The 114,984-nt window shown below is 50.5% G+C and overlaps 6 protein-coding genes and 1 long non-coding RNA gene across 11 annotated transcripts; 2 read left to right on the top strand and 5 right to left on the bottom strand.

Moving 5' to 3' along the window:
* The first annotated feature begins 31,773 nt into the window (after positions 1-31,773).
* On the top strand, positions 31,774-42,106 carry LOC142928930 (intestinal mucin-like protein). 2 transcript variants are annotated; one of them, XM_076069513.1, is made up of 13 exons: positions 31,774-32,741; positions 32,938-33,112; positions 35,112-35,353; positions 36,780-36,966; positions 37,139-37,334; positions 37,971-38,146; positions 38,659-38,725; positions 39,290-39,405; positions 39,603-39,634; positions 39,808-39,930; positions 40,437-40,473; positions 40,683-40,806; positions 41,109-42,106. In XM_076069513.1, the coding sequence occupies exons 1-13, from the start codon at positions 32,271-32,273 to the stop codon at positions 41,341-41,343; spliced, it is 2,181 nt and encodes a 726-aa protein (XP_075925628.1). In that variant the 5' UTR covers positions 31,774-32,270; the 3' UTR covers positions 41,344-42,106. The 2 variants fall into 2 exon arrangements, with proteins under 2 accessions (XP_075925628.1, XP_075925629.1); XM_076069514.1 differs by lacking the exons at positions 31,774-32,741; positions 32,938-33,112 and adding an exon at positions 33,731-34,153.
* A 1,244-nt stretch (positions 42,107-43,350) lies between these two features.
* Positions 43,351-58,017, bottom strand: CNOT4 (CCR4-NOT transcription complex subunit 4). The gene is made up of 14 exons (XM_032960192.2): positions 57,810-58,017; positions 56,585-56,818; positions 55,446-55,643; positions 53,585-53,671; positions 52,585-52,686; positions 51,489-51,614; positions 50,695-50,858; positions 50,078-50,224; positions 49,908-49,971; positions 48,365-48,665; positions 47,145-47,660; positions 46,383-46,550; positions 46,030-46,095; positions 43,351-45,626 (listed from the first exon to the last, which is right to left on the bottom strand). The coding sequence occupies exons 2-14, from the start codon at positions 56,756-56,758 to the stop codon at positions 45,274-45,276; spliced, it is 2,466 nt and encodes an 821-aa protein (XP_032816083.1). The 5' UTR covers positions 56,759-56,818; positions 57,810-58,017; the 3' UTR covers positions 43,351-45,273.
* A 3,631-nt stretch (positions 58,018-61,648) lies between these two features.
* On the bottom strand, positions 61,649-72,199 carry PSMC3 (proteasome 26S subunit, ATPase 3). The gene is made up of 12 exons (XM_032960195.2): positions 72,113-72,199; positions 67,874-67,954; positions 67,320-67,445; positions 66,085-66,189; positions 65,854-65,916; positions 65,573-65,710; positions 64,659-64,802; positions 64,375-64,523; positions 64,139-64,235; positions 63,876-64,021; positions 62,721-62,802; positions 61,649-62,449 (listed from the first exon to the last, which is right to left on the bottom strand). The coding sequence occupies exons 1-12, from the start codon at positions 72,152-72,154 to the stop codon at positions 62,339-62,341; spliced, it is 1,284 nt and encodes a 427-aa protein (XP_032816086.2). The 5' UTR covers positions 72,155-72,199; the 3' UTR covers positions 61,649-62,338.
* Positions 72,200-81,366: 9,167 nt separating this feature from the next.
* On the bottom strand, positions 81,367-87,577 carry TMEM178B (transmembrane protein 178B). Its single transcript, XM_032960196.2, has 4 exons — positions 86,999-87,577; positions 86,191-86,304; positions 85,680-85,817; positions 81,367-85,389 (listed from the first exon to the last, which is right to left on the bottom strand). The coding sequence occupies exons 1-4, from the start codon at positions 87,375-87,377 to the stop codon at positions 85,145-85,147; spliced, it is 876 nt and encodes a 291-aa protein (XP_032816087.2). The 5' UTR covers positions 87,378-87,577; the 3' UTR covers positions 81,367-85,144.
* A 106-nt stretch (positions 87,578-87,683) lies between these two features.
* On the top strand, positions 87,684-89,753 carry LOC116945668 (uncharacterized). The gene is made up of 2 exons (XR_004403357.2): positions 87,684-87,823; positions 88,443-89,753. It is a non-coding gene; the product is annotated as an uncharacterized LOC116945668 (long non-coding RNA).
* Positions 87,927-93,310, bottom strand: UPK2 (uroplakin 2). Of its 2 annotated transcripts, XM_076069518.1 has the most exons (5): positions 92,997-93,310; positions 91,894-92,051; positions 90,520-90,663; positions 89,818-89,977; positions 87,927-88,629 (listed from the first exon to the last, which is right to left on the bottom strand). In XM_076069518.1, exons 2-5 carry the CDS (start codon positions 91,955-91,957, stop codon positions 88,422-88,424), a joined length of 576 nt encoding a protein of 191 aa, XP_075925633.1. In that variant the 5' UTR covers positions 91,958-92,051; positions 92,997-93,310; the 3' UTR covers positions 87,927-88,421. The 2 variants fall into 2 exon arrangements, with proteins under 2 accessions (XP_075925633.1, XP_075925632.1); XM_076069517.1 differs by lacking the exon at positions 92,997-93,310 and having other exon boundaries at positions 91,894-92,160.
* A 4,088-nt stretch (positions 93,311-97,398) lies between these two features.
* FNBP4 (formin binding protein 4) lies at positions 97,399-113,652 on the bottom strand. Of its 3 annotated transcripts, none has more exons than XM_032960199.2 (16): positions 113,416-113,652; positions 112,888-113,066; positions 111,164-111,392; positions 109,952-110,099; positions 108,474-108,603; positions 107,100-107,510; positions 104,351-104,816; positions 103,822-103,940; positions 103,498-103,626; positions 103,169-103,302; positions 101,759-101,937; positions 100,331-100,866; positions 99,801-99,924; positions 98,917-99,104; positions 98,375-98,544; positions 97,399-97,925 (listed from the first exon to the last, which is right to left on the bottom strand). In XM_032960199.2, the coding sequence occupies exons 1-16, from the start codon at positions 113,531-113,533 to the stop codon at positions 97,838-97,840; spliced, it is 3,348 nt and encodes a 1,115-aa protein (XP_032816090.2). In that variant the 5' UTR covers positions 113,534-113,652; the 3' UTR covers positions 97,399-97,837. The 3 variants fall into 3 exon arrangements, with proteins under 3 accessions (XP_032816090.2, XP_075925631.1, XP_075925630.1); XM_076069516.1 differs by having other exon boundaries at positions 103,498-103,602; positions 113,416-113,651; XM_076069515.1 differs by having other exon boundaries at positions 98,917-99,101; positions 113,416-113,651.
* Positions 113,653-114,984: the final 1,332 nt, after the last annotated feature.

Below are 114,984 nucleotides of genomic sequence, written 5' to 3' on the forward strand. Positions count from 1 at the left end.
GTGCAGAGACTCAATGAGGCTCTCTTGGGTAAACGCGTGTCATGACGGTGAAAACAGGGGTCGCGGAACAGGGCTTCCGTGTGGAGCTGCTTGTCGTTGCGTGTGTGCGCTTACTCAACTGTTGTGTGCACGCTGTTCCTCTCCTCCCAGTGTGTGCAGACATGGCGTGATCCAGTGCAAGTCCGACACAGTGGCTGGTAAACCTCAGGCACACACGGGCACACACGGGCACACGCGGTCACACACGGTCACACGCGGGCACACACGCGTGCACACACGCGGTCACACGCGGGCACACACGCGTGCACACACGAGGCTCACACACGGGCTCACACGCGTGCACACACGCGGCCTCGCACACGTGCACACACACGTGCACATACGGTCACACGCGGGCTCACACGCGGGTACACACGCGGGTACACACGCGCTCACACGGGGGCTCACACGTGCTTACTTCTCAGAGCGACTTCGACCCAAACAATGCACCTCCCCCGTGGCTTTGACATTCCTCCTCGAAGACGCCGGAACAATCAGAACATCATCAACAGGCCAATGCACACATCTCCTTCATGAATGTAAAAACAAAGACACAGCCAGAATGGCCATGCAACAAACAGTGAACCCACAGTGGCGCTCCTTCAACGGAGAAGGAGGAATGGCAAAATGACACGAAATGTCTCTCTCCTGAAGCCCTCTCGTTATGGCCAGCAGCAGCAGACTCCGACACTGGCATCGAGCTCCTGAACATCTTGCGATCAAACGCAAGAATAGCATAAAGCACGCTTTACAATGTGTCCCTTTGTGAGCCCCTGTGTGTGTGTACATGTCTTTGTGTACACAGAGTGCCTCGCCCCACGGGTGTTCGTCGACTGCCAGACTGCTGGACCCGGGGTGCAGGGGCTGGCTTGCGAGCGGACGTGCCAAAACCCCCACATTGAATGCGTGAGTGGCACACGCGCACACGCCCACCGACAGCGCAGCCACTGCACTGCCACCAAGGTAGAAGAGATCCCCGTTGCACGGTTACAGGCAGGGCTCCAGGCACGAGACCAGCATTCGGCTCAATGGGTCTAAGTGGACGAGTGGCTCTGCCCCCGGCTAATACAGCAAACGCTGGCGTGGACGTGACGTGAACACGTGTGAGGAGCTGCAGTGGAGTGATTGGCGCGCTGCGCTATGGACAAAGAAACCTGAATTCGATTCTCGCTCACGGCAGTGACGATTATCTGAACCGGTCCTGGGCCTCCTCTAGGTCGACCCAGCCTCAAAAAATAGTACCCGGTGCAGTGTGTAAACATCAGCAATGGCAGCCGGACGTGGTGCTAACCACGCCACCCCCTTGTGTACCATACCGCCCTTCGTAGGTGTTCGCTAACACCACTTGCCCCAACGGTCTGTTAAAGGCTACACGGGGGATCTTTGTGTTTGTGTGCAGTACACGCCCGGCTGCGTGTCGGGCTGCATGTGCCCCGAGGGCACTGTGCTGGACAGCGCCGACGGGTGCGTGCGCCCTGACGAGTGCCCGTGCCAGCACAACGGCCAGAGCTACAGCCCGGGCGACAGAGTGGCCGTCGACTGCAACACGTGGTGAGCGGCCGGTGTTCCGTGCTTACCCCGATCCCCCAACCCTAATCCCTCCCACACCCCGCCCCCCTGCCCCTAATCTCAATGCTTTCCTTCTACACCATTGATATCCCAATTTGAGGCTTTACCGAGGTCGATGCATGTAAGACTACGACGGGTTACCCGCTGTGCGGACCCTGAGCGGACGCGTCTGCGCTTGCGCGTGCAGCACGTGTGAGGGTGCTCGCTGGAGCTGCACGGACTACGACTGCATGGGGCTGTGCTCCTTCTACGGGGACGGACACTACACCACCTACGACGGGCGGCGCTTCCTGTTCGACGGGAAGTGCGAGTACATCCTCTCGCAGGTGAGGCCCCCCCCTCCCTGCCCCCCCTCTCCCTGCCCCCCCCTCTCCCTGCCCCCCCTCTCCCTGGCCCCCCTCTCCCTGGCCCCCCTCTCCCTGCCCCCCCCTCTCCCTGCCCCCCCCTCTCCCTGGCCACCCCCCCCTCCCTGGCCACCCCCCCTCTCCCTGGCCACCCCCCCCCCCCTCCCTGGCCACCCCCCCTCTCCCTGGCCACCCCCCCTCTCCCTGGCCACCCCCCCTCTCCCTGGCCACCCCCCTCTCCCTGGCCACCCCCCCTCTCCCTGGCCACCCCCCCCCTCCCTGGCCACCCCCACCCCCCTCTCCCTGGCCACCCCCCCCTCTCCCTGGCCGCCCCTCCCTGCCCCCCTCCCTGGCCACCCCCCCCTCTCCCTGGCCACCCCCCCTCTCCCTGGCCGCCCCTCCCCCTCTTGCTCTGTGCTCGTGAAGCTGTGCGGCAAGCTACGCGCCACGGTGTCGTGCCGGTTTCTGCTCCCGCAGGACTTCTGTCCATCCAACCCTGCGGGCGGAAGCTTCCGCGTCATCACAGAGAACATGGCCTGTGGAACCTCGGGCGTGGCCTGCTCCAAGAGCATCAAGCTCCTGCTCGGGGTGCAGCACCTTACCACCACTCACCACCACTCACCTGCGCCCACCACCACTCACCACCACTCACCTGTGCCCACCACCACTCACCTGCGCCCACCACTCACCTGCACCCACCACCACTCACCTGCGCCCACCACCACTCACCTGCGCCCACCACCACTCACCACCACTCACCTGCGCCCACCACCACTCACCATCACTCACCTGCGCCCATCACCACTCACTTGGGCTCCTATATTCATCTGCATTCACCTCACCTCGACTAGTCTCCTACACTCACATCCACTCGCCTGAAATCATCTACAGCATTCACCTGCACTTTCCTATGTTCACCTCAGAATCTATATTTATACTGGAGAAATCCGATGAACCGTAAAACTATTGTTCACAGATGTCCACTAGGGACAGGACTAAAGGTTACAACAATGTAAAAACATGATAGGAGTGCAAAGTATAGGAAAAGTTAGCAAATCACACAAAAAAGTGAAATAAACATTTTTTTGAGAAACACTATTTTTTATTTTACCAGGTAAAGCCCACTCAGCTCATGGCTTATTTTTCAAAAGCGACCTGGCCATAAATGATAGCTCAACGAAGTGGCTTATCATGTGGAAATTTATAGCAGCCAAATAATCTAATCACCACCACTCACCTGCCCTCTCCTATATTCACCTGCACTCACTTGCGTCGCAGGTGGAGTTTACGTGGTGGTGGTGGTGTTCGCTGTCGTGTGTCCCAGGATGTGGAGATCCGCTTTGCCGATGGCGATCACAGCATCAGCTCCGTGACGAGCGGGGCGGGCACCCACATCCCATACAGGATGCGGAAGCTGGGGGGCACCCACATCGTGGAGGCCGCCAACGGGCTGCTGCTGCAGTGGGACGGGGGCAACAGCGTGCGCCTCATGGTCTCCTCCGACAGCCAGGTACGACGTCGCCTCTCTCGCCCACGAGGTGCAGGCACATAGGGGACGGAAGCCTCCTCTTCACCGGGGGGCGATCAGCATTGGTAATCGGCCTTAAAAGAGATTACCAACTCTTACGACCCTCGCTGCACTGATGATGGCTAAGCATGACTGCCAGAACCTCGTTTGCTTTAAACTACTTGAGTCTATAGATTTCTCACTCACAGCCTCTTCTACCCCCTCTCCCCACACTCCTCCGTCTCTCTCCCTGCTCTCCATTACTCTCTCCCTTCTCTCTACATCTCTCCCTACCACTCCCCATGCCTCTCCCCACTTGTTCGCCACTCTTTCCCTGCCTCTCCACTCTCTTTCCCTCGCTCCCTCTACCCCCTATCTGCCCACTTCTCGACGCAGGGCCGGCTGTGCGGGCTGTGCGGAGACATGGACGGAGACTCCGCCAACGACTTCACGGTGCGAGGCCAGGTGGTGGTGGCGAGCCCCGTGGAGTTCGGGAACTCCTGGCAGGTCTCGTCCCTCGCGTGCGCGAAGACCACCGCCAACGCCGACCCGTGCTACATGAACCCGTACCGCAAGGCGTGGGCCGAGCGGGAGTGCTCGCGCGTAAAGGGAGATGCGTTCAAGGGCTGCCACGCCAAGGTGCGACTTCTCGATCGTTCGTCTCTCGGCACCCTCTGCCTGCGGATTTATCGCTTGCCTCCTTCGGCCTCTTGCAAGGCCTCCAACAGCAGTGCTCTGATGGCCGGCTGTGTCAGCCCGGAAGCTGGCAAGGACCCCTTTGCGTGCCAAGGTGGGCCCATAATGTCAACGGGCTTAAGCGAAGGCAACCATTCACCGTGAATACGAGGAGCACGGTTAGCTATGTACAGTGCCAAAGAGGTTCGACATACAGACGTGTGCCAGCTGGTCATTGGCCTCATGGCTACGAGCGGAATTATTATCCCAACTATTGCCGCTGCTTGGTGTAAGTGAATATATAATCGCTTCATGACTACTCCGTGGAGGATGGAAGCCTGAAAGGTATACTAGAATGCCTTAGATCTCCACTACAAATAAGTTACGGTACACTTTTGCATATATACACTAGAAAAACCACAGCAAGTTAAATTGCCTTGGATAATACTCTTTGGTTCTATTCGGTAAAGTCACGTAGGTAAAAAATAAAACAACAAAAATCACGACGTTTCTGCCACAACACAAGCGGCCTTCATCAGGTGAAGGGACCAGGCTGTCTCGAGAACAGCGCTGGAGTGAAACACAGCCACGCTCAGACCGCGACCTTTAAGCTGTGTGCGAGGAAACAAGGTGCCTTGACAAAGGAATTAGCATAAAAATTAGCATTTGATTGGCCGACTTAGAATGATGAACGGTGTAGAGGTGGTGTACATGCAGGTGAACATGCCGGTTGGCGCAGGGGGGAGGGGGAGTTTACCTATTGATGGTGTGAAAAGGGAATTTTTAAGAGCTGCGAAAGTTTGGGGTACCACTACTTGAAAAATATACTGCACCATTGAAATTAGTTTAATGTTTGGTTCGATTTAGAACATCTTTCCAATGGTTGCTTAATTTGAAACTATCTTCTCGGTTGAAATTGTGTCTGTGTTTGTAGATCTGAATTGCCTCGTGAACAAATCTCTGATAAAAACCCGTGGGTTTGCAAAGAACCATGGTATCGGAGAAAATTATATCGTGATCACCCACAGCGTTGTAACAGTGATCAGCTACGGCAGAAGAATTCGTTCTGCCGTGTTTCAAATCTGATTTGTGCTCGCGAATTTGGTCAGAGACATGTCGCTTTGTCTCCCCGATATAGCAATCACCGCAGGTACAACTCAATTTGTAAACCCCGAGGTACTGTAAGTCAGGAATGACATCCTTCACGGATGGGATCAGATCACGAATTTTGTGTACTGTATTGAACCGGACCTGGATCTTGTGTTTGTTTAGAATTTTGGAAATCTTTTTAGTAACGCCTGCTATATATGGTAGTGTGATGGTTTTGACCGGAGTATCAAGTGGTTGTTTCTGTATGGAGGGAGAAACAGCTTGGCGGATGGTACGGTCAGAGTATCCATTCCTTTTGAGGGCCAGGTGTACATGTTTTAATTCACTGGTCAGGTGGTGTGGTCCGAAATGCAATGAGCCCTATGGTATAAAGTTTTGATGAGAGAATTATTTTGGGCTGGGTGGTGGTGGGAATCTGGTTTCAAGTAGGAATCTGTGTGGGTGGGTTTCCTGTAGACAGAATGCCCCAATGAGCCATCAGGTCTCCTCTCAAACAGAACATCTAAGAATGGTAGCTTGCTATCTTTCTCCACTTCCATGGTGAATTTGATGGCGAGATATCTGGAATTGATGTGGTGTAGGAAAAGGTTCAGAGCTGGGAGGCCATGTGGCCAAATGACGAAAGTGTCATCCACATATCTCTTCCACAGGGAAGGTCTGAGAGGGTGGAAGTCTGGATGGCGTCTGATTCAAATTTCTCCATGAAAATATTGGCTATCCCTGGTGACAAAGGGGATCCCATGGGGGTACCCTCATTTTGTTTGTAGAAGGAGCCATTCCAAGTAAAGTAGGTATTGTTGAGGCAGTGCCTAACCAGTGCAGGTGTATCGGAGTCTAGTCCATGTTGGACCAAATTTTCAATTATTTCAATGGTATCAGGTACTGGAACCTTGGTGAACAAAGAGACCACATCGAAGCTGACAAGGATATCGTCAGGGGACAGTACAACGTCTTTGACCATAGAGACCAATTGGGCTGAGTTAAGTACTGCTGAGGCGGTCTTGCCAGTGAAAGGCAGCAAGGTATCTGACAGAAAACGGGCTAGTCTATAGGTATGGGAGTTGATCGTGGATACGATGGGTCGTAGTGGGGTGCCTTCTTTATGAATCTTGGGAAGACCATAGAATCTAGGGGGTCTTGCAGCAGAAGGTTTTAGGGAGGGACGTTTAGTTGGGTCGATTAGGGAAGTCGAACTTGTGATGATCTTGTTGGTTTTTATCGCTAGGCTATTGGTAGGGTCATTTTTAATTTTTGAGTAACTTCCATCGTTGAGCAGATTCTGGATTTTGTTGTTGTATGAATCTGTATCCATAATTATAGTAGTGTTGCCTTTATCGGCTGAGAGGATGACTATATCACTTCTGTTTTTTAAATTTGCGAGTTCAGAGCGTTCATTTTTGCTGATGTTACTAATGGGTTTCTTAGCATTCTTAAGAATAGTGGCTATTTCAGCTCTCCCAACGTCTGCTTGGATGTGTCCTACGCCTTAGAGGGCTACATCGACCTGAGAGATGATATCATCTACTGGTATGTGTTTTGGGGTGACAGCAAAATTCAGTCCCCTAGCCAGTACTGTTTTCAGATTGTCCGAAATCGGGGTGCTACTCTGATTAATGACGATTTTGTTGACGTCTAGTTTTGTTATACGTGCAACTGGGTTCTTCTTTGATAGGTGGTTGAATTTAGAAATCAGGTTAGCTTTACATTTGACTGACAGTGAATCAGCAGAAGAAGCAGTCATGTTGTCTACGTGATTCCAATCAGAAGGTGACATTTTTTGTGTTAACATTAAATGAGCTTGTAGGAGAGTCCTGTCTAAAGTATCGAGTTCAAATCAGAGTAGCCTTATCCTCTCTGAGATTAAAGATAGGCTGGCCTTAAACAGAATCTGTTTAGAATTCGGAGAAGATACAGCAGCAGGAGTGTGAATGCGATGGATAAGGCTGAATAGACCAATGTGTGGTTACAGTCAATTTGGCACGCTCATATGGCAGTATTTTGGCACGCTGATATGGCAGTATTTTGGCACGCTGATATGGCAGTATTTTGGCATGCATGTTGTTGAAGGCTGCTCTTACGGTGGTGGTTAGGAAAGTGGAATGAAGCGGTTGAGTGAAATTGTTGACTTCAATCAAGCGGTCGATTGCTCATCCAGAACATCAACCCATGATAGATCGCAGTAGGCAGTGTGACATTGAGCAGCAGTGCTCTCCCAACTGCACCGAGCTGCGGTGCGACGTTGAGCAGCAGACCGACGCGGGACTGTGTGCTGCAGGTCGACCCGCTGCCGTACTACGAAGCGTGCGTGCGTGACTCGTGCGGCTGCGACATGGGCGGCGACTGCGCCTGCTTCTGCACGGCCATGTCGGCCTACGCGCAGGCCTGCCGCGACGCCGGCGAGTGCATCACCTGGAGGTCCCCGGTCATCTGCCGTGAGTCCCGCGGACCGTGGTTCCTGCACGACGAGCGAAGCGAGAGGCTGGATCGATGGTTGTTACTTGTCCTTAAACGGATCGATGGTTGTTACTTGTCCTTAAACGGATCGATGGTTGTTACTTGTTCTTAATCGGGACCGAAAGTAGAAGAAATAGCGGTGCGGCGGTTAGCGCACAGCACCAGGAGCCTTACGAGCCGAGGTCGATTCCTGACCATGGCTACCGTTAGCGGTAAGTTATAACATGACCGAGTCCTGCCCCCCTTCTCCCACTGCACCAACCCGCACTGACCAGCACCGTAACCATGGTATAACGTGTGGAGGTCACTTGTTTATGATTCAACTGTGAATGTGTTCCTGGTGATTGCGCATTCACTCGGTCAACCAACATTCGTGTCTAAAACAAGTCCGCGAGATGATCAATGTGCATGTATACAAAGAATAAAATAAAAATGTAATCTAGTGATACATCAGTTATATCCGCACAGCCAGTAGGAATCAAAAATCAGAGAGCTGGGTCTTGAGTGCAGATTTAAAGCTCTACCTGCAGACACACTCGCTTATCCCACTAGGTTGAGAGTTCCACACTACAGGGCATTGAGACCGATATTGTGAATGGTGCATTACACAGTGGATGATGATAATGTCCTAGTAGCGAGCGTGAACCCAGGTCCCCGTATGTATGCGTGTGTGACCGCGTGTGTGACCGCGTGCGCGTTCCCCCACAGCGGCATTCTGTGACTACTACAACGAGCCGGGCCACGAGTGCGAGTGGCACTTCGAGCCGTGCAAGAAGCCGTGCATCCAGAGCTGCCGCTACCCAGAGCAGAACTGCTCCACCCACCTCCCCTCCATTGAGGGTAAGGGTTACACACGCTGGGGCGATCCAGGGCCCCGTGGCGAGGATGAGGAGGAGCTGTTTACAGTCCCTCTCAAACAATGAGACGGAGTTTCTTCTCCACACGCCGTGGCAATTCCAACACGCCGTCGTTAGCAAATCGACAGTGTTGAAGTGTCCGAGGCCACACGGTGCTGACTTCCACCCCCTGTGCCTCCTGTGTTCTCCCCGCGCCCAGGCTGCTTTCCCACGTGCCCCCCTGAGTTCCCTTTCCTAGAGGAGAACAGCATGAAGTGCGTGGCGCTAGAATACTGCGGCTGCTATGACTCTGACGACCCGAGCATCCACTACAACACAAACGAGACCGTGCCATCGTCTAATCCCTGCGAACACTGGTGAGCACCGCCCCGATTCCCGCACCAACAGTGCGTGACCTCACCAGATGAGTGCCCTCGCTAAACATTCGTTGAGCATCTCAGGCAGTTACTGCCAATACATCGAGCGCTCCGATCTATTTTGGTGGATCTCAATGGACTCCACGATGCACAAGAAAATATTACCGACAATAATCTGGATTTAACCCTATCAAGACCAAGTGTGTATTTTTAATGAGGGCAGCTCCTTTTTTCTATATAACTACTAATCACGGATTAATTATTAGTATGCATTATAACGCTGTACATTACCCATGCATCGCTATAATGAATTAACTGCTTCATTTGTGGGATACTAACATTAATCACTTTAAGTTTCTGCAGCATTACCATCACTTAGATTAGCTTTGCATGTGCGACTGCTATATTAACTAAGCATTCAAACATAACCAAAATAAAACACCGTTATGCATCACTCGGTCCAAATCAGGCTATGCTATGTTGCACGGACAGCTAGGCCCAACTCAGGCTCATCCATGTGTGTGATTAATTAGGCCCGTCTGAGGCTCAATCATGTGTGCTGCCAACTAGGCCCGATGCGAAGGCTTGACCTCACTTGTCACCAACAAGGCCTAAAGTACTGCCGGGGGCCTAAAATACCACCCATTTACCCCAAGTCAATTGTGATCTAGCACTCTGCATGCCACTATTAGGGGCCGTCCATAAATGACGTCACGCATCTAGGGGGGAGGGGGGTCAGACATTTGTGACGATGTGTGACGAAGGGGGGGAGGGGTGGTTTAAGAAATGTGACATCACGTAAAAATGCGCAACTTTAAATAAATATAGACAACACGTTCTACTTAATTAAATAGATGTTTTAATAAATGTTTTCTCCTACAACATCAGAGTGCAGCGCCACATTAAATACGCACTACAATGACAATAGTTTAAAGCGATTTTAAGCATGTTTTATATATATCTTTTTTGGGGGGGGGCAGAGCTTTGTGACGTCATATTTGACGTCGTGTGACGAAGGGGGGGGGGTCAAAAATCGTCCAAAATAGCGTGACGTCATTTATGGACGGCCCCTTATATGCTCGTGTTGCCGTTTGTTCTAATTTGTGCTGAGATTAACAAAAAATATCTTGTGATCCACGTATTGGCCACACTCATCAGAATAGACTGCAATACTTTGCGACAGAGAACCCTTTACGACACTTTTCTCTAGAGGTTTACCGCAGTCCCTTCTCCTTGGAGGTGTTAATCGTGTTCCGTCGCATGCAGTGTGTGCACGGCGGAGTCGCGCGTCGAGTGCACACCCATTCCGGAGTGCGCGTGCATTTGGAACGGGACCGAGTACCAGTACAACGAGACCATCTACGTGGTGGACGACGGCATGGGCGTGTGCTACGAGGCGTACTGCGGCGAAAATGGCAACGTCTCCTACCGCGTGGTGACACCGTGTGGCAGCACAACCACACCTACTGTTGGCAGCACCGCCAGCACCACCGGTCCCACTGTCGTCACTATCAGCCAAACCACAAGCACCATATTCAGTGAGTGTTCCTGCACCTGGCCCAATTGTCTTACACAAGTCCTGTAACTCTCGATCTGTAGTTGTATCCTCGTAGCTCTGGACCTCGAGTTCGACCCCACCTTGACTTCTCTCACCCGAGCGCTCCAGCGACGGCTAACGTGACATGCTCACATGCGGTATCCACGAGTCTCCTCTATTTAACTACAATATACTTCAACCTGCTTGAGACGCATGAATCATCGCTTCTTTGGCAAGGGCGACCAGGAATTCATAGAGTCAATTTACGTTCACAGAATGTTTCAAAATATTTTACTGCTAATGAATCTAACAGAAAAGTAAAAATAATATAATTTAAATAGATTAATTAGGCTAAGTTACTAATGGCGGTTTGCTTATGAAAAAAGCACAAGGAATACTAAATAATATCTGGAAGGAAATTAAGGCAAATATATAAAATTACACAATGTGATTAAATGTCAACAGATTGCCTTCAGGTGGCCAGGAAACTTAGACAAATGTGGACTTAGATGAGATCCCTTTCCTCTTGAGTTACTGATGCTTCCATTCGTTTGTGAGTTATGCCTAACACTGCGGTGGTCTCTGCTACAACAGCAACCGTGGTTACGGTGACATCCGGACAAACTGGTCAAACCACCGCGACGACAGCCTCAACGAGGCCCACCACAGCAGCCTCAACGAGCCCCACCACAGCAGCCTCAACGAGGCCCACCACAGCAGCCTCAACGAGCCCCACCACAGCAGCCTCAACGAGCCCCACCACAGCAGCCTCAACGAGCCCCACCACAGCAGCCTCAACGAGCCCCACCACAGCAGCCTCAACGAGCCCCACCACAACAGCCTCAACGAGCCCAACCACAGCAGCCTCAACGAGCCCCACCACAGCAGCCTCAACGAGCCCCACCACAGCAGCCTCCGCAACAACAACCACAGCGACAGGCACAACAACCCAAACAGGGTCGTCCCAGCTGTCCTCAACTCAGACTCCTGTAGCAACCACCAGCTCCAGCCCTGTGTGCGAATGTGAGTGGACAGATTGGATAAACACTGACTACCCAAGAAAAGATGGCGTTGGAGACAATGAGACATATGCTCACATCTCGGAAAAAATCGACTGGGTCTGCGATCACCCCATCAATATCAGCTGTGAGGCAGTGAGTTTCCCGGGCGCGCCGATAACCGACCTGAACACCAACGTGATCTGCGACAAGGACCTGGGCTTCATCTGCCTCCATAGTGGAGGCTTTGATGACATGTGCTATGACTACCATATCAAGGTCCTGTGCTGTAAAGATATATGCACAACGATAGGGACACCACCAACCACCACACCCAAAATAACCCCATCAACCAATTCACCATCAACACCCAACACAACTCCATCAACCACTCCACCACCAACAACCTCAATCACTCCAACAACATCACCAACCACCACACCCAGCACAACTCCATCAACCCATCCACCCTCAACCACTCCACCATCAACACCACCAACAACTTCAATCACTTCACCAACATCCCCAACCACCACACCCAGCACAACTCCATCAACAACTTCCAGCACAACACCATCAACCCATCCACCCTCAACCACTCCTCCATCAACACCACCAACAACCTCAAGTACCCCACGAACAACAACCTCAACCACTCCCAGGACAACACCACCATCACCATCGTCAACGATCACTACAACCGAAACAGGGTCGTCCCAGCTGTCCTCAACTCAGACTCCTGTAGCAACCACCAGCTCCAGCCCTGTGTGCGAATGTGAGTGGACAGATTGGATAAACACTGACTACCCAAGAAAAGATGGCGTTGGAGACAATGAGACATACGCTCACATCTCAGAAAAAATCGGCTGGGTCTGCGATCACCCCATCAATATCAGCTGTGAGGCAGTGAGTTTCCCGGGCGCGCCAATAACCGACCTGAACACCAACGTGATCTGCGACAAGGACCTGGGCTTCATCTGCCTCCATAGTGGAGGCTTTGATGACATGTGCTACGACTACCATATCAAGGTCCTGTGCTGTAAAGATATATGCACAACGATAGGGACACCACCAACCACCACACCCAAAATAACCCCATCAACCAATTCACCATCAACACCCAACACAACTCCATCAACCACTCCACCACCAACAACCTCAATCACTCCACCAACATCACCAACCACCACACCCAGCACAACTCCATCAACCCATCCACCCTCAACCACTCCACCATCAACATCACCAACAACTTCAATCAGTTCACCAACATCCCCAACCACCACACCCAGCACAACTCCATCAACAACTTCCAGCACAACACCATCAACCCATCCACCCTCAACCACTCCTCCATCAACACCAACAACAACCTCAAGTACCCCACGAACAACAACCTCAACCACTCCCAGGACAACACCACCATCACCATCGTCAACGATCACTACAACCGAAACAGGGTCGTCCCAGCTGTCCTCAACTCAGACTCCTGTAGCAACCACCAGCTCCAGCCCTGTGTGCGAATGTGAGTGGACAGATTGGATAAACACTGACTACCCAAGAAAAGATGGCGTTGGAGACAATGAGACATACGCTCACATCTCGGAAAAAACCGGCTGGGTCTGCGATCACCCCATCAATATCAGCTGTGAGGCAGTGAGTTTCCCGGGCGCGCCGATAACCGACCTGAACACCAACGTGATCTGCGACAAGGACCTGGGCTTCATCTGCCTCAATAGTGGAGGCTTTGATGACATGTGCTACGACTACCATATCAAGGTCCTGTGCTGTAAAGATATATGCACAACGATAGGGACAGCACCTACCACCACACCCAAAATAACCCCATCAACCAATTCACCATCAACACCCAACACAACTCCATCAACCACTCCACCACCAACAACCTCAATCACTCCAACAACATCACCAACCACCACACCCAGCACAACTCCATCAACCCATCCACCCTCAACCACTCCACCATCAACACCACCAACAACTTCAATCACTTCACCAACATCCCCAACCACCACACCCAGCACAACTCCATCAACAACTTCCAGCACAACACCATCAACCCATCCACCCTCAACCACTCCTCCATCAACACCACCAACAACCTCAAGTACCCCACGAACAACAACCTCAACCACTCCCAGGACAACACCACCATCACCATCGTCAACGATCACTACAACCGAAACAGGGTCGTCCCAGCTGTCCTCAACTCAGACTCCTGTAGCAACCACCAGCTCCAGCCCTGTGTGCGAATGTGAGTGGACAGATTGGATAAACACTGACTACCCAAGAAAAGATGGCGTTGGAGACAATGAGACATACGCTCACATCTCGGAAAAAACCGGCTGGGTCTGCGATCACCCCATCAATATCAGCTGTGAGGCAGTGAGTTTCCCGGGCGCGCCGATAACCGACCTGAACACCAACGTGATCTGCGACAAGGACCTGGGCTTCATCTGCCTCAATAGTGGAGGCTTTGATGACATGTGCTACGACTACCATATCAAGGTCCTGTGCTGTAAAGATATATGCACAACGATAGGGACAGCACCTACCACCACACCCAAAATAACCCCATCAACCAATTCACCATCAACACCCAACACAACTCCATCAACCACTCCACCACCAACAACCTCAATCACTCCAACAACATCACCAACCACCACACCCAGCACAACTCCATCAACCCATCCACCCTCAACCACTCCACCATCAACACCACCAACAACTTCAATCACTTCACCAACATCCCCAACCACCACACCCAGCACAACTCCATCAACAACTTCCAGCACAACACCATCAACCCATCCACCCTCAACCACTCCTCCATCAACACCACCAACAACCTCAAGTACCCCACGAACAACAACCTCAACCACTCCCAGGACAACACCACCATCACCATCGTCAACGATCACTACAACCGAAACAGGGTCGTCCCAGCTGTCCTCAACTCAGACTCCTGTAGCAACCACCAGCTCCAGCCCTGTGTGCGAATGTGAGTGGACAGATTGGATAAACACTGACTACCCAAGAAAAGATGGCGTTGGAGACAATGAGACATACGCTCACATCTCGGAAAAAATCGGCTGGGTCTGCGATCACCCCATCAATATCAGCTGTGAGGCAGTGAGTTTCCCGGGCGCGCCGATAACCGACCTGAACACCAACGTGATCTGCGACAAGGACCTGGGCTTCATCTGCCTCCATAGTGGAGGCTTTGATGACATGTGCTACGACTACCATATCAAGGTCCTGTGCTGTAAAGATATATGCACAACGATAGGGACAGCACCTACCACCACACCCAAAATAACCCCATCAACCAATTCACCATCAACACCCAACACAACTCCATCAACCACTCCACCATCAACCACTCCACCACCAACAACTTCAATCACTCCACCAACATCCCCAACCACCGCACCAAGCACAACTCGACCAACTTCAAGCACAATCCCATCAACCATTTTAACGTCAACCACTCCACCATCAACACCACCAACAACTTCAATCACTCCATCAGCAACCACTCCAGCATCAACAACTCCAACAACTGCAATCACTCCACCATCAACCACTGCACCATCCACACCACCAACAACTTTAAGTACTTCACCAACCACCACACCCAGCAAAACTCCATCAACCCATCCACCCTCAACCACTCCACCATCAACACCACCAACAACTTCAATCACTTCACCAACACCACCAACATCCCCAACTACCACACCCAGCACAAATCCATCAACCACTTCCAGCACAACTCCATCAACCACTCCACCATCAACAACCACAATCACTCCACCAACATCCCCAACCACCACACCCATTACAACTCCATCAACCACTTCTAGCACAACTCCAACAACCATTTCAACGTCAACCACTCCACCATCAACACCACCAACAACTTCAATCACTCCATCAGCAACCACTCCAGCATCAACACCACCAAGCACTTCAAGCACTTCATCAACACCACCAAACACCAGACTCAGCACAACCTCATCAACCACTTCACCATCAACCACTCCACCATCAACATCACCAACAACTTCAAGCACGGCACCAACACCACCAACCACCACACCCAGCAAAACTCCATCAACCACTCCACCACCAACAACTTCAATCACTCCACCAACATCCCCAACCACCGCACCCAGCACAACTCCATCAACCACTTCCAGCACAACCCCATCAACTATTCCAACGTCAACCACTCCATCATCAACACCTCCAACAACTTCAATTACTCCACCATCAACCACTCCACCATCCACACCACCAACAACTTCAAGCACTTCATCAACAACACCAACCACCAGACCCAGCACAACCTCATCAACCACTTCACCATCAACCACTCCACCATCAACATCACCAACAACTTCAAGCACGGCACCAACACCACGAACCACCACACCCAGCACAACTTCATCAACCACTTCCAGCACAACTCCATCAACCACTCCACCACCAACAACTTCAATCACTCCACCAACATCCCCAACCACCGCACCCAGCACAACTCAATCAACCACTTCCAGCACAACCCCATCAACCATTCCAACGTCAACCACTCCACCATCAAAGCCTCCAACAACTTCAATCACTCCACCATCAACGACTGCACCATCAACACCGCCAACAACTTCAAGCACGGCACCAACACCACCAACCACCACACCCAGCAAAACTTCATCAACAACTTCCAGCACAACTCCATCAATCACTCCACCAACATCCCCAACAACCACACCCATTACAACTCCATCAACCACTTCCAGCACAACCCCATCAACCATTCCAACGTCAACCACTCCACCATCAACACCAACAACTTCAATCACTCCACCATCAACCACTGCACCATCAACACCACCAAGCACTTCGATCACTCCATCAACAACTGCAACCACCACACCCAGCAAAACTCCATCAACAACTTCCAGCACAACCCCATTAACCATTACACATTCAACCACTCCATCAACATCACCAACAACTTCAAGCACGACACCAGCAACCACCACACCCAGCACAACTCGACCAATTTCAAGCACAACCCCATCAAACACTCCACCTTCAACACCACCAACATCCCCAACCACCACACCCATTACAACTCCATCAACCACTTCCAGCACAACCCCATCAACTATTTCAACGTCAACCACTCCACCATCAACGCCTCCAACAACTTCAATCACTCCACCATCAACGACTGCACCATCAACACCGCCAACAACTTCAAGCACGGCACCAACACCACCAACCAACACACCCAGCAAAACTTCATCAACAACTTCCAGCACAACTCCATCAATCACTCCACCAACATCCCCAACAACCACACCCATTACAACTCCATCAACCACTTCCAGCACAACCCCATTAACCATTACACATTCAACCACTCCACCATCAACATCACCAACAACTTCAATCACTCCACCATCAACCACTGCACCATCCACACCACCAAACACTTCAAGCACTTCATCAACACCACCAACCACCACACCCAGCACAACTCGACCAACTTCAAGCACAACCCCATCAAACACTCCACCTTCAACACCACCAACATCCCCAACCACCACACCCATTACAACTATATCAATCACTTCCAGCACAACTCCATCAACCACTCTACCATCAACAACCTCAATCACTCCACCAACATTCCCAACCACCACACCCAGCAAAACCCCATCAACATCTTCCAGCACAACCCCATCAACCATTCCAACGTCAACCACTCCACCATCAACATCACCAACAACTTCAAGCACGGCACCATCAACGACTGCACCATCAACACCGCCAACAACTTCAAGCACGGCACCAACACCACCAACCAACACACCCAGCAAAACTTCATCAACAACTTCCAGCACAACTCCATCAATCACTCCACCAACATCCCCAACAACCACACCCATTACAACTCCATCAACCACTTCCAGCACAACCCCATCAACCATTTCAACGTCAACCACTCCACCATCAACATCACCAACAACTTCAATCACTCCACCATCAACCACTGCACCATCCACACCACCAAACACTTCAAGCACTTCATCAACACCACCAACCACCACACCCAGCACAACTCGACCAACTTCAAGCACAACCCCATCAAACACTCCACCTTCAACACCACCAACATCCCCAACCACCACACCCATTACAACTATATCAATCACTTCCAGCACAACTCTATCAACCACTCTACCATCAACAACCTCAATCACTCCACCAACATTCCCAACCACCACACCCAGCAAAACCCCATCAACATCTTCCAGCACAACCCCATCAACCATTCCAACGTCAACCACTCCACCATCAACACCAACAACTTCAATCACTCCACCATCAACCACGGCACCATCAACACCACCAAGCACTTCGATCACTACATCAACAACTGCAACCACCACACCCAGCAAAACTCCATCAACAACTTCCAGCACAACCCCATTAACCATTACACATTCAACCACTCCATCAACATCACCAACAACTTCAAGCACGACACCAGCAACCACCACACCCAGCACAACTCGACCAACTTCAAGCACAACCCCATCAAACACTCCACCTTCAACACCACCAACATCCCCAACCACCACGCCCATTAAAACTCTATCAACAACTTCCAGCACAACCCCATCAACTATTTCAACGTCAACCACTCCACCATCAACACCTCCAACAACTTCAATCACTCCACCATCAACGACTGCACCATCAACACCGCCAACAACTTCAAGCACGGCACCAACACCACCAACCACCACACCCAGCAAAACTTCATCAACAACTTCCAGCACAACTCCATCAATCACTCCACCAACATCCCCAACCACCACACCCATTACAACTCCATCAACCACTTCCAGCACAACTCCATCAATCACTCCACCAACATCCCCAACCACCACACCCATTACAACTCCATCAAGCACTTCCAGCACAACCCCATCAACCATTTCAACGTCAACCACTCCAGTATCAACACCACCAACAACTTCAATCACTCCACGATCAACCACTGCACCATCCACACCACCAAACACTTCAAGCACTTCATCAACACCACCAACCACCACACCCAGCAAAACTCCATCAACAACTTCCAGCACAACCCCATTAACCATTACACATTCAATCACTCCTCCATCAACATCACCAACAACTTCAAGCACGGCACCAACACCACCAACCACCACACCCAGCACAACTCGACCAACTTCAAGCACATCCCCATCAAACACTCCACCTTCAACACCACCAACATCCCCAACCACCACACCCATTACAACTCTATCAACCACTTCCAGCACAACTCCATCAACCACTCCACCATCAACAACCTCAATCACTCCACCAACATTCCAAACCACCACACCCAGCAAAACTCCATCAACAACTTCCAGCACAACCCCATTAACCATTACACAATCAACCACTCCACCATCAACATCACCAACAACTTCAAGCACGGCACCAACACCACCAACCACCACACCCAGCACAACTCGACCAACTTCCAGCACAACTCCATCAACCACTCCACCATCAACAACCTCAATCACTCCACCAACATTCCCAACTACCACACCCAGCAAAACTCCATCAACATCTTCCAGCACAATCCCATCAACCATGCCAACGTCAACCACTCCACCATCAACACCAACAACTTCAATCACTCCACCATCAACCACTGCACCATCAACACCACCAAGCACTTCGATCACTACATCAACAACTGCAACCACCACACCCAGCAAAACTCCATCAACAACTTCCAGCACAACCCCATTAATCATTACACATTCAACCACTCAATCAACATCAACAACAACTTCAAGCACGACACCACCAACTACCACACCTAGCACAACTCGACCAACTTCAAGCACAACCCCATCAAACACTCCACCTTCAACACCACCAACATCCCCAACCACCACACCCATTACAACTCCATCACTCACTTCCAGCACAACCCCATCAACCATTTCAACGTCAACCACTCCACCATCAACACCTCCAACAACTTCAATCACTCCACCATCAACCACTGCACCATCAACACCACCAACAACTTCAAGCACGGCACCAACACCACCAACCACCACACCCAGCAAAACTTCATCAACAACTTCCAGCACAATTCCATCAATCACTCCAACATCCCCAACCACCACACCCATTACAACGCCATCAACCACTTCCAGCACAACCCCATCAACCATTTCAACGTCAACCACTCCAGCATCAACACCACCAACAACTTCAATTACTCCATCAGCAACCACTCCAGCATCAACACCACCAACATCACCAACCACCACACCCATTACAACTCCATCAACAACTTCCAGCACAACTCCATCAATCACTCCACCAACATCCCCAACCACCACACCCTTTACAACTCCATCAACCACTTCCAGCACAACCCCATCAACCATTTCAACATCAACCACTCCACCATCAACACCTCCAACAACATATTCAATCACTCCACCATCAACCACTGCACCATCAACACCACCAACAACTTCAAGCACGGCACCAACACCACCAACCACCACATCCAGCAAAACTTCATCAACAACTTCCAGCACAACTCCATCAATCACTCCACCAACATCCCCGACCACCACACCCATTACAACTCCATCAACCACTTCCAGCACAACCCCATCAACCATTTCAACGTCAACCACTCCAGCATCAACACCAACAATAACTTCAATTACTCCATCGGCAACCACTTCAGCATCAACACCACCACCATCCCCAACCACCACACCCATTACAACTCCATCAACCACTTCCAGTACAACCCCATCAACCATTTCAACGTCAAACACTCCAGCATCAACACCACCAACAACTTCAATCACTCTACCATCAACCACTGCACCATCCACACCACCAAACACTTCAAGCACTTCAACAACACCACCAACCACCACAACCAGCAAAACTCCATCAACAACTTCCAGCACAACCCCATTAACCATTACACAATCAACCACTCCACCATCAACATCACCAACAACTTCAAGCACGGCAAAAACACCACCAACCACCACACCCAGCACAACTCGACCAACTTCAAGCACAACCCCATCAAACACTCTACCTTCAACACCACCAACATCCCCAACCACCACACCCATTACAACTCTATCAACCACTTCCAGCACAACTCCATCAACCACTCTACCATCAACAACCTCAATCACTCCACCAACATTCCCAACCACCACATCCAGCAAAACTCCATCAACAACTTCCAGCACAACCCCATTAACCATTACACATTCAACCACTCCACCATCAACACCTCCAACAACTTCAATCACTCCACCATCAACCACTGCACCATCAACACCACCAACAACTTCAAGCACGGCACCAACACCACCAACCACCACACCCAGCAAAACTTCATCAACAACTTCCAGCACAACTCCATCAATCACTCCACCAACATCCCCAACCACCACACCCATTACAACTCCATCAACCACTTCCAGCACAACCCCATCAACCATTTCAACGTCAACCACTCCAGCATCAACACCACCAACAACTTCAATTACTCCATCAGCAACCACTCCAGCATCAACACCACCAACATCCCCAACCACCACACCCATCACAACTCCATCAACAACTTCCAGCACAACTCCATCAATCACTCCACCAACATCCCCAACCACCACACCCATTACAACTCCATCAACCACTTCCAGCACAACTCCATCAACCATTTCAACGTCAACCACTCCACCATCAACACCTCCAACAACTTCAATCACTCCACCATCAACCACTGCACCATCAACACCACCAACAACTTCAAGCACGGCACCAACACCACCAACCACCACACCCAGCAAAACTTCATCAACAACTTCCAGCACAACTCCATCAATCACTCCACCAACATCCTCAACCACCACACCCATTACAACTCCATCAACCACTTCCAGCACAACCCCATCAACCATTTCAACGTCAACCACTCCAGCATCAACACCACCAACAACTTCAATTACTCCATTGGCAACCACTCCAGCATCAACATCACCAACATCCCCAACCACCACACCCATTACAACTCCATCAACCACTTCCAGTACAACGCCATCAACCATTTCAACGTCAACCACTCCAGCATCAACACCACCAACAACTTCAATCACTCTACCATCAACCACTGCACCATCCACACCACCAAACACTTCAAGCACTTCAACAACACCACCAACCACCACACCCAGCAAAACTCCATCAACAACTTCCAGCACAACCCCATTAACCATTACACAATCAACCACTCCACCATCAACATCACCAACAACTTCAGGCACGGCACCAACACCACCAACCACCACACCTAGCACAACTCGACCAACTTCAAGCACAACCCCATCAAACACTCCACCTTCAACACCACCAACATCCCCAACCATCACACCCATTACAACTCTAACAACCACTTCCAGTACAACTCCATCAACCACTCCACCATCAACAACCTCAATCACTCCACCAACATTCCCAACCACCACACCCAGCAAAACTCCATCAACATCTTCCAGCACAATCCCATCAACCATGCCAACGTCAACCACTCCACCATCAACACCAACGACTTCAATCACTCCACCATCAACCACTGCACCATTAACACCACCAAGCACTTCGATCACTACATCAACAACTGCAACCACCACACCCAGCAAAACTCCATCAACAACTTCCAGCACAACCCCATTAACCATTACACATTCAACCACTCCATCAACATCACCAACAACTTCAAGCACGACACCACCAACCACCACACCCAGCACAACTCGACCAACTTCAAGCACAACCCCATCAAACACTCCACCTTCAACACCACCAACATCCCCAACCACCACACCCATTACAATTCCATCAACCACTTCCAGCACAACCCCATCAACCATTTCAACGTCAACCACTCCACCATCAACACCTCCAACAACTTCAATCACTCCACCATCAACCACTGCACCATCAACACCACCAACAACTTCAAGCACGGCACCAACACCACCAACCACCACACCCAGCAAAACTTCATCAACAACTTCCAGAACAACTCCATCAATCACTCCACCAACATCCCCAACCACCACACCCATTACAACTCCATCAACCACTTCCAGCACAACCCCATCAACCATTTCAACGTCAACCACTCCAGCATCAACACCACCAACAACTTTAATTACTCCATCAGCAACCACTCCAGCATCAACACCACCAACATCCCCAACCACCACACCCATTACAACTCCATCAACAACTTCCATCACAACTCCATCAATCACTCCACCAACATCCCCAACCACCACATCCATTACAACTCCATCAACCACTTCCAGCACAACCCCATCAACCATTTCAACGTCAACCACTCCAGCATCAACACCACCAACAACTTCAATCACTCTACCATCAACCACTGCACCATCAACACCACCAAGCACTTCGATCACTCCATCAACAACTGCAACCACCACACCCAGCAAAACTCCATCAACAACTTCCAGCACAACCCCATTAACCATTACACATTCAACCACTCCATCAACATCACCAACAACTTCAAGCACGACACTACCAACCACCACACCCAGCACAACTCGACCAACTTCAAGCACAACCCCATCAAACACGCCACCTTCAACACCACCAACATCCCCAACCACCACACCCATCACAACTCCATCAACCACTTCCAGCACAACCCCATCAACCATTCCAACGTCAACCACTCCACCATCAACACCACCGACAACTTCAATCACTCCACCATCAACCACTGCACCATCAACATCACCAACAACTTCAAGCACGGCACCAACACCACCAACCACCACACCCAGCAAAACTTCATCAACAACTTCCAGCACAACTCCATCAACCACTCCACCACCATCCCCAACCACCGCATCCAGCAACACTCCATCAACAACTTACAGCACAACCCCATCAACCATTCCAACGTCAACCACTCCACCATCAACACCACCAACAACTTCAACCACTCCACCATCAACACCTCCAACAACTTCAATCACTCCATCATCGATATCACCAAGCACTTCGATCACTCCATCAACAACTGCAACCACCACACCCAGCAAAACTCCATTAACAACTTCCAGCACAACCCCATTAACCATTACACATTCAACCACACCACCATCAACACCACCAACCACCCCACCCAGCACAACTCGACCAACTTCAAGCACAACCCCATCAACCACTCCACCATCAACACCAATAACAACTTCAATCACTTCATCAGCAACCACTCCACCATCAACACCACCAACAACTTCAAGCACTTCATCAACACCACTAACCACCACACCCAGCAAAACTCCACCAACTTCAAGGTCAACCCCATCATACACTCCACCATCAACACCACCAACAACCTCAATCACTTTATCAACACCTGCAACCACCACAGCCAGCACAACTCCATCAACAACTTCCAACAAAACTCCATCAACCACTCCAGCATCAACACCAGCGACAACAAATTCAGCTACAACAACCAAAATGATAGAGACACCGTATACAACACCATCTAGCACACATAGCACGCCTCTATCTTCCACCTGCTCGCCCCATTGCGAGTGGTCAAGATGGATCTCATCTGATAACCCAAGGGTTGATATGGTTGGAGACAATGAGACGTTTGCTCATATCCGGGAAGTAGAAGGAGAAAATATAATCTGCTTTGAGCCAAGTGACATCGAGTGCCGAGTTATTGGTTCAGAGGAAAGCGAGCTTCAGCCGGGCATTATCTGTGACAAGGATGAGGGCTTGCTTTGTCTCAACAATGACCTTCACTTATGTGAAGACTACGAGATCAAGGTTCTCTGCTGTGTGATTTGTGATCGACCTGAAACAACCACCCCATCCATTTCAACACCAATGACTGCAAGTATAGGGATGCCCACAACCACCCCCAGCACAACCCCATCAACCAGTCCACCATCAACACCACCACCACCAACAACTTCAAGCACTCCATCAATACCACCAACACCCTCAGCCACCACACCCAGCACAACCCCATCAGTTGCCCCACCATCAACACCATCTACAACTTCAATCACTCCACGAACAACCTCAAGCACTCCATCAACACCATCGACAATTTCAAGCACTCCACCATCAACAACATCAACTACCACACCCAGCAAAACCCCATCAACCATTCCACCATCGACCACTGCACCACCAACAACACCGACAACCTCAATCACTCCACCAACAACCACTGCACCATCAACACCACCACCAACAACAATCTTAACCACTCCACCAACAACTTCAACACCTCCACCATCAACGCCACCAAGAACAATTTCACCCCCCACCACCGCGTCGCCCACGTGGAGCTCGAGCCCTGGACCCACCACGCCGTGCGTCTGCCCCACTCCCTACGGCCACGCCGTTCTTCCAGGTGAGCGATTTTTCATTGCGCCATTCATACCGTTTTAGCCTCCCCTATCGATTTCCCAACACAGCATTGAGAAAAAGAATACACTGCAACCCTACTGTGTCTGAGCGTGCCAACCGCGAGGACACTGATAACCTCAACTTGCCCATATAGTTTCCTGTGAGTTAATTGAGCATGTGTTTCATATTAGGTCTGGGTATGCACACTAGAGAGTGTAATTTCATGATCAGAATACACGCATTGAATGATGATGCTCATAATTCTGTACAATTCATGCAAATTATCTGTATATATCATTCATCCGTTGGCTGTGTGCCACTTTGAACAAACCTTATACGAATCCACATTGCAAGCGACATGTACAGATCTGGTATCGATCGAAAGCCCGTTCTGTCGATGTGCAGTGAAAGTCCACGTCTTCCTCTGCGACTTTTCCTTGCTGTTATGGGTACAAAACAAACACAAATGTGAATATTTGAACGACATTTCAAAACCCTGGAACACTAACATGTTTATGTGTACTATACAATCAAATGTTTCTCTTCTGGCCGTGAGAACCATCAGCCTACCAACAGGCATCCCAGGAAGTTGGTACTCTTCATGAACTGTTCAGAAAGACAGGAGAGTTGGTACTCTTCATGAACTGTTCAGGAAGACAGGAGAGTTGGTACTCTTCATGAACTGTTCAGAAAGACAGGCGAGTTGGTACTCTTCATGAACTGTTCAGAAAGACAGGAGAGTTGGTACTCTTCATGAACTGTTCAGGAAGACAGGCGAGTTGGTACTCTTCATGAACTATTCAGAAAGACAGGAGAGTTGGTACTCTTCATGAATTGTTCAGAAAGACAGGCGTGTTGGTACTCTTCATGAACTGTTCAGAAGGACAGGAGAGTTGGTACTCTTCATGAACTGTTCAGGAAGACAGGAGAGTTGGTACTCTTCATGAACTATTCAGAAAGACAGGAGAGTTGGTACTCTTCATGCACTGTTCAGAAAGACAGGCGTGTTGGTACTCTTCATGAACTGTTCAGAAGGACAGGAGAGTTGGTACTCTTCATGAACTGTTCAGAAAGACAGGAGAGTTGGTACTTTTCATGATCTGTTCAGGAAGACAGGAGAGTTGGTACTCTTCATGAACTGTTCAGAAAGATAGGCGAGTTGGTACTCTTCATGAACTGTTCCGAAAGACAGGAGAGTTGGTACTCTTCATGAACTGTTCAGGAAGACAGGCGAGTTGGTACTCTTCATGAACTATTCAGGAAGACAGGAGAGTTGGTACTCTTCATGAACTATTCAGAAAGACAGGAGAGTTGGTACTCTTCATGAACTATTCAGAAAGACAGGAGAGTTGGTACTCTTCATGAACTGTTCAGAAAGACAGGCGTGTTGGTACTCTTCATGAACTGTTCAGAAGGACAGGAGAGTTGGTACTCTTCATGAACTGTTCAGAAAGACAGGAGAGTTGGTACTCTTCATGAACTGTTCAGGAAGACAAGAGAGTTGGTACTCTTCATGAACTATTCAGAAAGACAGGAGAGTTGGTACTCTTCATGAACTGTTCAGAAGGACAGGAGAGTTGGTACTCTTCATGAACTGTTCAGAAAGACAGGAGAGTTGGTACTCTTCATGAACTGTTCAGGAAGACAGGAGAGTTGGTACTCTTCATGAACTGTTCAGAAAGACAGGAGAGTTGATACTCTTCATGAACTGTTCAGAAAGACAGGAGAGTTGGTACTCTTCATGAACTGTTCAGAAAGACAGGCGAGTTGGTACTCTTCATGAACTGTTCAGAAAGACAGGCGAGTTGGTACTCTTCATGAACTATTCAGAAAGACAGGAGAGTTGGTACTCTTCATGAACTGTTCAAAAAGACAGGCGTGTTGGTACTCTTCATGAACTGTTCAGAAGGACAGGAGAGTTGGTACTCTTCATGAACTGTTTAGAAAAACAGGAGAGTTGGTACTCTTCATGAACTGTTCAGAAAGACAGGAGAGTTGGTACTCTTCATGAACTGTTCAGGAAGACAGGAGAGTTGGTACTCTTCATGAACTGTTCAAGAAGACAGGAGAGTTGGTACTCTTCATGAACTGTTCAGGAAGACAAGAGAGTTGGTACTCTTCATGAACTGTTCAGAAAGACAGGAGAGTTGGTACTCTTCATGAACTGTTCAGAAAGACAGGAGAGTTGGTACTCTTCATGAACTGTTAAAAAAGACAGGCGTGTTGGTACTCTTCATGAACTGTTCAGAAGGACAGGAGAGTTGGTACTCTTCATGAACTGTTTAGAAAAACAGGAGAGTTGGTACTCTTCATGAACTGTTCAGAAAGACAGGAGAGTTGGTACTCTTCATGAACTGTTCAGAAAGACAGGAGAGTTGGTACTTTTCATGCACTGTTCAGAAAGACAGGAGAGTTGGTACTCTTCATGAACTGTTCAGGAAGACAGGAGAGTTGGTACTCTTCATGCACTGTTCAGAAAGACAGGAGAGTTGGTACTCTTCATGAACTGTTCAGGAAGACAGGAGAGTTGGTACTCTTCATGAACTGTTCAGGAAGACAGGAGAGTTGGTACTCTTCATGAACTGTTCAGGAAGACAGGAGAATTGGTACTCTTCATGAACTGTTCAGAAAGACAGGAGAGTTGGTACTCTTCATGAACTGTTCAGAAATACAGGAGAGTTGGTACTCTTCATGAACTGTTCAGGAAGACAGGCGAGTTGGTACTCTTCATGAACTGTTCAGAAGGACAGGAGAGTTGGTACTCTTCATGAACTGTTCAGGAAGACAGGAGAGTTGGTACTCTTCATGAACTGTTCAGAAAGACACAGGAGAGTTGGTACTCTTTACGAAATGTCCAGGGAACCTGGTGGGAAATGCTGGACGGAATGAGTGATTTACGAAGGAATTAGAGCATTTTCCTCAAAAACTTCACAAAATTATTTCACAGGTCTGCTTATGTGTCCTGTGAGAACACCTATTATTGAATGCGCTCATGTGCAAGGCGAAATTACGTGTCACTGATTAAGGGAATGGAGTGGTGGAGTGGAGTAGTTTATGGTAGTTCAGAGGCATAATGTTAAGTGGTGTAGCAGTATACGGTACAGCAGTGGTGTAGCATGTACGATAGTGATGTAGTGTGTACATGCAGTTGTGTGCTGCAGTGGTGTGGGAGTATCGTAGTGTAGTGTATTTGTGCAGTGCTGTGGTGGGAGGGTGTTACGAGTGTTTCATCAGTTGGCCTCAATAGTGTGTGTGAACGATGTGGCTGGTGAGTGTCAGGTGATTGGTGGGTGATGTCTGCTGAGTTTCAGTGGATTCGTGTGTCTGGTGACTGTCCAGCAAGTGATGAGGTGTCTGGTGAGGCTCCGGTGGATGACTGCTGAGTGATGTCAGGCGAAGGTCACGCCAGATAAGCAGTGCGTGACTGGCAGTGCAGGCCCCCATGTTACATCAAACCCGTGGATGAGGGGCGGTGTGAGTGGCTCAGTGTGTGCGCGTGGGTGCGTGCTGTGTGTGTGTGTGCGTGCTGTGTGTATAGGTACGTGCTGTGTGTGTGTGCGTGCTGTGTGTATGGGTACGTGCTGCGTGTGTGTGTGTGTGCGTGCTGTGTGTGTGTGCGTGCTGTGTGTGTGTGCGTGCTGCGTGTGTGTGTGCGTGCTGCGTGCTGTGTGTATGGGTGCGTGCTGTGTGTATGGGTGCGTGCTGTGTGTGTGTGGGTGCGTGCTGTGTGTATGGGTGCGTGCTGTGTGTATGGGTGCGTGCTGTGTATGGGTGCGTGCTGTGTGTATGGGTACGTGCTGTGTGTGGGTACGTGCTGTGTGTGGGTGCGTGCTGCGTGTGTGTGGGTGCGTGTGTGTAGGTGCGTGCTGCGTGTGTGTGGGTGCGTCCTGTGTGTATAGTTGGTCATGATACTGGCACCTGGTCTGGAGTGATTGGAGGGCATGGGCCAGATCAGCTCAATAACAACGGTAGGAGGCTGCTAGATTTTTGTACAGCCCATGGGTTTGTAATTACCAACACGCTGTTCCGGCATCGGCACATCCACACAACATCATGGATGCATGCCGGGTCCAAGCAAGAACATCTGCTGGACTACATAGTGACGGACCAGCGGATGCGAGCCCATGTCCTTGACACCAGGACCTACCGTGGAGCTGATCTGCCCTCTGACCATCGACTAGTCATCTGTAAGATGCGCCTGCCATTCTTCCACTCCGGTGGTGGGTGTACACCCAGGACCCCATTCCAACCTAAAGTGGCCTGGTCTCAGTTATCTGATGAAAGTTGCAAGCGAGAATTTAATCATCGCTTGCGGCTGGGATTGGCATCGTCCCCGACTCCTCTTGATGTCGAGGGTAAATGGGCGAGGTTTAGGACTGTGACTCATGCAGCTGCAATGGCTGCTTTGGGTAGGCGGTCCAGACCTCCCCAGAGACCCTGGCTGACAGAGGAGGTGTTCAGGATGGTTGAGAAAAAGCGACAGGCCCACTGTCATCGGCTACAGAATCCCAACTCAGAAAATGAGGAGGCTTACCGCAGCCTTCGCTCGGAGGTTCGGAGAGCCGTGAGGCGCTGCAAGGATGGGTGGTGGTCGCGGGTTGCTGAGGAGATGGAGTCTGCCTCAGTGGCCCGTGATCACAAATCTCTATTTAACTCCATCAAAAAAGTTATCTGCAGCACCACACCTATTACCATCATTAGGGGAAAAAACGGTGACCCAATCTCCGACCCCCAGGAACAGTTTTGCAGATTTGCTGAGCATATCTGTGAGGTCCTGGGGGAGGGAAAATCCCTCAGCCAGGAAAACATCGTGGCACAAAGTGAGGATGACCCTGCTGAGGCTGCGGTGCCTCAAATATTGGAAGAAGTCACCCCCTGTGAGTGGCTGGCCGAGGTGCCATCTGTTGAGGAAGTACTGAAGGCGATCCGGAGTCTGAGACCAGGAAAGGCAGCGGGCAGAGATGATCTCCCAAGCGAAATGCTGAGGGAGGGTGGCGTTTGTGCACAGACTGCCCTATATGACATCATAACAACAGTCTGGACCACTGGACGGGTTCCGCAGGATTGGAAGGATGCCCTGGTGGTCCCCGTTTTTAAGAAGGGGGACCGCACAGACTGTAACAACTACAGGGGCATCTCACTCCTCAGTATGCCGGGAAAGGTCCTGGCAAGGATTATTCAACATCGCCTTGCCAGGCACGCTGAGAAGAGGCTTGCGGAGCCCCAATGCGGTTTCAGGAAAGGGCGGTCCTGCACAGATGCCATATTTTCTGTCCCTCTGCTACAGCAGAGGCGTAGGGAATTCCAACAAGACCTACATCTCTGCTTTATTGACCTGGTCAAGGCCTATGATACCATCAGTAGGCCTGGGCTCTGGGTTGTTCTTCGTGCTTTTGGAGTACCTGACCCTCTGCTCACGATCATTAAGGACCTTCATGATGGTGAGCGGGCCCGGGTAAAACTACGTGGCCGGGAGTCAGAGCCATTCCCTGTACACCTTGGGGTGCGACAGGGATGTCCTCTGGCTCCCACATTATTTAACATCTATTTTGACCACGTAGTTCGTGAAGCCTTCAATAGCTGTACCGGGGGAATCTCCATATTGTACAGATATAATGAGAGGCTGATCGATGCCCGGGTGCGGTCAAGGGATGGCTCCCTATTGCTCAACCACGTTATGTATGCTGATGATTTGGTAATAGCTGCTCATTCAGAGGAGGAGTTGGAGACGCTCCTGCTGAAACTGGAGCGTGCCACTAAGAGGTGGGGCCTTACCATCAGCCCCACCAAAACTAAGCACCTGCCTGGGTATTTTGTACCATCGGACACTCCACCCCCACAACTCCCAATCGGTGATGGGGCAGTTGTGGAGAGAGTGGAGAGTTTCCCATACCCAGGGCAGTGTGCTTATGACTGGCTCCAGTTTAACAGCAGAGGTCTCACTCCGAATCAGTCGAGCGGCAATATCTTTTCATCGGTTGCGTAACGCTGTGTGGAAGCTACCTGGTCTGTCGCTCCGCACTAAGCTTCAGGTCTTCTCGGCCACGGTCATTCCCTCCCTTCTCTACGCTTGCGAAACGTGGACCCCCCTAATGGAACATCTTCGCCGGTTAGAAACATTTATGCTGGCCTGCCTACGATCCATCCTGGGTTTAACCAGACTGGATTGTGTGAGGAGCTCACAAATCCTTGAAAGATCTGGGCAAGGTCCCATCGGTGAGCTCCTCCGGCGGGGAAGGCTGCGATGGCTGGGTCATGTAGCCCACATGCCCAGCCACCGCATGCCGAAACAGCTTTTGTTCGGCCGGATTGAGGGGGGTAAGCGGGCGCGGCACGGGCTATAGAAGAGATGGAGTGATGTGGTACAGGAGGACGTGGAGCTGAGTGGACTTGCCGATGACTGGTACCAGCGGTGTCAAGATCGGCCTCTGTGGAGGAGGCTCGTGAAGGACGCTACTGGGCAGTTGGAGGAAGTCGTCCTCCAACAACAACGGAGGGCGGAGGAGCGACGCTCACAACAACGAGCGGAGCGCCGGGTGGCTAAAGCACAGCAGGTTGCCACAGTAGGGGGCACAGGTGGTGCATCAGCCAGTCATCTCAGTCAGTCGACCCGTGGCACCTGGGTCTGCCCCGTGACCTCCTGCCAGCGGGCGTTCGACACTTCACGTGGCCTCAGGGTGCATATAGCCTGGCACAAGCGTCGTGCTGACGTCACCGCCACTTAGTGGCGAATGGCGGTTGTTGTTGTTGCTGTGTGTATGGGTGTGTGCTGGGTGCGTTCTGTGTGTATGGGTGCGTGCTGCGTGTGTGTGCGTGCTGCGTGTGTGTGTGTGCTGCGTGTGGGCTGCGCGATGCAGGTGAGGTCATGTACAACGGCACCGCGGTAGCGTAGCGGCTAGCGCGCGGTAGCGTAGCGGCTAGCTACGCGGTGCGCGCTGCGCTACGAACCTGGCGACCCGAGTTCGATTCCCGATCACGCCCAACACCAGTGACGGTTATCTGAACCGGTCCTGGGCCTCCCCCTAGGTCGACTCGGCCTCAAATGAGTACCTGGTGCGGTGTAAACATCGCCACTGGGGAGACAATGGCGGTCGGGCGTGGTGCTGGCAACCCACCCATTTGTGTAACATTCCGGCCTCAATAGGTGCTCGCTAACAGCACTTGCCCCAACAGTCTGTCAAGGATATACGGGTGATCTTTGTCTTTACTGCGCAATGCAGGTGAGGTCATGTACAACGGCACCATGGACGGCAACATGTGCTTCATCGCCATCTGCTTGCCCAACTGCACCGTGCAGAACCTCTTTGTGCCGTGCACCACCACGACCACCATCCTCCCCCCCACCACGCCCATTACCATCAGTGAACCATCAACAACCAGCCCCATCACCATCAGTGAAACATCAACAACCAACCCCACGACCAGCACCAGCGGATCAACGACCACCACCAGCGGATCAACAACCAACCCCACGACCACCACCAGCGGATCAACAACCAACCCCACGACCACCAGCGGATCAACAACCAACCCCACGACCAACACCAGCGGATCAACAACCAACCCCATGACCACCACCAGCGGATCAACAACCAACCCCACGACCACCACCAGCGGCCCCACATTCATCCCCACCACCACCATGATCCCAACGACAACCCACCGGATCGGCTGCCCTGACCTGGTCCCTCCGAGGAAGGTAAGCCGCGTGGCATTCCCAGTTCTTATTCAACTCGCTGCATTCCGTATTAACATATCGTCAGAATGTAGCTGCGCACCCGTGCGCTCGTGGCCTGTGTGGCCGTGGGTTGAACACCCAACCCGGTGCTCGGTGCCCCGCCGCGCCGCCTGCGACGCCGGCTTCTAACGCACGCACCGTGACCGCTCCTCCCCAGGACAACGAGACGTGGACGGAGGGCTGCGTGGTGAAGGTGTGCGTGGCCTACAACACCGTCTACATGTACCCCGTGGTGTGCCCGCCCAACACGGGCCCCGCCACGTGCCCCAACAACAAGCAGCCTCGCAACGTCTCCACTCACGACGGATGCTGCCATCACACCGTGTGCGACTGTAAGTGTGCGATCTGCTGCGTGACTCGAACCCCTTCTTCACGGTGCCAGATGGTAACTCTGGGGGTGGGGGTGGCACTTTGCCTCTTGCCTGTTTTCACAGGCTCACCTTTGTCGGTGCAGTTGGGCACTGGCTAGCGACAGCATTTGAGACTATTCACCCGAGGCGATTCAATAGAGTGGGTCTGTCTTGAATTTTTAGACAAGGCACCCTGACAGTTTACGTCGTAGCGCATCTCTGGACTAACACGGTGCAGCACTCACAATCTGCCGACACACCGAAGCCGACGTGTTCCCGAACACTCGCACCCTTAAGTAACTTTTTGCCTTAGACGGCGTCTACCGCCTGCTTGGGGCTACATTCGCAACACCCCGCTTGAAGCCAGAGCAGAGAGGGAGTGAGCTATCGCCTGTTGGCTCCTGCCCACCATCGGCTGGCGTCACTCCTTGTGCTCCTCTCCTGCTGACGTTCCTTCGCCCGTCCCTGATCCCCAAGCCTGAAACGCGGCCATTTGTCCTTGGGCCGCTCCTGTTCACTGCTGGCTAGCGCTCGAGCGCAGAGATACTTTGGGGCTGGGGTGTTCCTTCATTCACCTTCTCTAATGTGTGGGGGTGGGGTCCTCATTTATAGGAAGCTGGGCTGGGAACTCAATTGTGATTGACACCTTGTTTGCTGCACGCTTTTATCATTTACAATGACTCCCTTTACAGGTGGACCACACCCTCTCCATTGTATTTTCCCTTCGGAGTTAATTGTACCATGTGACAGTGTGTAGTAATCATCATCAGCGATAATCAATCCACAGCTGGATGAAGGCCTCCCGGAGTCTACACCGTATTGCACAGTCTTGAGATGCAACACTCCACTCAGCACGTGCATCTGAGCCGATTGAATCGCTCCGTCTCCGTCCCGTTGGGCGCGTTCTCTCCTTTGGCTGTCACTGCATAGTTCGTCTCGCCCAGCGGCCATTATCTCTTCTCGTGCCGTGTCTTGCTCGAGCTCCACATTTCTTCACAGGCATCGTCGTGTCTTTAACCTGCGGTGTGTCCTCTAATCCACGTGTTCCTCTTCCTGTCTCTCATTGGACTGTGCCGGTCGTCAGTGTACTGCAAGTAAACTTTTATTACACCAAGAGAGGAAAATAACCATTAAAAAACTACGTGAAACATGGTCTTTTCCTAATGGCATCCTGGGATAAATCATGAGTCTGATTTCAAGTCATTCAGGTCAAAAAAACATCACGAACGCAGCTGTGGTGCAGTGTTGGCGATGCCATCCAGTTTCTAAACATTAAGTCTGGCCTGCCTACAATCCATCCTGGGTTTCTCCTTGTTTGATTGTGTGAGGAGCTCACAGAGGCCCATCCGTGAGCTCCTACAGCAAGCGAGGACACATTGGCTTGGCCACAGAACCCACATGCCCAAGCAGCAGTGAGCTAGAGAAGAAATGGGGTGGATGTGGTATAGAAGGACCTGGAGCTGAATAGACATGCCGATGACTAGTATCAGTGGTGTTAAAATCATCCTCTGGGGAAAGGCTCATGAAATGTAATTCTTAACTGAACAGCTGCCAGCAGCTGCCCTTCAGCAATAGCAGAAAGCAGAGGAAAGATGCAACAACTGAGTGCAGAGCAGCTAAAGCTGGCACCGCGGTTAGGGAGAGTGCTGCTCCTGCCAGTCGGGCAGGGCATTGAACACCAAACCTGCGTATATCCTACAACCTTATGCCAGTGAGCCATTGCCACTTGATATGGCCTGAAATTCGACCTGGCGTGGCACAAGGACTATGGTGGTGATATCGATGCCACCTTGTGGTGAATATCAACCATTGGTGTTGGGGACTGGGAGCGAGTGCTTACGCGGGGGAGCTGTTTGTTTTCACACGTTGCTTTTTTCTCGAAGGGTGAGGATGGGCGAATTCGGGTGGGTAGGTGCGGGTGGGTGGTTGCATAACACGGAGGTGGACTCTTGAGCAATTATAGGAAACGTGACTTCTGCAGGTGACTGCAGCGGCATGGGTGACCCCCACCTCATGACCTTCGACGAGGTCTTCTACAGCTTCATGGGCAACTGCACGTACGTCCTGGTGGAGGAGAAGTTCAGGCGGCACGACTTCTCCGTGCACCTCACCAACTACGACTGCAACGACGCCGTGACGTGCACGCGCGCCATCATCGTGCGCTACAAGAGCGTGACCGTCAACGTCACGGCGCCCGACGATGCCAACAGATCCATAAAAGTGGTACGTGGCGCACGCACGCACGCACACGCATCTCATGCACACACAGACAGAGCTGCGAATGGCGCAAGTATGGATGCATGATCTATAATACAGGTTTCTTGGGTTAGATAGCATAAATATTAATGCGTCGTTAAACCCGCCACAACTCGACAGAGCCAATTAGTAAGGTTTGCCACGTAAACAGAATGTGCCAATTCGTTACTCGTGTAGTGTCCTTCACGGAGGCACACACCTGAACTTGGAGGCAACACGTTGATTACACGGCCCCAACAGGGCTACGACATAAACGTACACAAGTGAACTAGACCCTAACGGGGTAACGACATAACCGGGTCAGTCAGTAACACTCTGACTGACCCACGATGCCGAGCGAAGACCGAAGATCGAGGAGGCGTAGCACGGCGGGTATATTCAGACCACGAGTGCTCTCGGGACTTCCCTTTTATGCTCCCGAGCGTGGCCTCGCCCCGCCTACGGCCACGCCCCCTTCTGGATCTCAAAAGAAGGTTCTCTACCGGACATCACGTGTACCTCAAGCCACCCCTTGAACCCTCCCGCTAACCTGTTCTGATCACGTGCCCACTCGGGTTCACCCAGACTGTCACGTCCTCACTTGCCCTCCCTCTGACCGTCGCCAGAACTATGCCCCCTAGGACCCGCTTCCACGGCATGCCCACTCCGGTGCTAAACGCCATAGTGGCTCCATTGACGTCACTACACTAGTACAGCACACCGGTTTTGTGTTGGAGAGTAAACCCACGGTGTACTCTGCAGCAGAGCGCTCTTCTCGTGTGTGGGCTCAGAGTTGCCATGCCAAACATCTGGACAACAACTTCAACTGGAACACCGTCGTGGGGATTGTTAGCAGCACACTTGTGCGGCAGGGTGGCGGTGCAGCGGTGAAACTCGTACCCCAGATTAAGAAGTACCTGGGTTCGATTCCTGACTCGATCGCCTTTCTGTGTGGCGTTTGTACGTTTGCTCGCTGCTCTGCATGGGCTTCCTCTGGGTTCTCTGGTTTCCTCCCATAGCTAAAAGGTTGTTGGAGGCCTAGCGCTAATGTCCCGGTTAAACAGGGACGGTGCTAATCCCGATCCCTGTGGCAGACTACGATGGAGTGTTTTTGCTCTACAAGCGTCACAGCAATAATAATAATAGAACTCAAGTAAACTCCTTCACCCTGGCCATCTATGTTATCAAACATCCCACAGCCACATCCCAGTCGATCCGTCCACGAAGTTTTACCTGATCTACTGAACCGCCACCTGAAATCCTGCAAGTCATTCTAGAGCACAGCCAGAGCCTTTCTACGATTGCAGTTCTTCTTCTTCTTCGTCTGCTTCTTCTTCTTCTTCTAAGCAAAATAGAAACTTTCTCTCTTGTCAGTCCAATAATGCATGCGCCATCGACTCTCTCTCTGGCGCAGGTTCTGGTGAACGATGTGATGGTGGAGCTGCCTCACTCGGAGCAGGGGGTGGACGTGCGGCACAAAAATACCATCTACATGCAGATCGCAGTGCCTGAGATCGGGGCGCACGTGGAGTTCAGCGGAGACCGCTTCTCCATCCACTTGCAGCACGAGTTCTTCTACAACAACACGCAGGGCCAGTGCGGTGAGCGGCCTCCGCGTGCAGCTTCCACTCGCCGCCCCCTTCCGAGAGGAACGAGCGGCCACAGCGTTGGCACTCGCGATGGCTTCTGTTGTGCGTGCGGCGGAGTTGACGGCGTTCGTGCCTCCCCCCGCTTGTCCGCCCCCCCCCCCCTACCTCTACCCCCCGCTCCCAGGCACGTGCGACGGTGACGGCACTGACGACTGCGTGCTGCGTAACGGCACCGTGCTGGCGCCCGACCGCTGTGTGGACAGCGGCTGGGACTGGGTCACCAACTCCACGCCGTGCCACCCGCACGTTCAGGGACCGACTCCAACTCCGGGCCCATCCTGCCCACCCCCGGGCCGCCCCTGCGACCTCCTCCTAAACCCGTACGTCCGAGACTTGATCCGCACGCACTCACGTGCACGTGCATGCACGTCTACGTGCATGCACGCTGCAGTGATTACGGACATCGCGCACACACTCGTGTTTGTGCGCACTGCAAACCCGGTGGCCTGAATTTGATTCCTGGCCACAGATATGTATGTATTTTGAACTTCTTTCGTACCATAAGTAGCCAACCGTGCTAATTGGAGGTGCAGACGAAGGACAACAAACTTAACACAAAAAGCAGTTCTAACTAAATAAGTTTTCAATCTAGATTTAAAAGTGCATAGCTCCAGTTGATTCCTCATATCGGAAGGAAGAGCATTCCAGATGGCCACAGAAGCACTTCAGAAAGCGCGCGATGAAGTGATGAACACCGTCTTTGTTCGATAGCTAGTTCGCCAAAAGCTACTGCGAGGATGACCGGAGTTTGCGTGATAGTTTATGCTTCTTAACGAACATCAGTGGCGAATATCTGAACCGACTCTCCCTGAAATGAGCACCTGGTGCGGTGTGTAAAACATCGGCACTTGGGTGATAAAGGCAGCCCATATTGGATGAACTGGTCATGGGGAGAGCACATGCACGCACACCTTCATTACAACGAGGCTCACGTTGCTGCTGCTGCTACCGCGCAGGGAGTTTAAGGAATGCTGGCCACTGGTGAACGTGGACCCGTTCCTGTACGCGTGCAACTACGACGCCTGCCACTCGTCCGGCTCCATGGCCTGCAGCTCCGTGGCGTTCTACGCCGAGCTGTGCGCCCAGCACGGCGTCTGCGTCGACTGGCGCCCTCTCACCAACGGCCTGTGCAGTGAGTCCTGGCCGATCGACACACCTGCTGCACCAGCGAGGAGCAGTAGCGTAGTGGTTAGCACGCTGCGTTACAAACCTGGTGATCCGAGTTCCATTCCCGCTCACGACCAACATTGGTGCGAATGAGCTGGCGCAAGCGTGATGGCAATGTCACGGGCACCTCTAAGTGGATATTGGTCGTTGTCCTGTGTGCGCCCGTGAGTGTGTTTATGTATGTGTGATTGTGAGTTCAGAGGTGTACACGTCTATCTGTATCCACGTGGGCAGTATATGTTTGAATATCTATCTGTGTACATTAATATATACGTGTATGTCTTTCTCTGGGTGTCCTGTGTATCTGCAAAATATCAGATTAAATTAAACCAGCAGCAAAAAAATTTTATGCTGCTACTGAGAGAAAAGGAAGGTCGTGCAAATTGGCCAAATGGCCATAATTTATATCTAAAATGAGAGGTTCCGATTGATGTACAGGTTGATGATGGTGACGTGCGTGTGTCTCCATGTGTACAGATTACACGTGCGAGCCTCCGCTCGAGTACCACGCGTGCAGTAACCAAACCTACTGCTTCCCATCCAGGTGAGCAACTCGCGGGCAGACTCACGCATGCCCAGCTGCTCGATCACTCCTTCAGAAAGGTCCGAGTGACTTCCTGCTGCTCGAGTGAGCATCGAGGCATCGGTGCTCCTCTTTTGTTTACAGCCCTGCAGAGCCAGTGGTGGAAATTCTGCATTCGTATGGTGGGGACGAGTCTAAACATACCGTAACCGATGTTGACTTCCCACAAAGTGGTGCTATTTTATCGACCCCAGACGAATGATGGGCCAGGTCAACCCCCAACTGTGATGTGAACTGTTGACCTTCCGATTGTGAACCGCTCACTCTGCCGCTGAGTCACGGGGCCGGTGAAGAAATGGCTTCACGGCAGCGGTTGTTGTGTGACGGGCGAGAGCTGCACATACAGAACTTGCATTTTTGTATTCATGCGGCCACGACTCCCACGTTGCTATGGGATCGACCTCCCAGGCCTACCTCCTCCCTGTCTCTCCTTCCACTTCCGTCTGTGGAAGATATCTGGACCTATCATTGCACGACACATTGTAGCCAATGCTATTTGTAACTCCCGTGTTTACGTTTCCGCAGTGTCGCCAAACTTGTGGCGCCATACCTCACTCCCCATGGCGCTGAGGGCTGCTACTGCCCCCAGGGCACCCATCAGCAGAGCCCCGTCACTATCAAGTGCGTCAAGGACTGCCTGTGTACGTGAGCACAACGACACGCGCCGTGCTGCGCCGTGCTACTGATCAAGAAACACCTCTGGGTTTGATCTGTGGGAAAGTGGCACCCCGCGTCTCTGCGCGGTATTGCAGCTCTGTTCTGTATTGTGTGCGCCACCTTTGTCCCATGTCAACTTTGTGTGTTTCTGTTGCTTGGCGTTCGTCCTTGTGCTATGCAGTCTGCAAGACCTGGAACGGCACGTTGATTCCGGTGAGACTTGATGAGGGCTCCTCAACGCACCGACATACATGATGATAACAATTCTCAGTCACCTTGGCTGTATAAATACACAGCACTACTAAAGTATTGCTACCTTAGGTGGTACCGACATGTGCTCTGGCCCACGGACTAATGAGCGCTCTCGTGCAATGCCTCTGCTCCAGACGGGCACGTCTTGGAAAGATAACTGCACGTCGTACAGCTGTGAGGAGTTCAATGGGGATGCCCTGCTGGTGGTGACCAAGGTGTCGTGTCCAGAATTCAGTCAGGAAGACTGTGTGCTGAACGTAAGTGTGCACCCGCTCAAATGCGTTGACGCACGCAGACTGCCGAACACGCGCACACACGCGCTCACGCAGGGGTGACTAACCGCACCCGCAGACGAATGTGTAATAAGACCTACAGTGTGCTGTGAAAAACTGTGACGGCTCTGTGGGCCACTTCCTATCGCCTTGTGGACCACAGGTTGGCAACCGCCGCGGTAATGCATGCACACCGACATCTCGCTTCAGTAACCCCCCGTGCTTAATTCTCTTTCCTGGCCAGTGGCGTAGCTACCGAGTCATGTGCAGGCGGTGTGATTACACTGGGCCCCACGGCCCAGAGGGGCCCAGGCACTGGGCAACGAAGAGGGGTGAGAGAAATTGGAGGGGAAGGCCCCATTTCATCCCTTGTGCCAGGGCCCCGTGCCAACCACGATACGCCACTGGTCTGGACACCAGCGCCGAGCACTGCCAACTCCCGCTTGAGAAGGCGAGCGTTTCATGGTTTCTCTTTGTTCTGCCCCAAACAGAATGGCACCGTGGTGGTGGACGATTGCTGCAAACAATGTGAGTTTTGGGCATTCGCACGCGCCGGCTCTGTAGCCCACATGCTCGCAGAGCACACCGAGGACACTTTACACACGAACGAACATTCACCCATAAAACTCAAAGCACCCGTGAGCTGTGGCTGCACTTCCCAAAGCACCGCCAGCCGCGTGTCTACTACCGTGTCTGAAATTCTCTGTGTTCGTGGGTTCCACACATCACCCACACAGGTAAACCATTCCAGAAACCATGCAAGATGTTTTCCGAAGAGCAGACCTTGATGGTGGATGGGTGCCAGTCAATCTACCCGGTGAACGTGACGCACTGCGAAGGATTGTGTCCATCGTTCAGCTGGTAAGGGCCTGCTCTCCACGCTCCCTTTCCTGCCTCTTACTGGCCAACACAACAGCACCCTGGGTATGGCTGTACCTGCCTCTCACTGGAATAATTCAATAACTTTCCCCATCTACTGCTACCCTTCCCCAACTTGAATAACGGAATTGTTAGATAGCGAGCCCTTCCCAGCAGTGTCCATTCATGCCAAGAGCAGATCGCCTTTCCGCTCGGCCTCAAAGCCTGATTGGACACCGGCAGTCTCCATCGGGCCAGGCTCAAGACTCGCTAATTTGTACCACCACGCGCGTGCACGCACGCAGGTACACGTCCGAGGGCATCTCCAGCCACAACTGCTCGTGCTGCCGTGAGATTCACTTCGAGAAGCAAGCGGTGCCCCTTCGCTGCGCCGACGGCTTCAAGGAGTACGACTACCACCGTGCCCTCGAGTGCCACTGCGAGCCCAGCGCCTGCACGCCCGCGGCAAGCATGGCCGCGCTGGCGACGCACGGCCGCAGCGCCCGCCACTCGCCCGCCAGGGACCGCGGACGTCGCTAGCGCTCCCTACGACAACAAACGACGACGGCTGGGAAGCACGCGCACGTGCGCGTATGTGTGTAAAGTGCGGCGGGTGTTACGAATGGTTTTGTGCGTGTGTCCTTGTACAGCGTTGCCAGTTGCACTGCCTTCACGTCGAGCCACTTCGTGTGCAAAACTGCCACAGTCAATCAAATTTCTCTGGCTCCGTCTCTTTGTTTGCCTTCCCCTCCCTGGGAAAGCGGCGGGCTGCTGTGACGACACCAGGGCAGGCCGTGCACCCTGCAAGGCGACGAGTCCGGCCGCAAGGCCTCGGCGCAAAGCAAACATCACAGAGCATTGGAAGGGCACCGAGGCCGTGCCTTCATCACGTGGCACCTCTTCTCATTGGAGACGTGGGAAAAAAGTTAAACATTTTTTAAACTTTGGAAACATGAAAATGAGAACTCTTCGTGTGACATTTGAGGTGTTGATTCAATTGAGATGTAGTGGCTGGGCGGCTGTGTCGCTCGTGAGCGATTGTGCCGAGTGTGAGATGACAGCATAGGTTCAAGTTGTTGATACTGCTACTTTGCATGGATTATGTCCCTGCTGTTGCTTGTGATTTCAGGAACCCCAAGTCACGTCACTTCATATATGATGACTTCGCGTGCTCCGTGTTTACCATTCGCACCTCCAACATGCACCTAGGAAGATTTCGGATTCAAATAGCACTTCTCGGGTCATTGTACATCATGTCAAAGCAGGATTCTTTAAGTTTTAATAAAATTTGTATTGCATATGACATTGTTGTCTGGCTGTTATTGTGTGCCATTTAGAGGGGGATGAATGGGCATGGCATGGGTAAGAGAAGATCAGACTTGTCGGGAGCTGGTCCCAACGGTATCAATATTAACCTACGTGGAGGAGGTTCATCAAGGATGGTATTGGGCAGTGACAGGCTAGGTGCACTTTGAGGCTCCTGGGTGGTTTAAGGCAATCGCCCTCCAACAGCGGAGGGCAGAGGAGTGACGCTCATAATGAGCGGAGCGCTGGGCAGATAAAACACAGAAAGTTGGCTCAGTGGGGCGCACGTCAGTCATCTGTCAATCCATCTCCTGTCAGAGCCTCCGACACTTCGTGGCAAGGTGCACCGAACCTGGCACAAGCACCATATCACTGCCACTTGGTAGTGGATGACAGTTATTGTATGGCAAGAGGTGGAACCGATTAGCGCACTTTGCAACAAACCCCACATGACCACTAAAAGTGGCGTGTACATGAACCAGTCCTGGGCCTCCCGTAGGTCGACTCCACTTTAAATAAGTACCTGGTTCAGTGTGTAAATAGCATTTGGGAGGCCAAGGCGGCCGTGGGACTTCAACCGGCTCGTGTAATGTCTGGGTTCATTGGGAGTTGTGGGTTGGCCAAGGACCTTGCATTCTGGAAGTTTATCATCTCACTTCACGTCCGATGGAAGGTGGAGAGAACCTGTATCTACTGTCATGTCGTGAAGATGTGGGCCGCCAGTTCGTTCTCACTGCAGTGTCCGATTTGTCCACTGAGAGTTGCACGAACCAGGTGAGGAGCATTCTGCCAAGGCCCAGCGCTTGCAATGGACAGTCCCTAGGAGCGTCTCTACGATTTTTCACCTGGAACTGTCTTATTGCTGGTGTTTTCATCATGTTGATGAAAACACCAGTGGTCGCAGAGCAGTTGATCCTGTGACTTCAAAGACAATTGGATATGAAGTTACGTAGACGAGGAACAATGCAGAATCTCATATCGAGAGATTTTGGCGTCAATTGTCGAGATGGAATGCAGAGGATCGTCTTGGCTCCATTGGAATGTGCAAATTCCTTACGTAGCTTCCCAACATTCGGGCATCTGTCAAGCATCCGCTTTGCCACTAAAGGACGACGATTGGGTTGTAAGCACAATATAATCTAGATAATGCGCTCGAAAAAATGGTATTGATGTTGCTGCTGCAATTGGTTCTCTCATTTCTAGAACGTGTTGGATTCGAATAAAAATATATCGCACACACTCTCAAGTCAATGCAGTGTTTTATTGCATGAACATAAATTATAAGAATGAGATGGTGGGGGGGGGGGTGTCACGTTGGCGTTGAGGAGGCAGACAAAGTGTACCGAGCAGCGCGTGGTAACAGAGGGTCCCTGGTCACACAGCACTCCCCCAGCCACTGCTCTAACGATTTTGTAGCAACGAGGCCAGTGTGGAGCTTGGCACGAGCGGCCAGCTGCGGGGGCACCCCTGTAGGGGGCACAAGCGAGGCTCGAGGAAGGCGAGGAGTAGCAAGGGGGTTCTAGGAGCAGAAGCAAAGAGACCACACGAGGACGCGTGGGAAGTCTCATCCATGATCGTGCAAGGGGCGACTCCAGCAGCCAGAGCCCACCGACGTCCTCGGCACCTTCGACACAGCTCCGACCGCTCGCACGCGACTCCAGGGAGCGGGAAGGAGCGGGCAGCAAGGGGAGCTCGTGGACAATGGAGCCAGAATGGGTAGGAGGGAAGTGTCTTAATGCAATGCCAAAGGCCACCTCGGAAACCTGTTTTCCAAAAACTCATGCTCGAAAATTATATAACAAAAATGGGCTGCACACGATGCTAACCTGCACGTGTTCCCCCTTACCCAGCGTCACTCATTTATTCCCACTTTAAAAATGAATCCTACTCTGGCATTCAGCTCAGGTTCCAACTGCTCCTCCTGCCACAAGCCTCCACACCTCACAGAAACAACCACCCTACGTTAACTAAGTAAACTTCCACTTAAGAAACACCACCTCGACATACCCAAGAACACTTTTTTCCATAAAAGGCACCAGCTGTTTAAGCACAATCATGTGCACACCTCACCAACGACTGCCCCTTTCCCTTGCCGCTTCCTTCGTGCAACCCAACGCTGCTCCCTCTCGCTCCTGCCCGAGATGCTAATCCAATGGTTGTCATAATTTTCAATTGTAAAAATGTAGGTGGCACAAATAAAATCTGGATATCTCATCGCTGCCACCTCGAGTCGGATACCAAGTTGAGAGCCCTTGACTAAAGTAATCTGGCAGTTCACAAGCATTAAATTTTGATTTAAAGCTTTCGTGACTGCAGTAATTCATATTCTTAGTTCTTTCGGTAAAGTCACGTTGTTAAGCAAGCCTTACTCTGCGCATGCAACAGTGAATGTTGAAACCAGTCCAGAACCTGCTCATTAAATGCTGTTGAAAAAAATCACTCCTAGAACCCGTGTGCCTGATGGGATGTGTAAAACACTTTGGGAAGGCGTATCTGCTAATTTATTTTGATACAAGTAGTTCACAGGCCAGAGCAGAAATTACTGTAGTTGCTCATCGTAAACGTGTCACCAGTGACAGCTGCCAGCAACAATTGTCCAAGCTCATCATAGACTTTTGCACCCTGGCATTGCTCTGCCGTGGGCACACAATACATCTACTACAGACAATGATTGTGCGTGGCCAGGTTCTCTGAGCACTCCCTGGGATTGCATTAAAACGGAGCCAAGCGGAACGGCGAAAAGCGGGGTGAGCGAGACGGGGGAAAGGAGGGATGGAAGGTGGGCCCCGTGCTGAAACCACAAACCAGGTGAGTTTGTCGCACCCATTCAGTGCCGGTTGCAGGCACCGCGCAAGTCTCCTCGTCACATGCGACGCCGCCGCCCCCACTTTTGGACTTTGATCTTAGGGGTTTTTCCTTTGGGAAATTCTTCATGTTAAGCATCTCCTGCTGCGTTTTCCCTCCCCCATTATACATCTTGTTGCAATGATCCGAGAGACAGGGGAGGGGTGGGGGGTGAATGAGAGACAGATATCGATCCAACAACTTCAGGGATGGAGACAAAGGGCTCGAGAGTGACAGAACGAGTTAAGAGGTTGGCGAGAATAGGGGAGGGGATGGGAGGCCAGAGACGCACACTGGGATGGGCGGTGTAGAGGGGCAGTGCTAATGCTGGTTGGTTGCCAGGCTCTGTAGGAAGTCTGCAGGAGGTTTGTTTGTGGGCCCGAGTGCTGGCTGGAAGCCGGGCGGTGGTGTGCGTCTGCTGAGAGGCCCCAGCCCTGCGAAGGGGGCCATATTGGCATGGGGATGCACGGCCCCCCAGCCGGGCCGAAGCATTCCAGCGTGCGCCGCGGGGTTTGTGTGCGTCAGATAGTGGGGCGGAGGGGCGCCGGTGGTGCGCGGAGCCGGCGGTGGGGACAGGGGGCAGTCCTGCTCGGTGAGCGCCTGCAGGGACTTGAGCCAGTGTGGGGGGCTCTCGTCCAGGCACTCCGGCACCAGCCCCCCGCACGCAGGGATGCCTGCATGGCACACGCGCCCAACAAGGTGCATTGCTACCATTGCCAACATGGCCATAACCACCATCACCGCAATAACCAACATTACCATGACCATTACCACCACTAGTAAAGCCACCACTAACAACCACCACTCCCATAGCCACCAAAACCACCATTATCATAGCGACTACCACCATTATCGCATGAAGGGGCAGAAATTGTGGGCCATGTGAAGTTAAGTTACAGGCCAGGCAGCCATAGGAGCTCCAGCCCTGCTGTGATGCATTCTCACTTGCTACAGTCCCACATAGAATTCCTTACAAGAGGCCCTGAGAGATGCAGGCTCCATCACTTCCCTCTTGTCCCCCCCCCCGTCACACCATAGTGCCGAGGGGAGGCTGTGGTCATCATGCCAGTGCGGTACCTGTGATGATGGCAGGGTCCATCCAGCCGTTGTCCCCTGGCCACATGGGCTCCACCTTGGCTGCACCTGCCCCAACACACGGTGGGAAGAGCCTCTCGGTCAGCCGAGCTCGCCCACACCGGCAGCGGTGCATCAAAGGAAAACGCGGCCCAAACAAAACATCTCCTACCTAATACATGCGTGGGCTGTCATAGCAAATATGCTGTTGAAAAGGACCATTGCAAAAATGTCACCTATTATGTTATCCTCTCAGGGGCAATGTTAGTGACGTATGCGTGGAGTTGTTTTATTTGTGCTCATGCACCCTCCACTATCAACGCAAAATCACAAAACACTTGTGAGCAGCGTCTCACCGGGTCCGCTCGCTGTGCCGGCAGTGTGGGGGCCAGGGGGCTGGGGTGGGTTGGAGCCATGGGGTAAACCGGGGGGCAGCCCCCCAAAACTGATGTTGACGTTGGGGAGCAGTGCACGGAGGCTGTCCTGCCACTCCTTGTGAGAGTCGCTCGAGGCGCCGTCAGTGTCTGCACGCGCGCACGGACGGCGGTCAGCGCAAACGCGGAGATCACCGAGCGGGATCCGTGCAAACGCGGCCACACACACAACACTCGCACACGGGCACAGTTCGCCCCTTGCATTCGCCACAGCTGCGAATCCAACTCAGGTTCATAATAAAGGTTTTTGGGTTAGATCGCGTTTATTTATAAATGTGTCGTAACCCTTCACCACCCGACACGGCCAATCAGCAAAAAAAGTGTCACGTTGACAAAAGACAAATAATTCACTACTTCAGCCCACCGGTGTGTTGAAGAGTTAATCCACATTTACAGTTTGAGTACGACGTTTCGCTGGTAAATACATCCAGCGTCATCGGGCAATTCGCCAAACCTTTATTATGAATAATATTGGTCGCGAAAGCCTACGTGTTAAACTGACCAACTCAGGTTGTTGGCTTAGTAGCGCAGAGCACTAACCACTATGCAATCGCTTATTAACACACAACCGTCACCACGGTGCTTGTGCAAGGCCACATTTCTAAATCTCCACACACCCACAATGCCACAGCCATACCCCGCCTCCTCGCACCCAAGTTGCACCAATGTCGTTTCGGCCCCCACCTGTGCCAGGGCCGTGCCGTGCGGCGAGCGAGGGTTCCACACCGTATGCGGGCACAGAGGCTGCGGATGAGGTCGGCGGTTGCGACGCGGTTGGCGACGGTGGCTGCCTTCCGGGCGCGCCGTGCGGGTGATGAGCTAACCGCGCCGGGTTCCATAGCGGGAAGCCGAGGGGCAGCGCCGCACTGGGCCGCGCTGCATAGCCCCGTGCCGGCACGAACGCCACGCCGTTAGCCGCCGGGAGGAGGCCGTTGGCATGACCGCCCAGCAGGCCGTTGGCGTGAGCGTAGGCGTGGCGGTTGTGAAGGTGGTGGTTGTGGAACCCCGGGGGACCGTGCGCGGTTACACTCGACACCGTGAGCGGAGCGCAGGACAAGGAGAGCTCCTTCTCCATGAGGTCGGCGAGCGCCTTGCTGGTGACGTCAAAAGGGTCGAAGCCCAGATCATCGTCCTGTGTCTTCGAGGAGCCAAACCCAAAAGCGGCTTGCCAGTCCGTCGCCGAGGACACAGGGATGGTTTCTACACAGGAACAAAATAGCCCAGCATCGCATGGTTAGCCTAACTGGGAGGGTGCACTGGCAAAGGCTGCTCGTGAGACCTTAAAGGGCGGCACGATAAATAGGGGGCACGAATTCCACCACACTCAGACACTTATGTCTCAAATTCAGTCCCGACGTTTACGACCGGTAACCGAGAGGAGGTCCAGCAGAGATTTAGATACTCCTGCCAATGATGATGCTCAAGGCCTGGACCCAAGCACAGGTCACTGGGAACATAGGACAGTGTGTGACCCACTCCACCACACATACACTGGGCAATAAACTCACCACACATACGCAAACACATGCATGCAAACATCCACAACTGCCATTCTACACTAAGTGAAGATCACATCACCATGGTGCTTGTGCTAGGCTCGGTGCATTTTGAGGCCATGTGCACATTGAGGCCACGTGATGCACTGGCACATCATGGGACAGACCCAGGTATTATGGGTCAACTGAAATGACTGACAGTTGCACCGCCTGCACTCACCACTCTATCAACCTGCTGTGTTTAGCTGCCCGGCACCCCGCTCACTGTTGCAAGCGTCGCTACTCCACCCACCATCGCCGGAGGGTGACTGCAGCCCAGTAGCATCTTATTACAAATCTACATACAACCAACACCCATTCCTCAAAATCCGCTTGGCTCCCCTACATCGCCACATCGCCGCTTCTCACCGGATGTGAAAGGCGCCTCCGGCATTGGCTCGGACAGGCTGGGTGCTCCGAGCCAGTCTGGCGTGTGCGGCACCAGGTCTGGCAAGGGAAGCCCCATGCCCACGAGCCGGTGCCGGAATGGGTTGGAGCTGGACGAGAAGAGGGACTGCGAGCTCTCAGGGCCACCCAGCCCCAGGCCGATGCCAGCGCTTACCCCGCCCGGCACGGGGTCAAATGCAGGCCGAGGGCTTGGGAGGCCGGGAGGTGGTGATGGGGTCAGGCTGATTCCCCCGTCCAGGTCAGCACTGTTCCCACTGCCGCTCTGTGACACCGCAAAGACAAAGATTTCCTATATAGTCCTCCTTTAAACAGGCTGTTGGGGCAAGTGCTATTAGAGAGCACCTATTAAGAGCAGCACAAGGGAGTGGTGTTGGACAGAACCATGCCTGGCTGCCTTTATCCCCCCAATTTACATATTGCACAAGGTACTCATTTAAAGCCGAGAATACTTTGGGTAGGTCCAGGACTGGTTCAGATATTCTTCACCAATTTTGGCTGTGAGCGGGATTCCAAGTCAAGTCACCAGGTTAATAGTGCAGTGCGCTAAACACTACACTACCGCTGATCACTGTGACACCACAAATACAGACGGGTGAGGAACGGACTCTTAAGAACCTGCCCACAGACGGGTTGGCTCGGGGGTTACAGCGCTAAGCCAGCACCACTGAGATCCTGAAACCCAATGATAGAGTCAGCCGGCTCTATGATTGAACCAGGTTCTCAAGTGTGGCAAGTTCATGGTCTTGTCATCAATAACTGTAGAAAACCACTTTTTTTTCATCGGTTTTATTTAACTTCACTTGTGTTTGTCGTGGTCAAATCTTGTAATCAAAAGTTAGTCTACTTCCAATCAATTCCAAATTTTGCACACGTACTCAGATCCGGTGACAATGCATGCCTGTATGATAATCGGCATCAATTCATAAATTAATTACCTCCTTTCAAGCAATTACAATTTTTGTATGGATGGCTGATTAATCATATATTTTGTGGTCAAATGCCGCGGTCCCTAAACTGTGGAATCGGCTCGAACAAAAAGCAGGCGCCGTGTGTCTCAAGCGCCATTGACATACTTCTCGACCGTGAGTTAAACGAAGTTGTTAATAAAACCGTTGTTTTAAAAAAAAAATTTTATGGCGTTTATTACCAGATAAGGCCCACTGAGCTATAGAGCTCTTTTTCAAAAGTGACCTGGCCACAAATGATAGGTCAACGAAGTGGCTTATTACATGGAAATTTTACTCTAAAAATAACATTACGTTTGGGAAAATTTCAGCTCCGAATTAAAATATCTGAAGGTGATGCAACAAACCTCAATTATATATAGTGGGTGGGAAAGTGCTGCCCTCTCCTGTGCGACCTGCAAATTACTCAATTGGGATTACAAAACATCGAACACTACTGCATAAACGTAAGAGGACCTTCCTCAGCGAGGCTCTTGGGTAAATAATCATAATAATATAAAAACACAATTGTTAACAAGCCAAGCCAAGGCATCTCTCACCTGTGTGGGGCTGCTACTGGACTGGTGATTACTCTGTGCATCTGTAGTGTGATTGTCTGGAGGTCTGAAACAAAACACAACATACTTAGGCAGGAGATCAGGGTTGGTCGACACACGCAACATGGCCATGTGTGTCTACGTATACACGTGTACATGTGCGCAAAATCCACCTGTGTTCTGTAGTTGTGTGCATCTCTGGGCTGAGGTCTGGACTGGGTGTTGAGCTCGGGCTGCCTTCACCCCCTACTCCATTCTCCGACGCCAAACTTCCCGGGTTTGCTAACGACGGCCAGTTCTCCTTGTTGCTGCTGCCCGGCCTTCGTGCACACACACACACACGCACGAGGGGAGACCGCATTGAAAAGAAGACGTGTTATTAACACTGGCACAAGGTGTTAAGACACATGAGGCTTTCAAGTGTGGTATTGACGTGTGCAATGCGTGGTGTACTACCACCATGGTGTGTTACGGTGGCACAGTGTGGTGTGGTACAGCCATGATGTGGTGATAGTGTAGTGTGGTAAAGCCATGGTTCATGGTGTGGCAGGACATATTGTAGCACTGTTGTAATGTACAGTGTGCCACCGGCACAGTGTGGTAGAGCGAGGGGTGGTATGCTTATTGTGGTGTGGCACAGAATGGTAAAGCATGGGTGAGGTGTATCCCAGCACGGTGTAACATTAGAGAAAATCATGCCACCGGTTGGCGTGCTCATTGTGAACATGTGGTACTGCCTAACAAGGGGAGCTGTGTGAAACAGGGCAGTGTGGCACACGCCAGTGGTCACCTGAAGGTGCCCGTTTGTCGGCCCCGCCCATTCTTGTCACAACTGGGAGGGGGGGCGGCGTTGGGAGGCAGAAGGCTCGAGTTGGTGGTGGCCGGGGGTGCAGCTGGGCCGGATTTTGCGAGGTCTGACAAGAGCTTCTGTTCATAGTCCTGGTGTTTGCCAGCCTGAAAGCACCCACAGCGGACAGCCAGAACGTGACGTTGTTCACCACTTGAAGTAAAGATCAACCTTTGTAACCAATCATATACTGCACAAGACCAAGGTCAATATAAATCAGAGGGGTGGCGATAAAAGGATACATCACATGTACATTATTATACTTGTTTCCCATGAAAGCCTCACAGAGTCTCAAGACTTTTTTCACAAAGGTCGTGCTAAGTTGCAATGTCATTTGTGGTATACTCTTTCAAATTGGGAAAACTTGGACCATGATACGAGACACAATGGGCTATTCTTCTCCGAATTAAGTCATCGGGATATTTTACATCCACTGTGAAGCAGGTGGCGTAGAGTACTTAATGGTCAACACACACCGCAGTATAAACCAGGGCAGCCGCTGTGATGATGCAGTGGGTGATGATGACCGGGATGGCAACACCTGCAGTAACCACAGGAGATCTGCCCAATTTGAAAATCGAACCTCTGCAACGAGCGGCACTACCGCTGGGCCACATCCTTTCAAGACGATTGTAAATAAACAGCCAGGTTCATGGGAAGATTCTGCTCAGGTTCATGTTTACGGAGAGACTGCCCCACCCCACTTCCACCATGACTGTGGCTGGGTCCCAAGGCACCTGCATGTCCTCCTTGGTGAAGCTGGCAGCCTCGTCACCCAGTTCGTGTAGGTACATGCAGTCCGGTTTGGGGCACTGAGCGCTCTTCAGGAAGTAGCTGCAGTACTTGGTGGTTCCCAGCGATGCCTGCATGATTGTGTACGCATGTGAGCATATATGTGTGCACGCGTATTCGCATGTACATTTAACAAAAATCACCAAACTTTGACTGGTGGAATTATGAAAATTATTTTATGAACCCCAAAATTCACGCATTCTTCGTGAATGATTGTCGTAGCACAACGTTTTGGGTAGTGGCTCTTCTGCAGATCAGCTTGGGTGTCTCTCCGAAACGCAAGCCGATTACAAATATTTCTATATTTAAAGAAGAGTTTATGATGACGGAGAAGTTCGTTTTTTTGTGAGTGTTTATACATGCTTGTACTTAAACTTCGACAAGCGCACGTGTCTTTTATATTTCACACATGGTAGAACAACAACCGTGGCATACCTTTTCAGGTAATAAGCGAACACCACGTCGCACTGCACAAGCTGCAGGTTAGGACTATACAAGACTACACCTAAAGGGTGCGTGTGTAAGTGACTGAATGTATATGATGTGCCAATGTAAACAAGTAAAGGCGTAGTCAGGTTCTGCTACCCGACATGACATGTTCATGAACGAAACAGTTTGAACTACAAAGTGCGCAAAGAAAGCATGGAGGTATCCTTGCATGGAATCACACAGAGACATAAAGAGGAACACATGGATTAGAGAACATACATAGGTTAATCACATCATACAAACTATTTAGAAAAGTGGGCTTGGGCAGGCAACGTTATGGCTTATAAGGATAGACAATGGTCCAGATTAAGGACAGCGTGACAGCGTGACAGCCAAGGAATGGAAGGCACCCGAGAGGTTGCCCACCACGGAAATGGAGCAATTCAACCAGTCTGCGTGCAGGTCCTTGGTGGATCGTTGCAATGCAGGATCATGAGAGATGGTGGCAGCTTTGGGAAGAGGCCTTCATCCAGCAGTGGATTGACCATGGCCGATGTGTATTGTGGTGGTAAGAGATGGGGTATTGATCTGCAGGAGGGCCCAGGTGCTTACCTTGAGCGTGCGCCCATCGGCCTGCACGTTGTTGACAGCCTGGATGGCACGCAGGGCGTCCTCCCATCGCACATACGTGATGTACGCACTCGCGCTCGGGCCCTGCAAGCACAAAGACACTCGGTGAGTACCTATGCATACACCAACACTTTTTCAGTCTATTTCGCCAATGTTATCCCGATTGTGCTATCAGTGTTATATCATGAGATCAAGTATCCACTCTGAACTCTAAGCTGTGCAACCCTTTGCTAGAAAATGGCCCACAGAAACAGATACCAGAGCAACCTCCGAAATCCCTTCGAATGGCCTCTGTTCAACACAAATGGGGGCAGCACTTTTCCACTTGATGCCAATGAGAGTAATGTTCGTCACCTGAAAGTCAAACCAATATTTTCATTTACAGAAGTGGAATTTGGCCAGAGCAGAAGTACATTTTATGTTAGGGTTTTTTGTGGAAGTCATTTGTGACTTGGCTGATACAATAATCTCCCTACACTTGAGAATCCAATTGAATCCCAGACAGCTGAAAAATGCGACTCGAAACCAAGATTTTATCAGGGCTGGCTCAGCGCTCCGACAGCTGAGCCACCAGGCCACACTCGCACTGAGGCAGCAGCCTACCACTGTTGCTCTGCAAGTGACTAACCACGTGAATGCATACAGCACAATCACACACATGGCAACACTCAAACGCTCATATACTCTAACATGCTTATACGTGGCTGCCGTGAATAGATAGAACGAGAAAGTTGAAACTGGCGTCGCCAACAATGCTAGGAACTGGACATTGAGTATTTAAGGAAACACTGGGTGTGATCAGCAGAAACGCAATCCTGGTCACTCCTCCCATGAGCCAGGATTAAAGCCACCGCTTACATATAATCAAAAGGCACATTCTTCCCACCACTGCCACAGCCAGAATCTAACAAGCCCTCCCTGCTGTGTCATCAGCAGTGCACCATAGCTCCACCTTCTTGGGACACCCACAAAAGGCTGATACCTGGGAGCCGGCGTAGGACGTGCTGTTGTTGACGACCACCTTGTGGATTTTTCCAAACTTCCCAAAGTATTCGGGCCGCTTCAACACCTGAGCATAACACGACAACGCCGCCATGCACAATGACATCCAGCAATCAGAGACTACAACCCAACGTAACAACAGTGAAGCAAGCCCAGCAACGGTCCACCACTGCAACATCTGCTCATGTCACTGCATCCACTTCTGCTGGTAAAACGGGAGCTGTCACTGCTCAGACTATGCAATGAACAATGTCTCAAAGAAATCATAAAATTGGTTTCTTAAAAACATAGCCAAAGCTTAAAATAAAACCAATCAGACATAGGGCCACTAAATAAGAGAAAAGCACAACATGTTGAAATCCATATCCTGGAAAATGTGTGCAACACTTACAGTTAACTCTCAATTGGTCCGTAGTTGGTATAATCTAGGTTGCATTAGCTGGGTTGTAGTTTGCAGAAAAATAAACATGTTTACATGTGCGCACTGCTTTATTAGCCAAATTACATGGCGATACTGCTACTGTTGGCAGTATTGGACAAGCACAAATTACAAAAAACTCAGTCAATAGCACGGCCTTAAAAGGAAAAAAAGATGGGCAATGGCCCTTCTTCATCGCAAAGAGAGGCCAGTGAGAGTGATTAAGAGCTGGAGAGTGCACTGTACTCAATAAGGCATGAGAAATATATTTTTAAAATGTCAGATTAAATCTTTAATTGGCATATGTGCAAAATGGTTGAATTATTTGCTAACTTTTTATAAACATCAAGTAGCAGACAAACCCCTCAATCAAATAAGTATTGCTCCATACTCATTTGTATCAAAATAAATTAATGTTGCTGGCACAATGCATTATGGGTAACCATGTGAGTGTGGTCTCTTAGTATCCACCTAAAAAATGATCAACACCGTTATCCACAATACCACTCATTCTTGGGCTCAATTATTACATATAGTAACATGTAAGAGCTCACATGTTGTATAGTGCAGTCTCCATCTCTCTGGCTCCTCTATTTATGTGCAGTGAAGGGCCATTGCCCGAAACATCAGCTATTTCCTTTTAAGGCCAGTATTGTTGATGACGGAGTTCAGTTTGTAATATTAGCAGTTACTGTCCAATCGAGGGCCAGTGACTTACTGCTCACATGACCGCAACCACGCAAGTCAACAAAGCACTTTAAGAAGCAATAAAACCGGATGACTAAGTCTATATCTCCTCCACCAGTCTACATGGGTAGACAATAAATGTGTTCTCTATAACCTCATTCAAATATGTTGTGCAATATCCTTGTTTTTTATTATCTGCGGTGACCCCTCCTATCCATTTCCCTCGTAGTTAATAAAGAGTTGACTCCTGTGCAATGAAAAAGCACTTAAGCTTCATATTGTAACTTGGTGACAAGTGTTACTTTTTTATACAAGAACTGGTTGCCTGGTGGGTGGCAACACCAGGGTATTTTCTGGTGTGCATATGCACGCCAATGTTTTCATGACCTCATGGTCATATATGGGCATATTTGTGTACATGTGTGTGCAAGCCAGTGTGGATGTGCACACGTATAGTGGTTGAGTGGTAGTGCAGTGGTTACTTCAACTGCGCAACAAACCCACCACCACGAGTTCAATTCCCACTAACAGCCAACATCATCGATGAATATCTGAACCTTTCCTGGGCTTCTCCTAGGTGCGGTGTGTAAACATTGGCAGGGAGGAAACAGAATGTGGCCAGTCATAGTTGTCCTGGCCTTCAAATGTCCTCACTAACAGCACTTGGCCCAACACTGTAGCTATACAGGAGGAATTTGTCTGTGTGCCCGTGTGGCACATGCATGTGTGTGTGGACCTCATGGTCAGCCAGCCTCTGCGATAGTCCGACAACAAAGACGAGGTTCCTCTGCACCACACGCACGCTGCCCAGGTGTTTACGGTTCTCGGACAGCTTGTGTTTGCGCTCATTCTGCTTCTGCTTCTTCTCGCTCTTTATTCTCTGCAGCTCCTCCGTCGACAGCGGTTTGTACACAGCCGGATTTTCTGAATAGGGCTGCGGACATACACGAGTGCACATTAACGCACACACACACACTCACGTGTACATATACAGGGGCCTACAGTCAAACTACTGCAGGGTTTTTGGGATTATTTGACCATGCCGATTAGTGTGGATTGGTTATGGAGAGGAGCAAAGGTGTGGGAGCATAGAAGCACAGCACAGCAATAAAGTTTGGTGCACTGCCCTCTATTTCCCACGACATAGCACAGCCCCACAAATGCCTATAATACCTGCTTGTGCATGATGGCAGCCCATCAAAGCACTTTCCAGGATTGAACCAGCTTAGCTTCAGAATTAAAGAGATCCGGAATATTCTGGGTGATTTGTTCATGGGTATAAACGCATAAGCTCGTATTCACGTACATATTCAAATATGTGCCTGTCGATGCGAGTGTGCCTATGATGGCTTTGAGGCGCAGTGTGTATTTTTATGGTGGAGGGTGGGTGCAGATTTTGGATGAAGTCTCGAGGTTGCTGATAGATTCTAAGCTGTTGGTTGAAGTGTATGCAGTAGATGGAGGTACATGGGTGGAGTGAGAGTCAGTCTTTCAGGTGAGGCTGGGAAGAGGATGGAGGTTTAGGGATGTCGTGAAGATACAGATATAGACTGGGGTTTTACTCAAACCTCAGTGTGGACTGTGGAGTTTGGTTAGAGGCTGGAGTGAGGGTTGAGATGGAGGTGGGAGAAGAAGCTGGAGTGAAAGTATAGGCTGTAGTGCGAGCAGAGGCTATAGTTTGAGTAGAGACCAGGGTTCAGACAGAGGCCCGAGTGTAGGCGAACGCTGGAGTGTGGGTATTCGATGGTGTGTGAGTAGATGCTGCTTAGTGTAACATATGGGTAGAGGCTTTATTGTAGGTTGTGAGACTACAGCGTGGATGTCTTAGAAGTGTGCCTGTGTATATGTGTGTGTATAGAAAGGGGGGTTCCGTGCCTTGCGACAGGCTGGGCATAGGCCGTTTTCGTCAGTGCGGATGCGGTGCCAGCAGAAGCGGCAGATCTGGTATCCGCATGTGCAGGGGAAGAAGTGCACATCGTCAATTTCGAGCGGCTCCATGCACAGGGGGCACTCGCTGGGCTCCTCGCCGCTCACGGGACTCGCAGACATTCTGATTTTCAGGCTTCTCCAACAGAGACGGCGGTGGTGGTGATGGCTGCTTGTGCGAAGCTAAACGGATGAGAGTCACAACAGGAACCCATTGAGAGGGTGAGAAAGGTCACTTGCTGTTTCTACACGAGAAGTGTAGATGAACCACTCCTTCCGACAGACGTGAGCAGTCTAAACAAAGACAACACCTGACACAATCAGTTGGTCGTCGTTACAATGAGCTCGTGCCAACGCATAGATCCGTTCCATATTGATTACAGTACTGCCAACAATCGAGGTTCACAGCAAGAAGCTGATCAGTGCAGTGCTCGGGACTGCAATTTTATTTACGAAAGAAGATTTGGGGGCGACTCGCACATATGTTGAGACAGGGCCGGAGCGAAGTCGAGACAATGCAAGCTATACATATCGGGTTTCATGGGCAGAGGAATCATTCGAACAGCGCGGTTACACACAATAAGATATCAACAGCACAACCCACGATGAAGGATGGCAAGGCAGGCGCAACCCTGCGCACGAACCCGGGTGACCGGGTCGTGCCAACCCCATGCCACAGCCGGCAGAGAGAGAGGACAGCGAGGGGAGCAAGGGGACGGAGGAGCACAAGAAGAGGTGATCGAGGCAATAGGGGTCCGGAAGTGAGACAATGGAAAATAAGACCAAGGATACGACTCGTTGCCTCGGGAGCAGCAGAGGGTTCTCCGGGCGGCAAGGCCCCACGTCTGGATTCCGCAATAATGGCATCACGACCCGACAGCCGCCGAATGCCCCCTTCCCCACCCCACCGTGTTTACAATGCCGCCCGGCCGTTGCGATATCTCGGGCCTGCGCTCATCGCCACACGTCCGCATGCGTTCACGGCGGCGGCGGTAGCGCGACACCCGCAGATAAACACGGCGGCGGGGGCAGAGGGGACGGAGGAATCTCGTCCTCGCATTCCCCTGCCGTAGCTACGGAGCGCGGCCCCCGCGGGAGGCCTACGCGCAGGCTTCCTGCGGAGAATCCGGGCAATGGCTAGGCCTTGGCTGCGAGGCCAGAGCTAAAAACTCACCAACAAATCGAGTCCGCTTCTTGCTATTGACGCTCGAAGTGACGGCGGGAAAATTTCGTCGGTGCCGTGAGGTGTCGTTCGGTGTCACCGAGAGCCAACACTGGGCCACGCAAGGGCGATGCTGAACTTTGCGCGCTCCGTTCGGGACCTCTCACTGCTCGGTCGCCATGTCTTATGGGCGCGTCACGTGCGGCACTTCCGGGGGCCACGCAATGACGTCACGCACACCCCGCCCCCCTCGGACACGTGCGCACAGCTGATGGAAAGGTCACAGCGAGATGATGAAAAGGTCACCGCAATTAGATGATGATCATCATAATCGTGATTGTTGTTATAAAGCTTACTTATCCAGCAAAGCGTTGCTGAGTCTCGAGGGCCCTGCCAAGTGTCAGCAGTTGGGGGTGATGTTGCTATGTGCAATTAGTAAGATGGTGGTTCGGTCACCGTGTGATAAAATTAAGTACATTTCGGGTAATTGTTAAGTCCTGGGATATTTTGGCTGTCATATATCGGAGAATCCGGATATGTATGCAGAACGGGGGGAAACATACAAACTCCACACAAAAAGGCTCCCGAGTCCGGAAGCGAACCCAACTGCTATTTCTGTGATGCACTGCGCTACCCTGCTGACCCTGGTGGTTATGGTTAGGTTACGGCGAGATGATGGTGATGATGAAAATGCCCTGCTATGCAAACTTTTTAAGGCCTCAGAAATGCTGCTGGATGATGAAGGCCTCTCCACATCGCCTCCATCCCCCAGCGTATTGTGATGCCCTTACTCCACCTCCCTCCTGCACACGACTACATAGTTTTTTTTTAATCTAAACTGGAAACACGATAAAATTTTGATTTAAAGATTTCGTGACTGCAGTAATTCATATTCTTAGTTCTTTCGGTAAAGTCACGTTGAAGGGAAACAATAAAATAATAAAATATATATAACAATAAAAATTCTCACGTTTCGACCATAACACAAACGGTCATCACCTGATGACCGTTTGTGTTATGGTCGAAACGTGAACATTTTTATTGTTTTATATATTTTATCATTTATGGAAACACGATTCTTTAGAAATGCTCTTTGCGTTTGGTTTGTTGTACTTCCTCCACACCTCCGATTAGCATAGTTGGCTATGTACGGTGCGAAATAAGTGCAACATACATACATGACATATTGTCACTACATATCCTCCGTGGCCTTGTCTCTTGGCCATGTTCACTCCTTTGTCTTGTCACAGCGACATGTGCAGCCGGAGGCTGAGAACTATGGTGCCACGGCCGCGGAGCAACTCTGCAAGCGCCGCGACTCCCCCATGGCCCTCACGATGAGCACACACGTAGTGTCCTGGCGGGAGATTGCCTGGCACATCGGGTTTTAATCCAAGGGTCCCTAGAGGGGAAGTCCCACAGTTTCCCGGTGCCAGGAGATTGGCCGAGCCTCGCAGGACAGATCACACTGCGGTGCCCCTAAATTGGCTTAAAATTGTATAGGCGCAAAAAGGTTCACCGGGCCAGCTGCAATGATTCATGCACGACATCGGGAGGGGCTGGGGTGAAATATTAAGCGAGCAGAGCAGACAATGAGGTAATGGGATCGCGGCGCCACAACCCCCGGAGACAAGCACACACTTTCAGTTTCAGTTTATTTTATTTGGTGTAGAGCCCTGTGAGCCATTCGGCTCTTGAATCGGGTGCAACCGCAACTAAAAAAAAATTTAAAAACACGAACAAGAAAACATCTTAAAGTGACTTTGTGTGACTTTGTGCAAAATAGAAAATCCATGGGAAAAACTAAACAGCAAAAATATTCCTGAAAAAGGCACCGTACACCACCAACGTTGTGTGCAAAAACTCCCAGTGGGATGCAAGTCAAACAACAACAAGACAACTTAGATTAAGGCCATCAGTCTAACTCCGTACTACAACAAAACAAACATGTCCAAACCAAAAAACTTTTCCAAATCACCAAAAAATAAAGCCATAATTGCAACGTAACAGCGATCACAGGGACTGTGGCCGAATTTTTACAATAAACTACATAAACACTAGCAGAGTGTGCATTCGCCAGCCGGACACCCGTCCAGATTAAACAGATTGAGTCAGAAATTAATGAGTACAGGTGCGTAGACAATAAATCGAGAAGTAACCGGCAAAACGCTCCATGTAAGGCAAAAAAACGAAGCACAGGTAGGCGCACAATTGTAATTGGCCGCGCGGGATAACGTAATCCTGGATTTTGTTTGAAGTCAAGGGCATAACAAGGGGAGCCAAAAACCGTTCATACTTTTTTTCTATCTACGTGACTTTACCAAAAGACCCAAAGAGTATGAATTCCTGCAGTCACTTTGAAGTCAAGAAAAAAACCGTTCAGGCAAATTTCATCTTCAAGAGCTTGTTCGCCAAGACCACCCTGCCGTCCTGCCTCCTCGAGCCGCTCGCCGCATCCGTGTGATGCCAGCGAGTGCTGGTACAAGGCAGTGATAGGCAAGGTTTTTTCGTCATCCTCCCTCCGACTCTCACAGCGTCCGTGCGACGCCGTGAGTACAGCTGCGAGGTACATGATAGGGCGTGAGTGTTTGGGGACTTGGATAGAAGTAGACTAGGCTCTGCTCGCAGAATACTCCCTCCAGGCAGTGCAGAGTTTGCGCCGTGAATAAAAGTTAGCAGAGAGCCTCGGCCCAGTGTGTGATTTGTGTGTGGAGCGGCTGCATGGGCGGACGCGCGGCGAGAGGGCAGAGCTGCAGCACGAGCGCTCGTTGATATAATCGCCTGCAGGTGCGCGCGTTCGCGCCGCTGCGTTCGCATTAGTAGTGTGTACGCGGGCGTATGTGGAATAACTCCGGGCGATGGTGAGCCACCAATTTAGCTATGTCCCTCAGAGAGGACGTTAGCGCGGGGGGGGGCGATCACCCGGTCGGCGGATGCCCGGCGGGAGCCGATCGACGCGGTGGAGGAGGGAGTGGAGGGGGCGGACGTCGCGCCACACCTGCCCAGCGAGGGCGATGGGGTATACGCTGGTCCCCACAGAACACAGAATGATCGTGCGTGCCCCTCTAAAGGTCACGTTATGCAGCTCCATGGCTAGCGAGTGTGCAAGGCGATGGAACCACACCCGGGCTCAACCGTTTCATTTCTTGTGCCAGTGTCCATGCCAACCATGCTACTCTACCGATGCCATGGTTACCCAACCGTTATTCTACAAGCTGTCGATGTCTAATGTGTCCACTGCGTGGCGCTGCTGTACACATCACAATATGGGTTTAATAAGCAGAACTACATTGAGCAGGCTGTAGCGACATGCTTTGTTAGGCATAGTTAAAAACATTATTTTGGACAGAGAAAGGAATAAGCGTACGGGCTTGGGGGGAGGAACTTCAGCACTATTAACGTGGAAATAAAAGCACATATCTCTAGGTCACAATTTATTATTTCTAGAAAGCACGTTTTTTGTACAATTACCCCTTTCCATATTATTAGTTTCTCCTAAGTACAGAAGTGTTAGAGCTGTTTTATTGTCACCCATGGGCAGTGCCAAACTGTCCCTCAGTGATCAGGGAGGGATTGTCCACAAATTCCCCCAATGTATAAGGCAGCAGTAGGCAATGGTGGCTATTGTGTACTGATTCCTGTCAAGAATTAAACAAATATACAGCTGCAGATAAAGCCAATGCAACAAGTTTTAAAAAGTCACGAGGTGTAAACACAATGTTTTTTTCCTACAAACTTGTACCTGTGAAACATGGTCAATAGAAATAAACATCTGAATTACAGTGCAAAAAAAAACCCATGACAAACCCAGATTCGAAGTGGACTACTTTGTTGTTGATGGACAAACGCAATTTCAGCAGAGAACATCTTTCATTTTATTACAAAAATGAAACGTCACCACAATTGCTCAAATCAGTCGCTATTACATCTCTCCCAACGAAAGAGCACTTTGACTAAGTCTACCCATAACTCGTGACCCGACTGCCGCATGGATGCCCCGCTCACTCACTCACCCAGTGTCAGCCAGTTTTGCTTGGGCTGTGCGATTTACACAAAGGGTGGGGGTGGTTTGCTACCTTAACCCAGAACTCTACCCATCCATATTTCCAGCTTTGCCACTGTTGTTAATACATACCTACCCCCACCCTCCTTACTCACCTAATGGCACAGTGTCAGCACACCCAACACAGCCCACGTGGCTGATCTACTCAACGGAGGCCAGTCCCCCCCCACTACGCAAAGAAATGTTTAATGTGCGCAAGGAACGTAAGCCGCATGCGGCGACAAAACAAACGCGTACACAACATAAAAAAATGCCTTCATAAATGCCTTAATATCACCAATCAACTACAGGCGTGGACATGCAATATATGTATATTGTGGCATTCGTAATTGGGGGGGGCGTCCATACTGAAACGATTAGGAGCCACTGAACTAAGTCTTAAGGCTGAGAAAGAAACATCAATAAACACCGATTCATACCATGGACAAACACACGCGCCACCGGCCAGCCTGCATGTGCCACAGAGGGGCCGTGGGGTCTAGGCGTAGTACTGCAGGTTGGCCTTCTTCTTGGCCTGCACCTCCAAGATTCCGTCCATGTAGTCCTCATGTGTGAGCTCTGTGGCTCCACGGCGGAGCGCAATCATGCCCTGCCACACGATACGGCCAATGTGAGAATCCCACACGGCACACAATACACATGCCAAATACACACAATGAATAACATTGGTGGTTCGCAAAGTCATGGGAAGTAATCTGCGGACCTTGCAGATGTAAAAGTTTTCACAAATCACCATATTTTTAGTGCATGGTAGTCTGCCAAAATGTTTGGGCGTTGACAGCGATCCTCAAGTCCAGAGCGGTTTCGAACCACTGATGTATGGCATAACAGAGCCTCTGTAGTGTGGGTGAGGAACTCACTGCCTCCACACACACGGCCTTGCACTGTGCTCCATTGAAGTCGTCTGTGCACCGTGCCAGCTCCTCAAAGTTTACATCGGGGCTACAGAACAGGAACACAAGCGTTAGGAACCACGGACTTGACCTTCCAGCAGGGCAATGCGGGGATGTGTCATGATACCCGACCACTAAATCATGATCAATAAAATCACTTGTACATTTGATATTTACCATTCTTATAGTGCAACGCTATCACAAAGACAGGTGCTATGTTTGACGCACTTAGCAGTAGCTTCGCAGGAGGGACAATATTACCATATGAATCATTTGGAGGGACCCTGGCGTCCCGCAAAAATCAGGTCAATCATTATTATTTTTCAGTCCGCCCACTTGTGATTCCGCAAGGACACCCCCTGCTGGCGCTTGTTGGCGCCAGCAGGCGGCGTTCAACACGATGGGCGCCACCCCACCGGCCAAACGCACGTCCGGGCGTCCACCGCAGTCGCGCACGGCGACAACACCCTCCGGTCAGCCGTCGATCCTCAGCTTCTTTGCCAAGACGAGCCCGCCCCCGCAGTGAATTTAACGTGTTTATGTAATTTTTCAACTTTTTACGAAACTTAGTGCCCCGAGTAGCTCTCGACGAGGCCAATCGATTGACACTAGTTTTGTTGTCAGTAAGGCAAGACTCGTGTCGCTATGCGGTTTTTCCCACCCCGGGGCAGTGATGGGACCCCGGGGTCCCGCCAAATGCTTCATATGTAATCACAATTGAGAACTTTATGGGTACATTATCAAATGTAAAAAGTCTGGACTGTGATTCCGACACAAAATGGCTAATTATTTAAATTACTTTTGATTTAAAGCTTTCGTGACTGCAAGGATTCATATTCTTGAACCAAGAATATTTAAATGACGTCACAGGATCTTTGATATTCACACTAAAGCAGACGGCGTGCAGTATTTTATGGTTAACACAACTGGAGTATTACCCATGGTGGCCAGTGTGTAGGATGATGCTGAATATAATGCTGTGGGTGATGAAGATGACACCCACAGTATTAACAGTATTAACAAGGGGGGCCTGCTGGATTCGAATTCCGAACCTATGCAACAAGTGGTGAATGCGCTACCGCTGGGTAGCATCACCGTCGCAGAGAGCCGTGCCTCCTCTACCTGACATTCATCTTGCGGGAGTGGATCTGCATGATGCGGGCCCGCGCCTCCTCGTTGGGCATCGGGAACTCGATCTTGCGGTCGAGCCGTCCTGATCGGAGCAGAGCAGGGTCCAGAATGTCCACGCGGTTCGTCGCCGCAATCACCTGGAAGACACAAGCACAAAGACATCACGTGCAAAAATATACAAGGATCCTCCTATAGCTGTACAGTTAGCGAGCGTCTATATACGAGGATCCCGTGTTGCCTGTAAGACTGCGCACCTTGACTTGCGTGTTTGGCTGGAAGCCATCCAGCTGATTGAGCAGTTCCAGCATCGTGCGCTGGACCTCACGGTCCCCAGCCTTCTCGCTGTCAAACCTGCGATCCACCCACACCACAGCAGCACAATGGCAACCTGACCTTCCATTGTCACTCAAGAGCAGTCGCCAACGCAGCAGTTTAAGAAAACAGCTCGAAGCTCCACCGCTGCTGGGATGAGAGGGATGGGGCAGGGCACCTCTTCGTTCCAATGGCATCAAGCTCGTCGATGAAGATGATGGTTGGAGCCTTCTCCTTGGCCAGCGCAAAGGCATCTCGCACCAGCTTGGCGCCATCGCCAATGAACATCTGCACCAGCTGTGGGCCGGCCAGCTTCAGGAATGTGGCCTGTGGCATGTACATGTACGGAGTTTAGGAAACTCACACTCGCAAGTGTGGGCTCCCACTGCGGCCAGCATGGCTCGTGAAGACCACGCGTATGCACGCCGTGCGTGCATATCAGCACGTGTTGGGTGCTTGTACCTTAGTCTGAGCAGCACAGGCGCGGGCCAAAAGAGTCTTGCCAGTGCCGGGGGGCCCATACATGAGCACTCCCTTGGGGGGTTGGATGCCCAGGTTCTCAAACCGCTCCTTGTGCGTCATGGGCAGCACAATGGCCTCCACCAACTGACAGAAACATCACAGCAAAAACTCCACTATTCAGTATCGTTACTGACCAATCGCACTTCCCCCATTCAGCTCGTGCTTCCCAGGGTTTAACTGTAAGAGAGCAATGCTGTATACCCGAAAGCAATCCTTAGGATTCATTCAGGCCTCACACCAAACAACACATTTATAACAATTCAAGTGATTTTATGCTCAAATTGATGCGGTGCACACCCTCAGTTTAGTCCCAAACTATTGGTGAACATTCCATGTTCTTATGGTAGGGATGAGTCTATCGTTGTGACAGCCACCTTTTAAGTTCCCCACAAAGTGGTACTTATTTTATTGAAGCAGAGGGATTAGAACTCACAACCTTTCAACTACAAACCATTCACTCTCCCATTGAGCAACCTGGCCTGATAATTATACCTAAGAAAATAAAAAATAAATGTAAAAAACTGGACTGGTCGTAGGCAAAACAGTTGTAGTAGTTCTATTATCAGGGTGGTGGGCAGTATTGCTAACTCATCACAAGACGTCGCTAGATAGACCTCCTAAAGTCATTTATACATCACCAGACAACTTACCAAGTGTTCCACACAGTAAACTGTTATAAGCTCTTTAAAACATGCCTAGCATTTCTCCCAAATCTGTCTTTACCCCAGAGTAAGAAGATACCTTGCTAGTCCTTTTTACAAAATATTATCATGGCAACACTGGTGGTGGTGGGGGGGGGGGGGGAAATCAGTGTAAAAGCAGGAGCACTGTGTGATCCACCATTCACCCCACACCTCTTGAATCTGCTTGTCCAGACCGCCGACATCACTGTACTGCTCCGTCGGTCGCTCGTCCACCTCCATGGCCTTGACGCGAGAGTCGTACTCTGTGGGGAGGGTCTCCAGGATCAGGTAGGAGTCCTTGTTCACTCCCTGTGAGGGGGACAGAGTAGAGGTGGCTGTGAGCGTGCGGGCTCATGACTCAAAGGTCTTACGCTGCCCCACTAGCAGGGTGCTCTGAACGCGAGGCCACCCAACATGACGCAAGGAGCATGAGCGCATCACCGCTAACTTACCACAAGGTCTCCAGGCTTCAACTTCTCGGCATCAACCAGTCCGATGACAGGCAGAAAGTACGTCTGTGCTCACAGACAATCAGCACACATTAGCACCATCATCAACATGACATATTCGCTACATACTTGACCCTGAGGATGTCAACAATGGGGGGACATGACGCAATTAGAAGAGGTCATTGGGGAAAGGGCCACCCCACGACCATCTTTGTATCCCTGTGCGTCTGGTACCTGGCGAGTGGAAGTCTTGATGACGGCGCACTTGCCCTTGCGTTGAGAGTCCAAGTCCACATTGGCACCGTCCTCCTCCTGCTCTGTGGGGTCTACATCCAGCAGCTGCTCACCACAGACACACATCATAAATGTAACGTAAACATAAAGTGACTGTAATGGCACTGTCAAAATATTGCAGGCGGCAAAGCATTCGCCCAGATAATTCTCTAGGCTCTGGTATGACCTGCCCGAGTCTGTTGACGTTTTTATTGTAAGATTAAAACATATCTTGTGATCTCGCATTCACACACCGATATATTGACTTGCTTTAACACCCCTTTTAAGTACAAGCAGTCCCCGGGTTACGGAAGACCCGACTTAGGGAAATCCAACTTTATGCTCCCAATAAATAATGTAAAAAATGTAAATACTTAATGTGGAAATGTTGGCATTAGTTACGCAAGCGCAAATAGTGCAGTGCGGTGAGGTTGTGGATGAATACAGCGGAGGCATAACACGGGGCCGCATATTCCCCAAGGCGGTGGTGTACTGTATAGCACTCTGAGTCACGCTGTTACATTGTTACCGTTAGTAAATTGTACCCGCCACATCGTCTCTTTTCCTTTTGTAGCATGATGTATTTTTTTGTGTTCTATACTTCATGGTATTCATAAACAATTGGACACAGTAGTCTTAGGGTAGATATTCTATCAAATGAACGAATCATAAGAAGTGCAGAGTGTATGTACAGCGATACGATACAGGCAGCGACAGAAAACAGACAGCGTGATAAGGTACTTAAGAGATAACGGGAGGGGAGGTACAACTATTTCCAGATATGGGATTTTATCTTGATTTTGGGGGGAAATTGTTCAGTTTCCGACATACAGAAGATTCGGGTTACGGATATTTCTCGGGAACCTAACCCTTCCGTAACCCGGGGACTGCCTGTGTGGGCCGGCACGACACCTGGCCACAATGTGTTTCCGCAGTGCTGATGTTGTACACATCGCACCAGGTACTCATTTATAGCAGTCCCAAGATCAGTTGAGATATCACTCACCACTGATTTTAGCCGTGGCCAGGAATCAAACTCAGGTCGCTGGGTTTTTTGCAGTGTACTAACCACTACACAACGATAATCATAAAAACACACATGCGACTGTACACCCACATCGCTATCAGATGCTGCTTATGTTGGGGTCATGGCAATGGCAAGGCTTGCGTAACAGCACAGATGAGCAGTGACTGACCTCAATAACATTGGAGACCAGGTACGGCAGCGTCTTGTTCACCTTGATCTTCTCTGTATTCTCCTTGATCTTCTCCTTCATGGCTGTGAGCTCGTGGTTAATTCTCATCGTCTCACTCTTCATTATCTGCCACATGGCCAGAGTTGCGGATGAATAAAAAAGCTATTTCAAAACCACAATTACAGGACCAATTTCAGGATAAGTGGTCAGTTGTGAAGATATCAGAAATCAGACTGCAGTTTATATAATCAAGCCACATCATCACACCCAGTAGCTATACTATTGAGTGTGTAGTCATTTAAACTGCACTGGGGCCAATGGGCTGGAGTGGCCCAGACACCACTACAAAGAGTCAATTAAATTGGAAAGTGGGCCACATTGTATTCCTTGCAAAGGGGCCCATGACAACCCTGCTATGCCACTGATCATATGCATGGAATGTGAATCTTCGTATTTACAATTAAATTCTAAGATAATTTGCCGAATGTTTTTTTTTTGTGGAAGGTAGACTGGAGGGTTAATATTATTTGGGGTTTTCTGTGTGCGATGAAAACCTTTATCTCATTGTCCAGGAGACGTGTACGCTGTATGATTTCCTCCGTGCCCATCTTGAGAATCTCCTCAGCAATGCCATCCTGCAGCACAAACCTCTGATTAACACGGTTGGTTATATATGGTGCGAAAGAAGTTCAATATACAGTTAGGGAAAAAAGTATTTGATCCCCTGCTGATTTTGTACGTTTGCCCACTGATAAAGAAATTATCAGTCTATAATTTTAATGGTAGGTTTATTTGAACAGTGAGAGACAGAATAACAACAAAAAAATCCAGAAACACGCATGTCAAAAATGTTGTAAATTGATTTGCATTTTAATGAGGGAAATAAGTATTTGACCCCCTCTGATTCAGAAAGATTTCTGGCTCCCAGGTGTCTTTTATACAGGTAACAAGCTGAGAATAGGAGCACACTCTTAAAGGGAGTGCTCCTAATCTCAGCTTGTTACCTGTATAAAAGACACCTGTCCACAGAAGCAATCAATCAGATTCCAAACTCTCCACCATGGCCAAGACCAAAGAGCTCTCCAAGGATGTCAGGGACAAGATTGTAGACCTACACAAGGCTGGAATGGGCTACAAGACCATTGCCAAGCAGCTTGGTGAGAAGGTGACAACATTTGGTGTGATTATTCGCAAATGGAAGAAACACAAAAGAACTGTCAATCTCCCTCGGGCTGGGGCTCCATGCAAGATCTCACCTCGTGGAGTTGCAATGATCATGAGAACGGTGAGGAATCAGCCCAGAACTACATGGAAGGATCTTGTCAATGATCTCAAGGCAGCTGAGACCACAGTCACCAAGAAAACAATTGGTAACACACTACGCCGTGAAGGACTGAAATCCTGCAGCGCCCGCAAGGTCCCCCCCCCCCTGCTCAAGAAAGCACATATACATGCCCGTCTGAAGTTTGCCAATGAACATCTGAATGATTCAGAGGACAACTGGGTGACAGTGTTGTGGTCAGATGAGACCAAAATGGAGCTCTTTGGCATCAACTCAACTCGCCGTGTTTGGAGGAGGAGGAATGCTGCCTATGACCCCAAGAACACCATCCCCACTGTCAAACATGGAGGTGGAAACATTATGCTTTGGGGGTGGGTTTCTGCTAAGGGGACAGGACAACTTCACCGCATCAAAGGGACGATGGATGGGCCAATGTACCGTCAAATCTTGGGTGAGAACCTCCTTCCCTTAGCCAGGGCATTGAAAATGGGTCGTGGATGGGTATTCCAGCATGACAATGACCCAAAACACACGGCCAAGGCAACAAAGGAGTGGCTCAAGAAGAAGTACATTAAGGTCCTGGAGTGGCCTAGCCAGTCTCTAGACCTTAATCCCATAGAAAATCTGTGGAGGGAGCTGAAGGTTCGAGTTGCCAAACGTCAGCCTCGAAACTTTAATGACTTGGAGAAGACCTGCAAAGAGGAGTGGGACAAAATCCCTCCTGAGATGTGTGCAAACCTGGTGGCCAACTACAAGAAACGTCTGACCTCTGTGATTGCCAACAAGGGTTTTGCCACCAAGTACTAAGTCATGTTTTGCAGAGGGGTCAAATACTTATTTCCCTCATACAAAATGCAAATCAATTTATAACATTTTTGACTTGCGTTTTTCTGGATTTTTGTTGTTATTCTGTCTCTCACTGTTCAAATAAACCTATCATTAAAATTATAGACTGATAATTTCTTTGTCAGTGGGCAAACGTACAAAATCAGCAGGGGATCAAATACTTTTTCCCTCACTGTGCATACATAAAACCATAACCACATCCCTTTACCATTACTACATCACTCAACTACCGCCGAATGACTATGATCGCAATTAACATATCAAAACCAGGAGCATTAAACCATCAGAAAAACTCCGGTCATACTCGAAGCAGCATTTGGCTAACCCTCGAAGACAATCACTTATTATTGGTTCTTTCAGTAGTCACGTAGATAGAAAAATAATAATACAAAATAAAGTGAATAAAAATTATTCTAAAACATTTTTAAAGGACTAATGTAGACTGTAGCCTGGTTCTTAATGAGTGTACTGTCAGTCTATAATCTAGACTGTAGCCTGGTTTTTAAGCCGGTGAGCTTATTGGCAGTCTATAATGTAGACAGAGCAATGGTTATTAAACTGAGTGAGTGTACTGTCAGTCTATATTGTAGGCTGTAGCCTGGTTCTTAACCTGAATGAGCGCACTGGCAGTCTATAATGTAGACTTATTCTGGTTCTTTCAGTAATAAAAATTAAAATAAAACTACATATACAAAACTAAAACCACGGCGTTTCGTTTGCAACACAAGCGGTCGTCATCAGGAAAAGGGGAGTTCGCCTCTAAAGGCAAACTGTTTATAAAGGTTTAGAGATGGACGTAGCCTAAGTGTGTCAACAGCATGGACGGGGCAGCTAATGTTAATGTAGGAGAAAACCCCGACACTGGAAATAGATCTACACCAATGAAAGCATTGCACCTCGCTCCACACACCCACACTGCTGACGGTGGAAGTTGACAAGAAAACACAAATCAAGTCATGACCCAAAGTGGTTGATGACATCTTTCCAATGATTGCAGGGCTTATAACCACCCTCTCGGTTAAAATTGTGTCTGTATATATGGATGGCTTCATGAACGAATCTTTGTTGCTAGCACGCAGGCTTGCAAAGTACCATCGTCTTAGAGAAATCTATTTCGTGTGAGCCAGCTGCATTAATAATGATCAGCCACGGCAGAAGTGTTGGTCCTACCGTGTTTCAAATCTGCCTAATTCTTTTTATTTTATTACTGAAAGAACCAGAATAAGTCTACATTATAGACTGCCAGTGCACTCACTCAGGTTAAGAACCAGGCTACAGTCTGCATTATAGACTGCCAGTACGCTCACCAAGGTTCAGAACCAGGCTACAGTCTACATTATAGACTGCCAGTACGCTCAACGAGGTTAATAACCATTGCTACAGTCTACATTATAGACTGCCTGTACACTCACCAAACTTAATAACCATGCTACAGTCTACATTAGTATTTTTTTGTTTTTATTCACTTTACTTTTTTATTATTATTTTTCTATCTACGTGACTTTACCGAAAGAACCAAAGAATATTAATTCCTGCAGTCACGAAAGTTAAGTCAAAATTTTAAGACGATCACTGTTTCGCGTGCTTTCAGATGCGCTTCTGGGGCCGCTTGGAACACTTTCTTCCGATATTAGCAAGCCACCGGAGCATTGCACTTTATATCCAGATTGAAAACTCATTTCGTTACAACTGCTTTTTGCGCTAAGTTTGTTGTCCTTCCCCCGCACCTCCAAATAGCACGGTTAACTACGTAGGGTGCGAAAGAAGTTCAACATACATATAACCATATCACTAACACTATGATCACGACGACCACCAGCATATAACTACCCCCACCTTCGCTACAATATTGCATTACCATCATCGCCATCACTATATCATAAGCATCATTAAACGTCACGATCGCCACCACCATTATTACCCAAATAACCACCATCACCAGTCGACATCAGTGTATGATTGCCCAATTGTCACTCACACCACCATCAACTCCCCGACGATACAAACCTGCACACGCCCCATCTAGCCGCAAATAAGCCAAACATAGTTAAACCTACGTTGTTACAGGACTTGGATGGGAAACTGCCCGAAACCACTTGGCGTGACTTGACAAGGAGATAACACGACAGCAAGGGATTATTGAATCAACCTGTACGGCGCTTTGCGTGTATTACCCCCTTCCAACACTCGGAAGGACTCTCTGGATTATCCGGCTTCCTTACACACGCCACTCATTCAGCAAATCCATGGCCAGCCATGTAGCAGCACACTCCTGGAAATCTGCCATGAGACTGGGCGAGGCTTTCCCGGGTGAATGACTCGGACGAACGAGCCTGGGTCGCCCAAACACCGCAATAGCGGAGAATCTGGGGCTCGGGCTCCGTTGAACGCCTAATGCTAGCAACGCGTAGCTTGGCTAATTACTTACTAATTAGCGAGTGATTCGTTCATTAGTTATGAATGAAGCATTGAAATTCGCGACTCTAGTCTAGGCGATGCCTAGTCACGCCAGGCCGCAGTCGCATCGCTCGCCTCCCGCGAGGCCCCATGACCTGCGGGGCCGGGAGGGCGGCAGGAGAGGGATAGGGAAGGGGGGAGCAGGGTCAGCGGCGAGGGGGCGAGGGGAGACGTCGCCCGCGCCGCCTGCGCCGCCCGCGCCGCTCACCTCCGCCTCGTCCCACACGGCTCCGCTCTCCGGCGCCGACATCTTCACTCTCCGCCGGAACGTGGACGCTAGTGCCCGCTTCACAGACTTGCACATTCAGTGTACGTTCCAAGAAGAAAAATGAAAGCTAGTAAATTACAGGCATTTATAACTCGTAACAAGCTCGACTTTACCAAAGAGAGGAAATGTTTAATGCTATGCGCGCTGCTATTATTTTATTTTAACATTTTTCTAGCAACCAAACGTTAGACCATTCCTGCGCAACAGATTCAACAGCTGTTGTATTTCATAGTATGCATGGAAATCACGCGGCATCTTCCCACGCAACTCAACGGGACCGAGGTTATTCAATCTTATACAACGGATAGGCGCGCCTGCTGCATAAGAAAAAACATGGACATGAGTCTTTCATCCAGCAGTGGATTGATCATGGCTTATGATAAGTAGCGTTTTATTATGTGTGCTTGTGTTTAACTGCTTAAGAGATACTTCACCTCTCGATGTCATTTTCATAATTGAACACGGTGCTGAGGTCTATGTCATCGCCTCTGGAAGGCGAACTTCTAAAACTTCCAAAAAGGATCCTTGGCAAACTTCCAATGACCATCATCTTTACCACCATTACCATCTTTACTATGGTGACTATTACCACTATCAATACCATGGCCTCTATCATAACCACCACTGTCCATTACCGCCATGGTAAAGTTTGCAAACATGACCATCACCTCCATGGCCACTATCGTCTTCAATTTAATGACATGCCGATTCATCATCAACACCATCATGCCCATCACCACCATGGTGACGATCACCACGTGACCACGTCGCTTGTGCAAGGCTATGTACGTTGAGGCCACGTGAAGTTTTCATTTCATTTATTTGGTATAGCCCTGTGAGCCATCCGCCTCTTGAATCGGGTGCAACCGTAACAAACAAAAACATGAACAAGAAAACATCTTAAAGTGACTATGCGCAAACAGAAAAATCCAGGAAAAAATAGCTAAATCTCCCAGAAAAAAACACCGTACACCAACGCTGTGTGCAAAAATCCCAGTGGTATGCAAGTCAAACAACAACAACCACAAGACAACTTAGATTAAAGCCATCAGTCTAACTCCGTATTACAACAAACAAACATGGCCAAACAAAAAAAAGGTCACGGGGCAGACCCAGGTGCCACGGGTCGACTGACTGAGATGACTGGCTGATGCACCACCTGTGCCCCCTACTGTGCCAACTTGCTGTGCTTTAGCCACCCGGCGCTCCGCTCGTTGTTGTGAGCGTCGCTCCTCCGCCCTCCGTTGTTGTTGGAGGGCGACTACCTCCAACTGCCAAGCAGCGTCCTTCACGAGCCTCCTCCACAGAGGCCGATCTTGACACCGCTGGTACCAGTCATCGGCAAGTCCACTCAGCTCCACGTCCTCCTGTACCACATCACTCCATCTCTTCTCTAGCCCGTGCCGCGCCCGTTTAGCCCCCTCGATCCGGCCGAACAAAAGCTGTTTCGGCATGCGGTGGCTGGGCATGCGGGCTACATGACACAGCCAACGCAGCCTTGCCTGCCGGAGAAGCTCACCGATGGGACTTTGTCCAGATCTTTCAAGGATTTGTAAGCTCCTCACACAATCCAGCCTGTTTAAACCCAGGATGGATCGTAGGCAGGCCAGCCTAAATGTTTCTAACCGGCGAAGATGTTCCATTTGGGGGGGGGGGGGGGGGGTCAAACGGACACGCATATCTGGTGCCACCCAGTGGCTAAATCTGAAAAATAAAAATATCCCACAAGGACCAAGATGTAATAATAGGGGTTTTCCCCTTTTTTCTGGAAACAAAACTGAAACCTTTTTACAAGGATTCATGTCTGCATTAACCACAATTACTCATTGTTTTTTTCGGTAAAGTCACGTATGTAGAAATACAAGAAAATTATATTAAAACAAAACAATCACGACGTTTCCATCACACACAAGCGATCTTCATCAGGTATCAAGAACAAATCATGGAGGTAAATACCAGCATAGACAGTGACAATACGAGGTACATGGTCAGTAGGAAAGACGGACGAAAAGGCAAGGAGAGAGAGAGAGAGAGGGATGAACAGCAGCTTAAATAGTAAATAAGGTTGGGGGGGGGGGCAGAAAGAGAGTGGCAGCTCATCTTGCGCCAGCTCAAAAACAGCACATCTGTGTATATGCAAGATCTGTGTATATGCAAGATGTGCTGTTTTTGAGCTGGCGCAAGATGAGCTGCCACTCTCTTTCTGCCCCCCCCCCCAACCTTATTTCCTATTTAAGCTGCTGTTCATCCCTCTCTCTCTCCTTGCCTCTTCGTCCGTCTTTCCTACTGACCATGTACCTCGTATTTTCACTCTGTCTATGCTGGTATTTACTTCCCTGATTTGTTCTTTCCATGATTTGTTCCTGACACCTGATGAAGATCGCTTGTGTTGTGATCGAAACGTCGTGATTGTTTTGTTTTAATATAATTTGATTGTATTTCTACATACGTGACTTTACCGGAAAAAAAACAATGAGTAATTTTATGCAGTCACGAAAGCTTCAATACTTTATTAACCACAATACCTGCAATCAAAATGCAAACAAAAACATACTATGATAATATATGCATTGTCCTTGAAACTGATTGATCCACACCAAGGGACGGCTTTCTTTTGAGCCTCGACCTAATTGGTGCTCGACCAGAGCACCTTCTGGCGTCATCTGGTCGAGCACCAATTGGGTCGAGGCTCATTGTCTCTGAGCCCCAGCCCCACCGTCTCTGTCTATTTAATGCGTCGTCACAGAGATGCGGCTTTACTTCTTTGCTGTGTGCCTGTCTCTCCCCATATGTCTCTTTACGGTCTGTGCTCTATCACTCTCTTAAATTTCACACTTAACTTACAATTTAGCAATCTTTGAAATAGCGTAATCTACCAGACCATGCGTTAATTGTGTTTTAACCGACCGTCTGTGTTACTTTATATAGTTTCCAAAGTTTGCTAAAACCCTGTTTGATTTAGTGTGCTCCGTCTCTCTCTGTGTCCCCTGGTGTGTCTGTGTTAATTCCCTCTACTTAAGGTCTGTATATATATCTGCGGTTATGTGTTTCCTCTCTCTCTTAAATTTAGCTCTTCTGTACCTGATGATGATTGCTTATGTTGCAATCGAAACGTCGTATGCTATTATATAATTTTATTTTTTATTATTTCTACGTGACTTTACCGAAAAAAAAACGAAGAGCCGTCCCTTGGTGTGGACCAATCAGTTTCAAGAACAATGCATATATTATCATAGTATGTTTTTTTCGATTTAAAGCTTTCGTGACTGCAGGGATTCATCTTCTTGGTTCTTTCGGTAAAGTCACGTAGAATGGAAATAAAATAATGAAAATAAAACAAAATAAAATAAAAATTATCACGACGTTTCGGCCACAGCACAAGTAGCCTTCTTCAGGTGAAGAAACAGGTCTGTCCAGAAGACAGCGCTTGAGTGAACGCTGCCAAGCAAGGACCGCGTCTTTTAAAGGTGTGTGGGCGGAGTTAACATATGAATTAGCATGTTACCCAGCCCCACCTCCGGAGCGGAGGAGGGTGGGGGCTGGGCACAAGAAAATACCAGAGCAGAGCAACTAAGGTGCGCTGCTCTGTTCTGTGTTGCATTATAACTGTGTTATAAACTGGACTACTATACAATACAGTATTATACCTTCCACATGGTATAATATCATATCCATAGACAAATTCCACCTTTGAATTATACAATGAGTTACTTTACACTACCCTATACTTTAGACAATAAAATATTAAGCTTGTAACATTACACTGTCTTATTCTATGAACCCAACTATATACCACACTGCTGTATATTCACTATGCAATTACGATACTATATATTGCCTTATGAATTATGTTAAACATTGCAATGTTATACTATTTATTATTATTATACCACATGTTATAAACTATGTCATTAACCGTGGTGTGAGAGGTATTAAGAGGCAGTGCCAGCGAATGGACTGCGGTCTGAAGGTCACCGTAAAATACAATTTATTCAGAACTGAAATGGTTTCTAACATCTTTCCAATGGTTACTAAGCCAGAATCCATCTTCTCGGTTGAAATTGTCTCTGTGTTTGTATATGTGGATGGCCTTATGAACGAATCTCTCATTGTAGCCGGATGGCTTGCAGAGAACCTCCGTCTTGGAGAAGTCAATGCCATGTGAGCCCACTGAATTATAACAGTGATTTGCCACGGCTGAGGAGTTAGTCCTACGGTGTTTTGAGTCTGCTTTATGTTCACGGATGCGGTCCGAGATATGTCGTTTGGTTTCTCCAATGTAGCTGCTACCACAGAGGCAACTTAGTTTGTAAACGCCCGTGTACTGTATGTCTGGAACCACATCTTTTACAGACGGAACCAGACAACGGATTTTATGTACTGTGTTGAATCGGACCTGGATCTTATGTTTATTCAGGATTTTGGAGATTTTTTTGTGACCCCTGCAATGTAGGGTAAGGTGATGGTTTTGAATGGCTCCTCAAGAGGATCCTTCTTCATGACTGGAGTGATGGCTTTGCGGATTGTGTAGTCAGAGTAACCATTAGCCTTGAGAGCTTGGTGTATGTGCTTGAGTTCACTGGCAATGTGTTCCTGGTCGGAAATGCATTGGGCTCTATGGTACAGAGTCTTGATGAGGGAGTTCTTCTGGGATGGATGGTGGTGGGAATCGCCTTTCCAACAATAAATCGGACCCACACACCGAATAGATAGACGTTAACAAAGTCGTAATTAATCGCAGTAACAGTTCTATTTCTCATGGTCTGAAAGCCGTTTTAGCTTTAAGTCTAAACTTTGCAGTCACACCGAGACACAGACCCGTTAATGATATCATTACCCATATCGACATTGCACTCAAGGGCCTGGGTCACATCCATTCTACGTGACTTTACCGAAAGAACCAAGAAGATCAATCCCTGCAGTCACGAAAGCTTTACATCTAAATTTAACCGCCTCTACGGAGAGGGATTCCACATAACCTTAAGATCCTTCAACAAACTCCAGGATAAGAAGGCTCAACTAATCGAGTCTCTCACCTTTCTGAAGAGATGCCGCGACTCTAAGGTAATACCAACCGCATTTACACTAACCTCTGTTGCTGTAACTTTTTCTAATGCAAAATGAATTCTAGCTAGAACTAGCTTAGCTCTTATCTCGGAAAAAATCAGACTTACATGCACCGAACAAGATCATTTAGACAAGATACTCTACAAATCACACTTATCATTGACGGCAATAATGTCTACATCGGATTGGGAACATGTTGACAATATAACTGCCTCTTCAGCTGCCACTATGTCGACCAAATATAAGGACAATTTGATTTCCAAATTCAACCGCCTTTCCAACAAGAAATCGGACCCACACACTGAAAAGCTAGACGTTAACAAAGTCGTATTTAATCGCAGTAACAGTTCTCTTTCTGGTAGTCTGAAAGCCGTTTTAGCTAAAGGTCTAAACTTTACAGTCACACCGAGACACATACCAGTTAATGATATCATTGCCCATGTCGACGTTGCACTCAAGGGCCTGGGTGACATCGCTGCAGACGTAGCAAGATCTGAAATCGCTGCAACCCTCAAAAACGCTAAGATGCCACCTTGCAACATCAGCAAAGATGAGCGCTTTTAATTATCTCAATTAAAAAAGAGAGATGACATTGTCGTCCTCTCAGCCGACAAGGGCAATGCCACTATCATCATGGACAAAATAGAATATAACAACAAAATTCAAGAACTACTCAACGATGGCAGCTATACAAAAATAAGAAGAGACCCCACCAACAGCCTGGTTACTAAAACCAACAAAATCATTTCTGATTCAACAGCATTAATTGATCAAACCAAACAGTTCTCGTTGAAACCTTCTGTGGCCAGACCACCAAGATTATATTGCCTTCCAAAGATACACAAAGAAGATACACCCCTTCGTCTCATCGTCTCCACTATCAACTCCCCCACCAACTGGCTCGTTTTCTGTCTGATATCGTACGACCTTTCACTGGAAAAAAACACCTCTGCGGTACTAAACTCTACTCATCTGGTATCGACAATCAAGGGTATTTCCCTGTCCCCAGACGACCTGCTTGTCAGTTTTGATGTGGTTTCCTTATTCACCAAAGTTCCGGTAGCTGACACCATCGCAATCATTGAAGACTTGGTTCACCAAGGACTGCAAACTGATGTACCCCCCCTGGTGAGACATTGCTGAACCAACACATACTTCACCTGGAATGGAGCTTGCTACAAACAGACTGAGGGCACCCCAATGGGCTCCCCCCTATCTCCGGTTGTAGCCAACGTATTCATGGAAAATTTTGAAACTGACGCCATCCAGACTGCCACTCTACGCCCGACCTTATGGAAGAGGTACGTGGATGACACTTTGTCATCTGGCCACATGGCCGGCCTACTCTAGACCAATTCCTTGACCACATCAATTCCATACACCCAGCCACCAGATTTACCATGGAGGTCGAAAAAGATGGCAAGCTACCCTTTTTGGATGTCTTAATTAAAAGGAGACCTGATGGTTCAATGAGCCACTCTGTCTACAGGAAAGCTACCCATACGGATGCTTACTTAAAACCGGATTCCCACCACCATCCATCCCAGAAGAACTCCCTCATCAATACTCTATACCATAGAGCCCAATGCATTTCCGACCAGGAACACATTGCCAGTGAACTCAAGCACGTACACCAAGCTCTCAAGGCTAATGGTTACTCCGACTACACAATCCGCAAAGCCATCACTCCAGTCATGAAGAAGGATCCTCTTGAGGAGCCATTCAAAACCATCACCTTACCCTACATTGCAGGGATCACAAAAAAGATCGCCAAAATCCTGAATAAACCCAAGATCCAGGTCCGATTCAATACAGTACATAAAATCCATGATCTGGTTCCGTCTGTAAAAATTTGGTTCCAGACATACAGTACGCGGGCGTTTACTAACTAAGTTGCCTCTGTGGAAGCAGCTACATTGGAGAAACCAAACGAGATATCTCGGACCGCATCCGTGAACATAAAGCAGACTTAAAACACGGTAGGACTAACTCCTCAGCCGTGGCAGATCACTGTTATAATTCAGTGGGCTCACACGACATTGACTTCTCCAAGACGGAGGTTCTCTGCAAGCCATCCGGTTATCATGAGAGATTCGTTCATGAGGCCATCCACATATACAACAGAGACAATTTCAACCGAGAAGATGGATTCTGGCTTAGTAACCATTGGAAAGATGTTATAACCATTTCGGTTCTTAATTGATTGTATTTTACGGTGACCTTCAGACCGCAGTCCATTCGCTGGCACTGCCTCTTAATATCGCTCACACCACGGTTAATGATATGGTTTATGGTATGTGGTATAATAATAATAAATAGTATAACATTGCAATGTTTAACATAATTCATAAGGAAATATATAGTATCGTAATTGCATAGTGAATATACAGCAGTGTGGTATATAGTTGGGTTCATAGAATAAGACTGTGTAATGTTACAAGTCTAATATTTTATTGTCTAAAGTATAGGGTAGTGTAAAGTAACGCATTGTATAATTCAAAGGTGGAATTTGTCTATGGATATGATATGATACCATGTAGTTTAGATTGGAAGGTATAATACTGTATTGTATAGTAGTCCAGTTTATAACACAGTTATAATGCAACACAGGACAGAGCAGCGCACCTTAGTTGCTCTGCTTTGGTATTTTCTTGTGCCCAGCCGCCACCCTCCTCCGCTCCGGAGGTGGGGCTGGGTAACATGCTAATTCATATGTTAACTCCGCCCACACACCTTTAAAAGACGCGGTCCTTGCTTGGCAGCGTTCACTCAAGCGCTGTCTTCTGGACAGACCTGTTTTTTACCGAAAGAACCAAGAAGAGTATTTTTTTTGTTTGCATTTTGACTGCAGATATTGTGGTTAATGCAGACATGAATCCTCGTAAAAAGGTTTCAGTTTTGTTGCCAGAAAAAGGGGGAAAAACCCTATTATTACATTTTGGTACTGGCAAAGGAGTTCTAATGATGTAGGACCAAGATCTTTACCCCCGAGTGTTACCAACATCAAACTGGTCCACTCCCACTTTCACCCACATGACGAACGCCAAGGACATTTGTCCGAGCCGACTTTTGTTGTGGAGCTTTAAATTAAGGAACATTTACGTATGGTTGTGCAGTATTTTAGATTTAATGTGGCCCAGTGGTATCAACACCATCATCTTCACCGCCTTCATAAACACCACGACCATCATAACCACCTTTACTATCATCCACACGATCACCTTCAAGACCACCACCATTACCATCATTACTTACTATAATCACCCAGAAATGTATGTCCTTCCCGCGCGTGACGTCACTCCACATAAGGCCCACCCCCCTCATTAATATTCATGAGTGGGTGGATTTTTACACTAACGCAGAGGAAGGTCGAGCTGAATTAAATAGTTTATTACGCAAAGTCGCTTCAAATATGACGTTTCTTTACAGAAAGTGACGGTAAAAAATCTATCTTCGCAGAACAGTGCGACATCCGTGCGTGACGTCACTGCAAAAGAGGCCCCCCACCTCATTAATATTCATGCCCGTGTGGAAATTTACACTAATGGACAAGGTCGCGCACTCCACATGTCACACCCCCCCCCCCCCCTCATTAATAATCATGAGCCGGTGACATCACTCCACATGCCGCACCCCTCCCCAATAACCATTAAAGCTCGTCAACAATAACCGCCGTTCTCCACTACGTGACGGTGATGTAACCACAGTACTTGTGCCAGGCTAGGTGCACTTGAGGCGACGTGAAGTGTGGAAGGATCGCTACTGTCAAGAAGTCAGAACAGAATCCAGGTGTTATGAGTTAACTTACACGACTGGCAGATTCACACCTGTGCTCCCAACTGAGCCAAATGTATGTATTTTATCCACACAGCGCTCTGCTCGTTGTTGTGAGCGTCGCTCCTCCGCCCTCCGTAGTTGTTGGAAGGCGACTGCCTCCAACTGCCCAGGAGCCTCCTCCTCAGAGGTAGATATCGACACCACTGGTGCCGGCCATTATCACCACCATCTTCACCACCGTCGCCACCACCCTGATCTCAACCACCAGTCCTTTTTAGCTTGCGCCTGCTGTCCGTTTCTCCTCAGAGTCGCGTTCCCGTGATGAGACCACACGCCCGCACACCGCTTCATACAAGTCAATATCGCATTTATTGCAATGTACAAACGAGATGGCGAGACGCGGACACGAGGAGGGCTCGGCCAGGGGCTGGTGACGAGGCGCGGTGATCTAAACCACGACGGTGATGATGTCACGATCATGGTGATCATAACGTCGCGATGATGATTGCAATAATGATCGGGCCACTCTGAATGTTACGTGGAGCCCGCTTATTATCGACATAAACACAGGCGGCTGTGGGGCCCTCTTTTGCATGTCGGCGGGATAAATGTTCCCTCTTGCTGACCCCCCCCCCCCAACTCTGTCCTGATGATGAAACCATGCTGATATTATTCATCAAACTCTCATGATGATGACGCTTCCATGATAATTGTGGTATTATAGACGACGTGAGCACAGTAATCGTGACACCGCGACGGGAATGATACTCGCGACACAATGTATGGTCACGTGTGCCGGCGTCACAGTACAGATTTGCCAAATTGACAAACTAAAAATATCGCAAAGTACTTGTGAAAACCACAAAGAAACATCGCCGAACCGACTGACAGCCTACCCATTCGCAGGTCGGTGCTGCGTACATCAGCCGCGGCGTAGGGGTGGCTGCCACTGCAGATCCCCTGTTAGAATGGCGCAGGGCAATTAACTGTTTGATGGGTGATGCGAGGCGCTTTTGAGATGCGGAGGATTTGAAGCGAACCCTCGTGACGGGGATGAAAACACGGGTTTGTGACCCAAAGTGTGTCTCGTGGCAGCACCAAGCAGACCGCGCGTATGGGTTTGTGTCGGGGACAGGGCGTATGAATGGGTCCAGATGTCCTCCCTTCACGTGACTCATTTGGCAAGCGACGCGAAGCAGGCAGAGCGTGCAGGGACGCAGACAGACGCCTCGCCACCGCGCCTCCTACTCCAGTCGTGGTCACAGAGAGCGACACAGCGTTAGTAGCTAGCTAGTAGTGCATAAGTACACGGGCACATGCGCCACACACATAGGCAGTACTTGCTCCAGAGACACACACAGCACACACTCCGCACACCGGATAGTCCGCATACATACACAGACACGCTCTATAGACAACATCGACATTCTACTCATACACAGGCACGCACACACATATTCCACACACACGCCATACACATACACAGGACGCTCACTAAAAAAGGCACACGCTCCATACACAAAGACACACACGTTGCACACACGATAAAGACCTAAGATTCCCCCTATATCCCGAACAGACTGCTGGGGCAAGTTCCGTTAACGGACACCTATTAAGGCCGGCATGGCAAACATGGTGGTGGGCACCCAACACCACGCCCGGTCGCCTTTGTCTCCCCAGTACTGGTATTTACATACCGCACCAGGTACTCATTTAAGGCTGAGTCGACCTAATGGAGAACCAGGACCGGTTCAAATATCTGCAACTGATGTTGGCTTTGTGTGAATCGAACTCGGGTCGTCGGTTTCGTAGTTCAGTGTGTTCACCACTGCACCACCGATGCCTACTTACACTCATAGACGCACACTCGACACGCACAAGACACACACACACGTACCGCACACACAAGCGAAATCAGCAGCCCCGGCACGCAACTTGACAGTGCATCCACAATACTGATGTCGTAAATCTAGTGATTAATATCATGCCAGTGGAAATCCATTCTGAATGCGCCCTTCCTCACACGATCCACCAACCCCGGCTCTCCACATTCACACCACACAGGCTATATGAACCCTATCTTAGCGAGCAAACCGAGCACTGTACATTGGTCAACACAATAAATAAATTAACAAAACTATTAAATATTGTCCTTGAAAGGAAATACTGTACAGGATTCAACTTTTCGAACCCGTGCCTTCTGGCGTGGCATTGTGACGACGGGAGGCTTCGCAGCGCAGCGGATACCGTGGTCTGTGCAGTGGAAAAGCATCAACTTCAATCATAAAATCTCCCCGTCGAGCCGGAGCAGAACCGCCGTGATCGGTGCCGGGGGTGCGGGTCCGAAGAGGGGCTCCAAGCCACGCCGGCTGGTGGAGGGTGCAGCAGTGATGGCTGTGGACACGCGGGCTCGGGCAGACAGAACCAGTCTAGAGCTAGCCCCAACCACAATCTCTACCTAGCGGCTCGTGCGAGACCTACCCTTGACCACAGCTAGCCAACCAGCCACGAATACGAGCCCGAATTCTGACCTCTAACCAACCAACTGGCATTAGCCCTCCCACTCAGCCCGACCTTACTCCTAACAACGACTGCTTCAGTAGCGTAGCTATCGACTGTGCAGGGAATTCAGCTGCGCAGGGGTCCACAGACCAGAGGAGCTCAGGCGCTGTGCTAGGAAGAGAGGGTAATTAGGAAGGGAACCCTATTTAACATCTTGCACAAGGGCCCATGTCAACCACCAGACTCGATCCATATTCCTATCTAACCACGCGACGTCACTGCTGCCACAATCGGTGCTCAGCCAGAGCTCCTAACCACGGTGTGTTCGCTTGGCAGTGTTGGTGACGACATTACGCTGCCAGAGGCTCCTCGGAGAGAGGGAGGCGGTTATCTGCCCTGGTTAGGGAGCTAAGGGAGACACAGAGACGAGCACTGGGGTCAAAGGGCTGGCAGCTGAACCAACGACGAGGCCAGAGGGAACCCCGGCTTTGCACGGGGCCCATTTCTTTATACTCAGAAATGAAGCTTCGATTAAACATTGAAACAATGAGACATTGTATTTGCAGTGGACCCACAAGCAGAAATATCTCATCACGTTGGCCATAACTGTCCCTTACAGCATAGACATATCTAATACGTTAACGTTTCGGGAAATGGCCCTTCTTCAGGACATTCTAATTTCGAATGTGGCGATTTCATTTTTGCAAATGTGGCACTCCATGCCATAGGGGCACGGCCACTGGTACGAGGTGACGGCTGCTTCAAGGCGAAGATTCGCGATCCGTGTACTCTACAAGCAGCAGGGATTCTAAACTCAGAGCGACGCTTTCCAAATCCCAGGCCCCTGCTCATCGGACCCTCAACTCCACATCCCAAATCCCAGACGCACTGAGCCGCAGACTCGGAACACTTGAGCTGGGATCCCCAAATCCCATACGAGGCTGCGCCGGGGACACAGCACGAGTGTCACCCCGCGTCTCGGTGACCCCGACACGAATTCGTATGTACAAAAAAGAATCATAACAGCGATGATCGTAAAAACCCCCAACACACACAGACAAATATCCCCATCACAATTTGCATTTCTCATCTATAGTGTTCAGTAAACGCGATTCTAACACTGACGACACCAACCCGGACGCGTCGTGGCGCCAATGGGTGTCACGTGGTGAGGGGGCGCCGCCCCTGCCCGGCACCCGACGGATTAACACCTGGCGGGTTAACACCTGGCGGGTTAACACCTGGCGGGTTAACACCTGGCGGGTTAACACCTGGCGGGTTAACACCTGGCGGGTTAACACCTGGCAGATTAACACCTTCTGAAACTCACCCGGCAGACTCATCACACCTGGCAGATTCACACCCAAGAAGCTCACGACTGGCCCCTCATCCAATCGCGGTGTGCACAGGTGGCCAGATGCTGCGAGGGGGTGGAGAGGAACGAGGGGGGTAGGGGGAGTGGTTGATGGAAGGGGGTAGGTGGGTGGGTGAGGGGAGGGGCTCCCCCCCCCGTGCATCTCTCCGCCCCCCGCAATGGTAAGGAAGGTTTTGGGGAGGGGGGGGGCATATGACCACGTACGCGGCCCCGTGGGTTTCCTCCCCCGCCGAGGACAGAGCGGGCGAGGATCACACCATCCCGTTCTCGGAGAGGGGCTTGGGTGTAGCAGTCCGTGGCCCGGCTAAGGAGGGTGCGAGGGTGCAGAGAAAGCCGGCGAGGAGCGCCAGTCCCAGACCCCCCCACGCGCAGAACATGGACCAGCCGTAGCCGTGGGCGATGTCGCCGGGGAGGCTGAAGACACTCTTGGGGAAGCGAGACAGCTCGAAGTTGATCTCGGCCACGAAGGTGCAGAGCGAGATGATGCAGAAAGTTCCTGGGAGGGTAGGGAGTGGGGGGGGGGGGTGCACTCAGTTGTGAAGTTTGTTGAGTGAGCATATTTATTGTGCGTTAGACGGGGCCCCATACTACTGTTGCCAGTATATTTTCTATTACCGGATAGCATTGGCTATGAATTATATTTGCAACATTGTTGTGCTTGGGTTTGATGCTATGCTGCTGTGAATGGTGTGCTGCTGTGATGGGTGTGCTGCTGTGCTCGGTATGCTGCTGTACAGGGCGTGCTCACGTACATAGTGTGCTACTCTGCATGGTGTGCTGTCTCACCGCCCATGAGGAAGAGCAGCCCCGCCACGTACTGCATGAGTCCGCGATCTCGGCACCCGCCCAGGGCCCCCACGACCCAGCCGAAGGCCACAACGGCCACCGCCATCCCCAGAAACCCCACGGTCATGCGCCGCAGGTCTGAGCGAACACAGATAGCAGTGCGGGAGCGTGTGTTCATGGGTTACTTCGTGAGTATTGCTTATGAGTATTGCTAAGTGCTGCTCTTATCATCAGCAGCCATTGTCTATCCACTGCTGGATGAAGGCCTCTCCACCAAGTCGCCACCCCCCACAGTCCTGTGCTGCTACCAGCCACCTCGCTCACTCCGACTCGTGACCTGCTCGGTGGGATGTGCTGAGTGTGCTGTTCCGCTGGGTGGGGGCACCTGCTCGTGAGTGGTGCATTTACGTACTGATCAAGTGTCCCGCAGTGTACTTGCCCATGAATGCTGCTCAAGTGTCATGAGTACCAGTTGGGTGCTGCCCGTGAGTGCTGCCCGCGCCGTACTCACGCAGAGAGTGCCACTCGTCCTGGCGCAGGGCGAGCGTCACGTTGTGCGCGAGGTTGCGCGGCAGCGCGGCGGACGAGAAGTGGTAGCGCACGGCAACGCAGCGCAGCACGGCGCCTGCACGCAGCACCCAGCAGTAGCAGCAGGGGCAGCAGCAGCAGAAACCGCGTGTAAACAACACGCCCCCTCCAAACCATACCCCACCCCGTGAGCGCGACACACGGGGGCAGCGACCCGCACACAGGGGGTTCGGGATTTAGGGAACGCGACGGGAGACCGCCGTGACCCGCGCGAGGGGGACAGCGTCGGCATGCGGGGGGGGGGGAGGGGGGAGATACCAGGGGCAAGGGGCGCCCAAGTACCCAACGAACACGCGTTCCGCCTCGGTAGAGTCGGCCCCGTGTGAAAGAATGGCGGCGTTCCCCCGTTGTTTATCAGGCGCCGCCATGGCCAAGCCGTTGAGGAAGAACTCGCGAACCCGAATCGCGGAGGTCTCTTGTCTCCCGAACAGGAGCGGGCGGCACTTGGGGAAGAAAACAATCCCTCCTCCCAACCCCCCCCCCCCCCCCCCCCACTCGCACACTCACACGGGGCAGGTTACACTGAGAGTGCTTTTGCATTGTCCTCGTTGACTGCCCAGACCACGGTCCTGATCCAACAATAACAGCACCGGCGGCCGCGGGAGACACGAAGCCGCCTGCCCCAGTCGCGTTGAAATCCGCGGCCGCCGTCAGCACCACGGACAGCGCCCGCTGCCCGCGGTGCCGCCGAGCACCTCCCAGCCGACCATCACTCGCCCACTGCCGTGTACCTTTGGCGATGAGGTCGTCGATCTCGTCGTCGAAGCCCAGGCGAAAGCACCTGGTCCAGAGACCCGTGTGCGTAGAGTTGTAGTGCCGAAAGCAGGCCGCGTCGGGCGTGGCGGAGCCCCAGAAATCTCGCCGTTGCCGGGCGAATCTACCGCCCCGCTGCCCGCGCGGCCTTTGTCTTAGCGGAAGGTTGCTGTTGTAGTTGTAAATGTACCCCGGGTCATTACGGCGACTGAGCGAGATGCGGCAGCGCTCTTTGTGCTGCCGCGTGTCCGTCTCATACCAGTGGTCGGAGCACGCAGCCACGGCGAGCAGTCCCAGCGCGCACAACGCCAGGGCGAGCCCCGCGCACAGCAGCACTCGGGCAGCAGCAGCAGCCATGTTAGCAGCGGTAGCAGCAGCAGGAACAGCAGCGGTAGCAGCAGCAGGAGGGGGGAGTGGAGGGGGCGGGGCGGCGTGCCGGAGGATGGGGGCGCTAGTATGACCGGGCCGTCGCCGTGACAGTCTCTGCGCCGCGACGTCTCAGCAGCATCGCCAAGAGAATTCGCGTGGCCGCGGGAGGCTGAGCGGTGGCGCCCGGGATTATTGTTCAGAGTGGCGATTTATCAGAGCCCGGCGCTCCGAGACGTGCGGGGATCGCCTACAGAGGGCGCCACTCACCCGTGTCCAGAGACGAGAGGGGCGGGAGGAGAGGGGACGTGGTGAGAGAGACGCAAAGAGAGGGGGAGGAGGAGCGTGGAGGAGACGACATACGCGAGAACGGACGAGAAGGAAGGGACAAGAGGGAGAGGCAAGAGGTAGAACAAGATTAAGAGATACAAAAGAGGGTAAGCTAGAGCGAGGGGATGAGGGTATAGGGGATGATTAAGGTAGGAAATGGGGATGAGAGGGTAGTAGAGGGGTCGACGTCGGGACTCGGAGACAGGGTCGGCAGTTTTGGTCAATTCTCAGATTTATTAATTCATGGACGCGGTGATCGCTGCCGCGCGATCACAGCAGCGAAGCAGCGATGTCTTCAAACGAACGCGGAGTAGAGCCAGGCGACATTTAAAACGCGATACAGCATTCACGCAGTCAAAATTTAAACACCACACTACCTTAAACTCAACTACACGGACCCTAGGCAGTAAAAGTACAAGGCCAACGCCAACAAGATACAGGGGTCCTTCACATTAGACGAGAGGACAAGTACAAGGGGGTCCCTCATCCGGCAAGCGAGATGCCACGGACCTCAGTGAGTGGGTCTGATGACCTTAGCGTGGGTCTCAGGATCTTAGGAATTTGGGGTCTCACAGTATTGGGGGTCTCGGGGAGGTGGTCTTGGGGAGGGGGTCTCGGGGAGGGGGTCTCGGGGAGGGGATCTCGGGGAGGGGGTCTCGGGGAGGGGGACTCGGGGAGGGGGTCTCGGGGATGGGTCCCTCCCTTTCAATTTTTGTTTCCGAGCAGCAAGGCGGCGACGAGGATGGCAAGGAGCAGGAAGATCAGGACGGAGAGGATGACCGTGATCACCACCATTCCTCCCGAGCGCGAGAACGCCTCCGCGTCCACCGCGCTGCGGGGGGTGCGCGCATTCGCCGTGCTGAGGATCCCGGGCACAGACTGCAATCCCAACGTTGAATGGCGGAGAACCACCCTGTGGGGGGGAAGGAGGGTGGGGTTATTGTTTAAGAATAGTTCCATCCCTATCCAGGATAGCCTCACAGAGTCTCAAACTTCTTTCAAGGAGGGTCCTGTCACCTTTTTGTGGCACAGGGGAATCCCAAGTGAGTGATTTGTAGATATTTTTTGCGCTGCGATACGGTGTTTGTCCAATTCTGGTTACATTGTATGGGGGGGTTTTAGCCATGGGAGAAAACCAGCGAACCCACGTTGCATTCTGCACGCACACAGCGAACACTCGGACCGTGCATACGCGTGTGTACCTTGCATATTATTATTACCCTTGTTTTCCCAGGAAAGCTCCTAGCGGAGTCTCAACTGTTTCTCAGGATGGTCCTACCAAGTCTTGACAGTAGGGGGCGGGGGGCAATGTTGATATGCGAAATCCCCAATCAAGTAATTTGCATTGGGTAATTTTCTGAATTGAGATGTTTGGCCAATACCGCTTACATTGTAGGATTTATTTCGGCGATGGGAGGAAACTGGAGAAGCCAGAGGAAGCCCATGTGGAACAGGGGGAGAGCTTGCAAACTCCACACGGAAAGGTGTCCCAGTTGGAATCGAACCCATGAGCTTGCTGTGAGGCGCGAGTGTTCTCACTGCGCTGTCAGCCTGCCGCACAAGTGGGATGATCGGTGTGCGGGGGTGGAGGAGTGAGGCCGGGGACAGGGCTGGTGTGTCGCCTCCATAGTTCCTGCGCGGAGGGAGGCGCTGTAGCCGTAGGGACGGGACGCGCGCCGCGCGGTATCCTGCATGGACCACCCCGTCGCCTTCAGTGTCTCAACAATGTATATGTTTTTAAAACTTTGATTTTTTTAATACATTACAACGATCGGCTCGTAATCTAAAAATTGAGAGTTCAATTCTGGTTGAGGGGGTTGACTCGGTTCACGGCTCTATCCAGTGGCCGCCCTGATTAATACTGCGGGCGTATTAACGGTAGAAAAAAGTCTGCTTCACAGTGGACGTGAATGAGCCCTTGCAAATTATTCAATTAGGATGACATACAGCAGCAGCCATCGCTCTCTACTGCGAAAACTTGGCAGGACCCTCCTGAAACAAAGTCATGGGTAAACAAGCAGAACGATAATAAACAGATTACTGCTTCTTGCCGTGTTTCCCAATCGGGCCCCATAGCCCCATGACCACGTGCGCAACTCACGAGTAACTGGTGCTGGGGGTGAGTCCCGTGACCCGATAGGCCACTCCGCTGGGCACGGGGATGCCCGGGCCCGTCCCGTCGTTTCCAGACACCACCTGCCCCGACACGGCCCGCGCCACGCGACACCCAGGCACCGCCACCTGCCCAACGATCACCTCGACTGCAGGAGAACACACGGTCGGCACGTCACACTCCGCTCTGGGGGCACCGGGCATCACACTCCGCCCTGGGGGCACCGGGCATCCACACCGCCCTGGGGGCACCGGGCATCACACATCGCCCTGGGGGCACCGGGCATCACACACCGCCCTGGGGGCACTGGGAATCACACACCGCCCTGGGGGCACCGGGCATCACACACCGCCCTGGGGATACTGCCCCGCCCCCTGGGGGTACTGCACCGCGCCTTGGGGGCGTGGATTGGGGCGGTGGCAATGGTTGCTTGCACACATTGAGATTGTAACTCGATGCAAGAAGATAGAGGGGAGGTGAGGGCAATAAGGACATCTGGGTAGGTGAGTGGAGGGAGGCGATTGAGGGAGGCGATGGAGGGAGGATGGGTGTGGGGTGGAGACAGGTGAGGGCAAGGGGAAGCGGAGCAGAGGTTGGTGGAAGAAGATGAGAAGTGATGAGGAGGGTGGTAGTGATGGGGTCTAGAGGTGGAGGGAGGGGCAGGTGCCCGATGCGTCGTGCTAGACTCACCTCCCGTCGTGTTGGGCGTCACGAAGATGTTGAGCATGGTGCCCGCGATCATGGCGATCTCGCACGAGGGCACTGCGAAGGCCACGGACTGAGGTGTCTGCGCCGCTCGAACGACGCTGGTGTTCAGCAGTTTCACCTGATAATCTGCAGGACACGATCATCCACCCATCATCAAGTGCGAAGGCCACGGACTGAGGTGTCTGCGCCGCTCGAACGACGCTGGTGTTCAGCAGTTTCACCTGATAATCTGCAGGACACGATCATCCACCCATCATCAAGATCGAGACCTCGCTAGCTACCGAAGCGTCCTAAAGGGGTTCTCCGGGCCCCGCGCCCCGCTGCTCTGCGCCCCGCTGTCCCGACCGCTGGGCAGGAGGCAGCACCCGGGCACCGCCACCGGCCAGCGACCACCGCGGCGACAGGGTGCGCATCCCGCGGCTGCTGTTCAGCAGATTCGCAACCTCCGAGATCTGCCCTCTATAATCGCACCCACCGACTGAAGTCATCAACATCCTAGTCAGCGTGCCACCAGGTGCCCGGGTTACTCAGGGCAATGATAATGCTGAGTCGACAGCGATGACAACCTGGGTTTGATTCCCGGTTTAAAACGTGATTTTTAACCGGGGTCTCGGAATGAGCGAGCTGATGGTCTCAGCCTGGTTATGTTGATGTGGCTGTGATAATAATAAAATATATATCGCGTCAACTGCCATACCACGAGCTTGCGGAAGCACGTGTGCATTGTCCCATAGTGTGCGGATAAAAGATGACCCCTCGTTAGTAACTCTGTGATGTCTATTTCCGAGGACCGTTCTCTAACACCGACCGGGTAAATTTTGATTTAAAGCTTTCGTGACTGCAGGGATTCATATTCTTGGTTCTTTCAGTAAAGTCACGTAGAAGGAAAACAATAAAACAATAAAAAAACAATATGAAACAATAAAAATTCTCACGACGTTTCGACTGCAACACAAGTAATCATCATCAGGTGTGAAAACCACAGCAAGAAAATTTGAACAAAGTGGCGTTTTTTTTTTGCTTTGGTTTTTTATTGTTTTGTTTCCCTTCTACGTGACTTTACGGAAAGAACCAAGAATACCGACCGGGTAATTCGATGTTGAACGCGAGAATTTATCATGGAAAGATTACCACGCAACGATCGGGCCGATTAAACCAGCGCTACAACTGGGAGAGAAAGACGCGAATAGAATCCACCAAGAAGCAGTGCGAACTTCACAGCGGCGACAGACAGGCACACAATGGGCGACTCCGTGTGCAAGAGAAATATGCGGGAGACCCCCAGTGGGATTCAAAGCCAGAAGCTCCCTCGCCACAACCCCTTAGGGTCCACGGCTCCCCCTCGCCACCGCTTACCTGTCAGGAGGTGGTTGGCTCCGCACCCCAGCGCCAGCACGAGTAGAAGGGCGAACCTCAGCATCGTGGCGGTGGTGGTAGTTGGTTTTAATTACTCGGTGGTAGCTGGTTGTAGTTGGTAGCTGGCTGTGGCGACACCTCGACTCCTCAAGGTGGCACTGATGGAGGCGAGGTGGGGGGAGTCGGCTTAAGAGAGCGGAGGCCGCGCCCAGGAATGCACAGTGGAAATCCTCGACTCGCGCATTCCCGCGTCTCATCGCTTGCACGCGGGCGGGGCAGGGGGGTTGGGGGGCAGGGGGTGGGGGAGTGCTCGAGTAGCTATTAGCGCGCTCCACTACGAACCCGCCCACCCGAGTTCGATTCTCGCTTACGGCCAACGCCAAAAACAATTATCTGGACCTCCCCTAGGTCGATTTATCCTCAAATGATTATCTGGTGCGGTGTGTAAACATCGCCACTCGGGAGACAAAGGCGGACGGGCCTGGCGTTGGCCTTCAAAGGTGCTCGCTAACAACACTTGCCGTAACCCTAACCGTTACACTGTGGGGGCCGGCGTCCGCCCCACCGCCCTCGCTGGGCAGGTGGGGCGCTAAGTTTGCCCCCTCCACTCCCCCCTCCACCGCCTCGCTCAGCTCGTGCCGGGCCCCGCCGATCGAGTGATCGGCCCTCCCGCGCTAGCGCCCTCTCGGAGAGACATGGCTGGCTTACCGCCGGACAGGGTCAATCCTCACTCACTCACTGGCACACACCACCGCTAATGCTCACGCGGCGGCGAGCACGCGCACTCCCGCTGGCGATTATATTCTAGAACGCGCACGCCACACAGTTAACACTACAGCAGCAGCGGGAACACGCGTGCGCCTGTGGGGATTGTTATATTCTACCCCGCGCCCGGACTAAGACTCACGCTCAGCGGCGGCACGAACGCGCGCGCATCTGCGGGCAGTCGCTCCACACACACTCAAATCACAAACACTACGCCGAGGCTCTGTGCTAACTTTTATTCACGGCGCAAACCTTGCACTGCCCGGAGGGAGTATTCTGCGAGCAGAGCCTAGTCTACTTCTATCCAAGTCCCCAAACACTCACGCCCTATCATGTACCTCGCAGCTGTACTCACGGCGTCGCACGGACGCTGTGAGAGTCGGAGGGAGGATGACGAAAAAACCTTGCCTATCACTGCCTCGTAGCAGCACTCGCTGGCATCACACGGATTCTGCGAGCGGCTCAAGGAAGCAGGACGGCAGGGGGGTCTTGGCGACCAAGCTCTTGAACCATTTTTTCGCTCCCCTTTTCATGCCACTTGACTTTGAAAATCTAGGGTTACGTCATTCCGCGCAGCCAATCGTGCGCCTACCTGTGAACCTTTGTGCGTTCATACAATTTAAGCCAATTTAGGGGCGCCGCAATGTGATTTGCCCTGGGAGGGTCGGCCAATCTCCTGGCACCGGGAAACCGCGGGACTCCCCACCTCGGTGCCCTTCGGATGAAAACCCGTGGTGCCAGGCGATCCCCCGCCGGGACGCTGCGTGTGTGTGCTGCGTGTGTGTGCTGCGTGTGTGTGCTGCGTGTGTGTGTGCTGCGTGTGTGCTGCGTGTGTGTGTATGCTCAGGGTTGGGACAGGGGGGAGTCGCGGCGCTTGTGGAGTTGCTCCACGGCCGTGGCACCACAACACGACCGCTCCCCACTCCACCACCACCACGCAGTCCACCTCCTGGCGCAGGAAACTCATTTCGCGAGGATCGCGCGCGTTCACCCTGTAGCAACTCCATCGCCCGTCGTCATCATCATGGTCACCCCCTCATTATAAACATTGCGATGTCTGATCTGTGTTTGTTCGTGATACATTATTTTTATTGCTGAGGCAAAAGCAAATACAAGTAATTGAGTAGAACTCTGTTGTGTCTCCAGAAATTAATTAAAATCTATTCAGCACAGAAGTAAACCCCATATCCAACACAGAGCGAGGATCTTTATAAACATCTGGCACTTGTAATAATAGGGTTTTTCCCCTTTTTTCTGGCAACAAAACTGAAACCTTTTTACAAGGATTCATGTCTGCATTAACCACAATACCTGCAGTCAAAATGCAAAAAAATACTATATATGCATTGTCCTTGAAACTGATTGGTCCACACCAAGGGACGGCTTTCTTTTTAGCCTCGACCCAATTGGTGCTCGACCAGGTGACGCCAAAAGGCGTACAGCTCAAAGACAATGCACTATCAAAGTAATGAGGGCTCGGGGTGAGCATCTACATCATTAGACCTCCTTTGCCAGTACCAAAATATAATAGGGTTTTTTCCCTTTTTTCTGGCAACAAAATTGAAACCTTTTTACAAGGATTCATGTCTGCATTAACCACAATACCTGCAGTCTGGCACTTGAACAATATTTGTTCAAGCAAGCCTGACTCTACTGATGGGACACCGAATATCGAAGCTGGTCTAAAATTTGCTTATGTTGAACCAATCTTGCTGAAATTATGCACTCCCGGAAGAGGGTTATGTGGCTGATGAAATGTAAAAATATCGTAGAGGGACAGATATCGTGGCGAAACGGGGCATCAAATGTTAATCTCGCGAGTGAAGCTGCGGACGAGACTGTCGCCTTAGCCCCTCTCTTAGATTGGGCTCGGATTAAGTCATTTCTGGCCGTTCGTCAGGAAATCTGCCAGACTGGTTAAACCAGATGCTCCTGGCACCAATACAAACTAAATGCTTCCATTTTCTTATCGGATCCCTGTGGGCACGGAGAGAATGTTACGGAGACGGGGGCAGGGCGGTGGTAGCTGCTGCATACGTGCATTAAAATGGGCGTGCTTGAGGGGGAGGGCGCCTGCGAGTTTAGGGGTTCTCTTTGTGAACTCAAGCGAGAGCGATGGATGTAAGAAATAATTTAACTTGCGCGGGGAGGGCGGTGGTGATGCAGAGATGTATAAACATCGACCTGCATTCCATACAAGCACCTGGGCTCATCCAACTCAATCAAACCCTGATGAACAAGCCACTCGCTCATACATACAACGGCCGCCATTCACCACAATTATATTTTTGCGTTTGGCTGCATGATGTTCAGGAGCTAAAGGCCAATGTCGAGGTCTGATAGCCACGACGAGAGGGCTTCAGGAGAGGCTTCGTGTAGTTTTTCTGTTCTTACGTTGAAGGAGCAAAGACTACGGTGGTTTAATACACCGTCCATAGTTTTGGTTCCAAGTGAACCAAACGCTTCACCACGACGTGACAGCCACGTGCACTTAGGGTTTTAGATTGACCACCGACTGGAAGAGGGCACCACCTGTCCTCACCACTGTCCCAGACTGTTTGTTGTATCGCCCCGACTCTCTTCAACTGCCCGGCACTGTCTTTCACAAGCCGCCTCCAGAGACCGATCTGTTTCGCAGCCGATGAGCAATCGGTTGTTTTTCTAAAGGCAAAATACACGATAGTTACACATCAACACAACCATACACGAACACACTGCTACGCATACATCACACACACCACAACCAACTAGTACAAACGAACAAGTGTGTCAGTCAAACTACAACACAACCACACATGTTAACACACACCATCCCCCATATAGCCTTTAACAGATTGTTGGAATAAGTGCTGTTAGCGAGCATCTATTAAGGACGGCATGGCACACAAGGGGTTGGGTGGCCAGCACTACGCCCTGCCGCCTGTCTTTCCAAATGCTTATGGTTAACCAACCCACACCAGGTACTCATTTAACCCTGGGTCGACCTAGGGGAGGACAATAACCAGTTCAGATATTAGTCACGGATGTTACCCATGAGCGGGAATCGAACTCGGGTAGCCGCTCCCCATTGTTTAACACAACCACGGAGACCGCCACACGCGGAGAGATTCGGTCAGACGCCTTCCTCCACCCCCCACTGAATCGACTCCATATTGCACAGATGATCAGGACGGGATTCATCAGAATACTCACCACCGAGATGTAAACAACTCGGTGCGTAGTGGGCCAGGACGCAAACAACCTTCGCGTTTCATCTCTCATGGCTCGTAGACGCATGACTGCAAGGCAAGCACGTCCAGACCCGCAGGTGTTCGCCTGCATTCCTGAGCGCATACCTGCAGGATGGGTGTCGTAATGGCACGCCAGGTATGCATTCAACCAGACCCCTCTCGATAATAAACTCAGCGAGGTGCCTCTGGCTAACACAGCGACACGCGCCTCGATGAGCAGCAGCTTACACGTCAATGTCCAGAATAAGCTTAGCCAGGAAAGAGCTTCAGTTGATGTGCTGTGGATTTGCTTCGGTGCCTCCGTTATAATGTCAGTTTACAGCCATCCACTGCTCTGTCATGTGCGAATATTTATGCTATGAAGGGCCAGTGTCCGAAACGTCACTTATTTTTTTTTATTTTAAGGCCACTGTTATGAACAAATATCTCAAGTTTCGTATCACTTTTGTGAAGGCTCACATAGAAATCCAGAGCCAATGAAGACCCATAAACTCAGACACCCACAGGCTCACATCAACCTATATATGAACTCAAAATCCTATAGGCCTTACCTTAAGCAGCAGACTCGCGCAGATCCATAGACTTAAGACAGACTTGGTGGCTCACGACCATATAGTCTCACATAGTGACCCCAAACTCCCCCAGTTTACAGCTGTTCACTGTTGTACAGCCGATGGTCTGGATGGTGTTTCTATCACAAGCCAGGTCGCAAGATGCGCATATTGTTTAAAACAGCCAGTGTTGACAGATTAAATATAACAGGCACGTTAACGTCATTATTTCAACTCAACGTCTGCAAGTCCAGTTATTACTATTCATAATTTTCACATTTCAACTTTATTTGGATGATTGCGTGCATGACTTTGTCACCAGTCTCAAGTTCCCCCCTCCAAAGTCCATAAGGCAAACCAGTGGCAATGTAACAAGGGGGTACGTATCTTACTTAACATTTTATTTTAGCAGGTAAGGCACACTAAGCTATATAGCTCTTTTTCACAAGTTACCTGGCCACAACTTATACCTAAACGAAGTGGATCATCATGTGGGAACGTCTTTCAACCAAATACGCTAAACGAATGTTTCTAAATGTGGAGGGAAAAACTGGATGACCAGGAGAAAAATCTACGCGACTACGGGGAAAGCATGCAAACCCCAAATATACAGGCGTCAGGGTCGGGATTGAACCTATGGCCTCCTGCACACCAGGTGAGGTAGTTAACATCTCGCCACCACAGAGATAACATCACCCACGCAGCCACATCTAAATAAAGCTGAAATGTGAATGTTATCAAGACTGTGGATACCTCAAATGTTTATATTTGTATGTTAGGGCAGAGTGTGATGTTCATTGTATGAATTAAAACTGTACAAGTCAAAGATTTCAAAAGCATGTGCGCATGTGCCGCATATGATACGTGTTAATTAACATGCAGGGCACCCTTGCACATGAGTTGCTGCATTCCAAGTGACTATCCAGTGCACTGTATACAACTATGAGCCTACACCACACTTACAACCCAATGGAATTGTCTTTATTTAAAAACATACAACAGTCAAACAAAAACATGTTTTGGCTCTTACACGGAGGTCTGACAGACATCTAAGGAATACGAGAAATATTTACCCAGCGCAAACCTTGGTCTCGTAAAACAAATGTGCACGAGTCCCATGATCCACATGCCATCGCCACAGGGTGACACGAAGCCCCATTGCCCCATAGGTCAATTTCAATCGCATAGCGTTCGGCTCGCTGCCTAGACCCACGACGGTTCGTTAACCCCCCCCTCCCCCCACCTAAACCCACCAGTGTCGGCACACGGTCGTAAAAATGAATAAACCCGATTCAAGTTTCGCAAGGTGCCCCCCTCCCCCGCCCGGGTTGTGCCATTTCCTCTGTCCCCGCGGCGCCCAATCCCAAAGCCAGGTGGCCTCATCCCAAAGCCGGGTGGCTAGCGCGGGTTCATCTTCCGGCGCTTGAGTCGCTCGCGCCAGTCCTCAGGCAGCGCCTCAAAGTTGGCATTCCTCTCAGATTTGCCCCTGTGTGCGTAACACATCGAACACTCTGGTTAGCGGTGGTAAAAGGTAAAAGGTAAAAGATGGACGTGGTGTGTGGGGCAGGTGTGGGACGTGTTGCGGGGTGGGTTTGGTTTGTTTGTTTCTTAAACACGGTTGCGGAGCACAGGCCCAAAGGTGCAAAATGCTATGCAGCCAGCAACCAACAGCACGATCAAAGATATTATAGATCAGAGTGAATCCATTTCTTGAATTTAGAAAGGTTATTTATTATAAGAGCTTGGGGAATAAAGACCGATGCGGGGAATTATAAAATGGAGCAGTGCGAGGGCAGAAACAGAAAGAGAAGCAGTGTGGTGGTGCCGCGAGAGCAGGGCGAGTGGGCAGGGCAAGTGGGCAGGGCGAGTGAGCGAGGTGAGCGAGTTGGATGATTGAGCAGCTGGGCAGGATGAGCTTGTGATGTCTGGACGTACGTGAGCATCTGCTCGTGGCGCCAGTTGATGATGCGCGCGGTGGGGTCCTGCGGCTCCCCGTCGTCGCTGGAGCTACCGCGTTCTTCCTCCTCCAGCTCGCGCTGGATGCTCTTCCACTTCTGCACCAGCGGTGGCATCTTCCCCTTCACCTTCCCGGACACCTTCTTCAGCTGCACACACATTTAACATAGATGAACCTTGGTTCTCAAGTGGAGTGAGATGATGGTCTCGTTCACCAACGCCCGTGGTTTCATCAGCATGAGGCAGCACACGCAGGTGCCGGGGACTCGACGACTTTTGAGAACATGGCGTGTGCGTGTAACGTGTGCAATATTTCTTCAGTGCGACTGGAAATCACCTCTGTGTGATGTAAAAAAAAATAAGCAGACAATTCGTCTCCTATATTTGTCGCTCCACATGAAACATCAAAGTATACATTTACATGGCTGTGGTTGGTAGTCACGTGCCCACTCCAGCCTACAATCATTGACTAAATCCAGTCCGTTATGTGGGGGTACCGACACACACAGGCCCACTCACACCTTCTTAGTTTTCTTGGCTTTGTCCGCCACTGCATTGGTGGCGAGGGTGGGACCGCTGGGCAGAGCAGAGTGCATCGGCATTGTGATAGAGGGTGGCTGGATGGTCGTCACGATGCTGGACAGGGGCTCCCCTGGACCCCATGCTCCTGGTACCATGGCAACCAATGGGTCACTTGGGCCCACCACTGCTGGTGCGAACATACAAACAAAAGACATGATCGGTGGGAGGAACGACTGAGGAGGAGCAAGTGAGAAGGAGCGAGTGAGAAGAAGTGAGCAATGAGCAAGTTAACATTAGCTGCCCCACCCATGCTGCTGACACACTTGGGCTACGCCCATCTCTAAACCTTTATAAACAGTTTGCCTCTAGAGGCTAACCCCCCTTTTCCTGATGACGACTACTTGTGTTGCGATCGAAACGTCGTGGTTTTTTAAAATTTAATTAAATTTTTATTTTATTTTTATTACTGAAAGAACCAAGAATAAGTCTACATTATAGACTGCCAGTACGCTCACTCAGGTTAAGAACCACGCTACAGTCTACATTATCGACTGCCAGTACACTCACCCAGCTTAATAACCATTGCTAAAGTCTACATTATAGACTGGCAGTACACTCACCAAACTTAATAACCAGTCTACAGTCTACATTATAGACTGCCAGTACACTTACTCCGATTTAAAACCAGGCTACAGTCTAAATGAGTGTTTTATTTATTTATTAGTATATTTTTTCACTTTTTTTATTATTATTTTTCTATCTACGTGATTTTACCGAAAGAACCAAAAAAAATGAATTCCTGCAGTCACAAAAGTTTCAAGTAAAAATTTAAGTTAGGAGTGAGCAAGGAGGAGCGACGAAGGAGTGCGCGGATAGCACTGACCGGAGGGGGGGTACAGCATGGCCTTGCTGCCGATCGTGGTGGGGGGTTTGCAAATCTGCGGTGGAGCCGAGATCACTGCTGGCACTTTCCGCTTCACAGTGCGAACCGCACGGGCAGCCTCGTCCTGCAGAAACACACACACACATGTCTTATGTGTGCACATGCACGGTCATACGCACAAAGACAGACAGCTGTGTAGCCCACACAAGCTGATAGGGCAAGGGCTGCTGGTGACCACATATGAAGGCCGACAAGGCGGAAAGGAAGTTGATGTTTAGACACCACACAAAGGTACCCGTTAAGTTGAGCTGGGGAGGCCCCACGATCGGTGAGTGGGGAATCATAGCGCAGTGTGCAATCCACTCCACCACCGCTCAGCTCACGCACGGCCACACAGATAACTACTGAGCCTATACACACACACATAGGAAGTCCATTCACGTGCACACCTCCACACCCCTTTACTCGCCCACATCCACACACACCAACAAACATCCTCTCGGACATCCCTCCACACACAACGCACGCACCTTTCCGGTGGCCGTGTCGGCCTCAGACACAGCTGCACTCAGCACGTGGGTGTGTAGGGGGGCCTTGCCAGCCTTGAGTGGGGGTGGAAGTGGGGGCACCGGCTCCTCAACGCCCGGTGGAGGCGGCTCCCCGGCTCCGGTCTCCAGCTGCATGTCCACTTCCTCAATGTCGTCATCCTCCAGCGGAGGTGGGGGTGGAGGGGGGCTCTCGGGGGGTGGCGGGGGGGGTGGGGGACTCTCGGGGGGCGGCGGGGGCAAGGGCTCGGCCGGGGGCGGAGGGGGCGGAGGAGGCGCGCCCGCAGGAGGCGCGGCCACGGGGGGTGTGCTCGGGTGGCACGGGCCCATGGGGGGAGTGTGCGCGAGCGGGTAGGGGGGCACCATGGCCGCCGGCAGGGCGTACTGGAGCACCGCCAGAGGAGCGAGCGGTTCGGAGTACGAGGCCAAGGAGGAGGGGGCCAGGGTGGGCGGAGGCAGCAGAGGCACGTCGCGCAGAGACGCCGACATGCTGGGTTGCTCCACGTGCGCCGCGAACGCATCTGTGCAGCAAGGAAGGCGACGTCATCACCACGGGAGTTAGGGCCCTCCTGGGGCAGTGGGGTGGTGTGTGGATGTGAGTGGATGTGAGTTTGTGATTATAGGCATGTGTGAGTGGAGCTGTGTGTGGAGGTGTTTGTGTGTGAAATTAACCCTCCACCAATCCACCGTCTCAGTTTGAGGTCAGAATTGAATTCAATAACCAATTATTCGACTTTTGTTTGTATCGTCTTTCTCGCTTAAATTATCTGCATGTCCTGTAAATTCCATTAGCCCGATGCCAATATGTTTAATGACTTGGTTAAACGAGTCTTATATCCATGACTTGATGTACACCTTGAGAATTACATAACTGATTTCAACCGATGACTTGCCACATGAAGTCATTCCAATTACACCACCTACGACACCAGTAATTATCATTATTATGGTGCTTGTATAGCCAGAAAAGCCTGGATCCTGCTAATTTCTTGCTATAGAGAGTTTGATATTGCTATATTTGTAATCTTCTTTGGTTCTTTCGGTAAAGTCATGTAGAATGAGAATAAAATAATAAAATAACACGATAAAATTCTCACGACGTTTCGGCCACAACATTCTACGTGACTTTACCGAAAGAACCAAAGAAGATGAATCCTTGCAGTCACGAAAGCTTTAAATCGAAATATTTGTAATCTTTTATTTGCAGGTAAATTGCCAGCATTGAGATATTTGGCCAATACCAGCTACATTGTGTGGGGCCAAACCAGAAAACCCAGAAAAACCCCATGCAGAACAGAGAGAGAACATATAAACTCCAAGCATAAAGGTGCCCGAGTTAGGAATCGAACACAGGCTGCACCGCCCTGCTGCCCCATGGCATTATTGGCAAGCATCGCCTTGTGTGAGGCTGACCTGTCATGAGGGGCCGGTTCAGAGTCAGCCAGTCTGGTGTCTCCACGCTGACCCCTCCCACCGGCCCCTCCCCTCGCCCCGCATCATTCTCCTCCCCCACCCCCTCGTCGGTGACATCGGGGAACTCCCACTGCGACGCGCCCGTCCGCTCGTTGGTGTAGTAGTAGCGAGCGTGGGTCCTGCGTGCGGGAGGGCGAGAGGGAACACACACCATGCGCACAATCACACACGCGCCACAAGCACGGGCAGGCGCGCACACGCACCGCCACCCGCCACACGCGCACTCACGCACACGAGCTCCATCCGCTGCACACAACCTCCGCGAGCATGCACGACGCGCACACACCCACACTCGCACGCAGACACGCACGTACATGTGCATGCAGCACAGTCCAACACAACACTCGTGGTGACAGAGCGCGCCACCTCGTCCCTGCGCTGCGTGCCGGCACAGTTAGCAGGGGCACCGGCGGCACACTCTGAAAACTCAACCGCGAGAAGCGCAAGGGGCGGCCGGGACCTGGCCCCACCAGCGCCGCTTGCGTGGAGCGGGCCGGGCAATCGTTCCAACCAAACGGGGGCGCAGAGGTCAGGTTTACACAGTCGCCTCTACACCCCACCAAGCCTATCGCTCTGTGCTTGTGAGTTTAAAACATTACTTGAATGTCGTGTACATTTTGTATTGAGCACACATGTATGCGTACACGCACGCACGTGCATCGGTGCGGGTGTGTACATTCACTGCACATGGATATCAGCAATATTAATAGTCGTCGCCATTACACACACTCAGGCATCAATAGGCGCACGCAGTGGTCTTGTCGCTGAAAAACACAGAACACAACATGGGTTTTATCCAAACACTTTCGGAAGAGGCGCGTCGGAATCGTTGAGCACGACAAAATGTGAGGTGTTCGTGCGGCGGCACTGACCTGAACGATCCCACATCACACGCGCTCGCGCCTACGCGGCGTCGCCGTCCCGGCTCTGGCTCCTTGGCAGGCCTGGCTCCCCGCGTGTGGGCCCCTCCCGGCCGCGTCGCTGGGCTGTCAACTGGGTGCTTGAGCGTGTGCAACAACACAAATCCCTCCCTCCGGAAACGCCCACGTGCGTACCACGTGCTCGGCTCGCACGCACAGTCGGGGGGGACACCCGCAGAGTCCTACTCGCTCCGAGATCTTCGCCGGATTGCGGTTTAAGCTTAAAGGGCGCGCGTTTGTTTCGTCGCGGCGCTACACTCAGTCCGTCCGGGCTCGCGGCAGGGCGGGCCGCCGAGTGTCTCTGGCTTTGGGGATTTCCATGTTTGATCTCGAGATTTTGCGTTCGCTCTCTGGGCCCAAGGTTCCGATCGGGTAAATAGTTTCTTGAAGCGGTGACGGGTCAACGGTGCGCACGTGAGAGAGTGCGTACCTGTCCCAGGTGCATGCCCAGCCCTTAGGGGTGGCGTTGCACTCGTATTGCGCGAGCTGCGCCGCCCCCTCCTGCAGGCGGCGTTTCAGGTAGCGGCTGTCCAGGGAACCCTCGCGCCAGTCCGCCAGACGGGTCTGCGCAGACACCCAGACGGACACACGCATGTACGTCTAGGACTACTGACGCGGTACGCGAGAGCACACGAGCTTTCCTGTGTGCAACTGCCTAGCGAGGTGCCTTCCGAACACGCAGAGGAGAGACACTTGTGGTGGTGAGTTTATCAGTGAAGTGAGTTTATCTGTGGTGATGCAATTAATGTGGTGAGTCACCTGTGTGGTGAGCAGCAAGAGTTGGAAGTTGGAGATAGCTCGCGTGCTGATGCCTAGAAAGCCCAGCTTGCTTGTCAGGTCGTTGGCCAGCTCAGCGATGACAAACTGTAAAGAGTCAAGATGTCCCCGCTGGGAGATATAACGAACGTTGTGATTGTTATTTGCATCAGCAGATTAAAAAAACACGTGAGGTTTAGAAACACAAAACAGTGATCATTAACATTCATAACTGGTTGCGCAATGAGACTCCTTTAACCACCCATCAGTAACGATCACGAGGTCATGAGGTAGTGATGAAGCTGCACATCTCTCTGCTGGTCTCACCTTCACCTGGTCGTCGTCATCCTCTGGATCCACCCTGCCTCCACCTCCTCCTCCTGCCCCTCCCCTCCTCCTCGCTTCCTCCGTGCGGCCAGGCGCCCTGCTGTGGCTCCTCGCTGCACCTGAACCAACACAGCGCACACAATACAGACGCCGCCAGTCAGACTCAACCACTGCACTTCAAACGTATAAAACAGGCACTCACTGGGCATGCACAGAAGGGGATATCGGTGAGGGGAGCCTAATAACAAAACTTGTAATTATATTGCCGCCATAACGGAATAACACGTGTCAGACAGCATTTCGGTTGTTTTTAGCAGAGGAGGGAACCCTTACTGACAGCCTGTTCCTGTGAGGCATAAGCCGATTCAGCACCAGCCTGCAAGTTGTCAATGGGGTAGGCAGGCAACTAGAGTGGTGTGAAAGTGGTATCAGGGTGGCGTGAATGTGGTGCTAGAGTGGAGCCCGAGTAGCGTGTGGCTCAGTCATCGACATCACAAGCAGCATCCGACAGCAGCAGCGTGCATGACACCTGTGTGTGATGACACTGGTGTCTCCCTCTCCTCCTCCTCGTCGTCGTCCTCCCCGGCGCCCACCTTGACTGCCATCATGCCATCCTCAGCCTCTTGTACAACATCACCCGCCTCATCCTCCTCCTCGTCGCCCGTGTCCACAGCCCCAGTGGGGTCCACGCCCTGCGCTCCCTCAGGGCTTCTCTCCCCCTTTACGGACCCCGCGGCCGAGCTGGGCCCCTCTTCCAGGTGCCCCGCTTCGGCTTCCTCCTCCTCCTCGCCGGGCCCCCCCGCGTCGTGGGCATCTCGCGCGGGCGATGTGGCCGCACGGGCCGGCGGAGGAGGGCTCGCCGCCCGAACAAACGTCTTCCACTTGGGTTTTGGCTCCGTAGCGGCGGCACTGGCACCACCGTCCTCCGGGTCGTCACGTCTCGGGGTGGACGACCGCGAGCTGCCTCCTCCGTCCTCGAGAGCGCGTAACTCGGCCTGCTTGCGTGCGGCCCACACACTCGTTAGCGTCTCGCCGGGTCACTCGCGACAACCGCTATCCCAGCACAGGGCTGGAGCAAGAAGGGATGAATGCATGAATAGTCAAGTCTGAATTTGAATGAACTTGCCGAGTCTGGCAGAGAATACGCACTGGTAGTGAGGAGCAGTAGTGGTGGCATCTAGACACCGTTTGGTTTCGAGAATTTCAAGTTTAACTCCATGAACTTCCCCATGTGGTTGATGGATGAGAAACAGTTGGGAGCTACTGGCAACCTCAGCTTACCCAGGAGATGTACGGTTGTACACCCGGGTGTTTGTAAATGGCTCTCACGCATCAACATCAAATTGGTTTCCTACACAAGCTTCTATTTTACAGGCCTTAGCTAGTTGCACAAATTCCACAATGCTATGGCAGGGATGAGTCTAACCATAATGACAACTAATAATAGGGTTTTTCCCCTTTTTTCTGGCAACAAAACTGAAACCTTTTTACAAGGATTCATGTCTGCATTAACCACAATACCTGCAGTCAAAATGCAAACAAAAAACATACTATGATAATATATGAATTGTCCTTGAAACTGATGGTGTGGACCAATCAGTTTCAAGGACAATGCATATATTATCATAGTATGTCTTTTGTTTGCATTTTGACTGCAGGTATTGTGGTTGATGCAGACATGAATCCTCGTAAAAAGGTTTCAGTTTTGTTGCCAGAAAAAAGGGGAAAAACCCTATTATTACATTTTGGTACTGGCAAAGGAGGTCTAATGACATGACAACTCTTCGTTGGTTCTTTCGGTAAAGTCACGTATGAGAATACAATAAAATAAGACAGTAAAATTCCCATGACGTTTCGGCCACAACACATGTAGCCTTCTTCAGGTGAAAGAACAGAACTGTCGGGATGACAGTGCTTCAATGAGCGCTGCTAAGATTCGTAGCGTCTTTTAAGCTCGGTGAGAAGCGGAGCGCCTTGACAAAGGAGTTCACAACGAAAGAGCTGCGGTCTGACGGTCACCGTAAAATACAATTGCCTCTTAATACCTCTCACACCACGGTTAATGGTATGGTTTATAACATGGAATATAACAGCGCATTGTGGCTGTTTCTCTCTCCCCCCTCCTCCGTTCCGAGCATGGATTGACTCGTCCGTCTGAACGTCGCTGTCCGTGGTGCTAGCGTTGAGGGGAAGAAAAAAACGCCATTTTTCGCCATGTGGCATTGTGATACATAACAACTTATTGTTGGTGGCTCAGCTGATTGGAGAGTATATAGAGTTTATTGATAACATTGAGGAAGCTTATATTTTAGTTTTTTATTGGTTTACTATATGGTATTCATTATATAGTGTAGCGGATACCCAGTTGCTTTGTGATTAATAGCTCAGCTTATTGAAGAATATATTAAGTACATTTATTATATTGATGTAATATAGACTTAGTTTCTTCACATAGGTTCACTGTATGATAGTTGGGTAGTTGGAGGCCTTTAGCGTCCATATACTAAATGCCTCTGTTGATATGTAAACTTTGACTTTAACACAGCTGTATCTGTCACAAGCTAATCCCTCAGCTATTTCAATGCTAAATTCTCCTGCGCTGATATGTAAACTCCTTTGTCAAGGCGCTCCACGCCTCTCACCGAGCTTAAAAGACGCTACGAATCTTAGCAGCGCTCATTGAAGCACTGTCGTCCCGACAGTTCTGTTCTTTCACCTGAAGGCTACTTGTGTTGTGGCCGAAACGTCGTGAGAATTTTATTGTCTTATTTTATTTTATTATTCTCATTCTACGTGACTTTACCGAAAGAACCAAAGAAGATGAATCCTTGCAGTCACGAAAGTTTTAAATCGAAATATAATGACAACTATTGTTCATTTCCCCACAAAGTGCTACTCATTGTATTGAACGACAGAGGGATGAGGGGTTGAGTTATCCCCCAACCAGGAATTGAACTAGGGACCTTCCGATTGTGCTCACTCTACCGCCAAGCCCCTGGGCCCGATGACGAGAGCCATGGGGGCATGATGACCCATGCATGAGCCATGAGCAATGGACAAAACACATTGAAAGTAGTGGAGTACTGTAGCATAGACAAAGATTACCAATCAATTTGAGGTGTGTAACTTAGATACCAATTACAAATGTAATGAATCACACAATTAAATTACACAATTTAGATACTCCCAATCTTTGCATGGGCAGCTAGATCAGAGCTCAGGAAACAACGGGAGTGCAGCGCAACACACGCTGCTGCTGCATGCCCTCGCACACGCACCCTCTTCGTTTCCAGGATGTGCTTCAACTCCTGATCTGAATCCTCCTCATCGTCCCCTTCATCGTTCCTTCCGTCGTCAGCATCGTCCTCCTTGTCGCTCACGCCGTCTCCGCTGCTGCCGCCGCTTTTGCGGCTACCGCTGCTAGCGTCGCTGGCTGTTCGTCTCCGGCCACCAGCTGACGGTTCTGTCTCCGCGGCGCCGCCCGGCTGGTGCGACGGTACGGCGGGGGATGGAGGTGCGGAGAGGGACGCCGGGGAGCTGGGAGAACCAGGACCGTGAAGGGTTTGGCGCCAGCGCGCCTCGGCCTGGCGCACGCTCTCGGGGATAAGCGACGCGAGCAGTGACTCGGCGACACCCACCGAGCGGCCCTCGTCCTCGCTCGTTAGCGCGCACACGCGCTCGTTGATCTCCTGCAAACGCACACACCAGTTGTCTTCAGAGGAACCTCAGTGTCTCTCCACATGACCGGTTACTATCTCGAAACAACACAGATAGTAACGTCCGTTGAATGAGTCAAACCATAATATTAATTCTCAAAGCTGGAATTGAGCACGATTAAGTGCACAACCACACTTAAATTCATACTCTTTGGTTCTATTCGGTAAAGTCACGTAGGTAAAAAATAAAACAACCAAAATCATGACGTTTCGGCCACAACACAAGCGGCCTTCATCAGGTGAAGAGACCAGGCTGTCTCGAGAACAGCGCTGGAGTGAAACACAGCCACGCTCAGACCGCGACCTTTAAGCTGTGTGCGAGGAAACAAGGTGTCTTGACAAAGGAATTAGCATAAAAATTAACATTTGATTGGCCGACTAAGCATGATGAACGGTGTAGAGGTGGTGTACATGCGGGTGAACATGCCGCTTGGCGAGGGGGGGAGGGGGAGTTTACCTATTGATGGTGTGAAAAGGGAATTTTTAAGAGCTGCGAAAGTTTGGGGTACCACTACGTACCCCAAACTTTCGCAGCTCTTAAAAATTCCCCCCCTCGCCAACCGGCATGTTCACCCGCATGTACACCACCTCTACATCAGCCAGGAGAAAACGTTTGTGCTGCATTTATTTATTATTGAAACTCGAGCATGAGAGATTTAATTATCATTTAACATTATCAGCATTGGGATGGTTGGCAACTACAAGTTACATTGTATTTTCTTTGGGATATTGGAGGAAACTGGAGAACTCAGAGAAAACCCATGTAGACATGTGAAAGAACATATGAAGAAAGGCACCCAAGTCAGGTATTAAACCCATGCCCTTCTGGCTGTGAACCACAAGTGTTACCACTGCACCAATCTGTCACCCTGAGGACGTCCCACTGCTAAACACGGGCAGAGCCCTCGCACGTTGCAGTGTCCGTGGCAGACGCACCCTGGGTTTGACGACGGTGCTCGTGATAGATTTGTTTTGGGCCTTTTCCTCCACGGACGACACAGGGTGTACAGTGCCCAGCACATCTGTCCCCTCGGTCGCCCCCGTCTCCGACACCCCAGGAAAATGTCTGTAAATCGAAGCACAAACTCATGGATGTAGGCATGCCACTGTGTGTGGGTTTCAGATTTCAATGCAGGCTCACACTGTCTCCCTATTAATATGCAATGCAAATATACATTTTTTTATCACATAGATACTGCTTTCCTGTGACCAAATTGTCCGGACTGCAGCCAATCATCAGATCTTGGAAGCCAAGCATCACTGAGCTTGCAAAGATAGCACTTGGATGGGCAACGCCATGCAATAGGCAGGTGTTGTTGACTGGTGCGGGGCTATGCTGTCAGTAGGGGGCAGTCCATAACATTGACAGTGCAGCAAGCTCCGTTGTTGTACTGCACTAAGCTCCATTGTTTATACTGCCTGCCTTCACAATCCCTCTAACCAACGTAGTGAAGTATGGTAAAATAACCTCCATGGCCTGCACGGAGTGGGGAGGCCTTCACCAGTGGATTAAGCAGAGGGCTGCACATTTGCATATATACTATACTAGCTTTACTACCCGGCTACGCCCGGGACTTGGATTCACGACGCCCGGCTGCCTTTGTCTCCCCAGTGGCGATGTTCACACACCACACCAGTTACTCGTTTGAGGCTGAGTTGACCTAGGAGAAGCCCAGGAACGGTTCAAATAATCGTCACCGGTGGTGGCCGTGAGCGGGAATCGAACTCGGGTCGCCTGGTTCGTAGCGCGGCGCGCTAACCATCGGTACACAAACACGCGCTTGCTGCAGACACACACAACTTTCAGGGTGAGTACGGCAGTAAACGACTGAAATAATAAAGCAATGCTGCACGAAGAACGCCTTAGACCTGCAACACATTTGTATTTCACTTCACCTGCGATCAGCAGGCACACTCCGTTACGCTTCCGCGTAACGGAGTGTGCCTTGCGTGGTGTACAGTCTGGAAAGTACCCACATGGCAAATTTCAAGTTTGTTGCATGTCGGGAAGTACGCTAAACATTTTGAACAGACACACATAATCACAAATTTCCATTTTATATATATAGAGATAAGTAAACTATATCGTGCATTGTGGCTACATCATCAGCCATGATTAATTCACTGCTGAATAAAAGCTTTTCCAAGCCATCACCATCCCTTATGGTTGAGCGATGCAACAAACCACCGGGCACCTGCATAAGAGCCAATCTCACAGCTCCTTCTCTGTGGTGGACGTCCCCTTGGCCGGGTTGTCTCCTCTATGGCTGCCACTCACTAGTTATGCTCATCCACCGGCAATTATCATCCCTTTTACATTTATATATAAACATATTTACTGAACAGGCACAGAGGAATGCTCGTGTAAATTGCGGGTTTATGTGCATACGCAGTTGTGTGTGGGAACCACCCACCCATTGTTGAGATGCTGCAGGTGCTGTATCTGCAGCGCCAGTGCTGACGGGAGTTCCCAAGTCACCTGGTTGGTCTGCAGGTGCCAGTAGTAGTAGCAGCCCGTGTTCTCATCCCACACCTCCTGCCACTCACCCATCTCTATCCCCGCTGCACCAGCACAAACACAGGCTCAGCTCAGCCAAACACGCAATCGGTACCCAATCAGACACGTGTGTAGGATTACTTGGATGATTTGACACCAAACTTGCAATGCCTGATTGAAGGGTTCACTTAGGTTCATCTGCAGATCCAGTCCCTCACTGATTGTTGCTCTACCAACCGGACAGTAATGGCGGAGGCTGGATATATATTTTTTTACATTTTGTAGCCTCATGAGTTTATGAATAAACTCCATTCCACCCCCCACTTGAGCTCCATTTCCAGAACCTCTTTGTAACACCACACAGCCAGATAACTCCCGGGAAGGTTGGACGGAACCCAATGCAGGGCATTTCACAGCTCTACCACATCTCCCCTATCCTGGGTATTCCTGGGCGGGAGTGCAGTAGCACACAGGCCACAACAGCGTGATCACATTGCCAAACTCAGGTTAAATATTTAAATGTATAATCATGTCAAATTGAAGAGGCTTACAGAGTGTGAGTGATTATTCCATGAGACTGAGAGGACAGTAGTATTAACCAGTGCTTAACATACAGGACAGACATGTTGTGATAAACAACATGTTTGTGATACATCGCCAATGGTGCATATAAATACTTTATATAAAACACTTATGGAAACGGCCCTTATTCAGAGTTTGCGTCATTATTATACCACATAACTATAACGAGAGTGCTATGTTCACAGAGAGTAGTGTTATAATAGGGGGCGAAGTCGCGAGGTGTTTCCCAATTGTTTATTTTGGTGATAATTTTTTAAAAGTGGAAAATTTTGACAATGAATCTGGCACACAATGCCCTACTCTCTTTCGAATAACGTCACAGGATTTTTAACCTCCACAGTATTTTACAGTGAATATGCCACCAGTAATAACCAGGGTGGCCATTCTGATTTAAACCACGAATCTCTGCAAAAAGTGGCAAAGGTGCTCTGGCTGAACCATGTTACCAACCCTAAATTAAAATATTTTCAGAAATATAACTTGCATTCATGTTACCCAGTCCCACCAATGGAAAGAATCATCGTAGATGTGGAAGGCTGGAGCTTACTGGAAGCAGTGGAGTAGTGCGTGTCGTAATGCCAGCCGCCCTGCTGCGCCCTGCCGCTCGCCAATGCGCCAGCGGTCTCAGCGGAAACTCCCACGACCGTCCGAGAGATGCTATCTGTAGAGGAGGCCTCAACTGTGTCTCCGTCAGCCCCCCCGGCCAAGCCACTCTCACTGTCTGCTGCACCATCGCCCTCAGCCGTGGGGCCAGGCACCGAAATGGCATCAATTTCCTTGCAGAACAAACAGCAAGTATCAACACAACGCATATATATTCTTTGGGTCTTTCAGTAAAGCCACGTAGATAGAAAACTTGACTGCTTGTGTTGCGATCGAAACGTCGATCGAAACGTCGTGATTTTTTAAAATCATTTTTTTTATATCTACGTGACTTTACCAAAAGAACCAAAGAATATTAATTCCTGCAGTCACGAAAGCTTTAAGTCAAGATTATGATGCAGTAGAACCTCAGGGATCGAACGCACCAGAACTCGAACAAATTGGTGTTCGAACCATATTTCCGAACATTTTTTGCCCCGGAAACCGAACGAAATTCGGAGGTCGAACGGCAATCGCGACTTGAAAGAACCTGTACACGGCTGAGACGCGTATGGCCAGCGTGCATGATGCTTGCCCAGACAAAGGTTTTACCGTATGTGACTCCCCTTCCAAACATTAACACCACCACCTCGTCCTCCTCACCACCTTCCACTCAAGCCATCAACTCTCCTTACTACAGGTAAAATGAAGTTAAATGTTCATTTATTTAATTTATTCCATATATTTATTCAGTTATTCCATTTATTTAATGTGTGTTCTTGTTTTTGTATGATTTTATGCATGTAATTACTGTAAACTTCGTGTAAAAATGCTTTATAATGAGAGATGTCTTGTGTCTGAAAACAATTAATGTCATTTACATTAATTCTTATGGGGAAAATTAATTTGGTGTTCGAACAAATTGGTGTCCGAATGGCCTTCTGGAACGAATTACGTTCGATCTCCGGGGTACCACTGTATTAGGTTTTTCCCCTTTTTTCTGACAACAAAACAGGTGTTAAGATTTTTATTTAAAGCTTTTGTGACTGCAGGGATTCATATTTTTGGTTCTTTCGGTAAAGTCACGTAGAAGGGAAACAATAAAAGAATAAAAATATAAAACAATAAAATTCTCACGACGTTTCGACTGCAACACAAGCAATCATCATCAGGTGTGAAAACCACAGCAAGAAAATTGGTTTTCACACAAGAAAATTAGAAAATTTTCTTGCTGTGGTTTTCACACCTGATGATGATTAGGTGTTAAGATGTTAAAACACCAAATTGAAACCTTTTACAAGGAATCATGTCTGCATTAACCACAATACTTGTGGTCAGAATGCAAACAAAATACATACTCTGGTAGTATATGCATTGTCCTTGAAACTGATTGGTCCACACCAGAGACAGCTTTCTTTTGAGCCTCGTCTCAAAGGCGTCCTCTGGTCTATCAGTACCCAAAAACCAGCAGCGACCACTAAACAGCCACCACCGGCCAATGCACACGACCAACCTCAGACCACACAAACCAACACACACTATACATTAACACAGTGCTGCCACATAGCACCGACATCACAAAATCAACAGCACGGATGGCCAACAAACTCAAGCACATTCACACGGCACAGTTACACAGATGAGCACTTTTCGCTGCATACGGCGGCTAGCCGGGCCGTTGGCTCTCACAGCAAGAAAGTCGGCCACTTTGCTGTCGAGGTCCCGGGGCCGCTCGAGTGGAGACTGTGGCCCCGTGTCCTCGTCATCATCGTCGTCGTCGTCGCTGTCTGCATACGCGCCCAGCAGCACCAGACCACCCGCCAGACGCGACGCCGAGGGCTCCGGCACAGAGAGCGCAGTGGTTGAGTCTGCGGAACGTGGGAAAGGCAGAGTTACAGTCAAGAGTGCCACAGGGTCTACGTTTCCTGGCTCGACTCCATCCTCAGGCCTCCCCCCAAGCATTTGCAGAAATTACCGAGATGCGGTCGGAGCGCGCGTTTTCATGGTCACGTTTCCGTGCCTCCCCTCCACTCAATGTGTCTCCCGCCTGTTTCTCATATTCTCGTGTTTCTATCTACGCGTGACTTCCCCGTGTCTCCCCTCTGCTCGTGTCTCATGCCCTCTCGTTTTCCCGTCTCCCCGTGTCTCCCGGATCTGCTCAAGCCTCCCTCCGCAGGCCTAAACTAGGCCGCGTGTCAAGCCGTGGGCGCCGCTCACCCGCAGCACCCGCTGCCGCCGCCGCCTCCTCCCTGTCCTTCCTGATGCTGTTGTCGAGTTGCAACACGGGCCTCCGTTTGCCGCCCGCCGCCTCGGCGCCACGGCCCCTCTTCCCCATAGCCGCCCCGGAGCGCGGAGCCGAACGAGGCCTCCTCGGGTCCGTCACGCAGTCAGCACCAAATCCGCCATCGCGCAGCACTTCTCTCGCGGTGACGTCTCCGAGGCAGCGCGACGTGACGTCATTGCGCGGCAACGTCACTTTACAGGGGGACTTTCCATAATTCTAGATTTGAAGCTTTCGTGACTGCAAGGACTCATACTCTTTGGTTTAGTTGTTTTATTATATTGTTTTATTTCACCTACGTGACTTTACCGAAAAAACCAAAGAGTATGACTTTCCATAAGTTCTCATCACACAATGGCGAGTTGACTGTGGCAGCATCTGCGGTATTAGTTTTCAGTTTCTTTATTTTGGTATAGCCCTGTGAGCCATTCGGCTCTTGAATCGGGTGCAACCACAACAAACAAAAAAACAAAAACACGAACAAGAAAAACATCTTAAAGTGACTATGTGACTGTGCAAACATCAGAAATAACGCTTACCATCAGCCCCACCAAAACTAAGCACCTGTCTGGGTGTTTTGTACTACCAAACACTCCACCCCTCAGCTCCCCATTGGCTATGGAACAGTAGTCGAGAGAGTGGAGAGTTTCCCATACCTGGGCAGTGCGCTTAGGGGCCGTTCATAAATGACGTCACGCGATTTTGGACGATTTTTGACCCTCCCCCCCCATCGTTACACGGCGTCACAAAGTCAGACCCCTCCTCAAATATGACGTCACAAAGCTCTGCCCCCCCCCCCCCAAAAAAAAACACTTCAAATCGCTTTAAACTATTGTCATTGTAGTGCGTATTTAATGTATTTAATGTTCCGCTGCACTCTGATGTTGTAGGATAAAACATTTATTAAAAAGTATATTTAATTAAGTAGAACGTGTTGTCTATATTTATTAAAAGTTGCGCATTTTGATGTGACGTCACATTTCTCAACCCCCCCCCCCTCGTCACACATCGTGACAAATGTCTGACCCCCCCCCCCCCCCAGGTGCGTGACGTCATTTATGGACGGCCCCTTGTGACCAGCTCCGGTTTGACAGCAGAGGTCTCACTCGGCTGCGTAATGCCGTGGAAGTCTGTTGCTCCGCACGAAGCGTCGGACCTTCTCGGCCACAGTCATGGCTTCCCTTCTCTATTCTTTTTCTATTTAAAGCTTTCGTGACTGCAAGGATTCATCTTCTTTGGTTCTTTCGGTAAAGTCACGTAGAATGAGAATAAAATAATAAATTGATAAAATAAAATAACACAATAATATTCTCACGACGTTTCGGCCACAACACAAGCGGCCTTCATCAGGTGAAGGGGACGAGACTGTCTGGAGGACAGCGCTGGAGTGAGAAAGCCACGCTGAGATCACGACCTTTAAGCTGTGTGAGAAGAAACAAAGCGACTTGACAAAGGAATTAGCATATAATTTAGCATTGAAATGGCTGAGTGATTAGCTTGTGACT

This window comes from Petromyzon marinus, chromosome 24 (assembly GCF_048934315.1).
Source record: "Petromyzon marinus isolate PM22_M1 ecotype Great Lakes invasive population chromosome 24, UKy_Petmar_22M1.pri1.0, whole genome shotgun sequence".
Classification (NCBI taxonomy): domain Eukaryota; kingdom Metazoa; phylum Chordata; class Hyperoartia; order Petromyzontiformes; family Petromyzontidae; genus Petromyzon; species Petromyzon marinus.

Excerpts from the sequence above, each read along its gene's own strand:
- LOC142928930 (XM_076069513.1), top strand. The coding sequence starts at position 32,271 with ATGTACAACGGCACCATGGACGGCAACATGTGCTTCATCGCCATCTGC. Across the intron at positions 33,113-35,111 it reads CCATCACACCGTGTGCGACT|GTGACTGCAGCGGCATGGGT; the intron begins GTAAGTGTGCGA and ends TGACTTCTGCAG. Across the intron at positions 40,807-41,108 it reads TTGTGTCCATCGTTCAGCTG|GTACACGTCCGAGGGCATCT; the intron begins GTAAGGGCCTGC and ends GCACGCACGCAG.
- CNOT4 (XM_032960192.2), bottom strand. The coding sequence starts at position 56,758 with ATGTCTGCGAGTCCCGTGAGCGGCGAGGAGCCCAGCGAGTGCCCCCTG. Across the intron at positions 51,615-52,584 it reads CCGATGGGCGCACGCTCAAG|GCATCGCTGGGAACCACCAA; the intron begins GTAAGCACCTGG and ends ACAATCATGCAG. Across the intron at positions 48,666-49,907 it reads CCAGTAGCAGCCCCACACAG|AGCGGCAGTGGGAACAGTGC; the intron begins GTGAGAGATGCC and ends GCGGTGTCACAG.
- PSMC3 (XM_032960195.2), bottom strand. The coding sequence starts at position 72,154 with ATGTCGGCGCCGGAGAGCGGAGCCGTGTGGGACGAGGCGGAG. Across the intron at positions 67,955-72,112 it reads CCGTGTGGGACGAGGCGGAG|GATGGCATTGCTGAGGAGAT; the intron begins GTGAGCGGCGCG and ends TTTGTGCTGCAG. Across the intron at positions 67,446-67,873 it reads TCCTGGACAATGAGATAAAG|ATAATGAAGAGTGAGACGAT; the intron begins GTTTTCATCGCA and ends GCCATGTGGCAG.
- TMEM178B (XM_032960196.2), bottom strand. The coding sequence starts at position 87,377 with ATGGCTGCTGCTGCTGCCCGAGTGCTGCTGTGCGCGGGGCTCGCCCTG. Across the intron at positions 86,305-86,998 it reads CGACGACCTCATCGCCAAAG|GCGCCGTGCTGCGCTGCGTT; the intron begins GTACACGGCAGT and ends TGCTGCGTGCAG. Across the intron at positions 85,818-86,190 it reads GGACGAGTGGCACTCTCTGC|ACCTGCGGCGCATGACCGTG; the intron begins GTGAGTACGGCG and ends GTGTTCGCTCAG.
- UPK2 (XM_076069518.1), bottom strand. The coding sequence starts at position 91,957 with ATGCTGAGGTTCGCCCTTCTACTCGTGCTGGCGCTGGGGTGCGGAGCC. Across the intron at positions 89,978-90,519 it reads GACGCCCAACACGACGGGAG|TCGAGGTGATCGTTGGGCAG; the intron begins GTGAGTCTAGCA and ends GTTCTCCTGCAG. Across the intron at positions 88,630-89,817 it reads ACCCCCAGCACCAGTTACTC|GGTGGTTCTCCGCCATTCAA; the intron begins GTGAGTTGCGCA and ends TCCCCCCCACAG.
- FNBP4 (XM_032960199.2), bottom strand. The coding sequence starts at position 113,533 with ATGGGGAAGAGGGGCCGTGGCGCCGAGGCGGCGGGCGGCAAACGGAGG. Across the intron at positions 108,604-109,951 it reads CTGCAGCATCTCAACAATGG|ACATTTTCCTGGGGTGTCGG; the intron begins GTGGGTGGTTCC and ends TTCGATTTACAG. Across the intron at positions 100,867-101,758 it reads GAACCGGCCCCTCATGACAG|ATGCGTTCGCGGCGCACGTG; the intron begins GTCAGCCTCACA and ends CTTGCTGCACAG.